The sequence below is a fragment of the Carcharhinus amblyrhynchos genome, chromosome 13 (assembly GCF_965287045.1).
Source record: "Carcharhinus amblyrhynchos chromosome 13, sCarAmb.v2.hapA, whole genome shotgun sequence".
NCBI classification, from domain to species: domain Eukaryota; kingdom Metazoa; phylum Chordata; class Chondrichthyes; order Carcharhiniformes; family Carcharhinidae; genus Carcharhinus; species Carcharhinus amblyrhynchos.
Genome location: NC_137336.1, coordinates 14271339 through 14415517, shown reverse-complemented (window position 1 = coordinate 14415517; position 144179 = coordinate 14271339). Strand labels below are relative to the sequence as shown.

Below are 144179 nucleotides of genomic sequence, written 5' to 3'. Positions count from 1 at the left end.
CCCTCTCCCTATTCCTCTCTAAACTATCCCGTGGCACAGGCAAGAGTCCAGAGATAACCACTCTGTTTGACTTGGCCTTTAGTTTCCATCCCAACTCCATGAAACTCTGCTTAATATCCCCTTCCCTTAGCCTCCCTATGTCATGTGTCCCCACATGAATTATAACTTGGGGTTGATCACCCTCTCCCCTAAGAGTCTTGAATATCCTCTCTGACACATCCCGGACCCCAGCCCCTGGTAGGCAACACACCAGCCCTGAATCCCTACCCTTACTACCAACTCTCCTATCCGTCCCTTTAACTGTAGAGTCCCCAATCACGAGGCCCAATCTCTTGCATCCCCTAGACACCTGAGCTTTTACAATAGGCTCACCCCCAGAGTCCTGCTCCCTCTGGCTATCCCCAGTTGATGCTTCCTCAACTGTAGCCTCCAGGACCGAAAACCTATTTTGGAGGGGAACAGCCCCAGGGGATTCTCCTCCCACATGCTTCTTTCCCCTCCTCTTGACATTGACCCAAGACTGATTACTAGGAGTGACTATTTCCTTAAAACTCCTATCAATGTCTCTCTCAGCCTCACGAATTACGCGGAGCTCATCTAATACCACCTCCAGCTCCTTAACACGCTCCTCCAGAAGCTTCAATCTAAGACACTTCCTACAAGTAAAATCCCCTGAAACACTACTGGATTCCCTCACCACATACATCCCACAGGAGATGCAGCACACTGCCCGAACTGCCATCCCTGAAACAGGTAACAGCAAAAAAAAGTAAAAAATATAACAAAAAACTTCCCCACACTTATAATTAGGTTAGAGGAGGTGGGAGGGTGGGATTCTCTACTAGTGTAGAGAATCGGGTATCCTCTCTGGACTAATTTATAGGGTTAGGGGCTTGAAAAAAAAACTACAACTACCGGTCGACGCCCTAGTGACGACTTCCGGTTTCTAACTAATTTTAAAAAAAACCGCCGAAAAAACTCGCAACTGAAACTAGAATTAAACAGTTAAGCAAAATAAACAGAAAAAAAACGCACCTTTTTACTGCCTCCTTACTCGCTAAAATCGCTGCCTCTCGACTCTGCTCCAACGGAACAATGAGGCCGATTCGCAGTGGTGAGTGCTTTTAAACCCGAAAAAAAAAACTACAACTACCGGTCGACGCCCTAGTGACGACTTCCGGTTTCTAACTAATTTAAAAAAAAAACCGCCGAAAAAACTCGCAACTGAAACTAGAATTAAACAGTTAAGCAAAATAAACAGAAAAAAAACGCACCTTTTTACTGCCTCCTTACTCGCTAAAATCGCTGCCTCTCGACTCTGCTCCAACGGAACAATGAGGCCGATTCGCAGTGGTGAGTGCTTTTAAACCCGAAAAAAAAACTACAACTACCGGTCGACGCCCTAGTGACGACTTCCGGTTTCTAACTAATTTTAAAAAAAACCGCCGAAAAAACTCGCAACTGAAACTAGAATTAAACAGTTAAGCAAAATAAACAGAAAAAAAACGCACCTTTTTACTGCCTCCTTACTCGCTAAAATCGCTGCCTCTCGACTCTGCTCCAACGGAACAATGAGGCCGATTCGCAGTGGTGAGTGCTTTTAAACCCGAAAAAAAAACTACAACTACCGGTCGACGCCCTAGTGACGACTTCCGGTTTCTACCTAATTTAAAAAAAAACCGCCGAAAAAACTCGCAACTGAAACTAGAATTAAACAGTTAAGCAAAATAAACAGAAAAAAAACGCACCTTTTTACTGCCTCCTTACTCGCTAAAATCGCTGCCTCTCGACTCTGCTCCAACGGAACAATGAGGCCGATTCGCAGTGGTGAGTGCTTTTAAACCCGAAAAAAAAAACTACAACTACCGGTCGACGCCCTAGTGACGACTTCCGGTTTCTAACTAATTTAAAAAAAAAACCGCCGAACAAACTCGCAACTGAAACTAGAATTAAACAGTTAAGCAAAATAAACAGAAAAAAAAACGTACCTTTTTACTGCCTCCTTACTCGCTAAAATCGCTGCCTCTCGACTCTGCCTCTCGAGAACTGATTGGCCATGCTAAATTGACCCTAATGTCAAGGGGATTAGCAGGATAAACATGTGGGATTGCGGAAATAGGGCTTGGGTGAGATTGTGGTCTGTGTAGACACGATGGGACAAATGGCCCTGTTCTGTACTGCAGGGATTCTATGACTCTCTGACATGCCAATAGGAGATGGTTCTAAAAGATGACTCAATAAACAGATAAAATAGTCCCGGCACATACTTTTTTCTGTAATTATTTATTTTATCGTTAAGGAAATAGTTACTTGCTTCAAGCTTTACTTACACATTAAAAATTCTATGGAAGTGGAAGAGCTTATCAGCTCCAGCAATGAAACACTCGGGTTGCATTCAGAGTATACCAAGCTCACTTCCCAGTTTAGTTGTCATTTTAACCTGTTTTTTCAGTAACTGATTCACTTGATAAATAACCCAGAAAATCTTAAAGGGTACTTCATCTGAGGGCAGAGAAAATCTAACAGAATTAATTCTGTCCCAGACCTGCCTGAGGAATTTAGGAAGTCTCACTGTCTTGCCTCCGTGGGGGTCTCTCTCCAGTGGGGTTTTGGAGGTCTCTGCTGGAAGGCTCCAAAGTCTTCTTTCATCCTTCACTCCTAACCCCTCGATGAGTGAATGTCTCCCTTTCAGATTGAAATTATTAGAAACTTAAGGCACAAGGCCTTTTGGCCCATTAGCACAATTGATTCTATACCCACTATCCTGCAAGTAAAATACATTTTAATTCAAGTAAAACTTTGACATTTATTAAAGATTTCCGGTAAGTATTTTATATGTTACGATCTTTTGAACCTGGGTTCCATTCTGGATTTCTCCCATTCAGTATGAACACCAACTGCAACAGAATCTGATCTTGCCCAACGGAATGAAGACAAATAATTTAATTTTAAAGCTATGACATGACCTTATTAAAAATTAAAATGTTTGTTTCCAATAATTATTTGTTGCTGAAGGACTTTACTTTCCAATTTTGTGGTCTTGGAGCTTTTTAAGCAGCGCAATATTTACTTTTGAGTATCTCAGAAATAATAAATCTAAACACTTCAATACTTTGCTTAAGCTTTGGTTCCTGTTAAAGGGAGAACATGAGAGAGTCATTCTCTATGTCTGTGGTGAAGGTGCTGGGATAACCTGAGACCATGTGTTCATTAGGAATAAATATAATAAAGAATGTACGTTTGTGGTAAGTTCACAGGTATTGTCTGGATTTTCAAAGTAGGCAGGCTGCTCATCACAGAAGGTAAACAATTAGTATTCCCAGTTGATGCCAGACTGTTGGGATTCCCCAGGAAGGGATGACAGCATCATTCCTCAGACTGCATGGCCGGTTGGAGTCTTGTCCACATTGCAAACCCTCACAGGAGGGGCGGTGGCTTGGTGGTATTGTCACTGGACTCATAATCCAGAGTTCCACAATACTGTTCTGGGGATACGGGTTTGAATCCCTCCATGGCAGATGGTGAAATTTGAATTCAATAAAAATCTGGAATTAAAAGTCTAATGATGACCATGAAACCATTGTTATAAAAACACATCTGGTTCACTAATGCCCTTCAGGGAAAAGCAATTGGGGTTCACCTGTCCTTACCTGGTCTGGCCTACATGTGACTCCCAACAGCAATGTGGCTGACTATTAAATGCCCTCAGGGATAGGCAATAAATGCAGGCCCAGCCAATGATGCCCAGATCTCTTGAACAAATAAAAAAAACACTTTGAGGAGTGGGCTCTCGAGCTGCCCAGCACTGCTAGTGAATTGGGGATAGCAAAGAAATGTGCGAATCCTCAATATAAATGCTTTCATTCCTCAAGTCTTAAGTGAGCTGTTCCCTCCGTGTCTCATGTAATGAACTGATTCCATCTGCCTTCTCTTACAGACTGACCACAAGAACAGGCCGGACCATCCTACAACCCCTGGAACCACATGACTATGGCAGCATAGAGCAGGACTTCTCCAATCCCATTGTGGAAGTTGCAAGATGCAACTCACATGCGGCACCAGCACAGATAATCACACCTCGTGGGTCCAATAAGTAGGCAGACTTCTGGGTCACTCACTGGTGAGCACCTCACAGCTGATGATCCACAGCAGGTGGAGGCAGGTACTTCCCAGGGAACTGGCATTTGGAGGGATGCTGGCAAGTACTGGTGAAGTGCCTCTGAGTCCAATCACCCCACAGCTGCTGGAGCTGCAAAGGCAGAGTTGTGAGCATCCTTCCTCAGACTGCAAGGCCAACTGGAGGAGTCCCATATCTTCTAATTGAAGACATGGTTATGTCATTACAGTGCACCAAGACCAACACTGTGAGGTTGGACTCTGTTGTGGAGATCCTGGTCAGGACATGCACTCCATAGCAGGAGATGTCTGGACCATGGTGGCACGATGCACAGTGGTTAGCACTGCTGCATCACTGCATAAGGGATTCAGGTTCGATTCCAGCCTTGGGTGACTGTCTACATGGAGTTTGCACATTCTCCCTATGTCTGCATGTGTTTTCTTTGGTTTCCTCCCACAGTCCCAAGATGTGCAGGTTAGGTGGATTGGCCATGCTAAATTGCCTCTTAGTGTCTGAAGATGTGTAGATTAGGGGGATTAAAGGGGTAAATATGTGGCATTCTGGGGATAGCGTCTGGGTGGGATGCTGTGTCAGAGAGTTGGTGCAGATTTGATGGGTTGAATGGCCTCCTTCTGCACTGTAGGGATTCTATGTGGGGATTCTATGAAATTGGTTCAACATGACTTCTCTGCTGTTAATTCTATTTCTCCAGAAATTAATTCCAATGCTTGGTTTGCTTTCCCCTGCTCTTATTAAAGGGCATCTCTGCTTTCGATGCTATGTGTATCTGCATCCTAGATCCCTTTCCTCCTCTACCCTATTTAGACTTCCTTCATAGAAACATGGAAAAACTACAGCACAATACAGGCCCTTCAGCCCACAAAGTTGTACCAAACATGTCCCTACCTTAGAGATTACTAGGCTTACCTATAACTCTCTATCTTACTAAGTTCCATGTACTTATCTAAAAGTCTTTTAAAAGACCCTATTGAATCTGCCTCCACCACCGTTGCCAGCAGCCCATTCCATGCACCCACCACTCTGAGTGAAAAATTTACCCCTGACATCTCCTCTGTACCTACTCCCCAGCACATTAAACCTGTGTCCTCTTGTGGCAACCATTTCAGCCCTGGGAAAAAGCCTCTGACTGTCCACGCGATCAATACCTCTCAACATCTTATACACCTCTATCAGGTCACACCTCATCCTTTGTCTCTCCAAGGAAAAAAGGCAAAGCTTCCTCAACCTATCCTCATAAGGCATGCTCCCCAATCCAGGCAACATGCTTATAAATCTTCCTATCCTTCTAACCAAATGCCCCACTTCACATTTATAAATTGTTAAAACAGCTTGTTCAAATTCCACACTCCAGAGAGGAACAACTCAGAAATAGGATGAAAATAGTCATGATGAAATTACTCTTGGGAAGGTGCACTGCTTACAATGAAGATTGTGATGCAAGAAGACCAAGCTATTAATCTCCTAAATTGCTTTGAATCATTATTATGAAGTGCTGAAAGTCATTCCATTGACACAGTAATGATCACCTTGGAGGGACAACTCTGTTCCTACAATTTAATTTTCAATTGTGTTAGAAGAAAGTAATGTTGAAGAATTTCACAAATATTTTTCATGGATATGAGAAATGAATGGAATCTTTAAAAAATGTACTGTCAGTTACAATTTATCTTTGTTTGATTCTCCGCACATCTTTCTTGTTAGATGATCTCAGACTGACTCTATAATTGTCATTCTCAACTATCTTGTTCTGCAAGCTGAATAAAAATATACAATAACAGAAATGAAAGATATTGCAATAATATTCTTTCAGGCTGCAGTCATTGATTTTGTCACAGTGCAAAACTCTCCCTCTGTCTTGTACTGTCATTTATCTATACTGGGGTTACACTCTTTTATACGGAAGCAACAGTGTTGTTAATGAGACAAGCTGCTACTTTTATTTTTTCGTAGCAGAAACTCATCATCACACTGTTTCTCAATGAGATCGACCAATTCACTTTATATTTCTTTATATGCACAATTTAATACAGGCCAGTCTAAATGGCAGTATAATCAAATATCTGAGAATGAATCATTTTCTGTACTGAAATCTTAACTTGTTCACATTCCTGTTAGGATGAATCTGTCACATTTGTAGCAAAATAATTTTGTTCATGATTGGCCGTTTTGAACAATAGTCCTTGAGTTTTCCACGTTAAGCATCAGGGTGGCACCTAGTGGCCAAATTATATTAAATTAGCTGCTTGAATAGAAAAGCTAAATGTATTGAACACAAATACATGAGCAACTATATCCAATAATTAACACAAAATTAGAACTAGTTTAATGCCAAGATTATTAACAGTTGCTCTTTTATTTAATTTCACCAATCATATTAATGGTTGCAAATTTCCATGAGTTGCTGACAATGATACTTTAATTGGATGGAAGGTAGGAAAGCTCTAACCGTGTGTCATTGATTTCTTCTTATTAATGTCTAGTTGACTTGGTTTAATCCTGCAATTGATCTGATATTTGAAAACAGAAATGATTTTAGTTACTTAAGTTTAACATGGCGAGATTGCATGCTTGTGGAGCGATGAAATCAGCCTCTTCAACCAATGTTGTTGTAAGATTTACAGGTTATATTTAATAATGTTAATATTTTAGATCAATTTATGAACCAACCTCTAATGTTAATTGGTTTTATTGTTGGAAAGAAAAAAGGGGTAATGTGCGTTATAGTCACTAGCAAGTTATGCAGTCCGAAAGAAACCCTGAACCAATGTTCCTAATTTGCCAGAAAAGTACATAAGAACATAACATAAGAAATAGGAGCAGGAGTAGGCCATCTAGCCCTTCGAGCCTGCCCCGCCATTCAATAAGATCATGGCTGATCTGTCGTGGCTCAGTTCCACTTTCCTGCCCTCTCCCCATAACCCTTAATCCCCTTGCCTATCAAAAACCTACCTACCCGCGTCTTAAATATATTTAGCGAGGCAGCCTCCACCACTTCAACAGGCAGAGAATTCCAGAGATTCACCACCCTTTGAGTGAAGAAGTTCCTCCTCAACTCTGTTCTAAACTGCCCCCCCCCCTTATCTTGAGGCTGTGCCCTCTAGTCCTACTGTCCTTTCTGAGCGGGAAGAGCCTCTCCACCTCTATCCTATCCATCCCATTCATCATCTTATATGTCTCAGTGAGATTACCCCTCATTCTTCTAAGGTCTAATGAGTACAAGCTTAGTTTATTCAGCCTCTCCTCATAGTTCAACCCCCTCAACTCTGGTATCAGCTTAGTAAACCTCCTCTGCACTCCCTCCAAGGCCAAAATATCCTTGCGTAAGTGCGGCGACTGAAACTGCACACAGTACTCCAGCTGCGGCCTCACCAGTGCCCTGTACAGTTGCAGCAAGACCTCCCTACTCCTATACTCAATCCCCCTCGCTATGAAGGCCAGCATCCCATTTGCCTTCCTGACCACCTGCTGCACCTGCAGGCTGGGTTTTTGCGACTCATGCACAAGGACCCCGAGGTTCCTCTGCACCGTTGCATGCTGCAGTTTTTCGCCATGTAAGTAATAGTCCTTCCTACCATTATTCCTACCAAAGTGGACAACTTCACACTTGCTAACATTAAATTCCATTTGCCAGTTCCTGGCCCATTCGCCCAGCCTATCTAGAACCTTCTGCAGACTTTTCACACCCTCCACACAATTTGCCATTCCACCAATCTTGGTGTCATCAGCAAATTTTGACACCATACACTCGGTTCCCTCCTCCACATCATCTATATAAATGTAAATAGCTGAGGCCCCAGCACCGATCCCTGGGGCACTCCACTAGTCACCAACCGCCAATCTGAATAGCACCCATTGACCCCCACTCTCTGCCTCCTATTTGACAGCCAATCCCCTATCCACGCTAACACCCTACCCCCAACTCCATGCCCCCTAACCTTCTGTAATAACCTCTTGTTGCAAGGAGATTTCGGCCTTGGAGGGAGTGCACAGGAGGTTTACTAGGCTGATACCGGAGTTGAGGGGGTTGAGCTATGAGGAAAGGCTGAATAAACTAGGCTTGTACTCGTTAGGGTTTAGAAGAATGAGGGGAGATCTCATTGAGACATATAACATGATGAATGGGAAGGATAGGATAGAGGTGGGGAGACTCTTCCCGCTCAGAAAGGACAGTAGGACTAGGTGGCACAGCCTCAAGATAAAGGGGGGGTGGTTTAGAACGAGTTGAGGAGGAACTTCTTCACTCAAAGGGTGGTGTATCTCTGGAATTCTCTGCCCGTTGAAGTGGTGGAGGCTGCCTCGCTCAATATTTTTAAGACGCGGGTTGATAGGTTTTTGATAAGCGAGGGGATTAAGGGTTATGGGGAGAGGGCGGGAATGTGGAACTGAGCCACGACAGATCAGCCATGATCTTATTGAATGGCGGGGCAGGCTCGAAGGGCTAGATGGCCTACTCCTGCTCCTATTTCTTATGTTCTTATGTTGTGCGGCACTTTATCAAACGCCTTCTGAAAATCAAGAAACACCACATCAACCGGCTCTGCTCTATCCACCGTCCTAGACACATCCCCATAGAACTCCAATAAATTCGTCAGACACGACTTCCCCTTAACGAAACCGTGCTGCGTCTGCTCTATCAAACAATTCTCCTCAAGATGCCTCGCTAGTTTCTCCTTGATCACCGATTCTAGCATTTTACCTACAACAGACGTTAAACTAACCGGCCTATAATTCCCTGCCTTATGCCTGCCACCCTCCTTAAACAACGGCGTAACATTAGCCGTTTTCCAATCATCCGGCACTTCCCCGGAATCCAGCGAGGTTTGGAAAATAATCATCAAGGCATCCACTATCACCTCCGCCATTTCTTTCAGAACCCTTGAATGCATTCCATCCAGTCCTGCGGACATGTCCACAATCAGTCTCTCCAGTCTGTTGAGCACTGCCTCTCTAGTAACAATAATGTCATTCAGGCCCTCCACTCCTACCATCTTTCCATCGCTAACACCCGGCAAACCATTCACGTCCTCCTCCGTGAAGACCGAAACAAAAAAGTTATTCAAGACCTCAGCCATTTCCCCATCCCCTACCACTAAGTCCCCCGTCTCATCCTCTAAGGGTCCAACGTTCACCCTAGTCAGCCTCTTCCTTTTTATATATTTATAAAAACTCTTACTGTTCTTTTTTATATTTAACGCTAGCCCAGCTTCATAGTTTATCCTACCCTTCTTTATCAACTTCTTCGTCATTCTTTGTTGATATTTAAACCTCTCCCAATCCTCTTCTCGCCCACTACTCTTAGCTACTCTAAACACATCCGCTTTTAATACTCTCCTTTACCTCCTTCGTTATCCACAGCTGATTATCTCTCCTCCTACGATCCTTTCTAACCATTGGAATAAATTTCTGCTGAGCACCAGAAAGACCTCCTTAAAGATCCTCCACTGTTCCTCAGCAGACCTACCTTCCAATGTGCTCCCCCAATCAACATTCGCCAATTCCTCTCTCATCCTATCGTACTCCCCTCCGTTTAAACAAAGGACAGAAGTCCGGGAACCCACTTTCCCCTCCTCCATCTGCATCAGAAATTCCACCATACAATGATCACTCTTCCCAAGAGGATCCTTCACCACAAGGTCCCTAATTCTACCTGCCTCATTACATAACACCAGATCCAAGATAGCTCGCTCCCTCGTCGGCTCCAACACACACTGTTCAAGGAAACTATCCCGGCAGCATTCCAAGAACTCTTCCTCAAGCCCACCGCGTCCAGCATGGGTCAACCAATCAATATATAGATTGAAATCCCCCATAATTATCGCCGTTCCATTCCTGCACGCCGCATTTATTTGTGCGTTAATAGCCTGCCCCACCTCCAGATCATTATTTGGGGGCCTATAGATGACACCCACCAGCGTCTTCAGCCAGTAGTTGTATTGAGTTACCTAAATATTGCTTAATATAAACGTTGTAATTTTAGAAGTTATAATTAATCCAGTAATTGCAATTTTAGTATCTATGCATCTTGGTTTTAATCACGCTTAATTGTTATGATTACTGCATCCATCCCTTTCAAGTTTTTATACCCATTTTTAAAAGTTAGAACAATTGCGTGAACTAACACAACTTATCTTGTTTTCTCGCTTACCTTTTTCAAACTTGCTGTGCATTACCATACAAGCCTTAACTCTTCATTTAGGTTTCTTGACTTAAAAACTCATTTTTGCACTGTTGAATAAATTACTTCTGTATCTCAAACTGTGTGAAATAAGTTGAATTAAGTGCACACAAGAGAAATGTATAGTTTTTAGCTAATTTTTTAATAGTTGTTAATAAGCAAAGACTTTCATTACAGCTTGATGTCAGAACTTTTGAGAAAATACAATAGTAGAGGGGAGAAGTTAGGTCTTGAATTTCAATTTACCTCTCTTGCTAACCAATGAGCCTATTTATTCAGATTTTGTCATTCACCAAAAAATGGTGCAAGGCAAGTCCTTCCACATTTACATGAGTAACAATATGCACAAGAGCTTTTTTAAAAAATAAACTATAGTTGGGTTTGTTTCAATAAGAAAGCTAATTTGGGATGTAGTAATAACATGAATTCATTGTACCTTAAATTACCATTAGATCCCAAGTCTATGGTTTTATTTACAGAAATAAACTATTGTGAGTAAAAAAATTATACTGTGAAAGTTCTTAGGTACATTTGCATCACATGGTTGAATACTGAGCTGAAAAGGACACTAATGTTCCAGATTTGATTTTTACCGAGTTAATGATTCAGTATGAATGCAGTGTGATGTACTCTGGGCCAAGGAGGTGAAAATTAGTTAGAGTTTCTGTTCTTGATTATCTTCTTCTGATTGTTACTAAAAAGAGAGAAGATATAAGAATTGCAATTCCTGTTGAAAAGAGAGGAAGTATATGAAGAGAAAACTGAACAGAAAATTGGAGAAGCAATTGAGTGGAGAAATATGATACATTACTGGAATCAATTCTGTTTCTCTCCATGGATGCTGCTTGGCCTGCTGAATATTTCCAGCATTTCTTGTCTTATTTCAGTATTTGCAGTAGATTATTTTTGCATCAATACAATAAATAGATTGTAAATCATTGACAGCTTTTGTACCTGGAAGTTGGGAATATGAGTTGCAGCAGCAATGGAGTCTTGCTTGACTTTCAAAGTTTATTGTGTAGCCAAGCACAGTGCTCAGCCAGCAATGCAGATTGATCACTGCCAGGATTTTCAATTTTTATTTCAAATTTTCAAGTTTCATCATGTCAATGATATTAATTTGATCAAGTAATCATCAGAAGGAAACTTTTAACACTTTTAACATATATTGAGTGCAACTAGAATCTAAAGGCAGAGAAAATATCTGAGAGATGAGACTGATATTTGGTTACATTCTGTTAATGAGAAAGTCAGAAGCTAGAAATAATGGCAGGTTGATGAAAGTAAGCTATAAAGTTAAAAAAAAACAATATTCAAATAAGTTCCAGCTATGAAAAGCTTTTTGAAGTTTTCTACCAGGATTGTACACATGCAAAGCTTTTAGATGGATGCCTACTGCTGTCTTGATTTGATTGAAGTGGCTGAACATGTTCTGTCATCTTTATAACACTACTTTGATGCACATCTGGGACTTCATGAATATTGAATGAAATGGCTCAAATGAAGCCATCTTTACATTTCTATATTGCTGATGCATTTGCCCAGAAGCAATGAGCATTGAAACAAAAACGAATATGTGAAAATTGACTCATTCATTAGTGACATTTTATGGGTGATACATGTTTGGCTTTTGAATTCTATCCATTCCCTGTGGTGTAAAAAAAAATCAAATCCAGCAGAAAGTGCAATTCGAGGTAGTGTTTTAAAGATTTTTTATGCTTTGCATTTCTGATTTTTTGGTTCTAATTTCCCCCTTTTTCCATCTCGAATTTTATATTGTCTATTCCAAGTCTCTGATGGTATTGACTTCATTGTTGTTCTTCAAGCATTGTTGCTATATGGTACCCTGCCTACATAGCCATTATGTGGGTATGCCGGCATTGGACTGGCGTAAACACAGTAAAAAGTCTGACAACACCAGGTTTTAGTCCAACCGATTTATTTGATAATAGACTCACAAGCTTTCGGGTTAGTCCCTTCGTCAGGTGAATCACAAAATGATCACAGAAGAAATGAGAGCCCCTGATGGGGCACCGCAACTACAACAGAACTTCAAAGGATATCTATAAAATCAAATCAAAATAGTGTCTCCGAGGTGATGATGCACTGCAGCCATTGTAGCATTCATCAGTCGAGGAAGGCTCCGAGCGTACCAGCAGACACTGTGTGCTCCCCCTCCAGGGCCACGGGGCTGCAAACATAGCTGTGGAAGTCTTTCTTTGTACTCTTTTTGCATAACTAATTGAAGTAACTTAAACTACAAATCAAGAGAGCTGCCTCTTAAAGGGATACTGCTTCAAACAAAAATAAATCACAAAGAAAACGTAAAGCACTAAACCAAAATATGATTAACCATGTTGATAAACACCCAGTCCCTGTGGTGCCCATTGAGCATGGAAGGCCTCAGTGGTGCTGACAGACACCAGTGTTTCCTCTCCAGAGACACCCAACCACAAATATAGCCATGGTAGAGGGGCAGACAGTAGATCATCCACTGCTTGGATCTGTAAATGCCAAGTTTGTCCAGGCCCATGAGCAGGTTCAGGAAGAGTGCCACCCTTTGTCATTACAGGAACATATTTTCCCTCTACTCTCACTGTCTCCTCCTTGAATATTTCACACTGTTTGGCTTTGGCACAGTTTTATCTGCTCCCAGTCCACGTGGACCAAATCTTTCTGATTTAGAATCATGTTATGATCCCAGCCAAAGTTACTGCTAGACAAATCAGATCCTAGAGTCACATGAGTCAGCTGATGAATGTTTGTTATCTTAAAAAAAATGGTATTGGAAAATATCAAAGGTAAAATTCCAAGTTAAAATCTTGTTTTGCTGCCATATGTTTGTAGCATTCAGGCCTCTCAATAAATGGTGAAAAAGATTATTGAGTATTGGTATAAATGGAATATGAAGAATAAATAGTCAACCTAAGTATGATCTGGAAAAATATAATTTGCCAAATTTTCCATCGTATCTATGAAATCCCAGCCTTTTCATCTCATGTTCAGGTAATGCATGAAATAGTATATGTATTCAATAACTACCTGCTGCACAACATCTATTTATAACAATGTTACAGTAGAGATAAATGGTTTAGGGTGGTTGATAATAGATTGTTCCAGGTCAGGATCATATAAAACTTCAGAGTTCTAGAAGCTAAATAAATTATAATGTACTTTGCAGTGTTATGCAGATGGTGGCATATCCATTTTGTTACTAAAAAAGTGGATGATAATGCTGGACTGCATAAGTTTAGAGGAAATTTGCAAATTACATGTCAGTTCCACAGCCCTAGTTTTCTCAGTAGCTATCAGGGTTAAATTTGTGAACATATTTACATTCTATAATGTATCACTGAATGAGATTATTCTGTTCTCTTATGGTCTGGAAGTGAGCCTCCGTCAAATTCCTGGTGCAATAGTGAAGCTAAATGTGTGTTTTCCCAGTTGACTTGTAGACAAACCTTAGTCATGTGGATCAAAGTTGATTTCACATTACAAATACTATCTCTCAGATCTCTAAAACATGAGAAATATCTGACCGTTCAACTATAACTCTACACATTTGAGAATTCTCATTGGGATAGATTTGATTCAGAAAGATGTATAGGAATAAAAATATTTTAAAAACTACTCAATCTGTACTTACATGACTGTTCAGAACCTGCTAAAGAAACCAACAGAATGAAGTTATGCAAATAGTTGAATCGGTTTTCTTTGTACATCATAAAATCCCTACCATGGAGAAGGAAGCCATTTGGCCCATTGGGTCTACTACAACCACAATCCCACCCAGCTCCTATCTCCGTAGACCCCTGTATTTACCCTGCTAATCCCCTGACACTAAGTAACAATTTAGCATAGCCAGTCAAGCTACCCTGCACTTCTTTTTGTGGGAGGAAACTGGAGCACCTGGAGGAAACCCATGCAGCAAAGAATGTGCAAATGTGAAAATTCCAGACAGACAGTAACCCAAGCCAGGAATTGAATCTGGGTCCCAGGCACTGTGAGGCAGCAGTGCTAACTACTGTGCCGCCGTGCCACCCCAGTCAAAATCATTTCTCCAATTTCCTCTTCTCTTTGGCCGAACAGCAAATGCCAGTTCTGGGCTTGCTGAACTTTAGTCTCAGGCAGGGTCTAGTCTGTGTACATCACAGTAGTGGTTTTACTTTGCATTCTACAATAAACAATATTCCTTTCCAGTCAGGCTCCCTCTGTAATTACACCAATATTGCAGAATTTTTCTGTTGGCAGGTGGTAGGCTGCTAGCTGAATAGGGTAGTAGTTGAATAGGATGGCAGGGTGGCAAGTGGTCAAGTGGTGGATGAATTGGATGACAACTGAGAAGGGTGGCAGGTGGATAGGGAGTAGTTGGGTTCAGTCAGGGGAACGGTTGCGCTGGAGGAGAATTGGGGGCATAGTTGAATGGTGGGTCAGGTTGGGGTAGTCAGGGAGTTGGGGGGATAATCAGATGATCAGGTAGGCAGTTGGGGAGTCAGGGTGGTAGTTGCAGATTAGTAGGGATATCAGTGGTGAGGGGTGGGATTCTAGGGTGTCCACAACAATAACTGAGGGAGAGGTTGAAGGGTGGGGGGAAGGATGGCCCAGAGGACTAGGATTTTTCAGTATTGTGTTTCTTGGATAACTATCCAGGTAAGTAATCAGAGTCAGAGACTTTAGCCAAGAGTCCCAGGGAGCAGAGTAATTGCCTAGCCAGAAGTTCAGAGTCAGTGGCAGGAATTCTCTGGCTTGGCTGTGATAGGCAGCACCATGGCAGGTGTAGCAACTTAGGCAGAACCAGAAGATTTTTGCAGGTGGGCAGAACTTGAAAATCCTGACCAATGTACTATGAGGTCCCAACATGCATCTTTGGGGTACATTCATTCATCAATGAGCCAGAGACCAGAAAATCTGGTTCAATATCATTAACAATGACTCTTCTTCATCAGATTTGAAGAAGAGTCATATTCAACTCAAACATTGGGTGGAATTTTACGAGAACTTTTCCAAGTGTCCAGCTAGCGTGAAAATGGGAGAGTTCCTGATCCATTTTTTGGCCAAGTTTTCACACCCAATCATATACACTCAGTCATTGAAAATATAGGCTAGACTATTTCTAGCCGGTAGAGGCAGTGGGCGAGGCTTAATTCGCCAGACAGTCAGCAGCTGAGATTGAAGCCACAAACTACGCATACGCAGGAAAAGCGGAAAAAAAAGGTCAGTTGAGAGAACCCCCACCTCCCCGGACCAGATACAGCCCTCCTCTTCACCCCGCCACACATTACTGATCCCCTTACTCCCATCCCATCTCCCAAACCCATTCCCCAACCCCCTTCGCAAGGCTCCCCTCATTACCACCCCCCCACCCCAGCCTGACGGCTGACAGATATGAACCTTTCTCTCCCATGCCCCTGATGACCACAGATGCACAAATCCCACGCCCCCATCAGCACACCAGCTGATGATAACTTGGCTTCCGTTCCATGGTAACATGGCAAATTCATTAAACTCACTGGAATGCTCTAATGGGTTCATGACTCGCCCAAACTGCTTGCAGCTGATCTGCCCAACAAGGAAAAGCTCAATAAAAGCCCAAGGATGGGCAGGCAGGCAGGCAGGCTGTGCAGGAAGAAATGACCTTCAGGAAGACAGCTCCCTGTTTTTCAGATGCTGATCTGGCCAGGCTATTGGAGGTGGTAGAGGCAAGGCAGGGCACACTCCTCCCCCCAGCAGGATGAAGTCCCAGAGGAAGATCTGGAAATACAGTCTGGGAGGTGGTAGTAGCATGTGTTACTGCCAGGAAACTGGCCAGAAGAACCAGAAAACAGCAACATAAAAAACTGAATAACCTAATCTGGGCAGCAAGGGTGAGTGTTTAGCCTCTTCCAGCATCTTCCCTTAAATGAATGCCAGGTCACCCCAACCCCAGCACCCTGCATGCTTTCAGCCCCTGACCCCTAAGCACTTCCCTTCTCCCCCCTACAAGAGTGTCACAATCCTTGCCCTCTGAGGGCTACCCCCTGAAATCCTGAAGGATTCACACCATCAGATTTTACTTGGCTCCTTCAGTCCCCACAAGAGAATACCCATAATCGCAAATACAGGGCTGGGTGTGCCTGAGATCCAGGTCCTCACCTCCTTTGAGAAATGGGCACAGGAGCTTATGGGAGAGGAGGGGATGCGGACAATTAGTGACAGCATGGTCTGGCTGGAACACAGAAGTGAGCACCTACCAATCCTCCATTTGTTGAAGAAATCTGAAGTAAGTTGCATGGAGCCCAGATTCCTCTCCCTCCCTTGCACTTAACCTTGTATCCTATGTTGCAGGAAGGGACCCCAATGAGCCTGAGCCATCTGGCATTGCAGCCCCCACTGCTGCTCCCAACCATCCTGCCCCTGACAGCTTGGAAGATTCCTTGGAGGAAATGGATCCAGGGCTATCCGAGGCCAGCACCAGTTCTGCGTCAACTTGCACCTCACAGCTCACCATCCCAGAGACTCTCAATCGGTGCGTCAAGTTAGTGGCTAGGCATCTGGGTCACTCTGGTGCACAAAAAACATGTACATCAGGTGGGGGAGGGAACATCTGAGGCCTCTGGCAATTGGGGGCCTGCCAGGGGAATCAGTTGGCCTCAGGCTACATGCCGGGCCTCTGTTATCACTTCTCCCTCAGCTGCAGGAGATGCACCAACATAATGGCATGGTAGCATAGTGGTTAGCACTGCTGCTTCACAGCTCCAGGGTCTTGTCTTCGATTCACTGTCTGTATGGAGTTTGCACATTCCCCTTGTGTCTGCATGGGTTTCCTCCGGGTACTCAGGTTTCCTCCCACAGTCCAAAGATGTGCGGGGTAGGTTGATTGGCCAAGCTAAGAAATTGCCCCTTAATGTCCAGGGATGCGTAGGTTAGAGGGTTTAGTGGGTATAATATGTAGGGGTTTGGAGATAGGGCCTGAGTGGGATTGTGTTCGGTGCAGACTCGATGGGCCAAAGGGCCTCTTTCAGCACTGTAGGGTTCTATGATTCCATAGAGTCATAGAGGTTTACAGCATAGAAACAGGCCCTTCGGCCCAACTTGTCCATGCCGTCCTTTTTTTTTAAAACCCCTAAGCTAATCTAATTGCCTACATTTGGCCTATATCCCTCTATACCCATCGTACCCATGTAACTATCTAAATGCTTTTTAAAAGATAAAATTGTACCCACCCCTACTACTACTTCTGGCAGCTTATAACTCAATCCATCAAATCCCGATAAAATCCTAGTAAATCTTCTGCACTCTTTCTAGTTTAATAATATCCTTTCTTTAATAGGGTGACCAGAATTTCACACAGTATTCCAAGTGTGGCCTTATCAACGTCTTGAACAACTTCAACAAGATGTCCCAACTGCTGTATTCAAAGTTCGGACCGATGAAACAAAGCATGCCGAATGCCTTCTTCACCACTCTGTCCAACTGTGACTCCACTTTCAAGGAGATGTACCCCTAGACCTCTTTGTTCTGTAACTCTCCCCAATGCCCTACCATTAACTGAGTAAGTCCTGCCCTGGCTCAATCTACCAAAATGCATCACCTCACATTTGTCTAAGTTAAATTCCATCTGTCATTCGTCAGCCCACTGGCCCAATTTATCAAGATCCCGTTGCAATTGGAAATAACTTTCTTCACTGTCCACTATGCACTAATCTTGGTGTCATCTGCAAAATTATTAACCATGCCCCCTACATTCTCATAGAATCATGGAAAACCTACAGTGTAGAAAGAGGCCATCTGGCCATCGAGTCTACACCGACCACAATCCCACCCAGGCCCTACCCCCATATCCCTATACATTTACCCGTTAATCTCTCTAACTTACGCATCTTAGGACACTAAGGGGCAATTTTAGCATGGCCAACCAACCTAACCCGCACATCTTTGAACTGTGGGAGGAAACTGGAGAACCTGGAGGAAACCCATGTAGGCATGAGGGGAATGTGCAAACTCCACGCAGACAATCACCCAAGCCGGGAATCGAACTCAGGTCCCTGGAGCTGTGAAGCTAACCACTGTTCTACCGTGCTGCCCAAATAATTAATATACATGACAAGTAACAGTGGGACCAGCACCAATCCCTGAGGCACACTACTGGTCACAGCTTCCAGTTTGAAAAACAAATCTTTACAACCACCCTCTGGATTCCAACAAGAAGCCAATTTTGTATCCATTTAGATACCCCGGTCTGGATCCTGTGAGATTTAACTTCAGGCAACAACCTATCATGTGGTACCTTGTCAAAGGCCTTGCTAAAGTCCATGTAGACAACATCAACTGCACTGCCCTCATCTACCTTCTTGGTTACCCCTTCAAAAACCCAATTAAATTTCAGAGACATGATTTTCCACTCACAAAGCCTTGCTGACTGTCCCTAATCAGTTTTTGCATCTCAAAATACCTTCCAACAATTCACCCACCACAGATGTGAGGCTCACTGGCCTATAGTTCCCGGGCTTTTCCCTGCAGCCTTTTTTAAACAGAGGCACAACATTTGCCACTCTCCAATCAATGGAGCCATGGAATGCCGGAGGGGCTGACAGCAACACTGGACAGACTGCGAGGCTGTTGGGAGGAGTCCCAAAGCTTTCAGGTGGACTAGCTATTGCTTATCTTGCATGGTTCCCAGTCCCAACACTGCAAGTGTCGTGTCTGTGGTGGAAAGCCTGGGGCAGGAAATCCTCACCATGAGTGGCAGGGTCCAAGCGATGGCCGAGTCACAGCATGCCATAATGGAATCCCAGAGGGCCTTGACCCAGCCACAGCAGGCCACAGCTGAGTGCCTCAACAGGCTTTTCGAGATTCTGTGGCCCATGGATGAGAGGCTTGAGAGCTTGCAGGAGACCCAGCGGGAGAGCTCCAAGACACAGCAAGCTATGGCAACAGTCCTTGAGAACATGACCCAGTCACAGAGGGTCATAACTGAGGGCTGCAGAGCATGGCCCAGTCTCAGAGGGCACTTGCTGCTGCCATTGATAGGTGGCCCTTAGCTCAGAGGGCCATCGCAGAGGGCTCGACCAGCATGGCAAGAACACAGGTGGTCCTCCAGGACTCGCAGGGCCTGGTGATCCGGAGCTTCTGGAGCTCACTGCAGAAGCATTGCCATCCCATAGAGTGACCCGGGGCCCATAGGGACCTCGAGAGGGGAGGGAGAGCTCAAGTCCATGCTGGGGCCTCCCACCCTGGAGACTGCAGCTGTGACTACACCTTCCGACTCCTTGCTTCTGGCACTGGGGCGTCTCTGGGTTAGGGGCATAAAGAGGGTGTCATGGATACATCCCTGACTCCTGGAAGCTAGCTAGCCAGGGTTCTCAAGTTCCAGGCCCTCCAGAGGATGATCGCCAACGGTAACACAGACCATGGGGTATGGTAGGCAACTGGCCATCTTCCCCTCCGATGTATACCCTGGGCAGACACCGAGACGTAGTGGTAAGCCACATAAAGTTCAGAAGTTGTAGAGGCACTAAGATGGCCTGGATGAAGGGCAACACTAGGTAGATAGAATATTTAGGCACACCTCACATTCACGTTTTTATATTATCACTTACTTTGAAAGCATTCTTATTGGCAACAATAAATGTTATTTCAGCCCAAACCTATGAATACATTGTCTCTAATTAGCCTCTAACAGAAATGTACTTACCCCAATGGTCACCAGAGGGACTCTGCACATTGATATCAGCAGGAGAGGCCTCTCAATGCACTGCTACTGAGAAAATCAAGGCACTCAAAAAATTCAGTGGCTACAGTGGGTGGCATGCATTGGCAGCAACTTACAGCATCTGCCATGGCATACCCAGAACCCATGAGAGATTCCCCATCCCCCCACCCACCCACCCCTGGAGCCCTGTATGGGGATTTAGTGCTCCCTTACCTATCACACAGACGTGGGCCTGGGTGCCAGCATGCATGTGGAGATCAGCTAGGAGTCAGACTAGTTTTCACCAGGGCATCATCACAATGGCACATAACAAATTGTCATCACCCTCCTACCTGCCACAGAAACTCACTAACACAGCGTACCCAAGCCCACCCACTGTGGTGTTACAATGTTGCAGGTGATTGTAGGACTCCAAAGTTGGTGGGGGGAGGGTGGTGGGTGGAACAGAACCCATGTGCGGCAACACATCCCTAATACCAAAGCACGTGGTGGTCAGGGCCTCCCTCGCATGCCTGATCTTACTGCTGCCAGCCCTCCAGCACTTGGGTGGTGTTGCTCATCCTCGACCTCCTCCTCTTCCTCTTCTTCCTCCTCCTGCAGCATGGCCTCCTCCCCAGTAATGCCCGGCTGGTCAGCCTCCACATCCTTCTCCTCCAAAAGGTCTCCCTGCTGCTGCACCAGGTTGTGTAGGGCACAGCATACCACCACAATGCAGTATGATATCAGGGAGCTATATTGGAGGACCCCACCAGAGTGGTCCAGGCACCTGAACTGTATTTTATGGGGCGTTATGCACCGCTTGTAAAAGAATTTGTAGCCAAAACTTGTATTAGAATGTGTGTAAAAGAACTGTACAAAACTTGTATTAGAATGTGTGTAAAAGAACTGTAGCTGAAACTTGTATTAGAATGTTTCTCTTATTGTAAAAGAATTGTAGCTGAAACTTGTATTAGAATGTTTTTCTTGAAGTAGATTTAGGATGGGTGATGGGATAAGACTAGTATAGTTAATCAGCTCAATGTGTGTGACTTAATGTAATTAAGTATAACTGATATAATCAATGCATGCGATCCAATGAAGATAGTATAGTAATCACTCATTTGTGAATGTAAATAGTAGCCACTTGGGAGAACAATGGACACTGTCCAGTTGTCCAACTTGATCTGTGACAGTAGCAAAAGAGAGAATAAAGTCAGCATGTTTTTCTTTACTATTCGGCTTGAGCTAGTTAAACTATGATTGGTAGGTAAGCAGAATGGTCTAGACAAGGGAAAAGGTTTAACCATCATGGTTTCAAAAAGCAAAGAGAGGTAACAATGAATGACCAATCTCAAGCAAGATAGATAAAGGGTCGACCCAGAAACAATGGTGGCTAAACAAGATTGAATTTTGAAAGAAAGATAAGAGTCTTGAGATATGGGACTGTAAGGTGTATAAAAAGACTGTAAGCAGAATGGTTCAGTGGAATGTTCCGGACATCCCGGCTTTATTCCCTTGTGCTGGAAAATAAAGTCTACTGCTTGGAGGATTACAACTCAGACTCTCTGTTTCAATCGGGTTAAATAAGTTGTCGTCTTGGGGAACCACGACACGTTCCACTACGGGTGGCAAAGTGGGCTTCATTATATCACATCTCCATATCAGCCTCAGGCTTCTGCATTGGCATCATCAACCAAGTCCAAAGCCGGTACCCTATGTCCCCTACAAGCCATTCCTGCATCCTGGGCTCCTTCTCAAAGACCTCCTCAATATAAAATTGTCACACTGCTGTAGTGTCTGGCACAGATGTACATGATGTTCAGCTGATGGACACATGAATTGCACATTTATTGAGTGGAAACCCTTTCTGTTCATGAATCTTCTTCGATTCTTCACCATGGCCTTGAGGGTGACATGGGTACGGTCCATACACCCCTTCACATTTGGCATCCCTGTATTGGCTGGAAATACTGCAGCCTGGGCTTCCTGTCCTAGTCAAGGTCAAATTTAATGTACTGGCCAGCCTGGGCATACAAGGTGTTGCATACAGGGAACCTATGATTTACTCAATAAACTTGTGGATGGTTGGTTGGGAAATGCCACAAAGGTCTCCCCTTTGGGAGGCCTTTGGTGGTCTGAAAGGACCCAGGGGCATAAAAGTTTAAGGTGGCTGTCACTTTCACAGCCACCCCCTCCACCCCCCCTTCCCCACGGGGAGCAGGCGGGTAATTGGAGCTGAACGACTATCAGATCAGTCATGATCTTATTGAATGGCGGGGCAGGCTTGAGGGGCTAGATGGCCTGCTCCTATTTCTTACGTATGTTCTTATGTCAATGATCACTGTATCATAAGGTTACACTGTCCATTAAGAAGGACAGAGAACTATCCAAAGTGAAAATAAGTTACTGGGGAATGCATATTTCAATTGGGAATGGATCTGTGCCAGATAAATTGGAATCAAAAGTTGACAGGATAAACAGTAGCTAAACACTGGGCTAACTTCAAAGAAAAAATAACTTGGGCATAGTCCAGGTGTAACAGTCCAAAGATGTGCAGGTTAGGTTGATTGGCCATGCTAAAATAGTCCCTTAGTGTCATGAGATACATTGGTTAGAGGGATTAGCAGGTAAAATATGTAGGGATATGGGGGTAGGGCCTGGGTGGGATTGTGGTCGGTGCAGACGTGAGGGGCCGAAGGGCCTCCTTCTGCACTGTAGGGTTCTATGATTTGATAACAAAAACAAAAAAAGCTGGAAAATCTCAGCAGGCCTGACAGCTTCTGTGGGGAAAGAATAGAGCCAATATTTCGAGTCTAGATGACACTTCGTAACAGTCCAGGTGTATTCACATGAAAAGGAAAGGTAGAGCAAACAAACCCAAAGCTCCCTGGCAGACAAACTAAATAGGGATTAAGATGAAGAAGAAAAAGTGTGCGCATGATAGATTTCAGGTGGATAATAAATCGAGAACCATGCTGAATATAGAAAGTTCAGAGGGGAAGTGAAAAAACAAATAAGAGAAGCAAAGAGAAAATATGAAAAGTGACTGTCAACTAACATACAACAATCCTAAAGTCTTCTTACTGGCAAATAAAAAGTAGTAACCATAAAAGGGTGGAGGAGATGGGCTGTTGTTGTTCACAGGGTCCAACCTCAGTGTCTCAGCATGGACCCGGGTCAGAGCGTAGACTTTGGGTCTTAGCGGGCAATGTTCTGAAAGCTCATGCTACCAAATAAACCTGTTGGACTTTAACCTGGTGTTGTAGGACTACTTATTGTGCCCAACCCAGTCCAACATCGGCACCTCCAAGTCATGACTATTTAAAAAGGATAGGCTGATGCAGTGGATTAGACACTTGTCTTTTATCTGTGGACTCAAATCTATCTCAGTGTGAAGGAAAGTGAATCTCTTCTGCCCACTGGCTGTGTTTGGTTTAATGTGAAGTGAGTTTTAGCAGTTTCACTTTTGCTGGCACAAAGCCATGTTTGCAAATCTCATTCATGCCGCAGGTCGTGGAAAATGCGGCTGGAAGCCGGTGCCAGAAATGGGCAATGTTTCATTCCCCTTCATACTAAAAAGACAATATTGGCGTGTAATTTTTATTTACCCCATCCGCTGCCACATATTCACCAGCTTGCAGCGCTTTCCTCTTCTGGGTCATTGTTACTGCTCTGAGTCTCTCCTTACTGTCTGTCAGCGGTGGCCATGGTAACCCGACGCGCCCAGACACTGCCCTGAGGGTCGCCTTCTTTCGTTCTTACTGGATGCTGGTGACGAAGTTCCGCCCCTACAGCGCATGCCGATTGGTCAGCGGGGCTGTCCGTCAGGCGACGGGGGCGGGTCGGGGTTGTCGGGCCGGACTGAGCATGCGCGGCGCAGATTGCGCTGGAAAGGTTTGGTCCGGGGAGCTCGAGGCTGATTCGAGTCTGAATGCGCTCGAGATCCAACGGTTTCGGGCAGCCTCTTCAAGATGCCGGTGAGCGAACGGAGGCCGTCCACTGATTATAAACGGCGCGGGGAACACGGCTTCACGGGCCTTTTATTAAATGGCCCGAATTCGTGGTCTGGGAATCCATTATCCTGGGAGATTGGGGTGGGGTGGGGGCAGTGTGCGTGGTGAAGGGCTGTGGCTCCGGATCCGTCCGCGTTCTTAATGCGGACTTAGGCCTCGGTTTGGAGCGAAAATGGGAGCAACAACCCGGGCGAGTAGCAAGCAGTCAGACTGCGGCGCTGGGGAAATGGGAGGGTCCGGCAGAAATCATGGCAGCCTTCCCATTCTGTCCTAGTCATCCCGCATTAAACCACGTCCTCTCCCTTGTGGGGGAATGAATGAGACCCATGTATTACTCCAGCCTCTCTCTTCCCCCCCCTTTCATGAGTCTGTTGGGATAGGGTCGGGCAACCTATTGGAATAATCCTGCCAGCTATCCTGAGAATAATGTTGCGATGGCTGTCCAGTGGCGGGGGGCGGTGTTTAAGAAGTCGGGATGTGCAGCTAGGCCTGTTACAACCCACCATCGCTCACACACACAAAGGGGGAGGCTGTGAGCCAAGCTGCAGCCTGGGTTGTGCTGTCAACAATGTCAGCATCGACCCGAAAAGCCAGTGACGTGCCCGGGGAGTGCATCTGCAGTTTGATGTATGAGGAAACGAATTCATCAGATTGTAGGAACATAGAGGCCTTGTGTGCTTGGCCATGTTGAAGACTTACCATTGCAAGATTAATGAATGCAGTGCATTTTGATGGATATTTTTGCAAATATTGACATAAAGGGGAAAAGCTGCTCTCCAGTCTCGCTGCTTATGCCGTCCAATCCCTGGGTGCAATTAAAGGGACTGGTTCAGTCACCAGTATCTATCTGTTTAAATTTCTGTTTTTTTTTGCCAAGTCAGTAGGATCAGTTAGGATGGAGGATTTGCAAGAGATTTAGTTTGTTTATGCAATTGAGTTGACAAATAGTATAGTAGTACTGATAAATAGAAATTATAACGTGAGTGGCAATTGATTGGAATTGGTGAAAGAAGCTTTACTGAGATCCTAAGGGAAAGATTAAGCTTGCAATGCTAAAATTTGTTGACAACATAGAGAAATGAAAGAAAAGAAATAGGATTGTGGAATTCTAACGCACTTACGGCTAACTGCCTTCTGTAAACTTGAAATCATCCAAAAATTAAGCTGTTTCACTTGTCACTCCTGCATTCACTGATCCATTTAAAATTCTCATTTTTGCTTTCAAATCTGTTTGCTGTTTGTGATCATACCTTCAGTGACCAAGGCCCTCAGCTCTGAAGTGCGGTTCCATTAAACCTAACCTAAGTATGTCCTCATATACACTTATGTTGCTCAGAAGTACTTTGGTATTTAAACATAAAAAAATTCCATATGTACACAGTTGTTCTGAAGCTTTGTAATATACTGGTCTAAGACTACACTTGGACTGTTGTCTACAGTTTGTCTACGTGCTTTAGTAATTGCACATGCAATGGAAAGGGTGTAGAAAAGAGCAATTAAAATGATCTGGAGCCATGCTAGCCTGTTAGCTTGGTTGTCATACTGCGTCATTATTTATTGTAGTTTTGCAAGGAGTCTTCAAATAGTGGTTTTTTTTAATCTGCAGATTTACAGGAAGGATCAGATGTTCTTCTAATTGTTAGGCTTGTTAATTAATGTTCATGTAGTAGTTGGAGTCCTTGCACATTTGCAATGGTATAAATAAATTTCAATTCATTTAAAATTGACAAGAAAAGCATTAATCCTAGATTTCAGGAGCGCTGTTTTCACCCTCTTGCCTGTTCAAGTTTTCTTCTTTTTAAATCTGAGATTACTCTGATTTTCTTGTACATTAATCCTGGAAGGTTAAAAAAAATTTCCAAATGTCTTTTCTCAACAAAGAACTATTATCTGACCTACTACATTCCCCACCATTTGCACCCTCAACGTCAAGTGTAAGGCATACAGGACTTCTTCTTTCCAAGGTTGAAAGTATCGATTTGGTTGCCTCAGTCTCTTTTGTCATTCACATGCCCAACCCAAACATCATATTATGTAGTTTCTCTCCCCATCCATTTATGCAGCCCTATGTTTCAAGTCCTTCCCAGTCCACCTCTGTCCATGTAACCACATTCCTTGTGCCATTGTTAAATATTGGCTGCCTTGGTGCAAACTTGGTAGATGAGTGTTTTGCCATTTAATATCCTTACAGTTACATAATACATAAGAACATAAGAAATAGGAGCAGGAGTAGGCCATCTGGCCCTTCGAGCCTGCCCCGCCATTCAATAAGATCATGGCTGATCTGTCGTGGCTCAGTTCCACTTTCCCGCCCTCTCCCCATAACCCTTAATCCCCTCTCTTATCAAAAACCCATCAACCCGCTTCTTAAAAATATTTAGCGAGGCAGCCTCCACCACTTCAACGGGCAGAGAATTCCAGAGATTCACCACCCTTTGAGTGAAGAAGTTCCTCCTCAACTCCGTTCTGAACCGCCCCCCCTTTATCTTGAGGCTGTGCCCCCTAGTCCTACTGTCTTTTTTGAGCGGGAAGAGTCTTTCCACCTCTATCCTATCCATCCCATTCATCATCTTATACGTCTCAATGAGATCTCCCCTCATTCTTCTAAACTCTAACGAGTACAAGCCTAGTTTATTCAGCCTCTCCTCATAGCTCAACCCCCTCAACTCCGGTATCAGCCTAGTAAACCTCCTCTGCACTCCCTCCAAGGCCAAAATATCCTTGCGCAGGTGCGGCGCCCAAAACTGCACACAGTACTCCAGCTGCGGCCTCACCAATGCCCTATACAGCTGCAGCAAGACCTCCCTACTTTTATATTCAATGAGCTTTTATATTCAATTTTATAATACAATGAGCCTTGTCACCAGTAAGCCCATACTTTTCATTTTCTTTTATTCCTCTTCAACCATTTTCCCATTTCTAGAAGAATGAAATGGTTACCGCACAGAATGAGGCCATTCAGCCCTACATATCCATTCTGGCTGGCTGGCTGTTAAGAGCATGAAACCATTTGGTAATGCTCAAAGGCAGTTGGATGGCCACCCTGGCCACAGCCACAACTGACATAACCTCGTGTTCCTTAATCCTTTGATGATGTTCAACACAGACCAGCATCCCATTTATCTCAACCTCTGTGGGATATTGTTGCTTGGTTTACTCCTACCCCTTTACAGAGTGAGTTCTTTAACCATTTTTAATCTTTGGCAAAATTGAGGCCAACTATTTGACTGTCACCAAAATCCACTGTACCCTTTCTCTAACCTTTATAGTATGCAGCCTATTTGACCCAAGATGAATTTCCAGAACCACTTAATTCTTCAGTTGCATTGCTCTGCCCATCTCGTCTCCATGGTGCACTGATAATATCAGCCCAGGATAACGTGGGGACATGGGTTCAAGTCCCACTACAGCACCTAGTGGAATTTAAATTCAGAGAATCCCTACAGTACAGAAAGAGACTATTCGGCCCAACGAGCCTGCACCAACAACAGTCCTACCCAGGCTGTATCCCATAACCCTGCTAGTCCTCCTGACACTAAGGGTTAATTTAGCATGGCCAATTCACCTGAGATGCACATCTTTGGACTGTGGAAGGAAACTGGAGCACAAGGAGGAAACCCACGCAGACACAGGGAGAATGTGCAAACTCCATACAGACAGTCACCTGAGGCTGGAATTGAATCTGGGTCCCTGGCGCTATGAGGCAGCAGTGCTAACCACTGTACCAATTAAAGTCTGGAATGTAAAGCTATCCTCAGTAACAGTGGCCACGAAACTATCACCAATTGTCATAAAAATCCATCTGGTTTACTAATATCGTTTAGGGAAGGAAATCTGCCATCTTTACCTGGTCTGGCCTACCGCAACCTGGCTGACTTTTAAATATCTTTTATTTCAGAGTATTTAGCGACAGGGCAGCAATGCTGGCCTTCCCCGTGAAAGAATACAAAAAAAATCAAAAACTCAGTTGTAGCTATCCTTTTTCTGTAGTAGGTCCTACTGGCTTATCATTCTTATCCTATTTGTCTCAACTGGCTGCTTAACTCATGGCGAATTGAATTCAAAATCCATATCCTCCTGTAGATATTCCATATACTGCTTTATAACAGTTTTGCAGTTTATTTCTATTTGGAACTTTTCATCTTGGTATCGCATCTTTTAAAAAGATTCTCAACAATTTTTAACTATGATTTTAGTCAATTCTTGTAAAACTCTTAACATTAGTTCGTTGGCTCTCGTTTCTCAGATATTAAAGATTCTCTAAATACAAATTGTTGAAGTTGTGAATTTATATAAAGTTGACGTTCATCATTAAAAATTTGTAATAACTCTCAATAGACAACAGTTCATATTTATTTTGTATGTTTTCATTGATAATTCAATAAATAAATTATTTCTGCATGTACTAGTGATATATTCTGTTGTGCAATATAATGTCATTGTCCCACATTTAGAATTGATTTCATCGAGGACTTACTAGTTCGGCAGAGGCAGTGGTTTTGTTATTGGAACAGTAATGAAAAGACCCAGGGTAATACCCTGGGGGCCAGGGTTCGAATCCTACCAGGTTGATGAAACTTGAATTCCATAAAGAAATCTGGAATCAAAAGTCTAATGATGACCATGAAACCATTATTGATTGTTCTATCTGGTTCAGTAATGTTCTTTAGGGAAGGAAATCTGCCATCCTTACCTAGTCTGACCTACATCTAACTCCAGATCCACAGACATATGGTGCCCCCTCAAGGGCAATTAGGGATGGGCAATAAATGCCAGTGATGAGCACATCCAATGAAAGTACAAAAAAAAGTACAGCTTCAGTACTAGTGAAGTATATTCAAAGCTTAATGTAAAACTAAGAAATTTGCTGGGTACCACAATGTGTAGGACAGTTTTGCCTTACTCATTAATTAGATCTGGAAAATGACTTGATTCCCAATATTGGTGCATTTGTTATCATACTTGGCATAACCCTAGAAATGTTGGACAGTAAGTAGGTAGCAGTGCATCGTAAGTGTTGCTTTTTTCCGTATTCCCCATATGTTGTGTTAAAGGTTACTGAATTGGAAATGGCAGTAACTGGACTGTGCTCTAATATGGCTACCATTTCCACAGAATGGAATTTTTACCCCCAGAGAAATGCTTCAGGAGTACTATCATAATAAATTCATTTTGCTGAGTGCCTGTCACTATCATTTTATGAAATACTTGATTACATTTTCAACTTAAAAGGGATCCTACTCCTTTGAATGATCTATGTACTTCAGTGTATTTGGCTTGTTGGGATGCCGTGAATGAAAGCAGCACTATTTAGCTTATCCCATTTCACCTCGATTAAAAATGTATAGCTCCACTCTAATGCCTTCGTATTTTCTCTCCCACTTCCAATACAACTCTATTGATGACAATTTAATCAGATAAATGAAACCTTTATCACCTTTCTGGCATGTCTTTTGCATTGTATCCCAATTTCTCCATGTTGTCGTGCACTGAAAACTGGTTTATGCTTGAACTGCTGAATACGGTTGCTCATTCAGTGTAAGTTTCAACAATTCATAATGCAAGCAAGTTTTATTCAACTTTTACACTGACTGTAAATATATAATCATTAGAACGAGTCCTCTTGTGTTATTCTTTATCCTAGTACCAAAATAGCATTTTCCAATTTATTTAATTATTTTTAAAACCTGTATCATATTCTTAAACTTTATCTGCATCATAGAAAGTAAACTAAGCTCTGTCAGCTGGTCCTTAAGGTACTTGGATGTGAGCCCAGGCATCTACTGCTTGCTCCTCTGTGCTGTTGGTAAAGCATCCCTAGCCTTTGCTGACTTTTAAGAATATGTATTCTTTCACGTAATGGGGGTGTCACTCGCTAAGCCAGCTTTTTTCACAGGAGGCCAGTTGGTCATTGTATCTAACTCTTTAACTCACCTAGTGCTTCCCCCCCAACCCTCTTCTAATTCTGCAGATTCTTTCTTACGAAATAATAGTCTAGTTCCCCTTTGAATGTTTCATTTGAACCTCCCTCTGCTACACTCTCAGGCCATTCATTGTCCATTCCCAGTAGCTCTTGAGGAAGCGCTAGTGAGCTGCCTACTTGAACTGCTGTAGTCCATGTGGTATAAGTATATCCACTGTGCTGTTAGGAAGGAAGTTCAAGTTTGTGACCCAGTGACAGTGAAGGAGCAACTATATAGTTGCAGATGGTGGTGTTACCATGCATTTTCTGCCCTTTCCTTCCAAGAAAGTAGAGATTGTAGGTTTGGAGACTGCTGTTTAGGACCTTGATGAGTTGCTGATTCTCCTCTGTGACTTCAACGCTAGAATCGGGAGGGATGCAAACCTTTAGAAAGGCGTGTCTGGCAGGAAAGGTGTGGGGAAAAACAAAAGCTGACAGAGTCATCCTTCTGACAATGCCTAGAATGTGACCTGGTCATTACAAATATTCTGTTCTGCCAAATCGATGAGCAGAAGACCTCATGGCAACACCCCTGCTCCAAGCACTGGCACCTAATATATTACAGTCAGCATGGCTTTGTGAGTCGAAAATCATGTCTCTTGAATTTGATTGAGTTTTTTGAAAGGATAATCAAGAAAGTAGATGAGAGCAGTGCAGTCAACATTGTCTACATGGACTTTAGCAAGTCCTTTGACAAGGTGCTGCATGGTAGGGTGTTGCATAAGGTTAAATCTCACGGGATCCAGGGTGAGGTAGCCAATTGGAAACAAAATTGGCTTGATGACAAAATTGGCTTGGTGGTTGTAGAGGTTGTTTTTCAAACTGGAGTCCTGTGACTAGCGATGTGCCTCAGGGATCAGTGTTGGGTCCACAGTTATTTGTTATATACACTAATGATTTGGATGAGAATTTAGGAGGCACGGTTAATAAGTTTGCAGATGACACCAAGATTGGCATAGTGGACAGTGAAGAACGTTATCTAGCATTGCAATGGGATCTATAAACGAAAGGTGATGCATTTTGGTGGATCAAATTGGATGAGGACCTATTCACTTAATGGTAGGATGTTGGGGAGAGTTATAGAACAAAGCATGTAGGGGTATGGGTTCATAACTCCTTGAAAGTAGAGTCACAGGTGGACAGGGTGGAGCAAAAGGCATTCAGCATGCTTGATTTCATTGCTTAGAACATTGAATACAGGAGTTGGGATATCTTGTTGAAGTAGTTCAAGACATTAAAGCCACGACTGGAATGCTGTGTACAGTTCTGGTCACTCTATTATAGAAAGGATATTATTAACGGAAGAGTGCAGAAAAGATTTGCCCGGTTGTTACCAGGACTTGACCGTTTGAGCTATAAGGATAGTTTGGGACTTTTTTCCTTGAGCATAGGAGGCTTTGGGATGACCTTATCAAGGTCTGTAAAATATGGAGGGGCATAGATAAGGTGTAGATAGTCAGCATCTTTTCCCAAAGGTAAGGGAGTCTAAAACTAGAGGCATAGGTTTTAAGGTGAGAGTGGAGTGATTTTAAAAAAAAGGGTCCAGAGGGGCAGTTTTGTCATTGAGGGTGGTGAGTGCCTGGAACGAGTTGCCAGAGGTGGTAGTAGAGGCAAGTACAATTTTTCTTTTAAAAAGCATTTAGCCAGTTACATGGGTAAGATGGGTATCAAGGGATATGGGCCAAATGTGGGCAATTGGGACTAGTTTAGTAGTAAAAACTTGGGGCGTCATGGACAAGTTGGGCCGAAGGACCTGTTTCTGTACTGTAAACCTCAGTGACTCCCGGACTATATTGTTGTTTGAGTGAGGGACTGCAAGGATGTCCACATCACTCTTAACGTGACCAAAGCTGACAACTACTAGACTGACCACCGACTAATCTGCTGTACCATCTTCTTCACCCTGGCCCCAAACCAGCAGAGACAGAAAAAACTGTGCAGGAGACGCAATGTCTCTGGACTCAAAGACCCTAAGAAGAAAGACCTACTCAGCCAGCACCTCGCAGCTAATCTGGTGATGACCAATGAGCCAGAAGTGCAGAGTGCTTACAGCACCTGCTCCACCTTGAAAGCCACCGTAGTCAGCACCTGTGAGGAGACTCAACCAGGAAACACCAAGACTCTTTCGATGATCGGGAGGCAAGGTGTTCCTGCATTTCAGTTACCTGTAGGCTGAAGCAAGCTTACAGTTAACTGAAGGCTAAGGTGCAACAAAGAACCAATGACCTAAAGAACAGCTAGATGGTGGGTGGAAAGAGCACAGGGGAGTCAGCAACTTGCCGACAACCATGACATGCGGGGCTTCTTCGGTACACAAAACCCGCTGTAGTCCAAGTATTCAGGAAACTATACCACTGAGTCAAAAAATGGAGATGTGCTTATCCAAGACAGAAAGATAATCAATACCCACTGAAGACAGCACGTTGTGGACCTCCTGAACCAGAGATGCAACCTTCAACACAAATGCCCTTGACACCATCCTGCAATTTGGTTCCTACCACCATCTCAATGAAACCCCAGCTCACTATGGGGTTTAAAAAAAAATTCAACATCTGAAAAACAACAAGACCTCTGGTGCAGATGAAATCCTTGCTGAAGTACTAAAATACAGCAGAGGGGCACTCTTGACAAGAATACACAACCTCATCACCCTTGTCTGGAAAGAAGAGAACATGTCAGGAGATCTCAAGAGACATCTTAATTGTGACCTTCAAGAAAGGAGACTGGTCCAACTGTAGAAGTTACAGAGCGATTTCCCTACTCCACCACATAAAAGGCCATTGCGAGAATACTCCTTAAACCTCCCCCCCGCAGTGGCTGAAGAGCTCCTCCCTGAGTCTTGGTACAGCTACCAATTAAGAGACACAATGGACATGAACTTCACTATGAGAAATCCAGGAAAAGTGCAAGGAGCAGCATCAACCTCGTACATGGCCTTTTTCGATCTTGTGAAAGCCTTCAACTCTGTCAACTGTGGTGGGATTGTGGAATATCCTCGTTTTATTTGGCTGCCTGCAGAAATTCATCACTATCCTTGCCTGTTTCAAAATGACATGCAAACCATGATCCTCACCAATGGAACCACCACAAACCCAATACAAGTGCAAACTTGGAGTCAAAAAGGGCTGCGTTATCACACCAATGCTCTTCTCTGTCTTCCTCGCAGCAACTCTCCAACCCATCATCTTGAAGCTCCCTGATGGACTGGAGCTAACCTGCTGGTCAACCTCCAAGCCAGAACCAAGACCATTCCAACTTCTGGCATCGGGCTGCAGTACGCAGATGTCTGTGTGTGCGCACGCTGAGGCTGAGCTATAAACCGTTGTTGATGCATTCATTTGAGGCATATGAGAGAATGGGTCTCGGAATAAACATCTGGAAAACAAAGGTTCTGTACCAGCTTGCTCTGGCAAGATCCATGGTGAGCCCTTGGAAAACGTGGATCATTTCCCATACATTGGGAGCCTCCTCTTGACATGGACAGACATCAAATATGAAATCCAAAATCTATTTCAATGCACCAGTGCAGTCTTCAGACATCTGAGTAACAATGTTTGAAGACTGAGACTTCAAATCCAGCAGCAAGCTCATGGTCCACAGAGCAGCTATGGTTCTCACCCTCTTGTATGTATCAGAAACATGGACAATGTACAGCAGTCACCTCAAATCATTGGTGAGATATCACCAACATTGCCCCTGCAAAATACTGCAAATCCACTGGCAGGATGGGTGTACCAATGCAAGCGTGCTCTCCCAGGCCAATATCCCCAGTTTCGTGGCACTGGTTATCATTGACTAGTTGTGATGGATGGGCCACGTTGTCCACATGCCCAACACAAGATTCGTGAAACAAGTGCTTTACTCTGAGCTCCAGAGTGGCAGATGATCTCTAGGAGGGCTGTGGAAACGACACTCTGAAAACTTTGGCACATGGGAACTGCTTGTCTTATACACAAACAGCAGAAAGCGAGCACAGAATCCAAAGTGTTCCTCCTCATTAAGCATCACTTGCTTAAACCTGTGGCAGAGTCTGCAACGCTAGGATTAGACTCTGCCACTGCAGAACCCAAACCCTGGAGTGGAAGCAAGTCATTCTCGAACCTGAGGGCCTGTTAAAACAGAAAGTATGTATAAATTTGAGTATTTGTCCCATACTTGATTTCAAATAACCTCTCTTTTGTAAGCTTGAGGTATATCTGCTGTGAGATCTTTCCTGTTGATATTGTGCTCCATTCCAGTGGAAACGACAAACTTACATGGTGTCTTTGAAATCCACTAAATGTCCCGATGTGCTTCTGACTGATTAGTTGATTTTTGAGTTGTTCTTGTTTTGTTTCATGTACACGTAAATAGGCTTGCATTTATATTGTGCTAATTGTAATCACAGATGCCATAAAGCACCTTGCAGCCAGTGAAGCACTTTTGGGATAAAGGAAATAAAACAGATAATATGCATGTGCAGTTATTGTCTTAAGCCACAGTGTGATGATAATAGGATTTTGTGATGTTGTTAGGTACATGTAAAAAAAAACCAAAAATGATGAGGAAAAGTTTTTTTGCACATCCAAGTGGTTCGGACCTGGAATGCATTACCTGAGTGTGTGATAGAGACAGATTCAATCACAGCTTTTGAAAAGGTATTGGATGACTATCTGAAGAGAAAATTTGCAGGGCTATGGGGAAAAGGTGAGGGACAGGGGTAAGGTATGTTGCACTTCTGGAGAATAGTGTGCTGTCCTTCTGCACTGTAATTGTTTAATGTATGAGGGACACATGTTGGCCGGGAAACTGTTGACCTTCAAAATAATAAGTCTCACCAATTAAAGTCCAACAGGTTTATTTGGCAGCACAAGCTTTTGGAGCACTACTTCATTGGGTGAGTAAGGACTGGTGTTTATAAACAGGGCATCTACAGACACAAATTCAATGCACAAGATAATGGTTGGAATCTCTTTTCTCTCTCCCTCTCCCCCCCCCCAAAAAAAAATCCCCCCAGCGTTTTCCATTGACTTTCAATTTTGCTTGGGTTCCTTGACACCACACTTGATCAAATGCAGCCTTAATGGCAGTCACTTTCACCTCAGCTCTTTTGCCCATTTTTGGACTAAGGCTGTAGTGACACCAGGAACTGAGCAGCCTGCCAGAGTCCAAATTGAGCATCAGTGCACAGTTTGAGCAAGTGCTGTGGATAGCACTGTCGATAAGTTCTTCCATCATTTGCTGATGATTGCAAGAAGACTGACAATGCAGTAATTGGCCAATTGACTTTGTCCTACTTTTATGGATTGAACTTGGAAGTTTTCCACATTGCTGTGTAGATACTAGTGTTATAGCTATACTGGAGTAGCTTGGCTAGGGTCACAGTTAATTTTGGAGCTGAAATCTTCAGTAAAATAGCTAGACTATTGCCAGGACACACATCCTTTGCAGTATCTAGTGGCTTCAGCCATTTCTTTGTCACGTGGAATAAATCAAATTGGCTGAAAACTGATATGTGATGCTAGGGATCTCAGGAGAAAACCTCCTGCACGTTTGGCTGAAGATTGTTGCAAATGTTTCAGCCTTGTCTTTTGCACTACGTGACAATGGGGATATTTGTGGAACCTCCTTCTGCAGTTTGTTGTTTAATTGTCCACCGCCATTCACGACTAGATGTGGCAGGACTGCACTATTTAGATCTGAGCCATTGCCAGATCGAATCGAAATAGATAAATTTGGCTGTATACGTTCTCATCAAAGAGACAGCACCTCAACTTAGATTAATATAGATCAGTATAGATTTATTTATGCAAAGTATAGCCCTCTGGGCATGAGAATGTAAGCCTAATCCCAAGTGCTTCTTATGAGGCTGCCTTTGATCTGCTTTTGTCTCCAGGCAGTAATAAGAATTGTGTCAAAATCCCTTTGGGTATATGCGAAACCTTATATTTACCACTTCAGTGTGGTGCAGATGTTTTGGGCGGTGATGATTGTGGAAAGATTAATTTTATATTTGTGTTTAGCTTTGTAGTCAGGTCTGTCCAGGGACCATTGTGGAAAAAGTGCAAGCACTTTATACATTTCAGAACTATTAAGTGTGCAACATTAACTAGAAAGTATCTGTAATGAGCTGATATTAGACCTTCCAATCATTTGCCTGACCGGATGCCACATGATGTATTTTATATGAAAAGATTTGATTGTATTCTGGTGCAGCACTAAACCATGTGTAATTTGATTTTAACAAAAATTACAAGCGGCTTCTACCCTCCTGGGTAATTGAAGAGCTGTTTCACTCATGATTACTGTCTCTGAATGTCAAGTTAGTTGAGGAAAAGATATGATTCAGTTGTGATGCCTCCAACAATGAGTAACCCTTTAATGCTGTTAAATGGTCACTTGGGTTGGACTGCAATTATTCATGCAACTTTAACTTGCGTGAGTGAGTGCCTTCAGAACAGGAGAGAGAATTTTGGGGTGGAGCAGAAAAGATTTCATTCAAAGTATTTCACTTGAAGTTGACTTTAGCAGAAAGTGGAAATATTGCCATAATTTTTTTCTTTATGATCAGCCATTCTTGTTGCTATGTCTACAGAGTAATAAATTGGAGAAAATTGACCGGGTCGAGGCCAGTGACAATGTCAAGGTTGTGGTACGCTGCCGGCCAATGAATGAAAAGGAAAGAAATATGGGACACAGACAAGTGGTGAATGTGGATGAGATACGAGGAACAATTACTGTCTACAAGACAGATGCTGCCAATGAGCCACCAAAAACATTCACTTTTGATACAGTCTTCAGTCCAGAGAGCAAACAAGTGGATGTGTACAATCTTACTGCAAGACCTATTGTAGATTCGGTTCTGGAAGGATACAATGGTAACTGCTTTTGGTTATTTAATTTTTAAGTTATTGTAATGTAAAGTTCCTATCACTGTTTTGAATTTGGATTTCAAAACCAGATCACGCAAATCCCTCCCTCCCAGTTTGTGGGAAGCCAGTAATGCATACAAGGAAAACTATTGCACTAATTAATCTTGCTCAGTATATATTTATTTTCCTCTTCAATCTATTCAAAGGAAATTATATGAACATCTCTTGTCTTTATTCATTCCCTCCATTGGAGACCTGACAACTTGGATCCAGAGTATTCCAAATAAGCATGCAATAAGTGCATCTCTCAGTTTATTGCTGGCAGCGTGGGATAGAACGGAATGGATCATGGATTTTATTTGAGGGATGGTTAATGGGTGTGTTCTGGGAGCTGAGCTGCTAGAAAAATTAAATTGGTGGAGGAATGAATTCCCTTAACTGAATCCAAGGAGGACTGGTTGTCTGGAAAAAAGGCTTGGGTGTATTATTTTCATAATTTGTTTTAATAAATATATCTTAGATATATTGCTACAAATGTGCAATTTTTCAAATTGAAACTTCTAAATCAACTGGAAATAATGGGCCTGAGCTTCCATGGAGAGGTGATCAGAGTTGGATTGCCACTCACCCTAGTTGCCTACTTGGAAATCCAGGTGATCCTTTCTCGCCTAACCTGCCAACTCAGGCCAAGGCTTTGAATGTTGCACCATCAGATGTAAGGAACCACGCCCCATTTACAGCATGGTTGCAGTAAAGCAGGTAAGTGTACAGGTCTGTGGCCTAGCCGCTTTCAACCTAAGAAGGTAACCTTGTAAAGGGGAGAATTAGTGGGGTGGTCAATTGGGGGGGCGGGGAGTTGCATTTGTAGCCGGGATGACAGTAGGGTATTCCATTTGGGAGTTGTTGGGCAAGATCAGTAGTTACCCTGGAGCAAGAAGTAGTTTTAGTTCTTCTTTCTCTGGATAACTATTTGAAACCATCCAAAGTTTGTGATTTAAATCACATTTTCTGATGGTTCCCAGTGCAGCAGTTGCCCACCAGAAAACTGAACTTCTTGGGCAATTGCTGTGCTGTCTAGCTATGCTGCATTAGAACTCCACTGGTAGTTATGGATCATTGTTCTACGCAAAATAGAAAGTGGGTGGATGGAAATCAGCAATTTGACCAAGGTAATTAATTATCTTCCTCATTTCAGCATTTTTTGATGTTTGTTTTCTATTTTAAGCATTTTCATTTTTTTTGTGAGCGACCTTGACTGAAGCTATGATCCTTTTTGCATGCTACAATCAAAAGGACATTAGGTATTATTCATGCTGATTATTTTCACGCTTGAGAAATAAGTCAATTAAGCTTAAATCAATCATATTTCTGTCTTGTGTCAATTCAGTGGCTGCTTTCACACATGATTAACAGGAGGCCTACTGCTTTTATCTGTAATTATCTGCAATATTTTCTTCTTTAGTTCAGCAGACATGATTTTTAAATGGATTCACCCATAAAATATTTAACTGTTATCCTCCCTAAAATTCTCCAAACAATTTTTGTCTTTACAGTCAAATACACCATCCTTAACAAAATACTTCAGTGTTCATTGTACTGCCGAGTTGCTTTTTCCATTATATCTGCAGCCTGCCTGCAGTACGCAATTTTGCTTGTGCAAGAATTATGGCTGTTCGAAGTCTGTATCAATGTTGCTGAACCTCAGTTGAGGTGGCTTTTGATATCGGTTTTCAATTCTGTTTGTTTCTTTTGATGACACAGTTTTTGATAGTTACTGGTATAGCTCTGTGCCAAAGCTTCCAGTACTAGATCTGGTTGATGCTTATGGATCTAGTCTGATTACTGGACTAAACCTGATATTAGCTTCATTGATAATAGAATAGCTATTATAGTGATGTTTATGCTGTTTCAAAAAATGCCATAACAGATTGTAATTCCATTGTCCCTATGTTTTGTGTGACCCTAGTTTAAATCCTTTCAAGACATTGTGGCTTTTGTTAAATGTTCTCGGGAGCATTGTCCAAATCTTCACTATTTGTATTTACAAGGGAAGCTGAATACATTTCCTTAACATGCTTGGAAACTATTGCCAGGGTTACTGACTGTGAGGATAGTTTTCTACTGGGCTTCCAGTATATCAGAAATTGAAGACTTTTTCTCCATAATCAGCAGAGAAAGAGTAGAAACAATTCACCCTGTTATTATGAATTTAATTTCATATCAAAGGAGTAAAGAAAGATTTGCATTTCTATAGCACATTTCATGTTTTTAGGACAGGATGTCTCGAAGCATTCTACAGCCAATGAAATGTTCTTGAAAATGCAGTTACTTGTAAGTTAGAAAATTCAGCAGCCAATTTGCATGCAGCTAGCTTTCACAAACAGCAATGTGCTTATAACCAGAATTAATTATTTTAAGTGATGTAGATTGAAAGATAAGTATTGGCTAGGACGGTGAGAATTCATCCCCTATTCTTCTTTGAAATAGTGCTGTGGGTTTTTTTGTGTTCATGTGAGAGCAGATAAGCCCTCAGTTTAACATTTTATTTGACAGGCAGAATCTCTGACAGTGGAGCAGTTCCTCAAAATTGAATTGGAGTGGGGTCCCCAGGAACCACAATATAGTAGAGACCTGTATTGCTGATGCATTTTAAATATTTATATAAAATGGATAAGGGCCAAGGGATCAAAAGTGAAAGGTAGCTACTTTGTTCTTGTGCACTAACCAGTCCCAGCCACCACCATCAGTAAACTTCAGCCAAAACTGTGGTGCCTGCTATAAGGTGTTATAACAATGAGTTATTGCTGCATAGAATTTACAACACAGAAACCAGCCAAGCTACTGTCTGTGTTCCACACGAGCCTCTTCTGACTCAGTTGTTTATCTCACCCATCAAATCCTTAATATTGCATATACTTTTCTAGTTTCCCTTTTAAGTGCACACATGTTTGTGTCAACCATTTCATGTGATAGTGTGTTGGGAATGTAGAGTTCACTAAGTAAAATGTTTCATCCTAGTTCCTTACTTATGACCTCTAGTATTGGACTTTCCACTAGTGGAAATATCTTCTGTCTATCCTGTCAAACCCCTTCATACTTTTGGAGACCTCTATCAGGTCATTTCAGTCCTCTCCTTTCTAGAAAAAGGAGCCTCAATTATTTTAATGGATTAACCATCTAAATATAAAATTGTTGAAGCAATAGAGAAAATTCCTTGAAAGTGAATTCCATTTACTTATCCTTCACACTGACATTCACAACTTTTTCATTTATGAAACTTATACAATGCTGTTAAGTCTCATTTTGTTGTATTTCAGCTGCAACTTACAAAATGCCTATTTTCATTTCTTCAGGTACTGTTTTTGCTTATGGACAAACGGGCACTGGCAAAACATTTACCATGGAAGGTGTGCGAGCTGTGCCTGAACTTAGGGGCATTATTCCCAATTCATTTGCTCATATATTTGGCCACATTGCAAAGTCTGAGGGTGATACCAGGTAAAGTTCCAACATTAAATGTGTTTTTGGGCTGCAAAAGCAATATAGTAAAAAAAAAAGTTTTATTTGTTCAAAAAATAATTTTAAATATTTTTGTAATTCATATTACACAATTTAAGAAGTTTCTGCATTTGGAGTATAAAACAGTTCTAGGAAGGGTTTTGGAGTATGTGTTCAATTCTTGGTAATCTCCTTTGAGAGCATGCATACAACTATTGATAGTCTTGGCTTTTGAGTGTGGTTTCTTCATAGTTTGGTGAGCCCCATCTCTCCATGTTTTCTGTTTTATGAAGCCAAGTAAAAGTCCTATTTTTATTTCGGATTGTAGATGTGAGGTTGGTGAGGATGGAATTCATTACAAAGGCTTCTTATTTGCCATTTTTACTGATAAAGTATTGGTTCAGACTTAAAATATTGCAAAATTTTCACTAATGACCAAGACTTGGCATTTAGCAAGCAATTTTTGACTGAGAATGTTGTAAAGGTAATTTATGAAGCCTGGGTTCAAATTATATGAAACATTCATGATTAACTTGGGATTTTATGTTCATAAATGTGCTTTTAAAATATTTTGCCACTTGCTAGGTATTATACCAACTGTGGTATTTATTTTGCAATCTAACTGTCTTTTGCACAGCAAACAAAATGTAATGAAAGGGTTTTTTCTTCAAGATTTTGTCAATGTAACTAAAACATGCCTCTTATAGTTACAGTAATTACTGTAGCAAAAAGTGTAACCTGCATGGTAAAATCCAATTGCTGTTTTAGGATGCATCTATGACATTGATTATTTGAATAGATAGCACAAATCTGTCTACTTTGTTCATGTCACCAAAAACCATTTACTTTTATCCCTGCCATGCTTTCAATCTGTTGTCACCTTCATTGACTTATTCAGCCACGTAACTCTGAGCCTGTATCCTTTATTTTGTGTTCCATTCCATGTCCTTTCAATTTACGCTCCTCTGCATTGAATTTTATCAACACTTGTCCACCAATATGTTGATGATCTTTCGGAGTTCTAAACTAATCTTTTCACTGAGTTTTGTATCATCCACAAATTTTGAAATCATGCCCTGTATACCAAAGTATACGTCATATTATCAGAAAAAACAAGGGTCCTAATACCAACTCTTGGGAACTTTACTGATCTTTAAAGTAAAAGTTTATTAGTCACAAGTAAGGCTTACATTAACACTGCAATGAAATTACTGTGAAATTCCCTTCCTTTACTGTGACCACCTTCTAATAAGAAAAATGTGCATTAACTGCTATTGTTTGTTTCCTGTTACTCCACTTTTGTACTTGCCTTATGTTCCTTAAATTATAACTTTGCTCAAAAGTCTATTGTCCGACACTTGATCAAATATTTCTTGAACATTGTGTGCACCTCATCAACGGCAATACTCTTATTAACCATCTCCAATACCTCAAAATTCCAGCAATAAAGTCATATTATCAGGAAAAGCCATTCATTAAGTACTTCCTTGTTAATCCTTCTAAAGTGCATCACCTGTCATTTTTCAGGATTATTGTATTCCATCAGCTACTGACCTGCCCATCTGACAATCATCTGTATTTTCCTACAACCTAAGATCATTGTCAAACACCCTGCAAATCTTCGTGTTGTCTAAAATTAAATCAGATTTGTTAGCCCTGACCTCCCTCTGACAAAGTTACGATCAAACCTTGCCACTCCAAGTGGGGTTTAATTTTCTACTTCAAAACAGGTTTAGTATCACTGACGTGAGACTCACTGGTTTGTAATTCTCTGGCTTATCTCTACCCATCCTTTTTGAACCACATTAGCTGCCCTCCAATCCTCTGGCACCTCCCCTGTGAATTAAAATTTTGGAACAAAATTCCTGTAATTTCTTCCCTTGCCTCCCACAACAACCTTTGATACAACTCATCTGGACCTTTGGGTTTGTCCAGTTTTAAGCCCTCCAATACCACCTCACTCCATCCCTCTTTCATATTATCATAGAACCCTACAGTACAGAAAGACACCATTCGGCCCATCGAGTCTGTACCGAACACAATCCCACCCAGGCCCTACCCCCATAGCCCTACATATTTTACCCACTAACCCCTCTAATTTACACATCTCAGGACACTAAGGGGCAATTTTTAGCATGGTCAGTCAACCTAACCTGCACATCTTTGGACTGTGGGAGGAAACCGGAGCACCCGGAGGAAACCCACGCAGACATAAGGAGAATGTGCAAACTCAATATAGACAGTGACCCAAGCCAGGAATCGAACCCAGGTCTGTGGAGTTGTGAAGCAGCAGCGCTAACCACTGTGCTACCGTGTCGCCAATTCAAGAATCTCAGACCTCTCCCCTAATTCTGTACCTACATCATTCTCCTGAGTGAAGCCAGATGTGAAGCACTCATTTAACACCCTACCAATGTCCTCTGGCTCCATGCACAGATTGCCCCCACAGTCCCTAATGGGTCCTACTCTTTGAAAAAAGCACAATGCTGAAGGTCTATTCTCTCTCCACAGATGCTGTCACACCTGCTGAGAATTTCCGGTGCTTTCCAACTTTTGTGTCCTAGTCTTTGGTTATCCTATTTTGCCTTAATATGCTTGTACATCTTGGGATTCTCCCTAATTTTATCTGCCAGTGCTTTCTCATGCCCCACTTTGCTTCCATGGAGTTTGCCTCTGCACCTTCTGTACTCCACTAAGGCCTCTGCTGATTTGCTCCCTTTGTACTTGCTAAAAGCGTCTCTCCTTTCTTATCTGTTCATGAATAATCCTAGATATCCAGGATTCTCTAGGTTTCTTACTCTGCATTTCATCCTAAAGGGAACATCTTGGGCCTATGCACTCCCCTGAAAGCCATTCACGTTTTCCCACAAGCAGCTGTTTCTGTTTTAAGTACTGACAGCCTAATCAATATCTTCCCTTATCAATTTTAAATCCTTCAAGTGTATGAAACATCCTTTTACTGTGACCTGGGCAGCAGCATCTTTCTTGGTAAAGACAAATGCAAAGTATTAACTTACTACCTCTTCTATGCCCCGCCTCCATAACTAAAACTCATTTTTGTTCCCTAATCAGCTGCTGTCTTCCTTTCACCATCCTTTTGCTGTTTATATGTCCATAGAAAATATTTGATTTTATGTTAGGTGCTGATCTCTTTTCATATTCCCTCTTCACTTTTTTTAATTTGATTTTTCACTTCCCCTTTGATTAATAATCTGCAGATTATGGGAGAAGAGAAAGATTGAGGAACTAAGAAATTTCTTGGAGAAAATGAGTTACAGTGGAGTCTGAAGTGAAGGAAAACTTTATGGAATATTGTAGTTGTAGTTTGAAATAGAAGTGAAGTTTAGAGTAGTAGTCATCACAATAGTAGTGATAAATCAAGAAAAGCACAAGGTTCAATAGAATGAAAAAAAAGTATCTGTTAATGATTAACCTTTGTAACTTGTATTGGAGTGATTAAAAAGAAATTTGGAAGATCTGTGAATATTATTAAAATAATAACTTGAGGTTTGTAGGCTTGAGTTGTTTAGAGTGACTCGTATTTGGCAAGAAAGTGGAAACCAAACTCCTTGGAACCAGCATTATTAGTGGAAGATATTGTACTTGAGTCATATGACCATCGAAATGTACAATGCAGAAAGAGGTTATTCATCTTGGTGTCTATGCCTGCTTTTATTGAAGCACTTTGAAATTTGCTGCTCAGCTCTCCTCATACTCGTGTTATCCTCTTATTTCCTTTAAAAATTACCATAGTTTTCAGCTCTACTACAACATGTGATGAATAATTCTATCCTTTAACAACGAACCATTGTGAAATTCCTCTTCTCAATCAATGACCATTTTAAATTGATGACCTCTTGTCAGTGACTTATATCTGTGTGTTTCATATAACAAAATTGAGAGGAAACGAAATATTGCATTTTTCCAAATTGCAATCATTGTGAGTGATGCTTCTATTGCACGACTGGACTGGCAAAAGAAAAACAAAGTAGGCTTGTTAAAAATATAAGATTTTAACTAGTTAGAGAATTATTTGCTATTACTATGCGGAAAGTCAGTTAGTTAAGTTGGCTGGATGGTTGGCTTAGGATGCAAACTGACACCAACAGTGTAGGTTCAACTCCTGTGCCAGCTGAGATTATTCATTAAGGCCTGCCTTCTCAACCTCGCCCCTCGCCTGAAGTGTGGTGATCCTCAGGTTAAAATTATCATCAGTCAGCTCTCCCCCCTCATAGGGGAGAGCAGCCTATGGTCATCTGGCACTATGACAACTTTAGCTTTTATTATTATGTAATTAATAAGCTTATCTACAATCCATACTCTTTGTGAACATGGTGCCCTAATGGGAGTTTAAAGTTATTGTATTTAACCTCAAAATTATGAATATGCTGATTTCCTTTTTTTTCGCACCCCCAACATTTTAAAGGTTCCTTGTGCGCGTATCCTATTTGGAAATTTATAATGAGGAGGTTCGTGATCTTCTTGGAAAGGATCAGAGTCAGAGACTGGAGGTAAGAAATTCAGTTCTTGTTATGTAATTAACTAATGAGAAATAAAAGAAAAAGCCGCTAAATTTTATTCATTTCCAACACTAGAGTAGAGACAGCAGGCTTTAGGATGGGATGATAGCCCTTTGTATCTAGTGCTGGTAATTTTCAAACCTTGCGTGTTGCTTATAATGGAGAATTCAACTGAAGAGTTTTTGATTGTAACATGATTTTAACTTAATTTACATTTGAGCAATTTTTTTCTGACTTGATTGTACAGTTAACTTGTAGTAATTTTCAACATCACTTCCAGATAACCTGACAGCTCCACTTGATTTTAGTCCATTTTGCCAGACTACTCTCTGGACAATAAAATTGAAAATTACTGCTATTATTTCAGTTCTGCTTATGGTTGTACACATTTAAGAATCTGTCTCATCTCCATGCCGTTCATTTCTAGTTTTTATTTCATTGAACAGGTCAAGGAGCGACCTGATGTTGGGGTGTACATTAAAGATCTCTCTGGTTATGTGGTAAACAATGCAGATGACATGGATCGTATTATGACTTTGGGAAATAAAAACCGTAAGTTTAAAAAAAAAAATTGGTATGCAATGCATGAATGTCAGAAATGTCATCTTGTGTGATTGATCTGTCCCTTCTCAAGTTACTTGCAGTTTTGATACAGTTGACCACCACCCTCCTCTACCATCTCTCCTTTGTCATCCAGTGAGATGGGTCTGTTGTCATTTGGTTCCCTTCTTGTCTAGCCAGTGATTGCTAGAGAATTACTTGCAATGGATTCTCTTCCTGCATTTTATCATTATCTCTTGAATGTTTAAGGCCTCAAATAATTTTTCATATATATACTTCTTTCAAGTGATGTATTTGGGTCAGGTTTCTTGTGCAGGATTTGTTTTAGCAGTTTGCTTTATTTTTGGTGCCATTTTGTCTGCATCCGGCACCCTCTGTTACTAATCGCTAGAAAGTTTGTTTTAATCTGGGCTGATGTTATTTTAGTGTTTTTGCAAGCTTTGAGAGTAGGGCTTGATTAGGTTGGCAAAAAAATCATGTGACTGGGTGGGGCTAGGCTAATATAGAAATCAAGCTTAGATGCTGCTTGGAATTGTCAGAGCAGTACCTCCAGGTTCGCTACAATGACAAATTTAATGGACTTGCACCGTTTCTTTGTCTATAGGCCTAGAAAACTGGATTACGTTGAATTAAGTACAAATGTGCAATCCTGAGTCATAAACATGTTCATATTGAAAACGGTGGCTGTACTATTGTGTGGAATCATTATATTGTAAACTTGTGAAAATTTAGAATAGTCTTATTATTGCCCTCTAGTTCTAGTTTCACTCACCAGTGGAAACAATTTCTCTGCTTTTGTCTTATCTATTCCCTTCATATTCTTATGTTTCTATAAGTTTCCCCCCTCCATTCTTGAATATTGTTTTAAATCTAATTAACAAGTCCGGGACTAAAATCTTTGGGCTCATTAGCCTCTTCTCATTTCTCTTTCCTTCCCCACTCCCTTCCCTCCCTCTCCTCCTCTTCCCTCCCCCACGCATGCACGCACGCACGCACACACACCACCCCATATTCATTAGTAGTGATTCACTTCAGAGGGGTCAGAGAGGGTTACAATAACTCCCCACTATTGGGGGAGCTGGCAGCCTGACCCGCTGGAGTGAAGAGGGGGACAATCGAGGCCACTGGGGGTAGGGGTATCCCCTGGGTATTGCCATGTTGGCAGTACCAGCCTGGGCCCCTGGCACTATCCTAAAGGCAAAGTGCCAATGCTTAAGGGCACATTGACACTTCCTGCTGGTTATGGGGCAATGCCAAGGGGATAGGGCCTAATGGGGAACAGGGCCTCTTGGGTTGTGGGGGGGGGGTGGTGGAATCCTTCTGCATTTGGACTGATTCACAGAGGAAGGGAGGCCAGCGATTGTGACAACCTGCTTGAAGGGGGTGGTGGTGGGGCAGAGGGGGTTCGGGGGTGCTGGTGGGGGGAGATCAAGGCAGGGGTTGTGTTGAGAGATCAGGGAGGGTGTTTGTGGCTGGCCCGCATGTGCATGGGGTCAGCAATTGGGCAGTGAGAAGGGGTCATGGGGTTGGCCAGTAAGTGAGCTGCCCAGCAATCGGGAGACCAGCAGACAGGGACCACCGTGCACGTGTCAACCTCGGCACTGATTGGCACATCTGAAAGTCTTGCTAGTTAGGTGCATTGACCTGAACAGGTGCCGGACTGTGGCAACTATGGGAATTTCGCATTAATTTCATTGCAGTGTTATTGTAAACCTTGTGATTTAATAAATAAACCAACTTTTACTTTGATCGCTGCATGCGCAGTGGTCTGCTCAGCGCTATGCTGCTGACCTCTCCACCTGGGATAGGCCCCATCCCCCTGATTTTTGCACTGATTTACACTAGTGCACAATGTGTGAGACATTCATTTTTAAACTCTTGCTGCCAAAAAAACAGCATGATTTACTCAAGTTTTTACACAAATTTGACACTTAAATTTTTATTGGGAGTATCACCCTCCTTATGCTTACCCATGCCAAATTCAAAGTGCAAAACTTATGGTCTAGGCTGGCTTCATAAAACAACTTGGAGTTTCAGACCTGGATTATAACACTGAGTAATCTTATTTTAGAACATAGAACATAGAACACTACAGCACAAACAGGCCCTTCGGCCCACAAGTTGCGCCGACCACATCACCTACCAACCTACAGACCTATCTATAACCCTCAATCTCATTAAACCCCATATACTCATCCAGAAGTCTTTTAAAAGACCCCAGCGAGTTCGCCTCCACCACCACTGACGGCAGCCGATTCCATTCACTCACCACCCTCTGAGTGAAAAACTTACCCCTAACATCACTTCTGAACCTCCCTCCCCGCACCTTAAATCTGTGTCCTCTCTGTTCCTCTTTGTTCCTCATTTTTTTAAAAAGATGCTGCTCTATTGATGTTGTTTCTGTTTCTTTCTAGGTTCTGTTGGTGCCACAAATATGAATGAACACAGCTCCCGTTCTCATGCTATTTTTACAATTACTATTGAGTGCAGTGAGAAAGGAATTGATGGAAATATTCATGTTCGCATGGGGAAGCTACACCTCGTTGATCTTGCAGTAAGAACCGGCAGAATATCTACAGAATCCTTGATAAAGTGACAGAGTACCCTGTTTGCACTTCTGCATTTGTGCCTTACTGTTGTAACTTTGCTTTTCCAGAATCTGCAGTATCTTAATATCTTGATTTTCATTTCAATTTCTGATAACCTAACCTATTTATTTCTTACTGAAGCTCAAGTTTCATTTATGTTTAACCCTCGTTCCAGTTTTCTTCTGTTCAAATTCATTCCTTATGCAGTTTTCAGGATTTAAAAAACCTTAAGCTGAGCATCACCTAATGAATCCCGGATTTATATTATCTCTTGAAATTATGCTTGTGTTCTGCACTTTGGATAATGGTTTATATTTCTCAACTAATGTCTAAAAGCCATAACAACTGACTTGAACGCTTTTCCAAGTTGTGCATTGTTATTCTCGTGATGGGTGGCAGTAGGAGTCTTACTGGCTGGCTGGAGAGCCAATGACAGTGTAATTTTTGCCTCATTTTGGGAAGGCCAGCATATTAACAATCCCAGGAATGAAAAATTGAAGGTCAGCAGCTCTATTAAATGACAGCATCATTGTGAAGCTCGTGGCTGCTGCTGTAGGACACCCACCCAAGCCTTGACGCCAGGCTGCAGGTGAATGATGGGAGGACGGAGCTCACAAAGTGGGGTTTGAAGGTGGGGGAGGGGATGCTTGGCAGCAAAGGCAAAGTGACAACTGTAAACCACCCCCCCACAAAAGCCAATGCTGGGTTACTCAGTGAACCATTGTGGGTTACCTACCCCATCTATCAGGAGTCTATAGGCAACATTCCTTGAATTTGCTTTTCATGCTTCCCAAGATGGTGAGTTCCCTGCCCACAGCTGAGTTAATGGTGGTGGGGAGGGAAAGCAAAGCAATCCAAAGGCCTTACAGTCGTTGATTCAGTTGAGGTGGAGGCCATCAAACATGTGGGAGGGCATTAAGTTCTGTCAAATGTCTTTTTACGCAGCTGCTAAAATTGACATTAAAATTTTAGAGGAAGATCCCAACTCCCCAAAAATCCATCATCACGAGTCTCAAATCAAGTGTGTGATGGAATACTCTCCACTTGCTTGTCTTGGGACAGGTGTGGATGTATTCCTTTTAACATCAGTGTACCATGAGTACTTTGTATAAGGGCATTGTGTGCAAGAATGTGGGCTATCGTTCTTTCATTGTTGCTGGGTCAAAATTCTAGAACTAGCAGTGTTGGTTCTGGCCTGATTTCTTGATGGATTTCTACTCCTGTTATTTTTATTTAGCTACCTCGGCTATGGTTTGATGTTTCAATATTTGCATGTTAATTTTTCTTTAATATCTTTTTTTTTCTGAGAATTTTTCCTACAAGGTTGCCAGGAGGTTTTCTTTCTGCCCATTCAAATTGCGAACCCGAATTGTTACCTGTGCCTAATGCCAAGGATTTTTTTGTTGCCTAATTGCAATGTAGATTTTCTCCTCTTGGAACAGTTGTGTCTCCTGCTTTTGCAATATAAACATCATTAAATGCATGAGTGAACTAGTTGGCAAGTAAATTATGAAGTCAAATTATGCCAAAGATAACTGCTTGATGGATTATTATTGGGAGTCCACAGGGTGAGCTGAAAGTCTCTTTCCTCTTGTTTTTTTTTGATATTACACACACTTGTAATGAATGGATGGAATTCTATTGCAAAATTTTATATTCCATTTATAATCATTAAAAAAGACTGAAAGACATTGGGTGGGATTTTTCAGCTGCGCTCTCCCCAAGGCCAGAAATCCCCACCTGAGCCCAATGGACCTTTTGCTGGTTTGCCTCCGCCCACTTCAATGGGCAGGATGGGGAAATTCCACCCATTAATTTAGAATTCAGTGGAATACTTACCTTATTTACCCTCCCACTGGCTCTATCTCTACATGTCCCTCATCAACATATCCCATATCACTTGCAGGAAGGAGTAATTGCATATAGCGAGCTTGTCTATCGTTTCCATTATAAATATTGACATGGGAATTTATAATAGAAGTATAAAAAGGTATAACTAAGAGAATAAATTACATCTATGATCCTTGTTTGACTATTCCACTGCCTTTTAAAATCACTCCACCTGAAGAAAAAATTATCTCTACTCCCTTTGTAAATCTAATGAGAAATTAATTATTATTTTTAATATGCCTACAAGAGTATTGTAAATAATAAAGATGTTTCAAGCCTAATTGATTTAAACTTTTCAGACTACTGGCCTTAACGGCTGTATCTATCTATGGATGAATTAACCCCGAGCTATGCTCTGAACCACTGTTGTTGGTAGTCTATTGAAGGCATTGTTCAGTCTTTTCAAATATTTCTCTTGCAAGCTGAATAATAAAACAATCTTGTATTTAGATGCAGTTCATCTAGGAGAAAAATGAAGTCTTTCATGTTTGTGGTATCTGTTGATGAAGTACAAATTTAAAATATTGTAACAAAATGTGCACATCCAAAACCTGTCTTTTTGCAAATGCAGATGAATGTTTTGTGCATTTCAAAATTTTGTTTTAATTGAAGATAAAATGATTTTTGGAAATGCACACCAGAAATAACTTTTGTAATTGCAAAATATGAGAAGTAATAATGACTCAAAGATGTTGAGTGTCAAAAGATTTGTCCCATCTCATTTGATTGCAGGGTTCTGAAAGACAAGGAAAAACTGGAGCTACAGGCCAGCGGTTAAAAGAAGCAACAAAGATCAACCTTTCATTGTCCACCTTGGGTAACGTTATCTCCGCTCTTGTTGATGGTAAAAGTACACATGTGCCCTACCGTAACTCTAAACTGACACGTCTACTCCAGGATTCATTGGGAGGCAATTCAAAAACAATGATGGTGATTCTTTTTCCCCTCCTATTCATACGTATTGCGCTTTGAGAATAATTGATGTAAATTTGTGAATTTAGATTGCATTAAACAGCAAACAGCATATACTTCAGCTAATTATGGGTGACACAGTGGTTAGCACAGCTGCCTCGCACTGCCAGGGACCCGGGTTCAATTCCCAACTTGGGTCACTGACCGTGCAGACGCTGCGCATTTTTCCAGCATCTCGAAAGGCATGCTAGCATCCCTGAAAAGTGTGCTGATTAGGTGCATTGGCCACACTAAATTCTCCCTCAGTGTACCCGAACAGGCGTCGGAGTGTGGCGACTAGGGGATTTTCACAGTAACTTCATTGCAGTGTTAATGTAAGCCTACTTGTGACACTGATAAACTAATTGTTCCTGTAATTCAGTAGATTTCTTGTTTTTAAAAACTGACTGACTAAGTAGTTATTTGATTCTTATATTAAGAGACTGTTGGGTACTAAATGGTAAAAGGGATTTTGTGGAAAAGTGGAGTTGAGGCACAGAAATAAACTTGCATCCCACTGCTCCAGGTTGATATTTATGCTCCACCCAAGTCTTTCTCATCTTTCATGTAAATTTATGAGCGTAATCCTCTGTACCTTTGTCCCTCATATGCTTGTCTAGCTTCTCCTTAAATGCATCTGTGCTATTTAAGGTAACTGCTCCCTTTTGGTAGCTGATTCCACGTTTTCACCACTTGTAGTTGAAGAAGTTTCTTCTGAACTCTCTATTGGATTTCTAACTGTCACTAAGTGACTAATATTGATTTTTGATTATGTTCTTCACAAATGGAAACATTCTTTCTCTGTCCAATCTATCATCACTTCCATAATTTAAAGACCTGTATTATGTCATCCTCATCCCCTTTTTTTCAAGAGAATGCCCACACGTTCCTGGTGTCATCCTTGTAAATTTTCTTTGCAGCCTCTCCAGTGCTTCTATATCCTTTTTATAATCTTGTGAACAGAACTGTATGTATTGTCTGACCAAGGTTAGGGGACAAAGGAAATAGGAGCAGGAGTAGGGGCTATTTTGCCACTTGAGCTTGCCTCACTATTCAACTGCTCATGGCTGATTCTGTACCTCAATGCTACCTCAGTTTCCCACATTATCCCCATATCTTGTGATATCTTTAATATCTCAAAATCTGTTGATCTCTGTCTTCAATGTATGCATGACTGAGCTTCTAAGCCCTTGGGTAGAATTTTGATACAAATTTAATATATCATCTCTTCACTTTTTGATGTTCTTGTATTGTCTGAGTAGGGATTCCATTACCTTATCTACCACAGATTTTAAGTTGGCTTGTCTAAAGTTCCCTCGGCATGATGTAGCATTCTTCTCATATAGATATTTAGGACAACATGCTTTTTTTCACAAATTAAATATGTATAGTAATACCTTTATCCTAATCCTTTAAAATTGTAAAAATATGATAGTACATCTACAAAGGGCTAAAAATATTCTTTAGTTTTTATCTATCACATATAATGTCGAATTGTTTCTGCAAATGTGAGAGAGAAAGGTTGTGATAAATTTATCTAAACTGCAGTGTTTATTGTAAAAGTAAAATCCAGTGTAATTAGCTGAAGGACTCATAGGAACCGATGAGATATTTTGCCTGTCTCCATTTTGCAAAAGATTTTAATAGAAGTTGACTTTTTAAAGATTGAAGATTTATTTTCTTGAAGTTTAGTTACCCTGATGTGGGTTTCTCTTAAATTCCTTTTTGATCTAAGACTTTCTTGGATTAGAAACCCACCTGTAGCTAAATAGATGAGTAGTCAACCTAGCTCTAGGCTCTATTCACTTCACTTTGGATACACCACCTTCCAACAAATTAACTGTGATTGAGAGTGTAACATGCCTGTTTGAACTTGCATCATTTTTCTATTCGCACTTTTTTTCAGTGTGCAAACATTGGACCAGCAGATTACAATTATGATGAAACCATCAGTACTTTACGATATGCAAACAGAGCAAAGAATATCAAAAATAAAGCCAGAATTAATGAAGATCCTAAAGATGCATTATTGCGCCAATTCCAGAAAGAAATTGAGGATCTGAGGAATAAATTGAAAGAAGGTATAAATCCATAATTTAGAGGAATGTTGGGCTACTGATGAAACAAAGACAGTGATTAATTGGCATTTTTAATGATTTGCAGGGGAAGAAATCTCTGGTTCAGAAATTAGTGGGTCTGAAGACGATGAAGAAGAAGGTGAAAGTGGAGAAGGGGGAGAGAAGAGGAAGAAACGAAGAGGTAAACATATTTGTATTTAGTGAATAATGTAGATGAAGATAGGAATATTCAAATTTGTTATGGTAAGCAATGTTTAATAGATTTGCAGAGGTCAACAATAATTAGATTTCGAGTCTTATTTTGTCTCTGCCTTCCCTATTTAATCTATTTTGAACTGGGAAGGGTAATGGTGTTGCATTTATTAAAAAAAGCATAGCACATCATTATAAAGCCAAGAAGCGTTAACCCTTTGAAACTGTGCTGCTGTTGTAATGTGGTGTCTTTATTTAATGCAGGAAAATCTTTGTGTCTGGAATATGTTTTTGTTTTTTTCTGGTTGTAGGGCTTATTGGGAAAGCATTTAATTTCTATCCCTAGCTGTCCTGAGTGCTGCATCTTCAATTACTAATTTGAACAATTGAAAGTCTTGTTCTTTTCAGTGGTGCACAGTTACTGGGGTGCTCTTGAGCCCACATTTGCTGTCCGTGCAATCCAGCAGGATCTCAAGATCCGATTGCACCTCTCACTGGCGAGAGCATGATTTCTGATTCCCTCCCACCCCCCCCCACACAGTGAAACCACAGTTCTGTTTAACTGAACTATATTGAATGCTGCTTATGATATTATCTACTCAAAATTGCTAATCTATTTTTCATGGTTGGTTTGGGTTGTTCCTCGGTAGGAATTGTGAAATACAATATCTGTATTAACCTTTGTCTCTTTTTTCATTTTAGTAACAGTCTTCACTTAAGTCTTTGTTACTTTGACTATCTGAAATGCAGAAAATCATGACTTAATTTGTCTTTTTTTTCCTGCTGTGTTCACATGTTGCATACCTGCTGCTCCCTGACTTCTTAATTCAAGATCAGCCAGGTTTGTGGATTCATGTTATTGTTTTATTTTCATTTTCACTGGGTTTTTTTCTTTAAGTATTTTTTAACGTTCGAAACTTGTGCATGATCTGAACTTGATGCCATTAAAAGCAATGTTAGTACATGTTTTGATAGAGCATCATAAATCTTTTTGATAACCAATAAAAAGAAGAAATGAATGAATGGAGATAAAAATAATAACTTTGAGGTGGGGCGGGCTATAATTGATGCGTGCAAAAACAGAATGGCAATAATCATGGGGGATTTTAACCTGCACATTGGTTGACTCAAGTTGTACGCGGTGGGCTTGAGGAAGAGTTCTTGGAATGCTTTCGGGATAGTTTCCTTCAACAGTATGTTACGGAACCTACGTGGGAGCTTAGCTATCTTAGATCTGGTACTGTGTAACAAGGCAGGTAGAATTAGGGATCTTCTTGTGAGGGATCCTCTTAGGACGAGTGATCACAATATGGTTGAATCCCTGATACAGATGGAGGGTGAGAAAGTAGGGTCCCAAACCAGTGCCCTCTGCATGAACAGAGGGGAGTATGATAAGATGAGGGCAGAATTGGCTAATGTAGATTGGGGCGCAGACTGGTTGGTAGGACAGCTGAGGAACAGTGGAGCATTTTTAAGGAGAGCTTTTTCAGTACTCAGCAAAAATCTGGTGATGAAGAAGGACTGTAAGAAAAGGGATAACCAGCCGTGGATATCGAAGGAAATAAAGGAGAGTATTAAATTAAAAACCGATGCGTACAGAGTGGCTAAAAATAGTGGGGAATTAGAAGATTGGGAAAGATTTGAAAAAACAACAAAGAATGACTAAGAAAGCGATAAAGGAAAGATAAAGTATGAAACGAAACCAGCTCTAAATATAAAAAATGATAATAACAGTTTTTACAAATATATAAAGAAGAGGAGAATGGCTAGAGTGAATGTTGGACCCTTGGAGGACGAGAGAGAGATTTAATGGTGGGAAATGAGGAAATGGCTAAGATTTTAAATAAGTTTTTTGTGTCAGCCTTCACGGAGGAGGACACAAATAGCTTACCGAATATTAAAGATAGAGGGTTGGTAGGAGATGAGGTCCTTAATACAATTACTGTTACTAGAGAGGTAGTGCTTGGTAGACTAACGGGACTGAAGGTAGACAAGTCCCCAGGACTGGATGGAATGCATCCCAGGGTTCTGAAAGAAATAGCAGAAGCATTAGTAGTTATTTATCAAAATTCGCTAGACTCTGGGTAAGTGCTAGCGGATTGGAAAACAGCTACTGTTACACCGCTGTTTAAAAAAGGTAGCAGACAAAACGTGGGTAACTACAGGCCGGTTAGCTTAACGTCTGTAGTTGGGAAAATGCTACAATCCATCATTAAAGAAGAAATAGCAGGACACCTAGGAAAGAACGGTTCGGTCAAGCAGACGCAGCATGGATTCGTGAAGGTGAATTCGTGTTTGACGAATTTACTGGATTTTTATGAAGATGTGACTAGTGCGGTAGACAGAAAGGAACCGGTGGATATGGTGTTTTTAGATTTCCAGAAGGCGTTCAGTAAGGTGCCTCACAAAAAGTTGCTGCAGAAGGTTAGGGTACATGGAGTTGGAGGTAAAGTGTTAGCGTGAATTGAGGATTGGCTGTCTAACAGGAAGCAGAGAGTTGGAATAAATGGGTGCTTTTCTGGTTGGCAGTTGGTGACTAGTGGCGTGCCGCAGGGATCGGTGCTGGGGCCTCAACTGTTTACCATATACATAGACGATCTGGAGGAGGGGGCTGAGTGTAGGGTAACAAAATTTGCTGATGACACAAAGATGAGTGGAAAAGAGAATTGCATGGAGGACGCGGAAAGTCTGCAGAGAGATCTGGATAAGCTGAGTGAGTGGGTGAAGACCTGAGAGATGGCGTATAACATTAGCAAATGTGAGGTTATCCACTTTGGAAGAAATAGTAGGATGGAATTTTATTTAAATGGTGAAAAGTTGCAGCATGCTGCTGTGCAGAGGGACCGGGGGGTCCTTGTGCACAAATCGCAAAAACTCAGTCTGCAGGTGCAGCAGGTGATCAAGAAGGCAAATGGAATGTTGGCCTTTATAGCGAGGGGGACAGAATATAAAAGCAGGGAGGTCTTACTGCAACTGTACAAGGCACTGGTGAGGCCGCAACTGGAGTACCGTATGCAGATTTGGTCCCCTTATTTGCGAAAGGATATATTGGCCTTGGAGGGAGTACAGAGAAAGTTCACCAGGCTGATACTGGAGATGAGGGGGTTAGCTTATGAGGAGAGATTGAATAGACTGGGCCTGTACTCGTTGGAGTTTAGAAGGCAGAGGGGGAATCTTGTAGAGACTTGCAAGATAATGAAGGGGCTAGATAGGGTGGAGGTAGAGAGATTCTTTCTACTTAGAAAACCAGAACTAGAGGGCACAGCCTCAAAATAAGAGGCGGGGGGGGGAATGCAATTTAGAACAGAGTTGAGGAGGAACTTCTTCTCTGAGGGTGGTGAATCTCTGAATTCTCTGCCCATTGAAGTGGTGGAGGCTACCTCGTTGAATATGTTTAAGTCATGGGTAGATAGATTTCTGATAGATAAGGGAGTTAAGGGTTATGGGGAGCAGACGGGAAAGTGGAACTGATCCACTTCAGATCAGCCATGATCTTATTGAATGGCGGGGCAGGCTCAAAGGGCTAGATGGCCTACTCCTGCTCCTATTTCTTATGTTCTTATGAAACCAAACAAAAAGCAATGTCAAAATAGTATCAAGGGAAAATAAAGTTGAGTAGTATGGAGATAAAGCAAGGGAGAGCTGAAGCACAGGACCATGGAGAAGTCAGATTGTCAGTGGCCCTGGTTTGCTGTGGGCTTGTTATTTTAAATCGTAAAAGGAAACATTTCATATTGTTTACCTAATGAACAGTTGATGGAATTTCTAATTTCCTATTTTAAAACAATTATGTTTAGATGCAAAATCTTACGCCCTAATCAAGAAAATAGATTGTAATGCTTATATAAATAAAGTTGCATTATTTGAAAAGCAAATTCATTTTTTCATGAATAATGTTTTTTCTAAAACCTTAGGGATACTTGGAATTTCATATTTATTAAATACATAAGAACATAAGAAATAGGAGCAGGAGTAGGCCATCTAGCCCTTCGAGCCTGCCCCGCCATTCAATAAGATCATGGCTGATCTGTTGTGGCTCAGTTCCACTTTCCCGCCCTCTCCCCATAACCCTTAATCCCCTCTCTTATCAAGAACCCATCAACCCGCTTCTTAAAAATATTTAGCGAGGCAGCCTCCACCACTTCAACGGGCAGAGAATTCCAGAGATTCACCACCCTTTGAGTGAAGAAGTTCCTCCTCAACTCCGTTCTAAACCGCCTCCCCTTTATCTTGAGGCTGTGCCCCCTAGTCCTACTGTCTTTTTTGAGCGGGAAGAGTCTCTCCACCTCTATCCTATCCATCCCATTCATCATCTCATACGTCTCAATGAGATCTCCCCTCATTCTTCTAAACTCTAACGAGTACAAGCCTAGTTTATTCAGCCTCTCCTCATAGCTCAATCCCCTCAACTCCGGTATCAGCCTAGTAAACCTCCTCTGCACTCCCTCCAGGGCCAAAATATCCTTGCGCAGGTGCGGCGCCCAAAACTGCACACAGTACTCCAGCTGCGGCCTCACCAATGCCCTATACAGCTGCAGCAAGACCTCCCTACTTTTATATTCAATCCCCCTCGCTATGAAGGCCAGCATCCCATTCGCCTTCCTGACCACCTGCTGCACCTGCAAGCTGGGTTTTTGCGACTCATGCACAAGGACCCCGAGGTCCCTCTGCACCGTCGCCTGCTGCAGTTTTTCGCCACGTAAGTAATAGTCCTTCCTACCATTCTTCCTACCAAAGTGGACCACCTCACACTTGCCAACATTAAATTCCATTTGCCATTTCCTGACCCATTCGCCCAGCCTATCTAGATCCTTCTGCAGACTCTCCACACCCTCCGCACAATTTGCCTTTCCCCCAATCTTGGTGTCATCAGCAAATTTCGACACCCTACACTCGGTTCCCTCCTCCAGATCATCTATATAAATGGTAAATAGCTGAGGCCCCAGCACCGACCCCTGGGGCACCCCACTAGTCACCAACCGCCAATCCGAATAGCACCCATTGACCCCCACTCTCTGCCTCCTATTTGACAACCAATCCTCTATCCACGCTAACACCCTACCCCCAACTCCATGTCCCCTGACCTTCTGCAATAACCTCTTGTGAGGTACCTTGTCAAACGCCTTCTGAAAATCCAGAAAGACCACATCCACCGGCTCTCCTCTATCCACTGCCCTAGACACATCCTCATAGAACTCCAGTAAATTTGTCAGACACGACTTCCCTTTAATGAAACCGTGTTGCGTCCGCCCTATCAAGCAATTCCCTTCAAGATGCCTCGCAATTTCCTCCTTAATGACGGATTCTAACATTTTACCTACCACAGACGTTGAACTAACCGGCCTATAATTCCCCGCCTTTTGCCTGGCACCCTCCTTAAACAACAGCGTAACATTAGCCGTTTTCCAATCTTCCGGCACTTCCCCGGAATCCAGCGACGTCTGGAAAATAACCACCAAGGCATCCACTATAACCTCCGCCATTTCTTTCAGAACCCTCGGATGCATTCCATCCGGTCCTGGGGACTTGTCCACAATCAGCCCCTCCAGTCTGTCGAGCACCACCTCTCTAGTAACAGTAATGTCATTAAGACCCTCCATTCCTACCACCTTTCCATCTCTAACACCCGGCAAATTTAAATGAAGGGGTGTAGCAATCCAAAATGGTGTGGTATGATGTTGTTCTAAAAAGACTGAGCAATTAATGTACTATGTTGCTGTGGTAATTTTATTCTATTCTAAACTAAACTGAACTGAACAAGTACAATCTAGATCAAAATTTGACTTGGTCACCCTAAAGGAATCCGATTTCTAGTTTACTGAAGGAACATGTTTATCAAAATTTGGGAAGAACGTGGTATCGGTGAATGTAGTTTGCCACCACAGACTGGTAGTTCGACCACCTGTGATCTAGTTGAATGGTGCAGCAAAATTAAGGGGCTGATAGGCCTCTTCTTCCTATGGTTTTAGTGCAGGGCTGCTTGTAATTTAGCAATGTTTGAAAGTGTTGCACTTAGCGTATCTGTAATGCATGGGGAAATCATCCAGGAGGTTCAAAATCTCTCATACCCAGAGTGTATGTCAGTTTGCTTATATTTCATTAGCTCAAATAACCATTATCTGTAAAGTTAATAATGCTGATTTATTCCAGTGCAAACTGTTAGGAAAGCCATCAGTCAGAAACTGGAAATTGTCACTAACAAGCTAATTAAATTCCTAATTTTTTCCTGATGTCTTTGAGCGGTTGTTTTAGTCCCTCAGCTTGCCAACTATCTACACCTTTTAAAAAATAGAATTCATATAATTTACACAGCACAGCTTACTATAATTTCTAAATTATGGAAGTACCTAAAAAAAAAAGTATTCTTGTTGGAATCCCATCAATTTTTTTATGTCTTTGGAGTTGCTCCTTTCTGGAGCTTGTTCTTTTACTTGAATTTTCTTAATGTTTTTCTGTTATCTGCATTGGTGCTCTGCAGTGAGCTATTCTAGCTGCTTATTACAGAAGGTCAGGGGGCATGGAGTTGGGGGTAGGGTGTTAGCGTGGATAGAGGACTGGTTGTCAAATAGGAGGCAGAGAGTGGGGGTCAATGGGTGCTATTCGGATTGGCGGATGGTGACTAGTGGAGTGCCCCAGGGGTCGGTGCTGGGGCCTCAGCTATTTACCATTTATATAGATGATCTGGAGGAGGGAACCGAGTGTAGGGTGTCGAAATTTGCTGATGACACCAAAATTGGTGGAAAGGCAAATTGTGCGGAGGGTGGGGAGAGTATACAGAAGGATCTAGATAGGCTGGGCGAATGGGCCAGGAAATGGCAAATGGAATTTAATGTTGGCAAGTGCGAGGTGGTCCGCTTTGGTAGGAATAATGGTAGGAAGGATTATTACTTACGTGGCGAAAAACTGCAGTAGGCGACGGTGCAGAGGGACCTCGGGGTCCTTGTGCATGAGTTGCAAAAACCCAGCTTGCAGGTGCAGCAGGTGGTCAGGAAGGCGAATGGGATGCTGGCCTTCATCGCGAGGGGGATTGAATATAAAAGTAGGGAGGTCTTGCTGCGGCTGTATAGGGCATTGGTGAGGCCGCAGCTGGAGTACTGTGTGCAGTTTTGGGCGCCGTACTTACGCAAGGATATTTTAGCCTTGGAGGGAGTGCAGAGGAGGTTTACTAGGCTGATGCCGGAGGTGAGGGGGTTGAGCTATGAGGAGAGGCTGAATAGATTAGGCTTGTACTCGTTAGAGTTTAGAAGAATGAGGGGAGATCTCATTGAGACGTGTAAGATGATGCATGGGATGGATAGGATAGAGGTGGAGAGACTCTTCCCGTTCAGAAAGGATAGTAGGACTAGGGGGCATAGCCTCAAGATAAAGGGGGGGTGGTTTAGAACGGAGTTGAGGAGGAACTTCACTCAAAGGGTGGTGAATCTCTGGAATTCTCTGCCCGTTGAAGTGGTGGAGGCTGCCTCGCTAAATATTTTTAAGACGCGGGTTGATGGGTTTTTGATGAGAGAGGGGATTAAGGGTTATGGGGAGAGGGCGGGAATGTGGAACTGAGTCACGACAGATCAGCCATGATCTTATTGAATGGCGGGGCAGGCTCGAGGGGCTAGTTGGCCTACTCCTGCTCCTATTTCTTATGTTCTTATGTTCACATTAAATATTTTTCTTCAGTCAAGACTGCTTGTTAGTGTTACATGAAGCTAAACTAGCACTAAATATAAAAAAGGACAGTAAGAGTTTTTACAAATATATAAAGCAGAGGAGGCTGGCTAGAGTGAATGTTGGACCCTTGGGGGATGAGAGGGGGGATTTAGTGGTGGGAGATGAGTAAATGGCGGAGGCCTTAAATAAGTTTTTTGCCTCAGTCTTCACGGAGGAGGACGCGTATAGTTTGCCGGATATTAAAGATAGAAGGATGGTAGGAGTTGAGGGCCTGAATGCGATTACTGTCACTAGAGAGGTAGTGTTTGATAGACTAACGGGACTGATGGTGGACAAGTTCCCAGGACCAGATGGAATGCATCCCAGGGTTCTGAAGGAAATGGCAGAGGTGATAGTAGATGCCTTAGTGATTATTTACCAAACTTCGCTGGATTCCGGGGAAGTGCCGGAAGATTGGAAAACGGCTAATGTTACGCCGCTGTTTAAAAAAGGTAGCAGGCAAAAGGCAGGGAATTATAGGCCGGTTAGTTTAACGTCTGTAGTTGGAAAAATGCTTGAATCCACCATGAAAGAAGAAATAGCGAGGCACCTAGAAAAGAATGGTTTGATAGAGCAGACGCAGCACGGATTTGTTAAGGGGAAGTCGTGTTTGACAAATTTATTGGATTTCTATGAGGATGTGACTAGTGCGGTAGACAGAGGGGAACTGGTGGATGTGGTGTTTCTCGATTTTCAAAAGGCGTTTGATAAGGTGCCGCACAGAAGGTTGCTTCAGAAGGTTAGGGGGCATGGAGTTGGGGGTAAGGTGTTAGCGTGGATAGAGGATTGGTTGTCTAATAGGAGGCAGAGAGTTAGTATCAATGGGTGCTATTCTGATTGGCGGTTGGTGACTAGTGGAGTGCTGCAGGGATCGGTGCTGGGATCTCAGCTATTTACCATTTATATAGATGATCTGGAGGAGGGGGCTGAGTGTAGGGTGACGAAATTTGTGATGACTCAAAGATGAGTGGAAAAGCAAATTGTGCGGAGGGTGTGGAAAGTCTGCAGAGGGATCTGCATAGGCCGAGCAAGTGGGCCAGGACCTGGCAGATGGAGTACAATGTTAGCAAGTGTGAGGTTATCCACTTTGGCAGAAATAACAGTAGGAGGAATTACTATTTAAAGGGCAAAAAACTGCAGCATGCTACGGGGCAGAGGGACCTGGGGGTCCTTGTGCATGAGTCGCAAAAACCCAGTCTGCAGGTGCAGCAGGTAATCAAGAAGGCAAATGGGATGCTGGCCTTTATAGCGAGGGGGATAGAATATAAAAGCGGGATATAAAATCTTGCTGCAACTGTACAGGGCACTGGTGAGGCCGCAACTGGAGTACTGTGTGCAGTTTTGGTCGCCGCACTTGTGCAAGGATATTTTGGCCTTGGAGAGAGTGCAGAGGAGGTTCACTAGGCTGATACTGGAGATGAGAGGGTTAGACTATGAAGAGAGGCTAAATAGACTGGGTCTGTACTTGTTGGAGTTTAGAAGGATGAGGGGGGATCTTATAGAGACATACAAGATAATGAAAGGGATGGATAAGGTAGAGGTAGAGAGATTCTTCCCGCTCAAAGGATAGCAGGACTAGAGGGCACAGCCTCAAGATAAGGAGGGTGCAGTTTAGAACAGAGTTGAGGAGGAACTTCTTCACTCAAAGGGTGGTGAATCTCTGGAATTCTGTGCCCGTTGAAGTGGTGGAGGCTACCTCGCTAAATATATTTAAGTCAGGGGTAGATAGGTTTTTGACAGACAAGGAAATTAAGGGTTATGGGGAGAAAGTGGGAAAGTGGAACTGATCCACTTCAGATCAGCCATGATCATATTGAATGGCGGGTCAGGCTCGAAGGGCTAGATGGCCTACTCCTGCTACTATTTCTTATGCTCTTACCTGACCCAGCCATATCTGCTGCTCAGGCAGCTGAACATCTCTCTCGGTATGATGCAGCCTTCACTTAACTACCCCAGCTGGCTTCATGCCCAGTTGCTCCAACCTTTACTTGACAGTCTAGTATACCTGGGTACAAAAATAATCAGCTGTCAGCTCTTCCCAACTGAAATTAGGTGTTCATTTTGAAACTAAGCAAGCACGTAAGCAATGGTTTAATTTGTGTTTAATCACATAATTACAGTTTTGCTAATCCAGATCACTCGGCTGACATAATATAAATGTGATTTGCTCATGAGATGAAATTTTTTTTTGCATTTAAAGGAAGAAAGAAAGTATCTCCTGAAAAGATGGCAGAAATGCAGGCAAAGATTGATGAAGAAAGAAAAGTCCTTGAAGCCAAACTTGATATGGAAGAAGAGGAAAGGAACAAAGCCAGAGCAGAACTAGAGAAGAGAGAGAAAGACCTGCTGAAAGCACAGTAAGTAGACAATATTGAAACTCAATGAATGATTTTGAGATTGAAGTCACTAAAGTTAGTAAAATGCATTGGGAGAAGCATGGGCTTACATTAAAATAGAAACATTAACAGAAATGGGTTTATTTTCATTGGCTGAAAGAATAAAACTGAATATAGTCTACATTTACTTGCTTCCAATGGACTGAATGTTGATTATAAAAGTAAGGGTGATACAGGCACAAATTGGATAGCAAACTCTGGTGAGCACACTTGGGGTTTTCTTGCTTAACTTCCCTAACATTGCTGTCCCAGGGTGCGTTGCCCTTTGCAAGTGGTGTGAAAATAGCATCCTGTCATCTGACTTTCCATTCAAACATATTGAACTTTAAGTTTCCGGGCTGCTGTGTAGATACAGGTGAAAGTCTCAACAGAAAGTTAGGCCTTGTTCATTCCAGTGAAACCACTCTTAATACTGTGATAAATCCTAATTAGTGATAGACAACCTTCTTGACACTGGAAATTAACTTTTACAAGTGGACGTCTCATCTTGTTAATTCTTTTGGGGATTACCAAAAATGTGAACACATTTTTTACTCTTTCTTTAAGGCTCTTTTTTCCTCTCTCAAACCCATGTTTCTCTTCTATTTTGCTTCTCCTACCTAATTATACATTGAATCCATTGTTGGAACTTGCCCACTTTCTGGTTTAGACTCTGTATTGCGTATTAATCAATCAGATTGAAGAACAGTTAAAGGGATGAATAGCTTACCTGTTCATACAGATTGCAGATTCTCTATAAAGAACACTGCATTGTTTAAATGTTTGGCTCATTACAATCTGCTGTTCAAAAGTCAGTGGGCAAGTGAAAGCTTAACAGAAGGCTGCTGCCATTTATTCTTCACTCATGACCCAAACTGGCTCATTATATAAGTACCTAGTTTTGCATTGATGAGTGGAGAACTGTAAGCATTTGTCATCATAACCCTATGAAACTGACAAACTTCTTGACAGTAAGAAGTCTCACAACACCAGGTTGAAGCCCAACAGGTTTATTTGGTAGTAAACATCCCTTCGTCAGGTCTGTACTTGATGGACTTTAGAGCAATGAGGGGGGGACCTCATTGAAACTTGCAGAATACTGAAAAGCTTGGATAGAATGGACGTGGAAAAGATGTTTCCATTAGTTGGTGAGACTAGGATCCGAGAACACAGTCTCAATAAATGGACAATTCTTTAGAACTGAGAAGAGGAGGAATTTCTTCAGCCAGGGAGTGATTAGTTTATGGAATTCATTGTCTCAAAAGAGGCCAGTCATTATGTATATTGAAGACAGACCCAGATAGGTTCTTGATTGGTAAGGGGATCAGAGGTTATGGGGAAAAGCTGGGAGATTGGGGTTGAGAAACTTATAGCCATGATTGAGTTTGCTCTGCCATTCAATGGACCGAATGGCCTAATTCTACTCCTATATCTTATGGTCTTGTGCATCTTTCAGGACTCTGCCAGCTTGATCACCGGTGGTGCTTCCAAATCTCCCATGGTAATGGGGAGATGGAGGTCCCCCTCCCAGCATGCATGGCGTGTTTCTGTGTTTCCTCCCAAGTGTTGCTCACCATGGAGGAGTTGATGCATCAGTTAAAGGAGAGTGATGGATTTTCAATCAGCAGGAGGTTTGACTTGATGTCTTGAGACTTCTTAAAGCCTGGATTTAATGTTGAGGATTCCCACTTGGTCATTCCCTATAACATTGTGCTGCCCACTTCTGGTGGGACTGTCTCGCAGGTCGGACATGCATCCTTCAGGGTGTTGAAGTAGTAGTCTGGTTGAGAGGTACAATTTTGAGAGTATGACAATGTCATGCTGTTTCTTCACTGATCTGCACTTGCTATGAGTCTCCAGATAGTAGTGAGGTGCACTTTGCAGTGACTGGGCTAGGCTTGCCTTTATTACATTGGGTCAGCAGGTTGAAACCGATTGGACTGCTGAGTTTTATTCTTGTTTCTTGGAGTGATTTAATCCAACTGAGTGGCTTGCTCAACCATTTCAGAGGGCAGTTGAAAGTCAACCAAATTAGTGCGTCTCGTGTCAGAAATAGGCCAGACTAGATCTTTTCCTTAAATGGCCTTAGTGAACCAAATGGATTTTTAACTACTATTTGGGAGTTTCACATTCACCATTAGCTTTTCATCACAGATTTATTTAGCTAACTAAATTTAAACTTGGCTTGTTGGGTTTTGAGCTCATGTTTCTGGATTACTAATGAGTTCAGTAACATTATCACTGCTCTTACAGCCAGCACTTTGATGTGTATTTGTCATTTGGTAGTGCAGAATTTGTGTATTGCTGAAAAAAAAGGCATGACAAAGTTTTTTTGCCTTGCACTCATCAGAACAATTGCTAGAATAAAATGCAAGGATATTCAACAGATTTATGCTGTATAAGAAGAGAATGCTGATTGGTTGGCAAGTGGACTCTGCCAATATAGCCATACTTAATATGAGCCAAAGATATACTCAATATGAGATTGGCTGGCAAGTGGACTCTGATATATAGAAGTGTTGCCATGGAGAATTTGTCAGTGATGAAGGACAGTTTTTTAACTTAAGCTTATGACCTTTAGTAGTGAAGTCTGAGTCCCTTGTTTTACTACATTTCCTGCCAACAGTTTTCTGATGTAACTAGTTAATGTTCCATGACATTGCATTGCAAGACTAAGTATTGTCTCCAGTGAAGTGAGGTTAAATATTGGAGGTTTCATTTGATCCTTATTTTAATTTTGTATATAAAATAAAAGGATTGAATGAAATGTTTCATGCTACTCATTAGTAGCAAAACCTACTCTAATTTGGGAAATGTGTATTTCTCTGGATTATAGAATGGGAAACGTGTGCAGAATAAAAGTGCTGCAGCAGCACTGCTGTGAGTGAGGTGTAATTACATGAAATAGTTTACATGTTGATCATAAATGAGAACTTAGAAATGTGGACGATGCACACAAGTGCAAGGTTTATGTGCAGTTTTCTTTAGTGCTCAGTTTTATGGTTACGATGTTGAAATCTAGAACTGCATTTCTTTAAAATGCATTGTGTGGATGTTATCAATATAGAATAGAATTTCCTTAAACATTTCATAAAGCTATGACTATGTATGGTGTTATCAGTTTTGTTGCTGTTATTGTATTTGAAGTATTTACAATACCTAATTATGTCCACCAGATGTAGCTAGCATGTCAGTGATTGGAAGATTAGGATTTTCTTCTCCATGCAATTGCACCACTGACATAATGCCATGGCTGGAGGATACAGTGGGATCTCCAGCTCCCACCCCCAATCTATCCTCACAGGGCCCCACACCATCTTGCTTTCCAGCTCTTCCATTGCAGTTCTATTTCCTTTTTTCTTGCGTCCCTTTGCTGTATTCTTTCTGCTCAAAGCACTGTCTAGAATTTTGTCAAAGCAATGAAGAGCCTGACAATGAGCCGTAGTTGGAGAAACCTTGCCTCAGCTGTTTGAGGCCTCAACTAATTAGTTACTGTTGAGGCTCCTGTCACTTTGGAAAATGCCCTCCCTCCCAAGAGTTGCTAGATCAGGGCTAGCAATTTTATAGTTTCAGCAGCATCATCCAGAATGTTGGCCACTACTGTGACCTCACTTAATGGACGATGTCTTGGGAACAAGCCTCCCTCCCAACCAGGTAACTGGGGTCTTAGTTGGGCAGGTTCTGGTGTGGTTGTTGGTGAGAGCAGGGAAAAGGGAGTTGTTCTTGCAGGTGTAGACGTTATTGCTACTTTAAGGAGGCAGTGAGGCCCTTCATGATTAACAGTTCCTCCCCCACCACCCCAAACATGTTGGGAAGCTTTCAAGGTTCAGCAGGTTGCCTCCCATTGTAGTGTAGATCCTGCCCACCAGAGGTGGGAGGAAGAGGTCATTATTTGGCCATTTAAGTGGATTAATTGGCCTCTGGACTGTTCGGTCATCCTCCACCTATCTCACTGTTAGCAAAATGCCATAAATGGAGGACACAATGGAACTCCAGTCCCTGCCTTTTCTGAATGTTTTATGGACCCCCACGCCTCCTTGCAGGTAACACCCTGCCTGTTATCTATCTTGTGTGCATTTTGATCAAAGCTTTGTTATTTTTTAATTACTACATTGGTTAATTGTTAGACCGTTACAGCATTTGTGATGAGAGTTAAAACTCTGCTGTCAATGAATGTGACTGACTCCTTGCATAGATACATTACCTGCAACAAGTTATTTTGTGTCTCCTTTAATAGGTAATTTACATTTAACTAGATTGGGAACATGGAAACATGCAGTCAGATGAATAAAAATGAGCTGGCATTCCAGCTCCTTAAAATCCTGCATTGTGTGATGTACCAAGAAGTTGTTCAAAAGATTGTGTAAAAGGTGTTACAGAAAGTGTTTTTGCTTGTATAAAAAAAAGCTTATTCTAGTGATTGAAGGTGTCATTTCCTAATGTGAAATTCTGAATATGGTTATCATGAGGATCCTTTTAAGATAGTTTGACCAAGTGTCATTTTCCTTTGTAACGATTTGCTATTCTTAAGTCTGCACCCATCTCTCTATGGAGATTGCTTTCATTCATTGATCAAAGTTAACAAGTACGAAATCACAGGCCAATCTGAGTTGCAATGCCTCATAGTCCAACAGTGCTTTGATTTTCTTTAAGAATACCACATTTTAAGAACATAAAAACATAAGAAATAGGAGCAGGAGTAGGCCATCTAACCCTTTGAACCTGCCCCGCCATTTAATAAGATCATGGCTGATCTGAAGGGGCTCAGTTCCACTTTCCTGCTTTCTCCCCATAACCCTTAATTCCCTTGCCTACCAAAAACCTATCTACCCGTGTCTTAAATATATTTAGCGAGGTAGCCTCCGCCACTTCAATGGGCACAGAATTCCAGAGATTCACCACCCTTTGAGTGAAGAAGTTCCTCCTCAACTCTGTTCTAAACTGCCGCCGTCTCCCCCCCCCCCCCCCAATCTTGAGGCTGTGCCCTCTGGTCCTGCTGTCCTTTGGGCGGGACGAATCTCTCTACCTCTACCCTATCCATCCCCTTCATTATCTTATACGTCTCTATAAGATCCCCCCTCATCCTTCTAAACTCCAACGAGTACAGACCCAGTCTATTTAGCCTCTCTTCATAGTCCAACCCCCTCATCTCCGGTATCAGCCTAGTGAACCTCCTCTGCACTCCGTCCAAGGCCAAAATATCCTTGTGCAAGTGCGGCAACCAAAACTGCACACAGTACTCCAGCTGCGGCCTCACCAGTGCCCTGTACAGTTGCAGCAAGACCTCCCTGCTTTTATATTCTATCCCCCTCGCTATAAAGGCCAGCATCCCATTCACCTTCTTGATCACCTGCTACACCTGCAGACTGGGTTTTTAATGCTCATGCACAAGGACCCCCAGGTCCCTCTGCACCGTAGCGTGCTGCAGCTTTTCGCCCTTTAAATAGTAATCCCTCCTACTGTTATTCCTGCCAAAGTGGATAACCTCATACTTGCTAACATTGTACTCCATCTGCCAGGTCCTGGCCCACTCGCTCAGCCTATCTAGATCCCTCTGCAGACTTTCCACACCCTCTGCACAATTTGCTTTTCCACTCACCTTTGTGTCATCAGCAAATTTCGACACCCTACACTCAGCCCCCTCCTCCAGATCATCTATATAAATGGTAAATAGCTGAGGCCCCAGCACTGATCCCTGTGGCACTCCACTAGTCACCAACCGCCAATCAGAATAGCACCCATTGATACCAACTCTCTGCCTCCTATTAGACAACCAATCCTCTATCCACACTAACACCTTACCCCCAACTCCATGCCCCCTAACCTTCTGAAGCAACCTTTTGTGTGGCACCTTATCAAATGCCTTTTGAAAATCGAGAAACACCACATCCACCAGTTCCCCTCTGTCTACCTTTAGTGATTTATATTGCTCTGCTCTCATTGATGAGAATTTGAATCTTTATTTTTTAAATAAAAGTGTATAATGAGATCCATTCATGAAATTCTTAAGGTTGGAGCATCAGACTTTGTTGGAAAAATTGTCTGCTTTAGAGAAGAAGGTGATTGTGGGAGGAGTGGACCTTCTGGCCAAAGCTGAAGAGCAAGAAAGACTACTGGATGAATCAAATTGTGAGCTGGAGGCACGCCGAAATCGTGCAGAGCAACTTCGGAAAGAGCTAGAGGAAAAAGAGGTGATGCAATTACTATTCTTAATGCATTTTTCTTCTTACCACAAACTCAACATCACTTAGTCTTGCTGTTATCCTACAGTTTACAAATCTTTGAAGCTCCAGCTCAGTGCCACTTAAATACCACTTCTTGATTTACTTTCTACTGTTTTCAGTCTTAGTGATGTCCTATATTTTAGACCTTGGCTGTTTTATGCAGTTCTCCTAATTTAAAAAGACAAGTTTCAAGGTTATAGGATATTGGTTTTGCTGTGCAATCTGGATGAATAAACAACTTTGGAGTATCTAGATATCACTATTCTTCCCTTTCAGAATAGTAAAACAATCAATTTATTTGATGTGGAAAATAACATTGCAACCACTGACTCCATGTACATACATTCACTTTTTTAGCAAAACTCCACATTGACTCAAGCCATCTGCTCCTCAATTGCACCAAACCCTGCTTGTCTATCTTGTCTTTCCTTGTTTTTTTCCGTGCTGACCAACACAAAAATTCTCGTGCTGTGTAAATTGTGTGTTGTAGGATAACCACAAATTTTGTTCTTACTAATAATGTTCCTACTTGTAAAGTCCTAGTGACTAGTTCCTATTAGTGACTAGTTCCTATTAGTGACTAGTTCCTATTAGTGACTAGTTCCTATTAGTGACTAGTTCCTATTAGTGACTAGTTCCTATTAGTGACTAGTAACTAGTAAAGAGTAAAACAATTCTGAGAAAGTTTTGCATCTGCACATATTGGTACTGGCTACTCTAAATAATAAATTAATGTCCCTTTGTGGTTTTTTTTTTGTCAATAAAAAGCAAGAACGTTTGGACATTGAAGAGAAGTACACCAGTTTGCAGGAGGAGGCCCAGGGCAAGACAAAGAAACTGAAGAAAGTTTGGACGATGCTGATGGCAGCAAAATCTGAGGTGAGAAGCCACATTTATGAAGGAGCTGCTGTGATTTTTGGGTTATTTTCATGTTGTTATAGAATTGTTTATTGTACCAAAACATTACTTGAGCTTCATACGAGAATGAAAGAAGCACCACAAGTGAATAAACAATCCAAAATACTTTTCTTCTCAGTTATATTGAATTGATTCTTCCAAATGGAAGTAAAGCTCCTTCACTTGACCTTGTTTCATAACTAGTCGAGATTGGGTCTTTTTGGAGATGATACCTTTACCCAGTTTCTCTGCATTAAATCGTTCAGGTTTTTTATGGCATAATAACAGTTCTGCTACAATAATCTGTTCGTTTTTTTCAAAGATGGCAGACTTGCAGCAAGAACATCAACGTGAAATTGAAGGACTGTTAGAGAATATAAGACAACTGAGCCGAGAACTCCGTCTCCAAATGCTCATTATTGACAACTTCATTCCACGAGAATACCAGGTTAGACAGAGATTCTTAATGAATTGTTTATGTTGGGGCTGTTGATGATGGAAAATAGAATGTTTGACTCTCATGCCTTGGGACAATGGTTGTTTCAACTTCCATGAATAAAGAATGTTTTCTGTAACGATGGACAATACTAGCCTTAATGTGGGCCTTTGAATGTTTAATAGAAAACAGTCTAAATTGAAATATAGCACAGGGACAAAAGGGAAATTGACATATTTTTGTCCTGTAGATGTTGATGTTTGAAAATTATAAAGATTTTCTTATTTTTGAAGGCCATCCTTTTTTGTGCATTTTCTTTGAAACCTCATTGGGAGCAATGTTTAAAACGATGTCTTATGCCACTCATTCAACTCATGCTATTTCAACTTTTGTATACCATGTGAGGTACCAATTAGGCAGATTTAGTGCATGGAACTTGAATATATATTCATAATTACAATAACTTTTATTTGGATATTGAAATTTTGCTGTTTCAGGTATCACACAAAAATGCTTCAGGCATTACATTAGAACAAAAACATTATAAAGTTCTCCCTATGTCTGTAGCCTCCTGCAGCCCTACAAATCTTTGAGGTCACTATGCTCTTCTTCTGGCCTCTTGTGCTTCACTGATTGTAATCACTACACTCCACTGCTGATGGCTGAACTTTCAGCTGGCATGATCCTAAGCTCTGAAATTCCCTCCCTATTTTCCTCAACCTCTTTAACTACCCCTCTTGTTCTTTAAAACCAATGTTTTTGATCTAAATTCTGGACATTTATTCTGATGTATCCTTATGTATTTAGTTCATTGTAAAATCTTCCAAGGTATTTATCAATAAAAACAATGTTTTAATTGTATTTAATACTTTAGGGAAATCAGTGATTATATCAATTAAGAAATTGACATTAGTTAAAAGCAAATTACTGCAGATGCTGGAATCTGAAACCAAAAGAGAAAATGCTGGACCTCAACAGGTCTCACAACACCTGGTTAAAGTCCAACAGGTTTATTAGATAGCAGATAAACCTGTTGGACTTCAACCTGGTGTTGAGAGACTTCTTACTATGTTTACCCCAGTCCAACGCCGGCATCTCCACACCTCAACAGGCCTGACAGCATCTGTAGGGAGAGAAAAGAGCTGACATATTGAGTCCGGAAGACCCTTTGTCAAAGCTTTGACATTAGTTAGTTTAGTAAGGAGTTGCATAATTTGGGAAAATGGTAACTGAATTGCATATAATAAGGTTCTTTGGAACCTGATGACTTTTTGCCATCATGATTTATCAGAAGAAACAGTTAATAAACTGAGTTACTGCTCATCTTGTATTTATTATGTTGATTATGGCAGGTTTGTTTAAATAAATGTTTGTTCCATCTAGGAGATGATTGAGAACTATGTACACTGGAATGAAGACATTGGAGAGTGGCAGCTGGTAGGTCTGTACAGTCAGTAAATGAAAACATCAAATTTTGTACTCAACTGATGCAAGATTTACATTTGCCAAAGAATGATGCACGTTTTTAGAACTGTCAACAATAGTTGCAGTATTTCTTTTTTTTACTGTACACTTAACTCTAAATATCATTAATATAGCTGAGTTAATATACTGTTAAATCAAGAAACATCAAATATAGTAGCTTCCATAAGGTATGATTTGTTGATAAATGTACTAATAAAATCCTTTACAATCCATAGGGCATTATTTGTGTTTTAAAGCGTGGTGGGACAGTGGTTAGTACTGTTGCCTTGATGCCAGGGATCTGGGTTTGATTCCAGGGCAACTGTCCTGGGTAGTCAGTGTTCAGTTTGCACGTCCTTCTTATGTGGGTTTTCTCCGGGCGCTCCAGTTTCCTCCCACAGTTGGAAGATGTGCAGATTAGCTAAATTGTCCCTTATTGTCCAAAATGTGTAGGTTGGCGGGAGTGGGGGGGTGCTTAGTGAGATAAACGTGTAGGGTTATGGGGATAAGGAAAGGGGTGGGTCAGGGAGTATCAGTGTACTCTTCATGGGCCAAATGACCTCCCTCCACACTGTGCGTATTCTATGATTCTATAAATATGGAAATAAAGACATTTGTTAATCATAACAATTATTTGGTTGCAGTGTTTTTAAGCATTAGCTAAAGTTTTGTTTTATGTGGAATTAGAAAGAATATCCAGCACAGCAGCAGGCCATTTGGCCCAACCAGTCCATAAAAACTTTAGTGCTCCTCACGCATACTTTCTCATCTACATATTACCCTGTATTCCAACCTTTCTCAAATGCATATCTAGCCCCCTCTTAACTTCCATGGCTCAACAATTCCATGTGGCAATGAGTTTTGCATCCTCACTCCTAGTTAAACAAAAAACTTCGCTTCAGTTCCCTTCTGGGGTCTTTGGCCCACAGTGGCCTCTTGTTTTTCTTTCTTCACAAATGACAACAGCTTCCATGAGACAAAACATTTCATTGTTTTAAAAATATCTATTAAATTTCCCCGCCAGCTATCTTTCCTGGTGGGTGTAACTATTGCTTGTTTGGAACGTCTAGCGTTTACCCTAAAAAGATGGTGCCAAGAAAAAGTGTGCTCAATGAAATCACTTCTCTGACCTGTAATTTTGACATTAAAAATCTATTGGCCTAATAGTCTTTTAACATGTTAACTTGTACTAACTTACTTTTTACCTCCCACTGACCATCCCTTTCTTGCTCTGTTCTTACTGCTTTCCTCCCTGACACTTCTCTCCTTTATTTCATTCTGCTCCCTGTTTCCCTCCCTCTCTCTCCCTTCCTCCTACCTGCTGACACCCTCCCCAAACTCCCTACTTAGTGCTTCCCTCCCACCACCTGGTCACTAAACCATTCCCCTGTTTCCACCTGTCTTCGTGAGCTTTCTCCCTCACTATTACCATCCTTTCCTTGAGTGCCTTCTCACAGCAAGAGCTTGGGGGATGGAAACAGCAAGCAGGAGAGTCAGGGAAGTGAGCAGGGAAGTGAAGCAGTGAGCAGGAGAATTGGGGAGGTGAAGCGGAGGGTCGGGGGAGGACAGTGGTGAATGGGAAGGCCGGGGAAAGGCAGTATCAAACAGAAGGGCTGGGGGGGAGAAAACAATCTGAGAAAGTGAAGGGTGCTATGTTTTTAAAAGAAAAAGATGGAACATGTGCTGTTACAACTTAGTTCTTAGTGCCTGTGCAGTAACCATGCTAAAACAAAAAATGGAAGTGTTATTCAGGATTCTCTCCTGTGTTACAAACCATTCTAAAATGAGAATATGCTATTGGGAACGCACATTAAATGGAGTTACTGATATAACTTTGCGTTTCTGGTATCATCTTTATACAACTTTTTTCTACCCTCTCCAGTGATTCAATAGTCTTTTGATAATATGGTAGTCTGAACTGCTCACAATACTCCAAAGTGTAATCTAATAAAGATTCAATACAAATTTGGTATAACTTATCTACTTTTCAATTCTGTGCCTTCAGAAATAAACTTCAGAGCATATTTTTTATGGCTTTTTTGACCTGTATCATTACAAGTGCACAAATCATTAAACATGCTCTCATATCCCTTTGTTTTCCTGCTTCCTTTAGATTCATGTTTTCCAAGTAATATTGACTTCCTTATTTTCCTTATATTTTAGCTGAAAATAATTTTGTCAATTATATACCTATTCTGTAAACTTATATACAAAGGCTAATAACTCATTCTTTTCAGTATTGATTTATTTCCTTTTGCTGCTTCCTCCCTTGCACCCCTTACCAATGACCCTCACCCCAAAATCACCCCAGCCAATTTGATATCAACCACAAATTTAGAAATGATATTTCATTCTAAAGTCAAAATTGTTTTTGACTCCAACAACAAATTGTCTATATTCCCTACAAGTGTTAAAATCTATATAATAGCATTAGCACCATTTTGCTTTTTAAGCTCAGTTTTACAGTTCCTGCTTTTAGTTTTTACACTAACTCTCACCAGCACACCTCATTATAACTAGCTGAGGTCCGATTCCAGGACTAATCTGCAGAAAATGATCTGCAATTTTCCCACACTTGATTTTTTTTTGTTTCGGTGCATTCTAAAGGACTGGTTAATGGGACTTTTTAAGCATGATAACGTTTTAAACCGACAAGATTATTTTTCTTTTAATTGTAGAAATGTGTGGCATACACAGGAAACAACATGAGGAAACAAACTCCAGTACCTGACAAAAAAGAAAAAGATGTAAGTTTTGAATTCTTACCTTTTAAAGAAAACATTCTCATCTCAAGGTGTCCTGCCCCCCAATGCTTTTTATTAATTGTGAATAAAAATACAACTGGAAATACTCAGCAGTTCAGGTTGCATCTGACATGAGAGAATCAGTTAACCTTTCCAGGTTGATAATTTTTGTTAGAACTTGAGGCTTTTAAGCGAATGTAAAAGTACGGAAAGAGCAAAAGAAAAGGTCTGTGACGGAACGGAAGGGAGGAGAGATTGAGTGCTGAGAGAGATAATGATGCAAGGCAAAAGGAAATTAAAGTGGAGCCATTAAAGAAATGAGATGAATTTAGTATAGGTGAAAATAGAAATAATGGAATCATTGCCAACAGGTGTCATCGGGAAAATTGGGACAGAGGTTATGATCTGAAATTGTCAAACTCGGTAGCTGGAATTCTCTGATGTCAAATTCTCAACCACAGACAAGGTCAGAGAATCCCAGCCAATGTTTTGCCCAAGTCTGTAACTTGTCTAATTAAAAAAAATTGGTACAGTTCCTTGAGCTTGTGTTGCGCCTCGCTTGCTTTAGTGAATCTAGTAGAATAATTGGATTTTTTTCAATTAAAAATGGCTCTAATTTCTACAGTGAACTTGTTGATAGAATTGTGTTTGTGCTTTCTGAAGAACGTTGCTCTGACATTGATTGAAATAACATAATATTGGTGATTGATCCCTTTTGGTTTTACAATTCATGAGTAGCTATCAAGCTTACCTTGAAGTGGCAGCGGTGTGAAATAAAATTGAAAATCTTAGGGGTGTGCAACTTTGCAGAAATCCAAAGCACATCTCTTGATTTCTTGATTTTCAGGTGGCGTTTGATAAGGTGCCGCACAAGAGGTTGTTACAGAAGGTTAGGGGGCATGGAGTTGGGGGTAGGGTGTTAGCGTGGATAGGGGATTGGCTGTCAATAGGAGGCTGAGAGTGGGGGGTCAATGGGTGCTATCCAGATTGGCAGTTGGTGACTAGTGGAGTGCCCCAGGGATCGGTGCTGGGGCCTCAGCTATTTACCATTTATATAGATGATGTGGAGGAGGGAACCGAGTGTATGGTGTCGAAATTTGCTGATGACACCAAGATTGGTGGAACGGCAAATTGTGCGGAGGGTGTGGAAAGTCTGCAGAAGGATCTAGATAGGCTGGGCGAATGGGCCAGGAATTGGCGAATGGAATTTAATGTTGGCAAGTGCGAAGTTGTCCACTTTGGTAGGAATAATGATAGGAAGGACTATTACTTACATGGTGAAAAACTGCAGCATGCGACAGTGCAGAGGGACCTCGGGGTCCTTGTGCATGAGTCGCAAAAACCCAGCCTGCAGGTGCAGCAGGTGGTCAGGAAGGCGAATGGGATGCTGGCCTTCATAGCGAGGGGGATTGAATATAAAAGTAGGGAGGTCTTGCTGCAACTGTACAGGGCACTGGTGAGGCTGCAGCTGGAGTACTGTGTGCAGTTTTGGTTGCCGCACTTACGCAAGGATATTTTGGCCTTGGAGGGAGTGCAGAGGAGGTTCATTAGGCTGATACCAGAGTTGAGGGGGTTGAACTATGAGGAGAGGCTGAATAAACTAGGCTTGTACTCGTTAGAGTTTAGAAGAATGAGGGGAGATCTCATTGAGACATATAAGATGATGAATGGGATGGATAGGATAGAGGTGGAGAGGCTCTTCCTGCTCAGAAAGGACAGTAGGACTAGAGGGCACAGCCTCAAGATAAGGGCGGGGGGGGGTGGCAGTTCAGAATGGAGTTGAGGAGGAATTTCTTCACTCAAAGGGTGGTGAATCTCTGGAATTCTCTGCCTGTTGAAGTGGTGGAGGCTGCCTCGCTAAATATATTTAAGACGCGGGTAGATAGGTTTTTGATAGGCAAGGTAATTAAGGGTTATGGGGAGAAGGCGGGAAAGTGGAACTGAGCCACTTCAGATCAGCCATGATCTTATTGAATGGCGGGGCAGGCTCGAGGGGCTAGATGGCCTACTCCTGCTATTTCTTATGTTTCTTATGTTCTTATCTCCAGTTATATTCCTATACAGTGTGTCATTTCAGATTCTAGGCACCTCAGCCTGCAGTCATTTATTGTGCTGCAGTTTGTGGGACCTTGTGTTAACGGCTGCACTAAAATACTTTGGGACATTCTGAAGAGTGAAAAACACTCTAAATTGCAAGTTCTTTTTTCTGTACTGTGGAAAACTTCAAGTACAGCTTCAAGTTCTATTGCAGAAGTACAAATGTTTTCCACTTTTCCTACTGGCATCTTTGATACTGTACACAATGTTATTTATTATATCATGGCTTATGATTTCTGCAATTATAATTCAATTTTACCAAGTACACAGGTGCATTTTCTGGAGTGCAGGTTAAATCATTCCTGCAAGATCCAATTAAAAACAAAGTGTAGCAAGTCTTGTCCAATGTGAAGTAAATGTAAGGGTGCAAGAGCGTCAATCCCGTTGTATAAACTGCACTTTCAGCAATTCTGATAACTGCACAGAAATTCTTTGATTCTTTCGCCAGATTCCAAATGTTAAACTAATGTGAATGCTTTCTTTATTATTTTAGCCATTTGAAGTGGATTTGTCACATGTTTACTTGGCGTACACAGAAGAAAGTCTGCGGCAGTCATTAATGAAGCTGGAGAGGCCAAGAACCTCAAAGGGAGGGAAATCCAGACCCAAAACTGGCAGAAAGTAAGGCAATGATGGGAATATTTAAATTCCATTAAAAATATGCAATACATTCCTTAATTTATGTTTATTTTCTCTACCTAAATTTATTTTTTTCTCCACCTAAAAATTGTGATCTTTGAGATTATTTCCAATGCCTGCAGGAATATGAGGATGTTATTGAAGTGATGAGGTTGGAATCCATTTGGTTGTGTTGAGAATGAAAAGGAGCATGATCAGGGTCACAGTTTTTTATTATTCGTTCGTGGGTTATGGGATTCGCTGGCTGGTCAGCATTTATTACCCATCCCTAGTTGCCCTTGAGAAGGCAATGATGAACTGCTGCCTTGAATCGCTGCAGTCCATGTTTGGTGGGTTGACCCACAATGCTGTTAGGGAGGGAATTTGACCCAGCAATGCCAATATATTTCCAAGTCAGGATGGTGAGTGGCTTGGAGGGGAACTTGCTGATGATGGTGTTCCCATCTATCTGTTGCCCTCGCCTTTCTAATTGGAAGTGATCATGGATTTGGAAGATGATGTCTGAGGATCTTTAGTGAATTGCTGCAATGCATCTCGTAGATAGTACACACTGTTGCTACTGAGTGTTGGTGATGGAGGGGTTAAATGTTTGAACATGTAGTGCCAATCAGGTGGACTGTTTTGTCCTGGATGGCGACAAGCTTCTTGAGTGGTGTTGGAGCTGCATCCATCCAGGCAAGTGGGGAGTATTCCATTACACTCCTGACTTGTGCCTTGTAAATGGTGGATAGGCTTTGGGGAGTTGGGTGGTGATTTATTTGCTGCAATATTCCTAGTCTCTGACCTATTCTTGTAGCCGCTGTGTTTATCTGTGAGTCCAGTTGAGTTTCAGGTCAATGATAACTCTAAGGATGTTGACAGTGGGGGAATTCAGTGACGGTTACATCCTTGAATGTCAACGGGCAGTAGTTAGTGTCTCTTATTAGAGATAGTCATTGCGTGGCATTTGTGTGGCACAAAAGTTACTTGCTGCTTGTCAGCCCAAACTTGGATATTGTCCAGATCTTGTTGCATTTGAACATGTATCCGAGGAATCGCGAATGGTGCTGAACATAGTGCAATCATCAGTGAACTTCCCCACTTCTGACCTTATGACGGAGGGAAGGTCATTAATGAAGCAGCTGAAGATTTTTAGGCCTAGGACACTATCCTGAGGGACTCCTGCAGAGATGCCCTGGAGTTGAGTTGACTGACCCTCTACAACCACAACCATCTTCCTATGTACCAGGTATGACTCCAGCCAATGGAGAGTTTGCCCTCTGATACCCATTGATTCCAGTTTCACTAGGGCTTCTTGATGCCACACTCAGTCGAATGCGGCCTTAATGTCACTCTCTCCTCATCTCTGGAATTCAGCTGTTTTGTCCATGTTTGAACCAAGGCTGTAATGAGGTCAGGAACTGAGTGACCCTGGCGAAACCTAAACCAGGTGTCATTGAGCAGGTTATTGCTGAGCAGGTGCTGCTTGATAACACAGTTGATGACCCCTTCCATCACTTTACTGATGATCGAGAGTAAACTGGTAATTTTCCGGGTTGGATTTGTCCTGCTTTTTGTATAAAGTACATACCTGGGCAATTTTCCACGTTGTTGAGCAGATGTTGTATTTGTACTGGAAGAGCTTGGCTAGGGGAGCGGCAAGTTCTGGAGCACACGTCTTCAGTACTGTTGTCAGAATGTTATTGGGGCTCATTGCAGTATCCAGCGCCTCCAGTCGTTTCTTGATATCACATGGAGTGAATAGAATTGGCTGGAGACTGGCATCTATGATGCTGGGAACCACTGGAGGAGGCCCAGACAGATCATTCACTCGACACTTCTGGCTGAAGACTGCTGCGAATACTTCAGCCTTATCTTTTGCACTGATATACTCGGCTCCTCCATCACTAAGGATGGGGATATTTGTGAAGCCACTTCCTCTAGTGAGTTGTTTAATTGTTCACCACCATTCTCGGCTGGATGTGGAACGACTGCAGAGTTTAAATCTGATCCGTTAGTTGTGGGATTGCTTAGCGCTCTCACTTGCTGTTTTTGCAAGTAGTCCTGTTTAGTAACTTCACCAGGTTGACACCTCGTTTTTAGGTATGCCTGGTCCTGGCATGCCCTTTGGCACTCTCCATTGAACCAGGTTGATCCCCTCCCTTGGTTAAGTGGGGATAGGCCAGGCCATGAGGTTGCAGGTTGTGCAGTAGTACAATTCCGCTGCTGCTGATGGCCTACAGCACCTCATGGATGCCCTGTCTTAAGCTGTTAGATCTGTTCAAAGTCTGTCCCATTTAGCATGGTGATAGTGCCACACAACATGATTGAGGTTATTCTCAATGCGAAGGCGAGACTTTGAATCCACAAGGACTGTGTGGTGGTCACTCTCACTGACGCTCATGGACAGATGCATCTGCAGCTGGCAGATTAGTATGGATGAGGTCAAGTATGTTGTTTCCTCTTGTTGATTCCTTCGCCACTTGCTGCAGACCCAGTCCAGCAGTTATTTCCTTTAGGACCTGACCAGCTCAATCGGTAGTGCTACTGCCGAGCCACTCTTGGTGGTGAATGTTGAAATCCGCATCCAGAGTATATTTTGCATCCTTGCGCTCTCGATGCTTCCTCTAAGTGTTGCTCAACATAGAGGAATACTGATTCATCAGCTGAAGGAGGACAGTACATGGTAACAAGTAAGAGATTTCTTTGCCCATGTTTAACCTGAAGCCAAGAGACTTTTTGGGGTCGTGAGTCGATGTTAAGGACTCCTAGGGCAACTCCCTCCTGACTGTATACCACTGTGCTGCCATCTCTGTTGGATTCATTCTGCCTGTGGGATAGGACATATCCAGGATAGTAATGGTGCTATCTGGAGTGTTACCTGTAAGGTATGATTCCACGAGAGTAACTATGCCAGGCTGTTGCTTGACTAGTCTGTGAGACATCTCTCCCAATTTTGGTACTAACCCCCCAGATGTTAGCAAGGAGGATTTGGCAGGGCTGTTTGTTTTGCCGTTGTCATTTCCAATGCCTAGGTCGATGCCAGGTGACCATCTGGTTTCATTTCTTTGAGACTTTGTAGCGATTGTTGCAACCGAGTGGCTTGCTAGGCCACTCTAGGACCGTTGCTGTTTGTCATTTTCATAAATGACCTGGATGAGGAAGTGGAGGGATGGGTTAGTAAGCTCACCGACGATACGAAGGTTGATGGTGTTGTGGATGGTCTGGAGGGATGTCAGAAGTTGCAGCAGGACATAGGATGCAAGACTGGGCGGAGAAGTGGCAGATGGACTTCAACACAGATAAATGTGTAGTGGTCCATTTTGGCAGGACCAGTGGGATGAAGGAATACAATATCAAGGGTAGGAGTCTTAACTGTGTTGAAGAGCAGAAGGATCTTGGGGTCCGGGTCCATAGGACTCTTAAATCGGCCTTGCAGGTGGAGGATGTGGTCAAGAAGGCGTATGGTGTACTGGCCTTCATTAATCGAGGGATTGAGTTTAGGAGTCGGGAGGTAATGCTGCAACTTTATAAGATCCTTGTCAGACTCCACTTGGAGTACTGTGCGCAGTTCTGGTCGTCTCACTATAGGAAGGATGTGGAAGCTATTGAAAGGGTGCAGAGGAGATTTACAAGGATGTTGCCTGGATTGGGAGGCATGCCTTATGAAGATAGGTCGAGGGAGCTGGGACTCTTCTCCCTGGAGAGACGAAGGTTGAGAGGCGACCTGATAGAGGTTTATGAGATGTTGAGAGGAATAGATAGGGTGGATTCTCAGAGGCTGTTTCCCCGGGCTGAAATGGTTGCTACGAGAGGACACAGTTTAAGGTGCAGGGAAGCAAGTACAGAGGACATGTTAGGGGTAAGATTTTCACTCAGAGGGTGGTGAGTGAATGGAATCGGCTGCTGTCGGTGGTGGTGGAGGCGAACTCGCTGGGGTCTTTTAAAAGACTTCTGGATGAGTATATGGGATCTAATGGGATTGGGGGTTATAGATAGGTCTATGGCTTAGTAGGTATAGATGTGATCGGTGCAACTTGTGGGCTGAAGGGCCTGTTTGTGCTGTAGTGTTCTATGTTCTATTTCAGAGGCAGTTGAGAGTCAACCACTTTGCTGTGACTGGAGTCACATGTAGGCCAGACCAGGTAAGGATGGCAGATTTCCTTCCCTAAGGGATATTAGTGAACCAAATGGTTTTTACAACAATTGACAATGATTTCATGGTCATCAGTAGACTCCAGATATTTTTCATTGAAGTCAAATTCCATCAAATAGAACATAGAACACTACAGCACAAACAGGCCCTTCGGCCCACGAGTTGCGCCAATCACATCAACACCTATCTATAACCCCCAATCCCATAAAATGCCGTGATGGGATTCGAATCCAGGTTCCCAGAACACTGTGTGGATTTCTGGATTAATAGTTGAGCAATAATACCACTAGGCTATCGCCTCGCCCTCACCTCATTACGGCTTTGGCCAAAACATGGACAGAAGAGCTTAATTTGGTGAGGTGAGAATGACTGCCGTTGACATCAAGACAGCATTTGACTCTGTTTGGCATCAAGGAGCCCTAGCAAGACTGGAGATAATGTGAATAAACAGGAATACTCTCCACTGATTTGGAGTCATACCCTGACACAGAGAAACTTGGTTATGGTTGTTTTGGGTCAGTCATCCTAAGACTTTGGTGCAGGAGTTCCAGAGGATGCTGCCTCAGGGCCAACCATCTTCAGTGTCTCACAATGATCTTCCCTGTATTTCAAGTTCAGAAGTGGGAGTGTTTGCTGATTGGTCAATGTTTAGCAGCATTCAAGAGACTCTGGTACTGAAATAGTCCATGTCCCTATGCAGCAAATCTGGAAAATATTTAGGCTCGAGCTGATCAGTAGCAAGTCTCAAATTCTACGCAGTGACCATTTCCAACAAGAGGGAATCTAATTATCTCCCCTTGACATTCAGTGGCATTACTCCTGCTGAATCCCCCATTAGCATAATCTTTTGGGGTTACCATTGAGAAGAAATTGAACTGGGCCAGCCACATAAATACTGTGGCTACAAGAGCTGCAGAAGCTGTTGAATTCTGCAGAATAACTTGACCTCCTTACTCCCTAAAGCCTGTCTACCAATCTACAAGACACAAGTCAGGAATGCTCTTATAATCAGATAATCATTCACCTGGATGAGTTCTGCATCAACAACAGTCAAGAAGCTTGACTCTATCCAGGATAAAACAACCTGCTTAATTGTCACCCCATCTACCACTCCAACATTCACTACCTCCATCGTCATCTACAAGATACGCTGCATCAACTCACCAAGGCTCCTTCAACAGAATTGTCGAAACCCGCTACCTCCACCACCACCTAGAAGCATGTCAGCAGATGAGTGGGAACACCATCTGCACCCCACCTGCCAGTGCCCTACCAAGTCTCTCACACCATACTGAATCTGAAATATATCACATTCTTTTCTGTAGCTAACTGGGTAATGCTTGGAAATGTGCTTCCTATCCAAAGAATGCTGCAGATAATTGTGGCACTTCCATTGAGATGATATATCAATAAATAAGCATAGAGTCTGGATGAAACTAAGGAAATTTGTGCTCTTGCTGAGCAACTGCTTTTCTGCTATCAGTTATGGATTATCAGCAAATAAATTGTAACGGGAATTTATTGGTGTCCAAAAAGAACAGGAGTAAAATTCTACTTTATCATCTTTTCGGATGTCTTAATCCTTTGTAATATTTTCCTTACAACAGTTATTCATTTCAGGAGAACATCAATGTTTGTAAAGCACTTTAGGACATGCTAAAATTGTGAAAGGCATTCTATAAATGCAAGCTTCCTTGTTTTAAATATGTATACCATATCTTACTCAAAGTTAATATGACACTTGAACATCTTGAAATTTATTGCATGCTTATTTTTGATCCAAGAATGTTCTGAATATAGACTGTTGAGATGGTAATACATAATTAAATTTGGAATGTGTTCTGAAAAGTTGGAAGCTTTTCAATATCAAATGGATCAAAGCACAGTGATGGTTCAATGTTGCTATAGCTGTAGGAATTCCCATGTTTTTGAGAAACATATTTTCCTTTCAAGGGAGGAGAGCTGTCAAGCTCTAGGGTTATTTACATGTCATAAACAAATCCACCACTACATCTGAGTCTTCAAAGCATTTATAGGATATCCCCTAAGAAAGACAATCCAAAATTTGGCCTAGGTTGGTAAAAGGCAAGCCTAAGCAAATTCTTAAATGTGTGTAGCTGTACTGTTGGAGTTAAATCCTGCTGTATGTCAAGCTAAGAATAAGAATTCTTAATGAAACTAGAATACTCAAGGATAGGACATTGCCTTACAAGATTATGCATAGCAGAGTAGAAATCAACACCACTATATCTATTTAAAGTGCCAGGCTGGATGAGTAATGGAAATGTGTTTTGTTAGTATTTTAGCACTGATTTAGGAAAAGGTTAAACTAAATAAGTCACCAGAGACCATTGTAATCCTTTTTTTTCACATTATCAGAAAACGATCTACAAAATCTGAAGCTGGAATTGAATCCCTTCTTCAGTGATCAATAGATGAGATTGACCAAGGTGGATGGACCAGATTTTAGATGGAAAAATGTTTCCAGGACAATTAAACTAATTATTGTGCAAAGAACAATGAATTGTCGCACTGAGACTTTCTTGAACCTTTATCTGTAAGAAGAATGGAATAAGAAACAAGCTTAAATTTAATAACAAAATGAAATGCCAGTGAGTTTTTAAGTTTTAGTCAATGTTCCAGTTGCTGCCAGAATGCTGGTAGTGAATGTTTACAACTAAATATTTTGGGAATCCAGTATTTAGTTGTCATTTTGTTCTTCTTGACATTGTTCTTGGTTTATATTTTAGTTGGTTTTTGTGGTGAGTAGAGAATATAATACTGGCAGCTAAACTATTCAAAGGAATTTCCTGTCTGTGAAAGAAATGCAAACTCTAAATTAACATTTTCAAACATTCCTTCAAGCTCAAAGAACTCTGACTTTTAAAATTGTTTTAAATATCTAGCTCCTAAGCAATTTAACGGAGCTGAAACTTGAATCTCTAACTTACCTTTCTTCTTTGAAAACACAAACTTGGTTTCACCTCACCAGGAATTCTTTGTTTGTCTTGTCTTCTGTTATCCAGAGGCTTTTGTGCACCTTGTACAGATCTTGGTTAGGGTTTGCATTTCTTAAAATGTGTTCATTGACTGCTGTAAAATAAGATAATTTTGAGTTTTCTGTTAGAGAAAGTGGTTCCCTAATTTTGATTAAGATGGTACATTATTATGTTGCATCGGTCATATCAGAATGAATATTTAACCACAAGGCACATCATTCACATTAGGAGGAAAACAATGAGGAGTGGGTTTTGTAAATTCAGAAAAAAGAAGTTCACTGGTTTCATACCAAAGGGCATAAGTTAGTTAATTCACTAAAAGAACAGAGTAATTGGGATTTCTTTTCATGCAGGAGGTATTGAAGACATGGAATATCATAAAGTGATGGAAATGGAATCTATAAACACCTAGAATGCAAGTAAATAATTAAGAAATATAAAAGGATATGGAGAAAGGGTGTGGAGTAGAATTAAATCAACAACTGTTTCATGGACTGAATGGCCTCTTCGGTGCTAATCTTTACTGATTGAATCACACAAATATGTTCAATTGGCAGGTGCCATGCATTGTCAAGTTTGAGGAAGTATTTAGACGCACCCTTTGTACAGGCAACTGTTGGCAACATAAATTGAGGAAACAAGATCAAAATGCTAAGCAGACACTGTGCAACAGGGAATCTACATTTGATTTGTGCACATGCTGTAGTTAGACTTATTATTGTTATTTCAGTTCTCCAATCTGCTCTCAGCATGTCTCCACTAAAAGCTCAGGACTCCATAACTAGTTCTTGATAGCTTTTTTTTAAAAGAAAAACAAGCGCTTGTAACTCTTACTTTTCAAACAGGCAGAGTTAATCAGGGATTTCACTTGAACATTCCTTAGTTATTTTTGTTAAAAGGAAAACTTCTTTGGTTTGGAAACATGTGGCAGTATATGGTTGGAACTTTCATTCTGCAGCAAAGTAGAAAGGATCTGTTCAAACTGCAGAATGGAAGATGACCAGGAAAAACGGTAAACAAAAAGAAATTGATGGGAATTGCAAGCTTTGAGCTTCTGTTACTACTGACACTATAACTATACTCTTAAGTTATGAGAGTGCTCTGCTTTTTACACATTATATAGTTAAAAATATATGCAAACTTCAGCTCAGTGTTCACCACCCACTCTGAGAACTAAGGTGGTACTTGCTGCTATAATTGTGAAAGACAAAAGGTTAACTTTGTGCAGATAGTTGCACAAAGCTGATCCAGAGTAAGAAATTTTTTAAACTTGGTTTCACTCAGACATGGAAATACGTAACCAGCTCATAGCACCTATGAACCATTGTTGGTTCTTCAACACACATTTATGACTACAAATGTAGATTTGATTGGAAGATTTGATTTATTATTGTCACGTGCATTGGTATACAGTGAAAAGTATTATTTCTTGTGCACGATATAGACAAAACATACTGTTCGTAGAGAAGGAAAGGAGAGAATGCAGAATGTAGTGTTACGGCCATAGCTAGGGTACAGAAAAAGATCGACTTAGTGCGAGGTAGGTCCATTTAGAAGCCTGGTGGCAGCAGGGAAGAAGCTATTCTTGAGTCGGTTGGTACATGACCTCGGATTTTTGTGTCTTTTTCCTGATGGAAGAGAACATATCTGAAGTGCGTGGGGTCCTTAATTATGCTGGCTGCTTTTCCAAGGCAGCAGGAAGTGTAAACAGAGTCAATGGGCAGGAGCCTGGTTTTTCAGTCAGTTGGAAAATTGAAGTTTATGGAATCATAAATTTCAAAATGTTTGAAGACTACTGGTTCCAAAGTTTAAAATAAAATCAAAATGCATTTATTTTTCAGTGATAAGTGCAAAGTCAACTAACTCACTAATACAAATGGAACTAAATTACTAATACAAATGCATCAGTGAAAAATCGCGCGTTGTAGAAACGCTAACTATGATAGCTGCTAACTTCAACCCAATATATTGTAACACCACTTACAGCTTAAGCTGTTTCATGATTAACGTTTTTAAGGACTGCTTACAATTATTACTAGAGCACTAATTGACCGTATTATCATTGATCATATATCTGTATGATTTGCAACCATGCCTGATCATTTTTATTACTTTTTGCTATGGATCTTGCAGCTCGTGAATGTTTGATAGTTAAAAAAGATGACACAGCAGCTCAGCATTCAGAAACATAACCAACACTTTAGTTACTTGCTTTATAACATGATTATTTATATTGTAATAACTCAGGGACAACTGTAAAAGGCTGTTGGGTAGTATGGGCTAGTATATGCTTTGTAGTGCAGGAGCTTTGTTCGCATTATCCTCATTTGTAGTTATATGATACTGCAGTTAAGCTGTTAGTATAAATATTTTACTACAGGAAAGCTTTTTCACAGGTTCCAAGAGAGTGCATATTGGTGGAACTCAGACCCTAATAACATGCATCTACAGTGAGCACTGCTAATTTGATTGTCTGCGTAAGTGTGAAATACAGAGGTTTAATTGAACAACGTTGTAAATCAAATTTGGCCCTCTGATGTTCTCTGAATAGTTTATAAATGTCTCTATTCTTATTGAGAGCTTGAATACAGACATGCAGTATTTTCTCAGAATATTATTTCTGGGGAAATTTATATGCTGAAAATTGTTTACTTATCAAACACAGGAAATTAACTAACCTTCATTCTTTGATTTGCAAGATGGTGTCAACTATATTTTTAGCCTCTCCTGAATAAACAACAATTACCCTGGACTGCTGGACAAAGAACTCTTCTTACCCTCCACATATTTAAATTTAATAGTGAGTCTTGAATGTATTGATGTTGCAACAACATATACACAATCGAAGGGGTTCATTATTGTGTTTTAGTGTCGTATACATCAGATGTGTCAATGTCTGTTAAGCCTATTGTAAAATGTTTAATATCATTAATAGAAAACTGCACAATATTTGAAAACCTGTTTTAATGCTGGGTTGGATAGTATCATCAGAGGTCCCAGGTTGTGCTGCTTTTATGTTTCAGTTGATCTGAATTCTCTTGCTATGTGCTATGTTCAGAGCAGTTGAAATAAATACCATACAAATCTGTTTTTATTATTCTTTGCAATCTGTTATGTATAAATTATGCATTGTGATGTACATATGAGACCATGTATATGTATATATACAGCATGTTAATGTCCATAAATAAAGAAATCTCTATACACTTATGTTTTATCATTGGTAGCTTCAGTAAACTCATGCTTTGCCATTTTAATTGAATATCCTATGTTTATTGATGAAATTAGTTGCCTTTAGATTGGAAAGACTAACATGCATTTATACAGCACCTTACATGACTCAGGACATTCCAAAGTGCTTTGCAGCCAATAAAGTACTTGTTGTAATGTAGAAAACATCGTAGCAATTTGTACACCACAAATGCCCACAAACAGTGTTATGATTAAAAAGCAGATGATCTGTTTTTAATGATGTGTTATGATCCTTGGCAAGACCAGAACATCAGAGTGATCCAGTTTGTAGAGATTGTCATGTTTGTCTCTTTAGGACAGCACAGCAAAAGAAGGTTGCCTGGTTTGAGAAACCAATGGTGACTGAGTGAATGATCATTCCGGAGGGTGGAGTCTTCTCTTGGGCAGAATATATCTGGAAGCCATGTAATAAAGTGTGTAAAGACTGGAGCAGCTGGGTAGGCGGTTCCAGGGTAGCCTTGGCTGCAAACCCCTCTACATAGAAGTGCCTGAATTGTCTTCATGATTAATTAGCATAATTAAACATCATTAAGCATTAATTAGCATGATTAAGGACCCCACGCATCCCAGATATTATCTCTTCCATCTTCCTTCGAGAAAAGGATACAAAAGTCTGAGGTCATGTACTAACTGACTCAAGAACAGCTTCTTCCCTGCTGCTGTCAGAGTTTTGAATGGACCTACCTTACATTAAGTTGATCTTCTCTATCTCCTGTTATGACTGTAACACTACATTCTGCAGTCTCTCATTTCCATCTCTATGAAATGTATACTCTGTATAGTGTGCAAGAATCAGTATTTTTCACTGTTAATACATGTGACAAATTAAATGACACCTGCAATGCTGCTACGTAACACGGCTGATGAAGGAGCAGTGCTCTGAAAGCTTGTGATTCCAAATAAACCTGTTGGTCTTTAACCTGGTGTTGTGAAACTTCTTACTGCTATGTAACACAGTCAGGGATCAATAATGTTTTGATTAAAGTAGATAAAGGTTGAGATTCTAGATATCTACTTATGAAATAATTCCACAGGTTTTGAACTGAAACAAAAACTACTCTTCAAAAATAAAACTTTACAATATATATCTTGCACTAAGTATTAGGTACTTAGTGATTAACAGGTGAACTCTGATTGAATACACCACACGACAGAGTCAAAGACAGAAGCAACCAAGACAGCCCAGGGCCTTTTTTTTAAAGAAAAACACCCAGCAATGTGAACAAGTCAATTTTGGTTGAAAACATATTGAACTCACCTCTGCATAATTTGGTCTCATTTGGAATACTTCAATGACCGCTCACCTTCTGGAGTTTCAACTCATGTCCCTAAAATTCTTGAGTCTGAACTTCAGCCTCTACTTAACTGATGTAACTTTAGTTCTTTGCTTGCTTCTGCATTTTCTAAATTCCTGTCTTCTGGCTGCACCTGGCTACCTATGACTCCCAAAGCTTCCCCCAAACCCTCTTTGCTTACAGAGGCTACTCCTCAAACCCTCCCTGCTTACTGGGGCTATCTCTCAGACCTCTTGCTTACTGGAGCTACCCCCAGCCCTCTCTTCAGCTAGCAGGAGCACTTTGGCTGCATGGAACATCTTCACCTTGCTCCCGATCTCAAAACTGACTTCAGCTGCCCTTGTTCACTGATCCTTGATGTTGATCTGGAGACCAATCCAAACAGAGGGCCTAACTATTGTCATGAAGTAAGAACAATGTAACAAACATTGGAGCATTAAATGTTAGAATTTAGCACTGGAAGTCATGGTGCATGGTTCCCATTTTTAAAAAGCAGTAGTAATTTATGCCAATGTGACTGCACCTGGTGGGTGGGGAAAATTCAATGGGGGCTGAGGATGCAACATTAACCATGCTACATACACGTTAAAGAAGGGTATAGAGCTGATCGATTCATTGAAGAGGGCCCAGGAAAATCATGATCAGAAATCTCGCCAGCAAATCGTGTTTTTGACTTCTTGTGGGATTCACTGGCTGTTCTAGGGGATTTTTACATTAACTTCATTGCAGTGTTAATATAAGCCTACTTGTGACACTAATAAATAAACTTAAAATCATGGGATTTGCATCCATGGCTAACAGGTCCATTAAGTCCCACTCACTGAATCTATTCTTTGGAGAATGTAATTGATATATATGGCATCCAAACCTGCATTTGGTTCAAAAGTGATACCTAAAAATGGGCTATATTAATTATATTTGGCACTGAATAATATTTAGTTCTCATCTTCCTTTAAATTACTTTTCAATCTCCAGTTTCTTTAGTTACAATCCCAGATGATACCACTGAACAGTTAGCTCCCAGAGTGGAACACAGCTTGATCGATACTAACTTTTTTTTAGAAATGTGGATGAATATAGAGTCATAGGACTGCCAAATAACTTTTAACAAAATAATAAAATTATTAAAAAAGAAATGATCAATGATAATACATTACTCCTTTGCCACAGCCAAATCTTTACAATTATACACAGACTTGTGAGAATAACACAAGTTACAAATCTTGTGCTCTAATGTTCTCAGTAAGTATGCAGACCATGTAAACCAACAGGCAAAATCTGCTCAGACACAGCCCACTTTGAAACAAATGTCATCCTTTTGTGCATTTTTCCTCAAATCCCACTGGATGCCAGTTTCTCATATTGGAACTCTGATTTTTACATGTGCATTTCCAAACTCCGCTCTTGAGAGCACACAATCTTCTCCCAGACAAGGCTTTTGCTTGGATGCCTTCACTAAAATGCCATGTCCAGGATTTCAATGTCTCACTATTCCTCTGTCACCTGTGCATTTGAACTTCCATTAAATATTTCAGGGACTCAGCCATGCGAACAGAACACCACTGCTTCATAGGCTGTATGAACTTGTTACTAACTTTAGGTTCGTGAAAAGTAATTGGCTTCTCACTAGCCAACTTTAAATCTGCTTCATGTAGCTGATTATTTAAGAGCCCTTTTTCTACTCTTTGCTTTAACTTCACCAAACAACACCTTGTCTGGATTTCTATTGTCTGTTCCTTTGGCTCAGCTGTATTTCTGGGGCATTCTTTAATGCCCACACCCTGGTTTCTAGGACTTGTTCAGTTTCTGGGACTTGCTTTCTGTCTCTGTATTGTCCAGCCTGTACTAGCAGTTTTTATGGAAAACATCTTGCCTCTGGGTTACCTTATTTAAATTGATTTTAACTACTTCTGTTTTCTCGGTGTGGAACTCTGGTTGCTAAGCAGCTGCTTCATTTCTTAAAACTCTAATTACTTTTACATCGTAAAACCTCCGTGATAATGCAAGCAAAGTTTGAAGTGAAAGTAAAACCTATAGACTTGCAGGCATCTGTGTTTAACATGAAGCTAAACCAAAGTTTTAATCATTTTGACACAAATACAGAAACAAAATTAATTTGAATATATGCCTTATTTCTAACACATACAATACAAATATAAATTCCTTAACTATCTAAAACTCTATACATTAAACATTATGGAAGGAAACATTCTGTTCCCTGTGGATTAACAAGTGACTTGTGTGGATGTACTGATATTAATCAGTGAAACTTCTATAACCACATATTTGTTCTTCAAAAGTAATTTGAGATCGTGACAGTGCCTGGTGTTTTCTCTGTGGTGAAGGTGTGAATTCTTTCTTAGTTAACTTAGGGTTGTGTGTTTAATTGTATTCAATGGTGAATGGTTCCCCACATGCTGTTTTATTTCTTAATAAAGGATCTTATTATTGAGTACAGTTGGAACCACATTAAGGTTAGCTCATCCAGGTCATACTGTCAATGAAACAACTTGCCAAATAGCACTTCCCAATTTGATGCTTAAAAATTGATCAAAGATTGACCTTGTGTCAAAATTTACTGGTGCAACTTGTGAAAAAGATGACCTTTGATCTGGATTCCAATCCTAATCATTATTTATTCCCAATTTGGATCCCTTTCTTCTATTCTGTTGAAATATTATTGCATTACTCCAGCAAACATAAACATACACCACTTCAAAACAGTATCTCATCGTTGCTCAAATTCCAGTGAGTGTTTCTCAACATCAACTCATTCAGAATACACCAAATGCACTCAATATCATAATACAGTGCTCAAACCAGTACCATTATATACCATCTTAATCAGTATCAGCAGAATTCAATCAACATCACACAATCAACCCACTTTAAAGTGCAAATTTGAATATTGAGCTATTCGCATATTGTATACACACTTCATTACTTTTCTGGTTGTCATCCATGAACAAACCTGGACAAATAGTTAAGCCTGAAGCCACTGATTGAACTGTGTAGCACCTGAGATGTCAGCTGGGCTGATCTGTATATCATAGAATCCCTGCAATACAGAACGAGGTCATTTGGCCCAGCAATTCTGATACAGTATCTTATCTAGGCCCTCTCCACTGCCCTATCCCTGTAACCCCACGCATTTACTATGGCTAATCCATTTAACCTGCATATCTTGGGACAACATGGGGCAATTTAGCCTGGCCAATCCACCTAACCTGAACTTTTTTGGAGTGTGGGAGTAAATGGGAGCACCTAGAGGAAACCCACACAGATACAGGGAGAATGTGCAAACTCCACACAGACAGTCATCCAAGGTCAGCATTGAACCTGGGTCCCTGGTGCTGTGAGGCAGCAGTGCTAACCACAGTGCTGCCCATGTAGTTTCTAGTAAATGTTTTTGCATTAGCCATTATGGAGAGGCTGTCAGCATTATTTCAGGTTAAAACTGAACTACTTTTGATGTGGGTACCTACAAAGTTAAATGCAGAAATCCAGAATTTGCTTTCTTTCACACCCTGATCCCCCAGAGGCTGCAGCGCTCACTAATGGAATCTGCACAGATATCAGTGCAATGGTATGAACCTGGGATAAGCACCTGAATGTCCCTTATTAAAGGTGGACAAATAGGGTCAATCAGGAATCAGGAATGTCTGTGATATTTAATGCAATCAGGAATGTCCGTGGTAGTTAATGATGTGATAAGGGATAATTTCTGACTAACAACCTCTAAAACATTGAAAAATATGCAAGTATAGAACTGAATCCCCTCAGAAGTAAATTAAAGAAAATCTTGTAGTTTTTCTGCCTTTCCGTTTTATGTCTCTCCCTTAATTTCATGTGTCTATCCCAATCGTTACTTATCTTCCTGAACAATGCTTTAAGTATATTTATATTTTGTTCTTATGCTTCCTGATTTGCAGGCTATGGGCAGAGTTTAATTGTCACAACAATGGACCCATCCCCTGCTTGGAGTACAGGTGGAAATCCTGCCACAGCTATTTCAGGGAACACTGTGGAATTAAATCCCAGTTATACAGTTTACTTGTTGCCATCAGGGTTCATGGCTCCATGAGGAGTCATTTCCCTCTGCAAGTTCTGCTGCAGGGTAAGTGTCTTGCATTCAAGAGCTGCCAGCCAATCAAAGGCCTACAGCTCTTCAATACCAAGAGGAGTGGTGACAAATGCTGCAAATGCAGGGAGACTGAAAGCCAAGATAATTGCTGAAGCCTTGGACCTCATAAGTGAGACTAGTCTGGGGACCATTAGGGAGGCCATGGTGAGGGAGGGGAGACAGCTGTAAAGAAGGGCGTCTTCCCCTGAGTTGCTCAGTTGCCAGCAACTGATCCTCTATTCATCAGTGGACACCCAAGAAGGAGCGAACTGCAGGCATGTCTGCCTGGGTTTGCCCAGTGATTTGTTGTTCAGGTAGTACCACCCCTGCTTGCTGCTGATTGAACAGCTTCAGTGGCTACTGAGATATCTTCATTAAGCTGTATGTGGGAAAACTTTCCCAGGCTTATGTGGAATTTGGGGCCAATGAAGGAGTAATAATGGTGACAGAGTCTCCACCCTGCACTCTTCCACCTGTTATACAGTCCCCTGCCTCCCAATTTGCCTCCAGGAGAGCATTCCACCCTATATTTCTGAGGATGAGTTTGAAAGTCCATCTGCTGCTTGCCCTCCTCACAAATGCCACAGATTTCCTGTAGAGAATGCCATGTTAGATTAGTCACCCAAGAACAAGAAATTTCCACTGATAAGTCCACCAGTGAAAGTTAATCCTTCGCAGCAAAATCTAGGCCAATGAACATTATGGTTTCTTTCAATTAGGCAAAATAGTAGGTTGTTCATATCTCTCATCAAACCACCAGTTTTTGTCTCTTGCAATATAATAATTTCAGTTTTCATCATCCTGTCTTCACAAATTTCCCTGATTCAGCGTCTTATAAATTGCCAAATATGTACATAAGAACTTTGTTTCCCTCTTTCATGTACGAATACTATAGTTGACAACTCATCTGGTTTGTAGAACATAGAATAGAATCCCTACACTACAGAAGAAGGCCATTTGGCCCATCGGGTTTGAACCGACCACAATCCCACCCTGGTTCTATTCCCGTAACTGTCATTTACCCTGCTAATCCCCCGACACTAGGGTCAATTTAGCATAACCAGTCAATCTAACCTGCACATCTTTGGACTGCGAGAGGAAACTGGAGAACCTGGAGCTAACCCATGCAGACACAGAAAGTGTAAAATCCACACAGATAGGATCCCAATGCTGGATTTGAACCGGGTCCCTGGTGCTGCGAGGCTGCGGTGCTAATCACTATGCCACTTTGCTGCCCTTGATCTTTTAAAATCAATTATGTTTCAGTTAATCAGTTATGAAGGTCAACATCAATAAGATTTATGACTAAGAATATTTATTTTCGAAACATCGCAAATTCTTTCTCACAGTTCCACTCCTGGTCTGCTTCCCATCCAGGGCCTTGAGTTCAAATCTGACCTTAACATCACCTCTGAAACTCTCCGAGAATTCTGTGTTCCTCCAATTCTGGTCTCTTCTATGTCTTCAACTTCCTATACCTGACTTGCAGCCATACCTCCAGCTGGTTAGGCGTTAGGCTCTGGGAATTGTTTCCCTGAATCTCACCACCTCTGTCTTTAAAATGCTCCAGGAAACCTATTGCTTTGGCCAAGCTTTTGGTAGTGTATCTTTATGTCTTTTTATTTGTAAAAAATGTTTGTTTGGGCTGCTAGAGTAATTTTTATGAACTAATATGACCATATACAATTGCAAATTGGACTTCTATGTTTAATTGTCAAAGTACATATTTCACGATCCTGTTACTGTCACTGGGTCAATATCCCTCCCTAACAGCATATAACTCTACCACATAGACTGTCGTGGTTCAAGACGGTGACTCATCACGCATGGGCAACATGCGCTGAGCCTCGTCATTGGCGCCCACATCCCTTGAAACAACAAAAAAAAACTTTTGCAGGTACAGTCTATGCTGTGTCATACATCTTACAATTGATCCAATCTGAATTATGCTACAATTTATGTCATTTTCCAGCAGTGTGAGAAGCATCAAAATGCTTGCTTGCAGCGGATATTGGGGGATCTGATAAATTGCTTTGGTTTGAAACATTTACATAAAATGACACTGATAATGGCTATGCTTAGCTTTGAAACAGGTTAAGATTTCCTCCCTGTGAATCCTTCGAGCAAAGCCTCGTTATCTGATTGAAATGGTGACATGATTCATTTTTGTACTTTTCCGCTCTGAAAACGTTCTCTGACTTTTCCTATATTTGAACCTAGTCAAAGCAATAAATTTTCACTGCCTTTTCATCAGATTAGCTTCTAGATTCACCAATAGTTAAAGGAAATATCCGACACACTGGTAAGAATGTATTTGAGAAAGTGAATGAGTTCGGCAAGTGAAATAAGAAAGATCAAGATTATAGAATGAAAAAAAGAGCAAAATATTGCTGGTGCTGGAAATCTGAAAACACAGAATCCAGACATGGCAGCTGGTGGAATTTGAATTCAATAAAAAAAAATTGGAATTAAGCATCTACTGATGACCATGAAATCTGTGTTGATTGTCTGGAAAAAAACCCTCTGGTTCACTAATGTCCTTTAGGGAAGGAAATCTGCTGTCCTTGCCAGGGGTCTGGCCTTTATGTGATTCCAGAACTATTGCAATGTGGTTAACTCTCAACTGCCATTGAGCAACTGGGAATGGGCAATAAATGATGGCTAGCCAGCAACACTCATGTCCCACAAATGAATAAAAAAAAAATTCCATTGAATTCAAGGAGCTCCTGAACGACTAACCCTTGATATTTTTTTTTTTAATTTCATGGGGTGTGGGCTTCGCTGACAAGGTCAGCATTTGTTGTCGGTCCCTAGTTACACTTGAACTGAATGGCTTGCTAGGCCATTTCAGAGAGCAGTTAAGTGTTGCTGTGGGTTGGGACTCACATGCAAGCCAGACTGGTTAAGGACAGCAGGTTTTCTTCTCTAAAGCACAATAACAAACCAGATGGGATTTTTACAACAATCAGTGATAGTTTTATCGTCACCATTACTGAGGCTAGCTTTCAATTCCAAATTTTATGATTGAAATTAATTTCCACCAGCTACCACAGTGGGATTTGAACTTCAGCCTCTGGATGACTAGTCCAGTGATACTATCACTACACGACAATCTCTCTTTCAATGCATAATGAGAAAGGAAATTCTGGGAATACCCAAAGGGGCTGACAGCATGTGTAGACAGAAACAGAGTAATGGTTGGGATTTTCTAATCCAGTCTATAAGGATCAGTGAAGGCAGGTACAGAAAATTTGGAGAATTTGACTTTGGGCTGGAATTTCTGTTCCCCCCAGTGTTTCAAGTTGTAACCTTCAATGAAAAATGAGTAAAGTAGAAACATAGTACCTTTTAAGTTGATGAACCATAAAACCAAGGGAATGTTACAGTGCAAAAAGAGACCAATCAGCCCATCGCTTCTGCACTGGCCAAAAAAGAAAGAAAAAATAAACTAGCCGCTCATTTTGATCCCACTTTCCACCACCTGCTCTGTAATCTTGCAGGCTACAGCACTTCAGATGCAGATCCAGTTACCTTTTAAATGAGTTAGGAATTTCAGCTTCAGCCATCAACTTAGGCAGTGAATTTTAGATGCCTATCAAGGCTTTTCATCCAATGGCTATCCATCTATCTATCACCTTAAATCTATGTCCCCCTGATAATTGACCCCTCAGCTAGGGGGAAAAAATCCTGTCCTGTCTAAGCCCTTCATAATTTTGTACACCTCAAATAGGTCATCCCTTTGTCTCCTCTGTTCAAGGGAAAACAACCCTAGACTATCCCATCTCTCCACCTTCCTGCAATTTTCAAACCTTGCACCTTTCTTGTAAACCTCCTCTGTACTCTCGCCAGAGCAATTATGTCCTGGAATGGGAGAGGAGAGGGAAAGTAACAAGAGTCCTCAGTTGTGATAAAAGGAAGATATATCAGTCGTCCAGATATGGAAAATTGCATCATCAGAACAAATTGAACAGAAACAGAGAAACTGGGAGAATAGAGTAAATCGTTATCAGGTGCAAAGTGTGCAGTAGTATAGTCAAGCCTGAAGACTTACTTACAGTTAAGCTAACATCTTTGTGAATGATCACGCAGCCAAAAATGTTCATCCACATCTTTATTTCTTTAATCCCAAACGTATCAGTGCACAGACGAAATTAAATTCCTAGACCATTTTAGTCAATATTCACTATTACTGAACTGTACTTAAAAGAGAGGCATGCTGTCAAAATTTTTCAGCTTGTACTCAGTAGGACAAACATGAAAATTTTAAATTTCAAACAATCAAAACAATTTATATTACAGGAGAAAAGGACGCCACCTTCACTGGTCAATATAGATATTGGGATTTATAAAGCTCTATTTGCTATAAGATGGGTCTTTTCAGGAACATTGTTAATAGGGTCTTGGCTATTTGCTCACCTTGCAAGTTTAGTTAAATATTTTCGCCAACACACATGAGAAGCACCTTTTTAAACTTCGAAGGTGATATATAAAGGCAAATCGTTACTGTTGTTTTATGTAAACAATACTTTCACAGCCATGATACGTTTGCTAAGTGCAACCAGCCGCATCTCCTCACTGTGTTGCTTGCTCTCCATCTGCATGCTACACAATTTGCCAGAGTCTCCGCATGATGGTATTCTTTGCACATTAATTGGCCAGTGCATGAGCAAATCATGCTCTGTGATTGTTAAAGCAACCGAGGAACATCATAGATTGTCAATCTCAATGATCACCCATCCCTCCTCTGACTCACACTAGTCTCCCACCCCAATAGTTTCACACTGTGACTCTACTTCCACATGGCTGTGGCTACTGTGATCCATTTTGCAGCGAATTGGATACAAATAGTGGAAATGTGGATAATTAACTTTCCATGCAGTGTTTATATGGTGTGGGATTTCTATTTTTAATACCAATTAATTTTCAGCATTTTCATGCAGGAAAGTCATATGATTCCACATACCACTTCCTCAAAATTTCGCAGAATGAAAATTGGAAACTTCATAAAGGTTATCTAATCTAAAAAATACCTCAGAATAAATCATCAATGCCAACTATGTTGAGTAATGATATGCTTTTCCTTCCTGCCAGCTTCAATACACGGGGGAGGACCTTAGATTAAACAATTAAGTAGGTGAAATGATTAAGTTTGGTTAAGGCGGTTTTGTGGCACTTTAGTGAGCTGTTTGGTCCTCCATGACACTGGAAGAATGGATATAAAAGGATGATTTCACTCTGCTTATTTTCACAACCTTCCTTGATACCTTAGTCAGTTGCCGTTTGTTCAAGTAATCAGAAGATTGCAAGTTATCGGAATCAAGATGCTGAAAGCTGTGATTTTGCTCTTCTCCATCGTGATGAGCATCAACTGTGGTGTCATCAGACCAGTAAAGCCTGACTTCCAGACCTTAAGAGAGATCATCAACACTCTGATGCATTTAACAAACAAACAGGTAAGTAAAGTAAGAATTTTTTTATTTTAATAACAGATCACTACTGCAAATTACTAATAATATTTTAAAACATTACAACATCTAAAATGAGTGTTCATAGTCTGTCTAATTGGATACATATAATGAAATCTGAATGATTGTACAACATCAAATATCCATAAAGATTTAGAAAAGGAACACATTTGGAAATGTGCAGCTGTAAGTGCTCTGCATTGTTTTAAAATTTGTTTGTTATTGTCACAAGTAGGCTTGCATTAACACTGCAATGAAGTTACTGTGAAAATGCCCTAGTCACCACACTCCGGCACATGTTTGGGTACACTGAGGGAGAATTTAGCATGGGCAATGCACCTAACCAGCACGTCTTTTGATCAGTGGGAGTAAACTGGAGCACCTGCAGGAAACTCACTCATGCAGACACTGGGAGAATGTACAGACTCTGCGCAGTAATCCAAGCCAAGAATTAAACCCAAGTCCCTGGCGCTGAGGCAGCAGTACTAACCACTGTGCTGCCCCATTAAAGGCTAAAAGTCTTCTTTAAAATTGATAGAGAAGAGAAACATTCTTTTGCATACAATGTTCATGAACAAAAGAACTTTCAGGTACTTCGACCGATTTAAAATTTTTAATAAAAGTTATGAAACTCACCATAGTCCCAGATGACAATAGACTCTCCCCCTTTCCTTTGAGGAGGAGAGCTGACGAGTGATATTTTTAACCTGAGTTGGCTAGCTCAGTTGGCTGGATGGCTGAGTTAGCCAAGTCCCCAACATTCTGTATGGTAGTCATGTAGCACGCACAGTTGTAAAATATTAATTGTTATTTCTACTGATAACCATTTAGTCTGAGTTTTCAGTTGAAACTAAGACTTGAGGTAGACTATTATTACCAATCATGTTTAACTGCCCATAGCAATATTTCAAATGGACATTAATAAATGTATTGTGCTGAAGTATTTCAGTGCTGTGTTACTTTGATTATAAGTCCTAACAGCACATTTATTTTCTTTGAAGGATGCCTGTTATAACACAATGGTGTCGGATATTTTCAGTGACAAGGTAGTATATTCAATCATTGTTTTATGCAAGTTTGAAGTTTGTGAATTGTATTTTAAAGACTGCAACAAATCTCATTACAAATATCATTACAAACTTTCAATCTGTCTCGACTATCCTTTAACGCAATGATAATCAACAACCTCCATCTTAGAGTAGGTTTCATGAAGACTGAGACTACAGATTCTATTGACTAACTGGTTTCCTACTCACCAGTCATGATAATAGTAGTGGATTATTACTACTCAATGAGATTCAACGTCTTCTGTTGATTCGTCATACAAAAATGGCAGGCAGAAAAGACAAGTTGCCTGACAAACTGACCACCCACTGAAGACTCTACCATGATTAGATTTTTCTGAGACCGATTATTGACATGACATCTCCCAAATCAGCCCAAAAACTAAGGGCCAGTAAGTGGAAAAGTATCTGGAGAATTCTCTGCACTCCTCAAGTGATTAAAGTTAGTCCATGTGATCAGTGACATTGACTGTTATCCCACTTAGGTTTTATGTGACTGTTCCTACCTTTTTATTTTAAGTAAACTAGCGCCTTTGTAAAGGGTACAGGCAATGAACTTTCACATGATTTCAATAATATGCTAATACTGTACAGTGTGATTTCCTTCTGCTTTACTTCCCAAACAGCTTACCAAATGTTCTTTAATATCATTGAAAATGATTATATGTTGATATTTGGTTTTGGTATGGTCATATATAGGTGTCCAGATCACCAACAACCTGTTCTGTTTCCCCACCCGCTGTGGACACTATAGTTAATAAAGCCCCCCAACCCCTCTACTTTCTCAGAAGATGAAGGAAATTTGGCATGTTAGCTACAACTCTCACCGACTTTTACAGATACACCATAGAAAGCATTCTTTCTGGTTGTATCACAGCTTGGTATGGGCTCCTGCTCTGCCCAAGACCGCAACGAAATACAAAATGTTGTGAATGTAGCCGAACCCATCTTGCATACCAGCCTCCCATTCATTGACTCTGTCCACACTTCCCACTGCGTCAGCAAAGCAGCAAGCATAATTAAGGACTCCACTCACTCCTAACAGTCTCTCTTCCACCTTCTTCCGTCAGGAAAGATACAGAAGTCTGAGGTCACGTACCAATCGACTTAAGAACAGCTTCTTCCCAGCTGTTGTCAGACTTTTAAATGGACTTACCTTGCATTAAATTGATCTTTTTCTACACCCCAGCTATGACTGTAACACTACATTCTGCACTGTCTCGTTTCCTTCTCTATGAATGGTATGCTTTGTCTGTGTAGCGCGCAAGAAACAATACTTCTCACTGTATGTTAATATATGTGACAATAATAAATCAAACCAAGTCAAAATCAAATCGAATCAAATATATTAAATATTTTTTTCAACTTCATTAAAGCAATTTCCAAACTATCTTGTTATTTGAATAACAAGTTGATGTTTGATCATGTTCTGAGTTTGTAGATTTATATCAGCTTAATTTCTTGGCTGGCAGAAAATGCTGAAAATGTACAACAGGTCAGCTAGCACCTGAATGAGAAAGATAGATTAATGCATTTGGGGAGATTGTTCATTAGAACCTCAAATTGCCAATTATCTTGATGGACAGTTGCTAATTGAAAGTTTGAAAATAATTTGCAACACAATTACTGGTATTACAGGATCTCAGCTGTGTTAAACTTTGGGTCATTTGTTGATAAACAATTGGTATGCCCATCTTAAGTTTCTAATCTCATAATTTTAGCAAAGGAACTATATCCGTTTTAGAAAAGGAGTAAGAATTTGTGCTCAATTAATATCTGGGTCTTTATCCCCTAATATTGACAATGTCTTCATAAAAGAAAAAGGCGTTGTTAGTAACCAGAATGTTTCCAAAGTTACTTCTTTGGGCTTTAATTCTAGATCAATTCAATGATAAATACATAGCAAAATCCAGGGACAAGCTGCTGGCACTCAATTTTGCCAATTTTCGGTATATTTTAACACTTCAATCATTTGATTTCCAGCATCAAAGTGACTCAGAAAAATTTTGCAAAGCTGCCAGAGCCCTGAAGAATATGAAGCCTTGTCCATCCGTTCAACGCAACCTGATGAACCTGCAAATGAACTTGTTTGTATTTGGAAATAAGGTAAGGATAATTTACATTCCATATTTAAATAGAATACCAGAGGCTCTGAACATGTAAAGTTTATTTATTAGTCACAAGTAGCGTACATTAACACTGCAATGAAGTTACTGTGAAATTTCCCTACTTGCCACACTCTGGCACCTCTTCTGGTACACTAAGGGAAAATTCAGTGTGGCCAGTACCAAACTGTTTGTTCTTGTGGGAATATTCTGGCTGATAAATGTTCTCAAAGAAAGGAACTTGCCATCCATTACCCAATCTGGCTTATCTGCAATGCCAGTTATGCGGCAAAGTTTAAAAAAAACCCTATTCCTTTCTCAGAGATATAAAGCCAATGTGCAGAGTGACTGAGTGAACCCTTAATCCATCTCCTTGCTTGCTCCAAAACTCCAATTCAAATTCAAATTGAATCTAAATCATGGTTCCCAAAAAAGAGACAAACTAGATCCAAGCCAACAAGAAGAGACATCATACCAATCTTGGGCTTGATCCTACATTTGATCTTAGTCAAGAGGCTGAGAAGTGATATTTATACAGCAAGGTTTTTGTTTACAAAAATATACTTTATTTGTGAAATATCTGAAAGAATATTGCAAACTTTTCAAAGTGGCCATCCCAGAAATATTCAAGTTTTTGACATAAATTATGTTAGACTCTGAGATGCTTCAATACAATAAAAATAACTTCACAGACATTTCAAAATGGTCATTACAAGAAATGCAAACCTATTTAAGCTATCTGCATAAATCAAGTTGCATTTTGAGGTGCTTCCATACAATTGTGATACATGTAATATTCACTGTATACATTCAATGTGAGTCATGTAGCCCAAGGGTTTCCATACAATTCCCTTCCCCTCAGTGCACTATGGTTGACAGGTCGTAGAAAGTGATTTTTCCCCATTGGACCTCTGTGATGGTTGCCCCAGGCTTTAGTGCATCCCTAAGCATGTAGTCCTAGGCTTTGAAGTGCACCAGACTGTTACACTTGGCATGGACTACACTTTGCATTGGATAAGCAACAAGTTTCAGGCAGACCAAAGAGCATCTTTCACTGAGTGGACAATCCTCCAGCAATAGCTGATGTTTATCTCGGTGTGTGCTTCTGGCACCAACTTAAGGAGCACAGGGTCTGTGTCACAGAACTGTTCAGGATGAACCTCAACAAAAACCACCTCATCTTTCACCAGACCTTCCTTGCAAAGTCACCTCGAGGACAATGTGTGAATGGGGTGAAACTCCAGGGCTGTAGCAAGGATGTGACGGAAAGGGCCTTTCTCACCACCCACCAAGCTAGGTCTTGATTTGAAACTTCTGGTGATGAAATAAAATAAAAATAAAACTTAAAAAAGAAATCCTTTCTCAAAGTTACAAAGCCAAAGTACGGGGCAGGCTTATAATCCATCTCCTTGCTTGCTCAAAAAATCCAATTCAAATTGAATCCAATTCATGGTCCCCACGAGAGAGACATACAAGATCCAAGTTGACAAGAAAAGGCACAACTAACCTTGGGCTTAATCTTACCCAAGCAAGTTGTTTAAGTGACCTCTGAAGTGGCTGAGAAATTCATTTATATTAAACTGCTAATGATTGTTGGAGAAAGCCCAGTACCAGCTCCTTAGGGTAACTAAGATAAGCCATTAATCCAGGCAGTGACACCCATATCCTAACATTCAATTTTTAAAAAACTCTATATTATGCTATTCATGGTAGATTCAATTTAATTGTATGTTACCATCTATTATTTAGCATCTGTGACACACAATCACCCTGCAACTACCCAATACTCAAGTGCTTCACCACCTTCTGACGTTGACGTTTCCAACACACCAAAGCATTGCTAATATACTGAATAAAATTAGTCCCAATTTTCTGTGGGAAAAACCACAGGAGATCCACTGATCATCGTTAAGAAATGTTATGTTCCCAGCTAATGTCATTACTGGATAATCAGATCCCAGAATTGAATTTTGGTTCAATAGACCGTAACTTTTATTTTTATTTAGGGACGTGGATGAATAGATTAACAGGACTAGCAACTAACATTTAACAAATGAAAAAGAAATTAAACATGATGAAATTGACTATAAAGCAATACTCCTTCACCCCACCAATATCTTCACAGATGTACACAGATTTTTAAGCATAATATAAGTTATCAAATGTATCATATTCTATAACGTTCTGTAATTACACAGTCCACTTAAACCAACAGGCTGACTGTGGTCAGACACACTACACTCTGAAAGCAAGTGACAGATGCCACACAATTCAACTCCTGTAGATTTCTCATCAAATTCTTCCAAATGCTTATCATACTGTGAACCGACTAGTCTCACCAGAATTCTGGCTTCCACAAGAGTGTTTCCAAATTCCATTCTCAGAAAAACACACATTAGAATCTTCTCCCAAACAATGTTTTATCCACTTCCTAGATTGCAATCTGTCCTTTCAATATTCCTCTTTCAGGGATTGCCATGTGCATTCAGGCTTCCAGGCAATCTCTCAGGTACCCAGCCACTCTAATCACACATCAAGTAGATAAGGTTGTTAAGAAGGCATATGGTGTCTTGGCGTTTATTGGTAGGGGGATTGAATTTAGGAGTCACAGCGTCATGTTGCAACTGTACACAACTCTGGTGCGGCCGCACTTGGAGTATTGTGTGCAGTTCTGGTCCCCACATTGTTGGAAGGATGTGGAGGCTTTGGAGAGGGTGCAGAGGAGGTTTACCAGGATGTTGCCTGGTATGGAGGGGAGGTCCTATGAGGAGAGACTGAGGGATTTGGAGTTGTTTTCGCTAGAAAGAAGGCGGCTAAGAGGGGATCTTATTGAAACATATAAGATGATTAGAGGTTTAGATAGGGTGGATAGTGATAGCCTTTTTCCTCGGATGGAGAAAGCTAGCACGAGGGGGCATGGATTTAAATTAAGGGGGGGTAGTTATAGGACGGATGTCAGGAGTAGGTTCTTTACCCAGAGGGTGGTGAGGGATTGGAATGCCCTGCCTGCTGCAGTTGTAAATGCGCCTAGTTTGGGGGCGTTTAAGAGATCCGTGGATAGGTTTATGGATGAAAAGGGATTGGTTTAGGTTTGAGGGTCATTGTTTTTTAACTGGTTGGCGCAACATCGTGGGCCGAAGGGCCTGTTCTGCGCTGTAATGTTCTATGTTCTATCACTGCTTCACAGGCTGTATTAAGATATCACCAACCTTAGGACTACTTCAGATATCTGGCTTCTCACTAGCCAATCCCTTTAGATCAGCTCTGTAACTTTCATTGCTCCTTTCTTTAACTTCAGTGAATGGTACCTTGTTTGGATCCCTTTGATTTCAATCTTCCAGGGACATCTCTTTCATTCTCTTGTTCTTTTGCTGTTCTTTTGCTTCTGGGATTGGCTTTCTGCCCCTTACTCCATTATCCTGCTTCTCTGATGGCAGTTTCTGTGAGAGGCGATTTCTTTAGGATGTTTGGTTCCATCTGAACTACAAGTGCTTATTTTTCACTGTGGGTCACTGGTTGCTAAACAACAGGCCAGTCTTTCTTTAACACTCTAATTTTATAATGCCTTTAATTACAATGCAGGCACAGTCTGAAATGAAACCAAAACTCGCAGATCTTTGTTCAACCTGAACGAACTGAACTTTTAATCCTTTCTGATACAAAACCATAAAATTAAACTTATTAATGCTATACTTATTTTTAATACCCACAAATGAAAATATAGATTTGTTACAACTATCTTTGCTCTCTGACACAAGTAAGTAGAAACTGTTTTTTTTTATCAGTTGGTAGCACTCTTGCCTCTGACTTACAAGTTATGGGTTCAAGTCCCAACCCAGGGCTTCAGCAAAAAATCAAGGTTGACGTTCTTGTGCTGTACTGAGGGAATAGAGTGCTGCACTGTTGGAGGCGCTGTCTCCAGATGAGATGCTAAACTGAGGGTCCTTCTGTCCAATCAGATGGTTTTAAAAGATTTTCCTGGCACTATTTTGAAGAAGAGGCAACGCCTTGGCTTATGGTTATCCCTCAGTTGACAGCACAGAAACAGATTATCAGGTCATTATCATAATGCTGTTTGTGGGATCTTGCTATGTTCAAATTGGCTGCTATGTTTCCTACTTTACAATAGTGACTACACTTCAAAGGTATTTCATTGGCAGTTTGCGATATCTGATAGTCTTACAAAATGCCACATAAATATAAGTATTTTTCCCTTTCTGTAAAGTGATGTTACTGGAATAGCAGCTGTTTAAGATTCTGTGATGATGAAAGTGTAACTGATATTTTTCTCTTCATAGACACTCACTTGCATAGTGGACAAGGAATCTGAGGTTCAATTGAATACATTTCTAAAGGAGTTGATGAAGTCATCAATGAAAACATACAGAAATTGGAGAATATTGAGATCTTTCAAATAGCTTTGTGCATTAAAGAACATCCGTGTTGTGCTTAAAATTTAGACTGAAATAAGAAAACCAGACCTGTAATATTTGTTTAGTTGCCAACTAGACGGCAATGTCACATTTAAAAACAGTGAATTAATGCTGGACTGTTATTTATATAATATGCATGTAACTGATACATAAGTTATGATAATCTGATATAGAATTGAAATATCAATGCCAGTGTAAATGTTGATTGTAACCATTAAAATGCTGCATTGTTGAAACTGCCTTAAATTGTCATCGAATCAGAACATCTTGCAACATAAAAAATACCATTTAGCTCATTGTGTCTGTGCAGGCACTTCTTTAAAGCTGTCTAAAATATTCCCACGGCTTCACTCCTTCCCTCCAACACTGCAATTATTTACTTTTATGCTTAATTTGTCTGATGAAAAAGAAAAACGTTCTTATAAAATTTTTCTTAAGCCTTCATGTTCAAACTAAATGGGGCGATCTCACCAGATTTTGGCAAAGTGTTCTTTCCGGTGAGAAAACCAACAAGAGCAACAATACTGGCTGTTCACGCTGCCACTGCACTGAGGCCGGAGAACTTGGCAGCCAGCCAAATCCCACCAGCGTGAACGGCTGTAACATTCCAGCCAACATGTTTCTCTCCAGAGTAACTGTAACAGAGTAACAGAGGAAAAACAGGGTTTTCTCTCCAGATCTTACCCCATATTCTTCCAGAAGAATAGCTGGGTGAGTTTCAGGCCATTATACAGGGGATGGGACTTAAACACCATGACAAAGCACTGAGATCAGAGTGCTATGTTTAATGGATGCCCCAAAATGAATGACTCTTCCCCCCCACAAATCACAATATGAGGTCTCATGGTCCCTGTACTCCTTATCCCTTTCCTTCCCCCCCTTCCCCTTACTGATTGGTATTGGCTCTTCTCCACCCCCCTCCAGTGATCAGAGTTGCACTTCTCTCTCTCCTCCTCCACTGCCCCACCAGTGCTGAACTGTGTCAAGGGGCAATAATGCCAGCGGACATCTCAGGCCACTGCCTGACCATGTGCCTCTCCCCCGGGTGCGATGCTCACCTTTGTGTGGTGGATCCCCATGACATCTAGGTGATGTCATGTTGGAGTGGTGAGAATATATGGTGGGGGTTCAATATCTGGCAGGGAGGGTGGGTTAATCATATTGAAATGCATTTCAATGTATGTAAATCAGTTTGCGCCCATTGTGGGCATGAACCTGATTACATTACTGGCAAGGGGCAATGAAAATCAAAAGTTGCAATCTTGCTGCGAGATTCACAACTTCTGGGGTTCACTGCATTTGAGACCACACTGGCAATCACATAGATGGTGAAGTGGACTCAAGAGCTGCCAAGCGCTTTTAGTGGTTTTCAGATACTGATTAAGAGGAGGATTTTGACGACTGTAAGCATTTTAGAATATCTTGTTGCTGTGAAGGGTGTTGCATCAATATTTCTTTCCATGTGATGAAGGTTTTTATAAAACTTTTCTCATCCATGTGTAAATCAGTTATGCCATAACTAAGTGGCATGTAAATATCATTCTATTTTGCCCCTATGTGTCCTTTGAGTGAATTTGAGCAATTTTATTTATTAATTAATCATAAAAAGGGGATAAATCTGTTTTAAAGTTCCCTTGGCTTTGGAGGTGTAAATCTCCACTGAATCAGAAGGCTGTGGATCAGAATTAGTTTTATTCTCAAGCAGTGAATTGATATGACTGTAATTTATCCTCCATGTCACAGATTTCTGGTTGCAGATGAATAGTTGATGCAAAGTGAAGCTTTATTTTTATATGTCCCTCTTTAATTGTGTCAGTGGCTGTAGATCTAATGATACTTGAGATATGATGTTCACCACAGATAAAGACAAAGTAAGCAGCACAAACAAATGATCCAACAGAGAATGAAGGAGGTGTTTGTCTTTTGTTTGATCTTTCAGGTGGACAATGGTGTAGTTCCAGATTTCAGATTGATCAGACAGCTGGCAGCTCCAGCACCATCAAGTCAGATCTTCTCCGAGTTTCTCACAACACCTGGCATCCCAGGATCTGGTCAACATACGAGAGAAAAATCATCACTTGCCCTACTTTGTTTGATAATTCATTCTCAGCATAGATCACCTTGAATTTTTTTTAGTTTGATCAATTAATTTATCTTTGTCATGCATGTTATTTACAGTGTCCCAGGTAACTGTCCAAAGCTGAGCCAGTCTGTTTCCAATCTTGGTGTCATATTTGACATTAAGATGAGCTTTCAATCACATTTCTGTACCATTACTAAGACCATGTATTTCCACCTCCATAACATTGCATGTCCCTGCCCCTGTTTCAGCTGAAATCCTTATACATATCTTGTTTAACTCCAGTCCTGATTATCACATTCCTGTCTGTGGGAGTTTGCTGTGTGACAATTGATTTCCTCCGTTACTATGGGTCGGTTTAGCTCAGTTAGTTGGACAGTTGGTTTGTGATGCAAAGCAATGCCAACAGTATGGATTCAATTCCTGTACCAGCTGAGGTTATTCACAAAAACCTGCCCTCGCAAATCTGCCCCTCACCTGAGTTGTGGTGATCTTCAGGTTATATCAGTCGGCGGTGCCAGAGTACCAGGTGGGCACTGCCAGACTGGAACTGCCCATGGGACACTGCCTGGCCCTGTCCCGGACCACTGGGGGGGCTTCAATGGCTTCTGTTCCACCGGTGAGGCCATCAAGTCTGGTCCTGTTTGGAGAGGACCACATGTGGTTCTCACCATTGAGGACCTCAGCTGGCAATGGGATAAATACATGTCAGTCTGGACAATAGCATGATGACATGCAAATTATTGCCAGTAAAATCGTGAGATGTGAAAAACTGGGCGTGATCCTGATATCAGTTTGCCTCACTGATTGACAAGCTGGTAAGATCTCCTGCCAAATGCCACAGAATGTTTCATTACATTCTACATCTAGGAGGGCACAGTGGCACAGTGGTTTGCACTGCTACCTCAGAGTGCCAGGGACCCGGGTTCAATTCTGGCCTCAAGTCTGTGTGGAGTTTGCATGTTCTCTCCATGTCTGCATGGGTTTCCTCCGGGTGCTCTGGTTTCCACCCACAGTCCAAAGATGTGCTGGTTAGGTTGATTGGCAATGCTAAATTAGCCCTTAGTGTCAGGCGATTAGCAGGGTAAATATGTGGGGTTACAGGAATAGGGCCTGGGTGGAATTGGGGTGAGTGCAGACCCGATGGGCCGAATGGTCTCCTTCTGAACTGCCGCTGCAAAACATCCCTATAAATCAAAGGTTATTGTATCTATTGTGTGAGTTGCAGCAAAACTATAGAGTGAAACTTTTCACACTTACATATCTGAGAAAAAGATCAGACATCCTGTAGCCACCACAAGTCAGTTTCAAAGAATGGAAACCTGATACTTAGAAGTTATTTGATTTATATTTGTGTTGGAAGGGACAATAATTATTATATGTGAATCAGCTTGCTTTCTTTCTCACTTTCTGCTGCAGTTACAAGTTTCTAGTACTTCATGTTTACAACAACGAAGTGCCTTTTACATCGTAAAACAGGTGCTTCACAAACCAAAGTTAACATCAATCCACATCAAGGAATATTAAGAGATGTAGGTTTCAAGGAGGGGGGACGTAGCAAGGTTGAGAAGTGCAGGAAGGGTCTTGGTAGCTGAAGGTAGAATCACCGATGGTGAGTGTACTACAATTAGAAAAGCCCAAGGAGCTAGGTTTGGAGGAGTGTAGATTTATTGGAAACATTGTAAGGTTGCAGGACATTAAGGAAAGTGAGGAGGTGAGGCTATGATGTGGGTATGCCGGCGTTGCACTGGCGTAAACACAGTAAAAAGTCTGACAACACCAGGTTTTAGTCCAACCGATTTATTTGATAATAGACTCACAAGCTTTCGGGGTTAGCCCCTTCGTCAGGTGAATGGAGAGTTCTGGCCTCAGACAGAGCATATAAAGCACAGACAGTTTAGAGATTACTGATTAGAATGCGAATCCTTACACCTAACCTGCTGTTCAAGACCTGAAGTGGCTGACAATGTGAGTGGAAGGAGCACTGATCACAGGTTACAGAGATGTGTATTGTCTCCAGACAGTACAGTAAGCGAGGTTTTGCAAACCCAGGCAAGTCACAGGGGTTACAGATAGTGCGACATGAACCCAAGATCCCTGTTGAGACCGTCCTCATGTGTGCGGAACTTGGCTATCAGTCTCTGTTCAGCGACCCTGTGCTGTCTTGTGTCCTGAAGGCCGCCTTGGAGAATGCTTACCCGAAGGTCAGAGGCTGAATGCCCGTGACCACTGAAGTGTTCGCCAACAGGAAGGGAACAGTCTTGCCTGGTGATTGTCGAGCGATGTTCATTCATCCGTTGTCATAGCGTCTGCATTGTCTCCCCAATGTACCATGCTTCAGGACATCCTTTCTTGCAACGTATCAGGTAGACAATGTTGGCCGAGTTGCAAGAGTATGTACCGTGTACCTGGTGGATGGTATTCTCACATGTGATGATGGTATCCATGTCGATGATCCGGCATGTCTTGCAGAGGTTGCTGTGACAGGGTTGTGTGGTGTTGTGGTCACTGTTCTCCTGAAGGCTGGGTAGTTTGCTGCGAACAATGGTCTGTTTGAGGTTGTGTGGTTGTCTGAAGGCAAGAAGTGGGGGTGTGGGGATGGCCCTGGCGAGATGTTCGTCTTCATCAATGATATGTTGAAGACTCCGGAGAAGAGGTGAGGCTACGCAGGGATTTGAAAATAAGAAAAAGAATTTTAAAATCAAGGCGTTTCCTGGCTGGGAGTCAATGTAGGCCAGTACGCACAGGAGTGACAGCGAATGCAACCAAGTTCAAGTTAGGACATGGATGAACTTAAGTTGTGGATGCGCAACAATTCCTAGAAGATGACTGGACACAGATTGAAGATTGGAGATATTGTGCTAAAGACCAAAAATAATCACATAACCAGTTCCAACAAACTACATACCAAAACCCCCTAAACAGAATGAATACTGCCCGCCACAATCATATACTGATGCAATATAGAGAGCAGTTAACTACATGACATAGATTCTTAAAGTGGTCTTTTCATATAAGAATTCTCCCCTACCATATCTAAAGTTATTTTTACAACAAATCTAACTGTATAATATACCATTTGTATTCTGCTATTAAAACCAATAATGCACAAAATGTTGCAGAAAGCAAGATAGAAATGACATCACCAATCTCCATTAACAGAGTTCAAATAATACACATAATTACATAACAAAATTGTTAATGCATCTGAAATTTTGTTTCTGAATAAAGTCAAGCAGGAAGTTGTCTTTTCCTGTTTGACATTTTGGCCAACCGAGGAGACTCAGTAATGGGTGAATTTCATCTCATCTCTGACCTATCCTGTTCCCCTAAATTTCTTAATAGTTCTATCTCACCCAGACCTTGGGTTGACTCAGTGGTAACAAACTCTGGACTCTTATCAGATACGGAAGTGCGAGTAGGAATAATCAGTGTCTCTCTCCTAAACAATCTAACTTTCACTACTGTGTCAAAAGCTGAGGAAAGTTAAAGTTCAGCTTCACTCACTGGTATGAGTTCTAACACCTCTCATCTTTCTGACTCTGTTGACATTCCAGCTATCCTAAGGAAGAGTTGTTCTATATGACTTTTCCATATTGTTGTTTGCATCTGAACCTTGTCATTAATCATTATTCCCAATCTAATATGATTCATGAGATCCTTTTCTGTTTGCCTATGTAACAAGCACCAACTCTCCTCCTCAGAACATTATCGGTTTGCCAACCCTGCTGTGTATATCTCAATTGCATGTGTGTTTGTACATCCGCTCTTTTTATATCAAATATTAATATTTGACTGTATGTTGTCTTGGTGTATGTGCAGGGATCTGCCTGTGATCAAAGTGGATGGACACTCCTTGTACTAGAATGAGTAGTATATCTGTGCACTGACAAGGACTTGTACAGCCGAGTGTGGTTTAAACGTCCGTCCTGACTAGCTGTTCATTTTGCCGGCTTCAATGTTTGAAATGAATGCTCTGCTTGCCCACTTGTGTTTGGATTATATGGCACACTGATCTTGTGCTTTGTACCATTCATGTGCATGAATTGCTGAAATTCTTTCAACATGAATTGACTACTATGGTCAGACACTAAAGTCTGAGGTAATCTATATACATCAAGTGAACTCTGCACAACATAGCAATGTTATACTCTAATGTCAAACTCTCGATGTTAACCACACCGAGCATTTCAAAAAGTCATCCATTAGTATTCTGTATGCAGCACCTTCAAATGGACCTGCAAAATCAATATGGACTCATTCTCAATATTTTGAAACAGGTATCTGAGGAAGTAAGAATTCCTGTGCAGGATTGTTCTCTATGACTAGACATAACCAACACACTTTAGAACAAGGTACTTATCAATCTGGGGTCACCAAACATAACTTCATGACTCCCAGATGGCCTTCACATCGTTCAGTTAGAACAGCACTGTGCAGTTTGAGTGGAATGATAATTCTTCTTTCCTGCAAGAGCATTCCTTGTTCAATCTTGCTTATAATTGTGGAAGGGTTTCAAATTTCCTTCTTCTTAGAGTTGATTTCATTAACCATCCAAGGTGCACCTCAGAAAGGATGGTGTCCTTGTGCAGTTGATCATGAATTTCTTCCCTAATGCATGACAAAACATCAACATGGCAAACTGACACATTGATTTGCATGTTAACTGATCAGTGTTGGGCAACCTTGGTAAGCAATCTGCAGTGTTATTTGTCTATGAATTATGTAATCAAATCTTGCCCATCTTTGCATTCTCTTACCTGCAAATACTGCTAACTCTTTACGTGGGTCTAGCAAAGCAGACTCAATTGTTTTCTATTTCAGCATAAATGCAATTCCAAGGGTTATGTTCTACCTGAGAATATTTTCACTCACTTTTTGGTAACTTTTTTTTACATCATCAAGATTGTAAAGGAATATTCATTGATACAATCATTCTCCCTCTGATTGCCACCTACACCCATATGCAATTTGTGATTTCTTTTTATTCATTCATGGGATGTTAGTGTTGCTGGCTAGCCAGCATTTATTGGCAATCTCTAGTTGCCTGAGGGCATATGAGAGTCAACCACATTGCTGTGGGTCTGGAGTCACATGTAGGCCAGGCCAGGTAAGGGCGGCAGATTTCCTTCCCTAAAGGACATTACTGAACCAGATGGGTTTTCCCGACAATTGACAATGATTTCATGTTCCTCGGTAGATTTTTAATTCCAGGTTTTTTAAAATTAAATTCAAATTCCATCTGCCATGGTGGGATTGGAACTTGATCCCCAGAACATTAGCTGAGTTTCTGGATTAACGGTTTAGTGATTAATACACAATAGGCCATTGCCTCCCCTAAATGTATTTATTTGTACTGTAGCTTAGTTTATTCTGTCTTTTCCTCTGATTACTCATGTGGTTCTGTTGTGCCTGTGAATCTTAGGCTTTAGCATTTCCTTTCAATGTGTCCAGCTTCTCAGCACCATCTGTAAGTTGCTGATTTAAAGTAATACATCTCAGAGTGGTGATTCTTCCCCACCAAGAGCATGATTTTTGCCTTTTAATGCTCTTCTCCTTATCCTGTGAATTCCTTTGTGCCTTTACATTGCCTTCAGATCCTCCCTGTGCAAAAAATCCATCCACAGCAGTATGATGTCAGAACAGCACGAAGCACGACTGGTCGCAGAAGGTGTGCACTTGCCGTGCTATATGCCCAGGGGAACTTGGAGGTGGGCACAACGCTCAAGGGAGAGAAGGTCATGCCAGAGTAAAACCAGGCTGTGCTAGAGTAATGCTAGAATGGTGCCAAGGTGTGCTAGGGTAATGCCTGTGGTGCCAGGAGTGCTGGATAATGCCAAGGTAATGTCAAGGCTGCTTGGTAATGGAGGGACTGCTAGGGTAATGCTATGGGTGCTAAACGTGTCAGGGTGACACCAGGGTGTGCCTGGATAATGCCATGGGTGCTGGGGAATTCCAGTGGTACCAGGATAATGCCAGGAGGTGCAGGCTAATGTCAGGGGTACCAAGAGTATCATAGTAATACCAAGTTGTGCCTGGATAATGTCAGGTGTGCCACAGCAATGTTGGGGTAATGCCAGGAGGTACCAGTTAGATGCCAGCTTGATGCCAGGGTGGTTTGCAGATGGTACATTTGGGTGAACATCGTTTCCTGGGCTGGGATTTTCCACGTTGTGTTGGGCAGGTTTGACAATGCAAGCAAAAAATATCGCAAGGCTGCAGTCAGTTTCGCATCAACATAAAAGCAGGAAATGATTGTCCCCTCCTCCGTCAGGCTTGGGCTTGATAGTAACATTCATTACACACAAGTGTCAGGCAATAATCATTTTCAACAAGAGAGAATCTGATCTTTTCCCTTAAGATCCAATGGCATTCCCATCATTGATTATCAACATCTAGGGTGTTACTGTTGAGCAGAGTCTGAACTGGACCAGCCATATAAATACTGTGACTACAAGGGCTGATCAGGTGCTCGGAATTCAGTGGCAAGCAGCACCCATCCCGCAACCACCACCTACCCCCCCCCTCCCCCCACCCCCGCCTAACTCCCCCGCCTCCTGACTTTCCAATGCCTGTCAGGAGTGCGATGGAATACTCTCCACTTACCTGGATGGGTGCAGCTCCAATGACACTAAAGTGGCTCACCACTACCCAGGGCAAAGCAGCCTGAGTGATTGCCACTCCACCCACCACCCCCAACATTTCCACCACTGAGCCATAGAAGCTGTGGTGCCTACCATCTACAAGGAGCACTGCAGCAACTCACCAAGGCTGGATTGAGAACATCTTCCAAACCTGTGACCTGGGAACACTATCACCTGCAAATTCTCCTCCAAGTCACACACCATCCTGACCTGGAACACATATTGCCGTTGCTTCTGCGTCACTGGTTAAGAAGCCTGGAACTCCTTCCCTTACAACATTGTGCGTGTTCCTATGTGTCATGGACCACAATGGTTCAAGAAGGCAGTTCTCCACCTCCTCAAGGGTGATTAGTGAGTTTCAGTTATGCTGTCCTAGCTAGTTTAATGTCAAAGTAGGTCATAATGACAGAGCAAGGAGATAAACTCCACATTTAGATGACAATAAAAGTATCTGGTATTTTGCTTCATTACTGTGTCAAGGCACTAGGTTTTGGTCAGCAGCTGTATTATTTGCAGTTTGTATTTCCAAAGGCTAGAGGAAGATAACAGAAATTTCTTGTAAATGATGGTAAGTATTGAGGTTGATTGTAAAACTTGATAACTACATTATCATCATATGAGTGTTTTGTAGCCACGTTTGCAGAAATGGTCTTCAGCATTCATGCAAAAATTATGTCTTGTAGTTTTTGCCGAGTTGATGAGTTTCAAAGTATTTCACACAATAAATCTTATTCCACTCTGCTGTTAGAATTGTTGTCCATACCTAGCAATTTTTATTTAACAGTGATAGATGTCTTGTGTTCATCTTGAAGGTCTGATCTTTAGAGTTTCTTTATCTTAAGACATTGCTCCTGTTTCTCCATAGAATATCCCCTTAGAAACTGATGAAGAAAAGGATGATAGATTTCAGTACTTTGAACATGATGGCTTCTGTTTACTTGAGGCTTAATGTCTTCATACTGTTGCTGCACAACTGAAAAGTTACAGCTTCAGATTTAACTCCAGAGACTTCACTATAAAATAAAGAATCAATTTCATACTGAGTGCTGAGCTCTGGAGAAGATTTAATACAAACTTGCTTCTGTCTGTCCTCTGTCAGGAAATTCTGCCAATCGCAAGAGAGTTGGGAATAGAAGGAAACAACCTGAACACAGGTGCTTTAATAAAATACACATGTATTTTAATGGCTTATCAGCTTTTGACATCTTTAATCCTTATTCTACCAAAAAAAAACACGATTCTCACTCATTCTAGTTCAAATCATTGCCTAATAAAGTGAAGACGGACAGGTCTAAGACACCATCTGAAAGATTCCTGTGAAATCCATTCTGAGGCAACTGCACACATGACAGTAAGGGAATAAGACCGTTGAAAGCCTTTGTGACATTTTGTTCAGTATTTATTTTTTGTTGCTACTTGCACTATATAAATCGTTAATGCCTTGGTGTCTTTCTGCAACTGTTTTCTCTTTAGTGTAGCTCTTAGTTCTTGTATCACATCCCGCCTACAGATTGTAACAGGATGTGGCCAGGGACCAACCTGACTGGACAAAAGCTCAGCTTCAATGACATTGTGTTCCTTTGATTGAGCATCCTTGTTAAAGTGGGAGATTTCAAAATGTAAATAATTAAGACACACCGATACCACACAGTCAGTAAATCCTTTATTCAAGTTCTTTCCTATTAATAAAGGGGTGAAAACATTTTTGGGAAATATCTTTACATGGGATATGCTAGAAAAGGAATGCTTTCCTATTTTTGACTCAGGGTCAAATTTGGTGGGTAGGTTTTGGCCGACATTCTGTTTTACACCTCATCTAATTTTTACACTCCATTGAAGTCACACTCTCAGACATTAATTTTGCATCCAAGCAGTTTGCACCACACTTCACTTATTTTTATACAGGTGGTATTAATGTCTGATCTTGGGGATATTTAAAACACCAGGTAAGTTACTCACTACATTAAAATAAGTGCTATTTTTTACCAGTCACTGGAATCAACTGACTCATTTAATAGAGGTCAATGTTGCTGGCTTTTGACACAGAGAAATAATGTATTATGTACACATGTGATTTGTATTTAGTGTAGTTCTGCACTGCATATTTTGTGTTTTAAATGTACTAGAATAAATTCAAACTGAAATAGCTGACACACTCATACATGGTGTGAATATATTTCTATTTTCATGATTTGAAAAGTGGTTTTAGCACACAGAGGCAAAAAATGAGCACAGAATTAGTTTCCATCAAAATTACAACATTATGAAATTAAATTAGTTAACCCCGCTATGGTCTGGCTCTGTATGTTGTTTTAAAGTTGTTTAATGTGTGCATGTTCTTGTGTTTTGAAAGGATAAGTTATGATAAAATGAAGGAGAATGGATGTGCAAGTTGGTGAAGTAACTACTTTCCTGAAGGTCTTATGAGGAAGGGCTGAGGGACTTGAGGTTATTTTCGTTAGAGAGAAGAAGGTTACGAGGTGACCTAATTGAGGCATACAAGATAATCCAACGCCGGCACATCCACATCATGCATACAAGATGATCAGAGGATTGGATAGGGTGGACAGTGAGAGCCTTTTTCCTCGGATGGTGATGGCTAACACAAGGGGGCATAGCTTTAAATTAAGGGGTGGTAGTTATAGGATGGATGTCAGAGGTAGGTTCTTTACTCAGAGAGTAGTAAGGGTGTGGAATGCCCTGCCTGCAGCAGTTGCGGACTCGCCAACTTTAAGAGCGTTCAAATGGTCAGTGGTAGGCAGATGGATAACATTGGGATAGCTTAGGTTAGAGGGTCATTCGATTGGTTCCACTGGTTGGCGCAACATCGAGGGCCGAAGGGCCTGTACTGCGCTATAATGTTCTATGTTCTATGTTCTACTTGTCCAGGCAAGGGAAAGAGAGAGAGAGAGACAGAAGCAGGTATTTCAAGGGAGATAATGAGTAATGGCAGTTGGAGCAGAGAAAATGTGAACTTTATCACTTCGGTTGTTCTTATGAGTGGAAACTTTGAAGGATTTGAAGAAAGAAGAATCAAGACCACTGACATAATTTATTTCCTTTCTTTCTTTGTATTGTTTTGGCTTAAGTTTCAAATTGGTAAGATTGAATTAAAGCAAACTGGAATGCTATACAAATGGTGTGTGAATGTGAAAAGCTTTCAGCACTTTTGTGTACTGAAGAATTTATGTTGATTTTGTTTGTGTGTTTCAGGTATTAATGTGTTTTCCTTTCCTAAATTGTGATTTTATGGCAGTAGTTTCAAGTCTTTGATTCTAAAAGACCCAGTGAGAATTCTAACTGATTCATACATATTAGTCATTTGTACTTTCCCAGGTCAGGGGTAACTGAGAATCCCATTGTTAGAAATTAAGAATTTGGGAGTCTTATTAAAAAGGGCTTTATAACTCAAACCTTCTACACTTACAATGAACATGAACAATTTTCCGATTTATACACAGAGGGGTAAAAACTGGCACGCAGCTCGCCAGCAGCACCGTGGCTTGTCTCCCCACATTGTTCAGCACTCTGTGCAGAGAAAAATGGAGGTGTGGCCCATGCCATCACACTGGATAACTGGGGTTGCACCAGGATGCTGAGGGCAGTGCCATAGGGCAGTGCCAGTGTTCTGGGCAGTGCTGGGATGCCAGGTGGCAGTGCCATGGGGCAGTGCCAAGTGTGCTGAGGCAGTGCCAGGGTACTAGTGGCAGTGTCAGTATGTGTAGCTAGTGCCAGGCTACTGCCCACCATGTCTCTCTCCCCCCAGGGACTATATATACTTGTGCTCACTATATGTCAGCTTGGTTCCCTTCGCCTGGCTACCATTTTTAAAAACCTGTAGTAAACCTCGCCAACATGACGTCATGTATTCTAGCTCGTCCGGGATCTTGTATCCACATCGTCATTTGTGCTCATGGCGAATGCGGGTGCAATTTTCTCTTGCAAAAGTTAAAAATACAGTATCATTCCTCACGTGATGACTCGGATTTAAATAGCATCTTTCGTGACAATAAAACTTCACAAATGTTTTCCAGTTAATGAAATGAAATCAAGCACCTTCTTAATTAGTGTACAAAGGGCACCAAAAATATTGATTTTGAAGCTCTACACATCATGCATTTTATAAAAATTTATTATTTTTCCATCCGACAAATCAGGCACAAAGTGAAACATTTATGGGATAAGAGGAAAGAATTGGATAACTCTATCAGAATAAATCCAGGATGATAGGCCAATAGCACCCTTCTAAGTCTACGATAAATTAATTGCAAATATTTAACATTTTTCATAATTATGATCAGCATTTTTGTCAGCTTTGATATTTCAGTTCTGTGTCAGATAAATATTAATAAAGAAAATATCTCATTTTTGTAAATCGTTGCTTGATATTACGGAACTTGATGAAAAACTTTGACATGTCTTTTTTTCAACAATTATTGTAAATGTCGTATACCTAACAGTCCACCATGAATTTAACAATAACATCTGTTGATGAATAAATAAATACTACATATGTGATTTTTGCATTTCAGAAAAACTATGAGCTGTCTAAAATTGATAAGCTTTAGTTACCCTCCCAATGCAGAAAGCTAATTGAAGACAATGATCTCTATCAAGGAATCATTCTCCTGTATATACTTCTGGAGAGCTTCTTCAGATGACTCAAAAATGTGCCTAATTCAATCAGAGAATCGTTGTTCACTCTGCAACTGGGTGTCTTGAAACAGAAAAAATATTGATTTCACTTTATGGTCACAAACATGGATTACATTTTAAACAGCAGCAATGTAAGTAACATCACCTTACAGCAAATTAGAACTTTTAATTTCTTAATAAAGATGATCTGTCTGTACCCTGTGGCTGTGCCTACTAGAAGCATTTATTGCTGATTTGAATTGCCCTGTGAAATTGTGGGTGTGGAGGGGGGGCATTTGACCCATTGGTAACTTAATTCAAATGATTGCTCAATCACTTCAAAGCACAGCTGAGTCAAGAATATTACTGTGTAATTTGAGACACCTATGTGCCTAAACTGTGTAAAGGATGGCAAGTTTCCTTTCCAAGGGGATATCTATTGACCAGTTGGCTTTATGTTTGACCAGTTGGCCATAGTCACTTTGTTTGATGCCAGTTTGTTTTATTTCCAGATATTTATCTAAATTGAACTCAAGGCCTCAAATGACCATGGTGAGATTTTAATATTCTCCTGTTAGTCAAGGCCTCTGGATTAACAATCCAAACTTTCGGATTACTAGCTAGTGATATCCACATAAATTTAAAACTTCCAAAATTTTGTTGTATATATATTAAATGAGTTTATCTGTTAAAAAGCAGCCTCACCTTTTCTCCTGCTTTCAGTAAGTTCATTTGAAGTTTCTCCAGGTGATGTTGGATGGATGGGCAAGGAGTAATATTCTCCAGGGCTTTGGCAGCTTTGCAAAATGCTTTAGATGCACCCTGATGCTGGAAACCAAATTGTTGAATATTGAGACCGTGATAGAAAAAAAAGTTACTGTTCACCAGATTCTCTCTGGTTTTTACCATCAAATTTTAATTGAACTGACGTATATGTAAGGCCTGAGGTAATTCTAGAATCATTTAGATCGTTAACTCTGCTTTTCTCCTTCATAATTAAGCGGAGTTAAAGAACAGAGATTGAAAATCCAGGAAAAGAAATAACAAATGAATTCTTATTGCTGTTATAAATTGGTCAAGTTCATAGAAAATTTCCCACTTCTATTGTTTGTAGATCAATTATTTTGAGTTCTCATTAGATGTTATCTTGTTTGAACAAAAGCCCCATCTAAGATGCTAATCTATCTTTACTTATCAAGTTGTAGCTGTCCTGTTGCATATTAAAAAGTCTGACAACACCAGGTTTTAGTCCAACCTATTTATTTGATAATATTCTCACTAGCTTTCGAGGGGACAGCCTCTTCGTCAGGTGAATGGAGAGTTCTGGCCTCAGACAGAGCATATAAAGCACAGACAGTTTAGAGATTACTGATTAAAATGCGAAAATCAGTAATCTCTAAACTGTCTGTGCTTTATATGCTCTGTCTGAGGCCAGAACTCTCCATTCACCTGACGAAGAGGCTGTCCCCTCGAAAGCTAGTGAGAATATTATCAAATACATAGGTTGGACTAAAACCTGGTGTTGTCAGACTTTTTACTGTGTTTACGCCAGTCCAACGCCGGCATACCCACATCATGACTGTTGCATATTCCCAGTTATCTATGCCAGTCTAGAAGTTAAATGACTGAAACTCAGCAAATGGTCAGACACTCAATCATTATTCAAATAACAACTAGTTAGGAAATTGCTGTAATGTGCTGCCAATGTTGGTATCTATTACATATATCACATCACAATTTAATATTAATATCTAATCATTTTCAAATGGCACAGAGGAAATTTGGTAAGCACTTTTAAAAATATAAATAGGGTGAAATCCTATTGATTGGTATGTGTTTATTCATACATTCAGATGAAAGTCCATTGCCTGCTACTTTTACAAGGTGCTCGTTACTTTAAGATGATACAACATAGCATTATTCACACCAGAAGTTATTAGCTGAACATTCTACACTCAAAGAGGAACACCTGATAAAAAATATCTCAGCACAATGCTTTATATGCAACCAGCAGATGTTTGAGCATCGAATAGAACAAAACATAGTTCATATTCATGTCGTAGAAAAGGTCAGTGAATTAATAGTTGAGTTACAGACATCAAATGTGATGGCATGGATTGACTTCAATTATCTGAGAATTTTCCAGATTTTGTTCCCTCTTGCAGGGCCTATTTCCATGCCTTTCCCAAGATATTTCACACACGGACTGGGCATCACGAATCAAAGGGCAGGTTAGCTACACCAACTGATCTTTTCCTGCCTGTCATTTTCATACGAAGCAGCAGAAGATTCTGAATATTACTAAGTAGGAATAATCCACTACTATCGCACAGTTAGTGAACACAAGTTGTGATTTTATTCTTCCAATCAATCTATTCTAAGATCTTTAATTATTATTATAGTGGAGACTGATTGAAGCTTTGTAGGGCTATAATGATCATAGAATCCCTACTATGCAGTAGGAGGTCATTTGGCCCATTGAGCCTGCACTAACAACAATCCCAACCCCTATAACCCTACATATTTACCCTGCTGATCCCCCTAACACTAAGGGGCAATTTGGCATGGCCAATCCATCTAGCCTACACATCTTTGGAGTGTGGTAGGAAACCTGAACACAAGGAGGAAACCATGCAGACGCAGGGAGAATGTGCAAACACCATGCAGACAGTCAGTCGAGGCTGGAATTGTACCCGGGTCCCTGATGCTGTAAGGCAGCAGAGCTGACTACTGTGCCATATTTAATATTGTTGCTGTCTTTAAAATATAACTCACTAATTTCAATTTAGTAATGAAACAATAATTTAACTTAATACCTTGTCACTGAAAATATCTGGCACCATGATGCTAGAACAGGCATCCTTCAAAGAAAAGAAACAAACTATTAGAACTTATACTCAAAGTAACACAGTGTTGAAAGACTGCAGTAAAATATATTTATTACAATGGAATAGAAATATTGCTATAATCTGAACTGATTAACACAGTTATAGGCAGCTAAACATGATTAGTAATACAGTTTGGGTTAGGGTTAGTAATAGTCTATTTGTCTCATAATTACTATTTCACAGCCATGTGTGTAACATGATTACCACACAGAATATTAAATCAGTCTAAGTAACGCTGCACTGACGAAGGGTCACCTAGACTTGAAACATTGGCTCTACTCTCACTCCAGCGATGCTTTCAGACCTGCTGCAATTTTTCAGTATTTTTCTGTTTTTGTTTCAGATTCCAGCATCCACAGTGTTTTGCACTTATCTAAGTAATGCTGCTCTATCTAATATGTGGAAGATATTTCGCCTTCAATGCAGAACTTACACAGTTGCACATTTCCTAATTTATTCTTTTTCTAGATCTTACTGGATACTTGATGTTGTATAATCATGCAAATTTAATTGTATGTATTCAAATAGACAGACTATGAGCACTATTTACATGTTATATGTTTTAAAATATAAATAGAAACATATTATTGCATTGTAATGTTCAATAGCCACCTGTTATTAAGATAAAACATGCTTACTTTACTTACCTGTCTGCTTGGTAAATGCATCAGAGTGTTGATGATCTCTGTTAAGGTCTGGTAGTCGGCCTTCATTGTTCTTTTTACACCACAGTCAATGCTCGCCACAACAGAGAAGAGTAAAATCACAGCTTTCAACATCTTGGTTCTGATAACTTGAAATCTTCCAATTTCTTGAACGAGCGGTAGCCGATTAGAGTGTCACCAGAACCTTATGAACAACTGAAAGGCAAACTCATCCTTTTATATATATTTAGCCAATGTTCAGGAAAACCCCAGGAGGTCACTGAGCATCACCAGGTGATCGTATCACATACGCAACTTACCAGAATTAATCATTTTGCGTCTTCAACTAATGAGGTCTTCCCTCATGCGCTGAAGCTGGCAGGAAGGAAACTCTTATCAACAATCATTGCAGTTGGCATCAGTGATTCATTCTGAGATATATTTTGATCCAGATAACATTTAAGAAGTTTCCAATTCTTATTCCACAAAATAGGCACTTTGAGATATAGAAGTATCTTTGGGGTATAGAGTATAAGAGCTGGAGTCTAATGTTGCAGTTGTATAGAACGTTGGTTAGGCCGCATTTGGAGTACTGCATCTAGTTCTGGTTGCCTTACTATCGGAAAGACGTGGAGACTCTGGAGAGAGTGCAGAGGAGGTTTACCAGGATGCTGCCTGGTATGGAAGGACTGGGTTATGAGGAAAGACTGAGCAAATTGGGGCTGTTTTCCCTTGAAAGACGGTGACTGAGGGGAGATCTAATAGAGGTATATAAGATTATGAAGGGTATAGATAGAGTAAACAGAGGTAAGCTTTTTCCTGTGTTAGAAATGCACAGTACGAGGGGCCACGAGCTTAGGATGAGGGGGGCGAGGTATAACACGGATGTTAGAGGGAGATTTTTCACACAGAGGGTAGTGGGGGTATGGAATGCTCTGCCAAGCAAGGTGGTGGAGGCAGGCACGCTGGAGTTGTTTAAGAGTTACTTAGACAGGCACATGAGTGGGTTGGAGATGGAGGAATATAGGAGATTGTTTTAAATAAGGTTCAGTAGCCTTGGGACATCCCTGGTAATGTATAAGGATGTGGAATGATACTACTGTTTTTCTTTTTTAATTCACAGGTTTTAAGTCGGTCCGCCTTGTTGTCCAACGAGGGACATACACGCGATGGGTTGTACAAGGACTGCTCTTGGATGTTCGAGAATAGCCTAGTACTTCATGTCGTTAGTGTACGCTTAAACTGGACTAGATGCTGGGCAACAAGGCAGCTCTGTGACTATCGCTGATTGCTGTGCAGACACATGGATTTGGGCCAGAGTCTGTGGGAGTTTGCGCATTCTCCCCGTCCTTGCGTGGGTTTTCTCCGGGTGCTCCGGTTTCCTCCCACACTCAAAAGATGTGCTATTAGGCTGATTGGAGGTAATAAATTGTCCCTAAATTAGTTTTCCCTCAATGTGGAATGCCATAAGCATAGATAAGGGTCATGGGTGGAGGGGGGACTGGTAATGTTAAAATGGCGGCGCGGGCTCGATCGGCCTGTTTCCCCGGCTGTTTTTTGGTCTTTGTTCTTTGAGATAATTGTGACAATATCACTTATCACTTATATTGCTAAGTTTGCAGATGATACAAAAATATGTAGAGGGACAGGTAGTATTGAGGAAGCAGGGGGGCTGTAGAAGAACTTGGACAGGTTAGGAAAATGGGTAAAGAAGTGGCAGATGGAATACAATGTGGAAAAGTGTGAAGTTATGCACTTTGGAAGGAGGAGTGGAGGCATAGAGTATTTTTTAATTGGGGAAATATTTAGGAAATCAGAAACACAATGGGACTTGGAAGTCATTCAAGATTTTCTTAAAGTTAACTTCAGGTTCAGTTGGCAGTTGGGAAGGCAAATGCAATGTTAGCCTTCATGCTGAGAGGGCTAGAATACAAGAGCAGGAATGTACTTCCTAGGCTGTACAAGGCTCTGGTCAGACCCCATTTGGAGTACTGTGAGCAGTTTCAGGCTCCATATCTAAGGAAGGATGTGCTAGCCTTGGAAAGTGTCCAGAGGAAGTTCACAAAAATGATCCCTGGAACGAAGAGCTTGTCATATGAGGAACAGTTGAGGACTCTGGGTCTTAACCTACTGGAATTTAGAAGGATAAGGGGGGATCTTATTGAAACTTATAGAATACTGCGAATGGATGTGGAGAGGATGTTTCCACTGGGAGGAAAAATTAGAACCAGAGGGCACAACCTCAAACTAAAGGGATGATCCTTTAAAACAGAGATGAGGAGGAATTTCTTCAGCTGGAGAGTGGTGAATCTGTGGAATCCTTTGCCGCAGAAGGCCGTGGAGGTCAGGTGATTGAGCTTCTTTGAGACAGAGATAGATAGATTCTTGATTAATCAAGGGATGAGCGTAATGGGGAAAAGGTCAGAGAATGGGGATCTGAAAAAAAAGATTCAATCAGCCATGATTGAATGGCGGAGCAGACTCGACGGGCAGAATGGTCTAATTCTGCTCCTGTCTTATGGTCTTATGTCTTATTCTTATTCCTACAATCTGCTTTGAACTTGCTGAAAAGTGCACAATAGCAGCCAGTGTCAAGAGCTTTATTTGATTTGATTTGACTTATTGTCACATATATTAGTATACAATGAAAAGTATTCTTTCTTGCTCGCTATATAGACAAAAAATACCATTCATTGAGAATGAAAGGAGAGGATGCAGAATGTAGTGTTGAAGTCATAGCTGGGGTGTAGAGAAAGAGCAACTTAATGCAAGGTAACTCTATTCAAAAGTCTGATGGCAACAGGAAAGAAGCTGTTCTTGAGTTGGTTGGTACATGACCTCAGACTTTTATATCTTTTTCCCAATGGAAGAAGGTGGAAGAACGTAGCTCTGGGTTGCATGGGGTCCTTGATTAGGCAGTGGGAAGTGTAGACAGAATCAATGGATGGGAGGCTGGTTTGTGTGATGGACTGGGCTTCGGTCACAATCTTTTGTAGTTTCTTGCAATCTTGGACAGAGCAGAAGCTGTAACACAACCAGAAAGAATGCTTTCTATGGTTCATCTGTAAAAGTTGGTGAGAGTTGTAGCAGACATGCCAAATTTCCCTAGCTTCCTGAGAAAGTAGAGGCGTTTGTGGGCTTTCTTCAATATAGTGTTGGCATGGAGGGACCAGGAGAGATTGTTGGTGATCTGGATGCCTCGAAACTTGAAGTTCTTGACCATTTCCACTTCATCCCCAATGATGTAGAAAGGGGAAAGTCCTCCACTACACTTCCTGAAGGCAATCACTATCTCCTTTGTTTTATCGACATTGAGGAAGTGATTGTTGTTGTCGCACCATTTCACAGGATTCACTATCTCTTTCTTGTACTCTGTCTCATCATTGTTTGAGATTCGACTTATTATGGTTGTGTCATCTTCAAATTTAAAAATAGAGTTGGAAGGGAATTTGGCCACACAGTCATAGATGTATAAGGAGTATGGTAAGGGGCTGAGGACACAGCCTTGTGGGGCACTGGTGTTAAGAATAGCTGTGGAGGAGGTGTTGTTGCCTAGCCTTACTGATTGTGGTCTGTGTATGAAAGACTATTGAAAGTTGGAGCGAGTAAGAGATCACTGGGAGTCAGAGGTGTGCTGGGATGTCTTTGAGAATGAAAACCAGTAAGATTCTATTGCCCTAGCACTCACAGAGCGCATGGTTAGATGTCTCAGATTCTGAGAGGGCTGTGGGTAAGGATATTGAAAGACTGCACGGCGGCACAGTGGTTAGCACTGATGCCTCACAGTGCCAGGGACCCAGGTTCAATTCCCGGCTTGGGTCATTGTTTGTATGAAGTTTGCACTTCCTCCCCGTGTCTGCGTGGGTTTCCTCCGGTTTCCTCCCACAGTCTGAAGGACGTGCTGGTTAGGCGCATTGAGCATGTTAAATTCTCCCTCGGTGTACCCAAACAGGCACCGAAGCACGGCAACTAGGGGATTTTCACAGTAACTTCACTACAGTGTAAATATAAGCCTGCTTGTGGCTAATAAATAAACTTTACTTTACTTGTCAGGACTCTTCGTTGCTGAGCTTGATGTTCTTTTCCTTTCAGATTTTGATTGGGGGAATCATGGAGCCAGTCGGGCTGGACATTCTTTTGATTGCTATTGAGCCTCAGCAGCGATGTGCCGCTGCACACGGCCAGGGCCAGCGCCCTGCAGAGCAGGGGGTGCGGGTTGAGTCTGCTGATCTTCTGGGAGTGTGGTTATATATGGCAGAGCCATGAAGAGACTTTACCAGCCACGGATATACCGTCATAAAATTTCCCGCCTCCGAATGTCAGAGGTCCAGTGCCACAGAAGACTGCATCTGTCCTAGGGGATGGGGCTCACCAGTGCCAGGTGATGCAAGAGTTGGCATCACATGGACTGGTAGGTCACCCACTGGCCATGAAAGTCACTACTGCTCTGAACTCCTATGCCACTGGCCTCGTTTCAGGGCTGCTAGGGTGATCTGTGTGGCATTTCCCAGCCTGCTGCATACACGTCCAGAAGGGAGGTCACAGATGTGTTATTTGCAAGGGCCCACATCTACATCAACTTGGATTGAGACCAGGATGCCAGGGCCAGGAGCTTTTCCCATGTAACTGGCCTGCCCCAGGTTTAGGGTGTTATTGACTGCAGCCACGTGGCACTGCACTCTCTGTTGCAACATGGGGCACCATTTCTGAACCACTCCCTCAATGATACCACTCTGGCAATGTCCAGATCATCCATGACCACACAATGTGCATTATTCAGGTGGTTGACTGATTGACATACAAGGAAAGCGAGATGACGGGTGTAATTTTCCCGCCCCGTTCTGCTGGCCAAGCGTTGTGGTTGGGAATTGTGACTGGCCACTTCCTAGGCCATCTTTATTGACGTGATCAGCCTTGCACTGGGGAATGGCACGAGACTGACTTCAACACTCGTGAGTTCATTTAAGCCTGTTTAGCGAGCCTGTGATGGTATTATCTGGGCTCACTTAGGTTTCTGATCTTGCCGTTGGAGGCCCACACCAACGGGGGTCACAGGTGGTCCCCAGCAATGGAGACCTGATATGATGACCTTGCTGATGGGGCCGGAGGCCACTGAGGCCCCCCAGGTGATTGGGAGCAAAGCAAACAATACCCCTTGTTATCCTAACACTGTCCACTGGGCACCCTGGCACTGTCAGCCTGGCACTCTGGCAATGCTTACCAGGCAGCGCCAAGGGGGTGAGGCCTGAGGGTCTCAAGTTGGGGAGGTGAGGGTAAATGGGTGCGGAGCCAGAGCTGAGTACATCGAGGGTATGTAGGAAGGAGGAAAGGGAGCGTCCATTGGAGGATGGGTCCAACCATCAGGAGGACAGTGATCAGGATGGGGATTAAGAGATGTTGAGTCTGGCATTAGAGGAAAGGTTGCCTCGAGGGTATGTGTACACTCCAGCTTCCTTACAAATTTGCCCACTCACTCAACTTGTCCAAACCATACTGAAGCATCTCTATGCTCTCCTCATAAGAGATTTGCATGTAAATTTGAAATACATGATATTGGGGATAGAAAACTAGTTGGCGGACAGGAAACAAAGAGTTGGACTGAACAGGTCTTTTTCTGAATGGCAAGCAGTCCTCATTTACCAATTGCTAAACATAAGCATGTAGGTGCATCAGGCGGTAAAGAAAGAAAATGGTACGTTGGCCTTCATAGCGAGAGGAAGCGAGTATAGAATGTCTTGCTGCAATTATATAAGACCTTGGTGAGGCAACGCCTGGAATATTGTGTGCAAATTTGGACTTCTTATCTGAGGAAGAATATTTTTGCTATAGAGGGAATGCGGAGGAGAATTACCAGACTGAGTCCTGGGATGACAGGGCAGATGTATGAGGAGAGATTGAGTCAGTTTGGAATATATTCACTGGAGTTTATGTACACCATTGCCAAAGGGGCAATCATTACTTCTCTCTAGAGTCCACTGGGAAGCTGCAGGGTTTCCCCAGGCAGTCTCCCAAGTGCTGGCAGGTCCCCTGACCTTCAGCATAAGTGGCTCAAATGGCCTCTTAGTAGGTTTCTGGTCTGCCACATTTCCTGCTGCTGAATGACACGGCAACAGGACAACATCAAGCACAACCCTTGTCACTTTCCTGCACCATTTTGCCAGTCTCCCAGTCTCTCAGTACATCACCAAAGGCTAAGTAAAATTCCAGCCACAAATATAACTGCCACTGCATTTATTCACAATCACCAATCTTTCTCTTGCTTTCAAAATAAAGTGCATAATATGTGGCAACAAGACCTGAACTCGTCTGATGTCTGCATGAGATCAGCCCAATTGTGAAGGCAGAGCTGGCATGACTGAATGGGGATTAAGAGATGTTGAGTCTGGCATTAGAGGAAAGGTCGCCTTGAGGGTATGTGTACACTCCAGCTTCCTTACAAATTCACAACTATTCCTAATCACCCAAAACTATCTTCACTCACAAGCTCCATTTAGTCTCACATCTTCTAGCTCTATTGTTAAAACATCCCAAGAGAAAGATATAACTCACACCCTTGAGCAAGTTGAAGATGCGCAACAGTGAGAAAAATGTACCATATCAATGGCTACCAATATCACAGGCACCGGCTCAGAGAGGGGCATCAAACGTAACTTTGAGTCTAGGTTGGAAGAATGGTCCTCTTAATGGAATATAAGAAACAAAGAACAACACAGCACGGGAAACAGGCCCTTCGGCCCAATGAGCCTGCGCCGTCATTCCAATATTGTGAATGTGCCAGACACCAATGTGCAATGGAATCAATTCTGCAGATTGGAAAAAGCATCACTGGTGCCATCTTGGTGTAGGGAGTAGGTGGGAAAGGTTATATCCCAGTTCTGCTGTAGAGAAGCAAAATGAGGATCTTGCAAGGCTGCTCTTCCTTATAGAACTGCAACAAATCAAATGCCTGGAAACTTGTGTGTCATGACTAGGATGATGGAGTCCATGTCTACCTCTCCTTTAATTCACAGGTTTTAAGTCGGTCCGCCTTGTTATCCAACGAGGGGCATACACGCGATGGGTTGTACTAGGGCTGCTCTTGAATGTTTGAGGGTAGCCTAGTGCTTCATGTCATTAGTGTGTGCTTAAACTGGACCAGATGCTGGGCAACATGACAGCTCAGTGACTATCACTGTTTGCTGTGCAGACATGTGGATTTGGGCCAGTGTCTATGGGAGTTTGCGCATTCTCCCCATGCTTGCATGGGTTTTCTCCGGGTGCTCTGGTTTCCTCCCACACCCCAAAGATGTGCTATTAGGCTGATTGGAGATAATAAGTTGTCCCTAAATTAGTTTTCCCTCAATGTGGAATGCCATAAGCATAGATAAGGGTCATGGGTGGAGGGGGTCTGGTAATGGCGGCGCAGGCTCATTGGGCCGAAGGGCCTGTTTCCCGGGCTGTTTTTGTTCTTTGTTCTTTGTAACTTAGTCTGGAGCAGGATGTGAAACTTAGAAACTGTCCTCTCTAGCATGGTGAGAATGGTCAGTTCCAGCTAGCAGTCTGTAGAGCCTGACATTGTGCAGAGTCTAATGACTGAGGTTACAGCTTCTACTGTAGTCATTGTAGGTTTCATAGAATGGCAAGTGACTGCAGTGGAAGCTCAGGTAGCTGCGGCGGTGGCTCTGCACTTCTCTGCTGAAAGAGACTTGCACCTTGTGTCTGCTGACAGAGGTCTGCCCTCCATTCGAACACTGGGAGGGCTGAGTTCTGAGGCAGCAGCATGTGAAACATGGATCAGGAACCCTCTTTGAATGTTGGCACTTTTGCTCCCTCCCCTGCCCATGTTATTGCCTAGCAACAAGCAGCTCAGATTGCTGAAGGCTATGCAGTCTGAAGCAAGGACATCAAGGCCCACAGCTCCTGACGATGTCCCAGGAGGATATTTGAACTTCAGATTGTTACCAACCACCTACCTCACCTGCTATTACCACTGGAGATAAACTTTGTAGGAATAATAGATTATTCAAGGTTACTTATGAATAATCACAAAGGGAAAACATGAGGGTGAATAGTTTCATATTTCTTGGTTAATGATGTTTCTCTCATTTGTTTTTACTATAGATAAAGAGTGATAGGGTCAGGGTGGAATTGCTGGTCTTATTATTTATGATCCTCATGGGGAAGGGGTTAAAAGGATGAGTGTAACTGATGAATTGCTTGATGCATTGTAAGTTCTGGAAGGTACACCAGGCATTAACAGTGACAATGGTAGTTGCTTAAAAATTAAAAATTAAATGCTATCATGATCTTGACTCCCTCAGGCCAATGCAGTCCTGGTCATGCAGCAATGCCTGAGACTTCATACCACTAGGCCACAAATCAGTATAAATGACTGAACATTTTCATATACAGACCTTGCATTGTGTGAATGGAAGGGTGGTGCTTTCTGAAGATCCTTGGTGGATAGATGTTCCTGTTCAGAACCTGGCTCACTCCCCTCATCTTCATTCACCTCTCTATTCCAGTGGCTGCCATTTCTGAGAGGCCTCTTCTTCTTTCCCAGAACAAGGAAACCCTTAACAAGATACCAATGACCTTGAACTCTCTTTCTCCTGGTGTCTACTGTAAGGTGTCTGAGAAGATAAAGTAGCATAGCACTTATTTGTTGAGATGACATTCTCAGATGTTGGTAGAGTTTGGTTGAGTTGGTAGAGTTCTGCAGATGACAGCAAGATTGGTGGCATAGTGAACAGTGAAGAAAGTTATCTCCAGTTGCAACAGGATCTTGATCAATCGGGCCACTGGGCTGACGAATGGCAGATGGAGTTTAATTTAGACTAATTCAAGGTGATGCATTTTGGTAGATTGAACCAGGGCAGGACTTAGTTAATGGTAGGGTGTTTGGGAGAGTTACAGAACAAAGAGATCTAGGGATACAGGTTCATAGCTTCTTTAAAACGGAGTCACAGGTTGACAGAGTGGTGAAGAAGGCATTTGACATGCTTGGTTTCATTGGTAAGAACATTGAATACAAGACTGGGACGTCTTGTTGAAGTTGTACAAGAAATTGGTAAGGCCACACTTGGAATACTGTGTTTGGTTCTAGTCACCCTATTACAGAAAGGATATTATTAAACTAGAAAAAGTGCATAAAAGATTTATTAGGATGCTACTGGGACTTGATGGTTTGAATTATAAGGGGAGGCTGGATAGACAGTCACTTTTTTCTCTGGAGCATAGGAGACTGAGGAGTGATCTTATAAAAGTCTATAAAATAATGAGGGGCACAGGTCAGCTAGATAGACAATATCTTTTTCCAAAGGTAGGGGAGTCTAAGACTAGAGGGCATAGGTTTAAGGTGAGAGGGGAGAGATACAAAAGTGTCCAGAGGGGCAATTTTTTCACACAGACGATGGTGAGTTTCTGGAACAAGCTGCCAGAGATAGTAATAGAAGCAGGTACAATTTTGTCTTTTAAAAACCATTTAGATAGTTGCATGGGTACGATGGGTATAGAGGAATAGGGGCCAAATGTGAGCAATTGGGATTAGCTTAGGTGATTTAAAAAAAAGAGTGGCCTGGACAAGTTGGGCCGAAGGGCCTGTTTCCATATTGTAAACCTCTATGACTCTATGAGTTTTGGTGAAGTCATCACCAAGTTTCCTAAAAAGACCCTTGATGTGCCTCAAAAGTCATCTTCAAATGCAAGGTAATCTGTCAAAATCAATCATTGAAAATTGAGTATGCCTTTAAAACAGCACTTGCAATCTCAGCAATGATTTTTTACTCCTATTTGGTTTGTCATTGTTAGAAGGGATCATTAAATAAAGTGTTACACACAAAAATGGTGTGCAGCCTTTTTTATTGAGTGGCGATAGGCAATTTAATTGTTGATCAGTCCCTTTTAATAATCCTTTCGGTGATCACACTTAATGTGTGCTTCAACTAAAATGCCTTCTTGCACATAAGTCAAATCATTGTTGCCTAATTTGACCCTAATTTGGTCACCTTGGGGGTTCCATTGCAGCTGAAGTATTTGGTGAGAATTGCTCCCCTTAGAATATTATGCACAGTTCTGCTCTCCATATTACAAAAAGGATTAAAAGGTGCTGAGAAGGTGCAAAAGAAGTTTACAAGGATAATAATGGGTAGTCCCAGAAGATTGCATGGTTCTAAGAGGATAAAGAGATCAAAAGGGATAAGACAATGGAAAGGATAAGAATTTGAAAATCAAGGCATTGATAGACTAGAAAGCAACTTTGACAAATGTTTCTGCTTTCTCCAATGACACATAATTTAACACTTATCTTAGAAGTGTATTTTGATTTCACACAGGAAGTTGAAGATAAATAGATTTCCCCTTAAAGATTCACAGTCATGAAGAGTGAAAATAACTCAATTCTTGATTATGTGTACACAGGGAAATACTGAAAATAGGAAAGGTGTGCATAGATTTTTTAAATGTTTGGGTTTTTAATGCAACACTTTAATTGCAGAGGCATCCTTCTCCAATCTCTTGCTGTGCTATATGCATTTCATTGTATTTTGGTTTAAATTTTAGTTTTAAAAACCTTGTGAAATATTCTGTAAGTTTTTCAAAGATCTCCCTGCTGGAGAATCCAATAGAAAAACTTCACATATAGAAAGACTTACACAGGAAGTTGTAAAGGTAATACCTTCCCATTGAATCTTAAGGATGGAATGTTGCCTCCCTGGTGCTAGGGCCAAGGATATCTCAGAACGATTGCAGGACATTCTGAAGGGGGAGGGTGAAAAGCCAGTTGTCATAGTAAATATTGGTACAAGCGACATAATTTTCAAAAGGGGCGAGGTACCAAATGCAGAATATAGGGAGCCAGAAAGCAGGTTGAAAAATAGGACCTCAAAGGTCCTCAGGATTGCTCCTAGTAAGACATGTTAATCAGAATGAATACATGGTTGAAAGGAGGATTCAGAGACGCTTCATCGTGTTTTGGATAGGCTGAGTGAGTGGGCATATGCATGGCAGATGCAGTATAATATGAGGTTATCCATTTCAGTAGCAATAATAGGAAGGAAGATTATTATTTGAATGGTGTAAATTGAGAGAGGTGGATACCCAGAGTGACCTTGCTGTCCTTGTGTACCAGTCACTGAAAGTAAGTGCACAGATACAGCAGGCAATAAAGAGGGCAGATGGTATGTAGGCTTTCATAGCGAGAGGATTTGAGTACAGGAGTAAGGATGTTCTACTACATTTGTATGGGGCATTGGTGGTGCTACGCCTGGAGTATTGTGTGCAGTTTTGTTGTCCTTACCCGAGGAACGATATTCTTTCTAGAGAGGGAGTGCAGCAAAGGTTTACCAGGTTGATTCCTCGGATGGCAGGATTGTTGTATGAGGAGAAGTTGGTTAGGATTATACTCTTTGGAGTTGAGGGGATCTCATAGAAACTTATAAAATTCTAACATAATTAGGTAGAGTAGATTCAGAAAGAACGTTGTCAGTGATGGGGGAATCCAGAACTATGGGTCACAGTTTTAGGATAAAGGGTAAACCTTTTAGGACTGAGGTGAGGAGAAGCTGCTTCATCTAGAGAATGGTGAATCTGTGGAATTAATGACCACAGGAAATAATTGATGCCAAAACACTGTGTGATTTCAAAAAGGAATTAGATATAGCGCTTGGGGCTAAAGGGGTCAAGGAATATGGGGAGAAGGCAGGACCAGGGTATGGAATTTGATGATCAGCTATAATCACAGTGAATGGCAGGGCAGGATCAAAGGGCTGAAAGGCCCATTCTTGTTTCTATTTCCTATGTATGTTTCTATGTATGAATCACTCCCTGACCTGCATCTTATGTGGTTGCATTACCTGATATGAGACAATACAATTCCAGGGACCAGGGTTCAATTCTGGCCTTGGGTGATTGTCTTTAGAGTTTGCACGTTCTCCCTGTGTCGGTGTGAGTTTCCTCTGGGTGTTCCAGTTTCATTCCACAGTCCAAAGATACACAGGTTAGTGTCTTCTGGCCTTGTTCTGTACTGTAGGGATTCTATGAAAAGCAGCCACAACTGTACCAATTTGAATTTAAAAAACTGTTAAGAAATTTAACTTGTATGTTGTTGATCAAAGATAACTTCTGTGAGGTGTGCCACTCGGGTTTTCCTCAAATATCTGGCAAGTTAATAGGGTGGTGAATCTCTGGAATTCTCTGCCCGTTGAAGTGGTGGAGGCTGCCTCGCTAAATACATTTAAGACGCGGGTTGATGGGTTTTTGATAAGAGAGGGGATTAAGGGTTATGGGGAGAGGGCGGGAATGTGGAACTGAGCCACGACAGATCAGCCATGATCTTATTGAATGGCGGGGCAGGCTCGAAGGGCTAGATGGTCTACTCCTGCTCCTATTTCTTATGTTCTTATGACTCTGTGTGATGATGTGCTGCTGAATCCTCCTTTTAATCTGAAGTAATTATTGTTTATTTAAATGATCAGGTAGTAATTCAAAATCAGAATTGTAACGCCACTGTATATATTTACTGTCCTGGCGCTATTCCAAGCTAAGGATTGGAATGAGGCGCTCACTGAATGTTAAAATGGCGGCACGGGCTTGTTGGGCCGAAGGGCCTGTTTCTTGTGCTGTGTTGTTCTTTGTTCATTGTATTCCTGTAAGGAGAAGAGTGGTTTCTCAAAATTAACCACATTGGTTGCCAAGTTCAGAAAAAGATTTGGGCCTCGATTCTACATCCCTCTTGTTTATGTGTGTTTACCCACATCCATCCTGCCCACCCCAACATATTTCCCATAATATGGGAGAGTAGCCAAGTCATCACTGGGTAGCCCATTCTTAGACATATTGAAGCCCTTAACTACTCAATTAAGTAGCAATTGAAGGCCTCGACCTTTATGCCTCAATTGGCATAAAACATTGGGCCATGAGAGCTGGGCTAGGGTGCAAAACTGCTTTTCTTTGAAAAGACAGGGAGGATGAGGGATGGCCACATCAGTCTGGAATGCCCTGTGCGCACGAGGGCACTAACCTCAAGATATCACTCCACCCCTTATCCTTCCTGACTTAATTTATCCTTACCCACCCTCCAGCTTCCTCATACCTCTCTGGACTCAGGACTTACCAATGTTTTTGGAACTTCTCCTTTTTCAGGTCCACTGCTTTAAGGTATTGAATTTAAATAAGTTCGGCAATTCTGGAATTTAAATTTCTTTTCTGCACACAGTACCAATTCTGGTATGATTGAATGTGCTATGAGAATACAATACAGATGGACGGTATTTTTCTTAATGATCTGGACACTTCTCAAAAAAATTCAACTTAAGGGTTGGTGTGGGGGATACAGTAGCCATAGAATCATAGAATTCTACAATGCAGAAGAAGGCCATTTGGCCCATTGAGTCTGCACTGATCACAATCCCATCCAGACACTATGCCCATAACCCCAAGTATTTACCTTTGCTAGTCCCCCTGACACCAAGGTGCAATTTAGCATAGCCAATCAACCTAAATCACACATCTTTGGACTGTGAGAGAAACCCACACAGACACGGCGAGAATATACAAACTCTACACAGTCACCCGAGGCCGGAATTGAACCAGGGTCCCTGGTGCTGTGTGGTAATAGTGCTAACCACTGTGCCACCATTGAGAGAGTTCCTTTGGGAGTGTTCACCACTAAGTTAAGGGACAGAAAATCTAGGGAGTTCCGATTGGCAGTTGAGAGATGGAAGTGGAACTCTGACCCCTCTGACTCTCTCTCTGCAAAGACCTCTCTGAGAGCTTCAGAGCCTGGTAACCTAAGTCACAACAAGTATACTTGTGTTTTGCAACTAATGACCTTATGTTATTGTTGCAGGGCAGACTTTGTAAAAGTCCAGTCCCCTTTCCAGCTGTTTGCTCAGATCAAATATAATGATGGACAGTCTTGGTTCCTGTTTACACATATAGGTCAATGCTAAATGACTTAGGTCTACCTGATAGACATTGGCTGTGCAAAAATACTTTACTAGGGAGAGTGGTTGGAGAAATAGAGTCAATGGAGGGAGAAAAGAAAGTAATGTGAGGGATAGTGTGACAGGGCACATAGATCAGAAGAAAAAAAGACTCATTAGGGAACCAACTTGAAATTTACTAAAAACACTGCAACCACTAGGCATTTACAGTTTTCCGCATTTGCTTAATGTGTCACAATGTTGACATGATGTCACAAAATTTAGGTAAGTTATTATCCTTACCATTACTTACCTTTAAGCCTCTTGAGGGCGGCACAGTGGTTAGCACTGCTGCTTCACAGCGCCAGCGACCTGGGTTTGATTCCCAGCTTATGTCACTGTCTGTGTGGAGTCTGCACGTTCTCCCCATGTCTGTGTGGGTTTCCTCTGGGTGCTCCAGTTTCCTCCCACATTCTGAAAGACATGCTGCTTAGGTGCATTGGCCGCACTGAATTCTCCCCTTGTGTACCCGAACAGGTGCTGGAGTGACGGAATTTTCACAATAACTTCATCGCAGTGCTAATGTAAGCCTATTTAAGACACTAATAACTGGTCCTTCTCTTGCATCTGTTCACCCCAGTTGTGCTGCAGCTCAGTTTATTTATTTTAACCTCTACTCTTTTTTTTTAAAACTCAAATCACTAAACTTAATCATGCTATCCGGCCTCTCCTCCTACCTCAACATATCTGTTCTCTCCAGGCCAACTTCCCACTGCCACCTGAACCTGTTGCCTACAATCTCAGTGTCTACTTAAGGCTCGCAGTGTAGAAGAAATACCAGCAACAACTTTCATTTTGTTGTGTCTTTATAATGTGTCCCAAGGCACTTCACAGGAGTACTTATCAAAACAGAATTTGACACAATGAGATATCAGGACAGCCTTAGGTAGAGAAATTGGTTTTCAGTCCAGAGGAAGGTTAATGGTGAGGTTCCCTGGGTTCACTTTTAAGACCCTGTTCTCCTTGACATATACTAATGATTCAGATTTTGGATGCTGGGCACAATTTCAAAACTTGCTGATAACATAAAATTTAGAAGTATTGTGAACTGTGAGAGGGATAAACCACAAAACAACAAACAGGTTGGTGGAATGGGCAGACCACATGGCAGATAAAATTTAATGCAGGGAAGTGTGACGTGATTCATTTTGGTAAAAAGGAAAAGAACAGGCAAGATAAATATAAAGGTACAATTCTAAAGGGTGTGCAAAAGCTGAGAGATTTGGGGTATATGTGCAACAATCATTGATGGCAGCAGGAAAAAATGAGAAAGCATTAATAAAGCGTTTGGGAATCTTGGGTTTTACAAATTGGGAAATAGAGTATAAAAGCAAGGGTTACCATGAAACTATATAAAACGCTGTTTCAGTCTCATCTGGAGTACTGTGTTCAGTTCTGGGCACCACATTTTAGGAAGGATGTGAAAGCATTAGACAGAGTGCAGAAAAGATTTGCGACAGTGGTCGAAGGGATGAAGAACTTCAGTTACATGAATATGTTGAGGCTGTTCTCCTTGGAGAAACTTGAGAGGTGCTTTGGTGAATGTGCTTAAAACGATGAGGGATCTGAACAGGGCAGATAGGGAGAAGCTGTCCCATTGGTAAAAGAACCAAGAACCCGAAGACACTCGTCTAAGGTGATTGGCAAAAGAAATAGCAGTGACATGAGGAAAAAGCATTTTATGCTGTGATTAGTTAGGATCTGATGTGCATTGACTGAGTGTGTATGGTGGAGGCAAATTCAATCATTGCTACAAAAGAGAATTGGATAATTATCTGAAAGGAAAAATTTGGAGGGGCACACACATGGAAAAGGCACCAGGTGAACTGTACTTTCAAAGAGCTGACCCAAATGTGATGAGTTGAATGGTCTTTATAAGACCCTTGTCAGGCCTCACTTGGAGTACTGTGCGCAGTTCTGGTCGCCTCACTATAGGAAGGACATAGAAGCTATTGAAAGGGTACAGAGGAGATTTACAAGGATGTTGCCTGGATTGGGAGGCATGCCTTATGAAGATAGGTTGAGGGAGCTGGGACTCTTCTCCCTGGAGAGACAAAGGTTGAGAGGCGACCTGATAGAGGCTTATAAAATGTTGAGAGGAATAGATAGGGTGGATTCTCAGAGGCTATTTCCCCGGGTTGAAATGGTCGCTACGAGAGGACACAGATTTAAGGTGCGGGGAGGCAAGTACAGAAGTGATGTTAGGGGTAAGTTTTTCACTCAGAGGGTGGTGAGTGAATGGAATTGGCTGCCGTCAGTGGTGGTGGATGCGAACTCGCTGGGGTCTTTTAAAAGACTTCTGGATGAGTATATGGGATTTAATGGGATTGGCGGTTATAGATAGGTCTATGGATTGGTAGGTATTGATGTGATCGGCGCAACTCATGGGCCGAAGGGCCTGTTTGTGCTGTAGTGTTCTATGTTCTGTGTCTCCTTCTGTCTTGGAACTATTCTTTGATTCTAGATAGTTTTCTAATGGAGAATCTTAAACAAAAGAGAGTTTAAAAGTCAGAGAGGTTTAGAAGGAGAATTCTATAAGGAAGATTTTCAGCTCCCTAGACCTTAAGTGTTTCCTCAAAAATCAAGATTTCTTTGGAGATTAAGGATATACAATGTACCAGATCAGAAACCCCAAGGCATACAGTGAAGCCTGACTAGACCCAATAATTTTCTATCTTGGCATTAGTGTGAGGATAATGTTTCAATCCAGGTGTGATTCTACTGACAAACTTGGAATCTTTTATCAAACTTTATTTAACAGCATAGTTTAATTATAATAAATAAATTAGCTTCACCTTTAACAATTGAACAATACATAAACATGACGAGATACAATTCTTAATAGCTAACCTACCACTGAGTTCTAGTTCAAGCAATATTGCTCTTATAGACTTAAACCCCCTCTTTAAAATCAGTTAGCAAAACACATGTATATTTGCTGTGACTTAAGTTACCAGGCTCTGGAGCTCTCAGAGAGGTCTTTGCAGAAAGAGAAAGACTGTTTTCTTCTGGCAGTCCAGGCAGCACCTGCTTATATTTTTAAAATGAAACTGAAACAGTATTCATTCCCTGCAAGCTTAGCTCCTCTCATAAATCACGTGACTCTGTATAGTTAGTCTAAAATCCCAGGCGAACTTAAATACACAAACGATCCATTAACTCTACAAAAAAACTCATTCCTGACTAAAATCATTATTAGCCTGCATTCATAGCATCTGCTGCATGTTAACCAGACAAATTGGCTACTGCAACAAAGCAGAAACATGGGAAGGAAAAGTATTAATTAAGGCAATGAATTTCCTCCATTGAGGAATTGTTGTAACAGAATACTATCTCAGACACCACCATCATGATTCCTGTTTAGAGGTGCCGCACCCCGGATGGGGCCAACAGAGGTGGTGGCACAATGGGAGGAGTTCCCCTGGGAGTCCTGAATATTGACTCGACTCCATGAAGTCTGATTGCACTATGTCAAACATGGGCAAGGAAACCTTGTGCTGATTACCACATAACGTCCCCCCTCAGCAGTACTCCTCCACTATGAGCACCATTGGGAGGAAGCATTGAGGGGGCAAGGTTGCAGAATATGCTCTGGATGGGGGAGGTCATTATCCATCACCGAGAGTTGCTTGGTAGTACTATCACATACCGCACTGGGCAGCTCCTAAAAGATACACCTGCTAGATTGGATCTGGGGTGAGGAAACCAACTAGAGGGAAAAATATACTTGACCTCATCCTCATTAACCTGCCTGCCACAGATACATCTATCTATCACAGTATTGGTAGGAGTGACCCTCCCACACAGTTCTTGTGAAGACAAAGTCCCAGCAAGACTGGACTTGCATGAGGTGCTGTGATCCAGAAGCATTTGCAGAATTGTCCTCACCTGTAATCTGTAACCTCATGACCCAGCATATCCCCCACTGAGGCAGTGGATCAACCCTGGTTCAATGAAAACTGCAGGAGGGCATGTCAGGAGCTACGTCAGAAACACCTAAAAGTAAGGTGTCACCCTGCTGAAGTGCTATCACAGGACTGCTCGCATGTCAAGCAGCTAGTGATAGATAGAGCTAAACCAATTTCACAACCAATGGATCAGATCTAAGCCCTGCAGTTGTGAATACTGTTGGAACAATTAAACAACTCACTGGAGGAGGAAACTCCACAATATCCCTTCCTTAATGATGCAGGAGCCCACCACATCAGTGCAAAAGGAAAAGATGAAGTATTTGCAATAATCTTCAGCCAGAAGTACTGACTATATTATCCATTTTGGCCTCCTGTGGAGGTCCCCAGCATCATAGATCTCAGCCTTTAGGCAATTTGATTGATTACACATGACATCAAGAAGCAGCTGAAGGCACTGGATGCTGCAAAGACTATGGGCCCTGATAATATTCCGGCAATAGGATTGAAAGCTTGTCTCCAGAACTTGTTGCACCTCTAGCCAAGCTTTTCCAAGTTGAGTTACAAAACTGGCATCTTCCTAGTAATATGGAAAATTGACCAGGTATATCCTGTATACAAGAAGAGGACAAATCCATGACAATTATCGCCTCATCAGTCTACTCTCGATCACCAGTAAAGTGATGGAAGGGGTCATCACTAATGCTATCAAGCAGCACCTGCTCTGCAATAACCTGCTCACGGATGCTCAGTTTGGGTTTCACCAGGATCACTCAGCTTCTGACTGCATTATAGCCTTGGTTCAAATGTGGACAAAAGAACATATTCCAGAGATTAGGTGAGAGTGACTGCCCTTGACATCAAGGCAGCATTTTACTGACTGTTGTATAAAAGAGCCCTAGCAAACCTGGAGCCAGTGGGAATCAGGGAGAATATCTTTCACTGGTTGGGATCATACCTGGCATATTGGAAGATGATAGTGTTGGCTGGACGTCAATTATCGCAGTTCCAGGACAGAACTTCAGGAGTTCCTCAGAGTAGATCATAGAACCCTGCAGTGCAGAAAGAGGCCTTTGGCCCATCGAGTCTGCATCGACCACAATCCCACCCAGGCCCTATCCCCATATCCCTACACAGTTTACCCACTAATCCCTCTAACCTAAGCACCCTAGTACACTAAGGGGCAATTTAGCATAGCCAATCAACCTAACCCGCACATCTTTGGACTGTGGGAGGAAACCGGAGGAAACCCACGCAGACACGAGGAGAACATGCAAACTCCACACAGACAGTGACCCGAGCTGGGAATCGAACCCGGGTCCCTGGAGCTGTGAAGCAGCAGCTAACCACTGTGCTACCGTATCGCCCCGAGAGTAGTTCCCTAGGTCCAACCATCTTCAGCTGCTTCATCAATGACCATCCTTTCATCACAAAGTCAGAAGTGGGGATGTTCACTGAAGTCTACACAACATTCAGTACCATTCACAACGCCTCAGATACAAAAGAAATCCGCGCCCAAATGCAACAAGGCATGGACCATATACAGACTTGGGCTAAAAAGTGGCAAGTAACATTCACGCCACGCAAGTGCCAGTCAATGACCATCTCCAACAAGAGAGAATCTGACCATTGCCCCTTGACAGTTAATGGCATTACCATCACTGATTCCCGCACTATCAACATCGTGGGGGATTATCATTGATCAGAAACTGAACTGAATTAGCTACATAAATATTGTAGCTACAAGAGCAGGTCAGAGGCTAAGAAGCCTGTGGTGAATAACACACATCCTGACTCCCCAAGCCTACCCACAAATTACAAGGCATGAATTGGGCACATGATAGAATACTCTGTACTGGCCTGGATGACTGCAGCTCCAACAACACTGAAGAAGGTCAATACCATTCAGGAAAAAGCAACCCCCTTGATTGGTACACGTTCAACAACATCCACTCCCTCCAACACTAATCAACAGTAGCAGCAGTGTATATCATCTACAAGATGCAGTGCAAGAACTCATCAAGGCAGCACCTTCCAAACCCACGACCACTACCGTCTACAAGGATAAAGCAGCAGAAACTTGGAAGACCACCCCTCCAAGCCATTTACCATCCTAACTTGGAAATATATGGGCGTTCCTTCGCTTTTGCTGGATCAAAATTCTGAAACTTGCTCCCTAATACCACTGCGGGTATACCTACATCTCGGCGACTGCAGTGTTTCTAGAAGGCAGCTTACCACCGCTTTCTCAAGGGCAAGTTCAGATGGGCACAAAATTCTGGCCTAACCAACAATGTCCACATTTTGTAAATGAATTATGAAAAAAATTAAGCCATTCACCAACAGAGGGAGTTGCACACTGGTGTCCTAGTTAAGTTAACATTCATCTGAACTGGTAAAGATTCTGGCATTATTGCATTCACAGAGCAACTCTGTGATGCTGAAGAACTATGGCCTCTATCAACTCCAATTTTCATTAGAGTGGTTGGGGCCACTGGAAAAGGCTGCAGCAATTCTCTCCTTGATGCTTCTGCATTTGTCCTGTTCAGGGCACCTCTCGCCCCTATCTGAAATGCTTGCTGCCTGAACCATAAGTTAGCTGTGCCAATAGGGCACTAAGACACGGCAACAATTCACAAAATAATTGGGCATACTTCATAGGTGGGCCTTTGAACTCTTCCAATGGAAGGAAGTTGGGATTGACAATGGCAGAAAGTTATTCAGGCGTCCCAGCTTTGTCTCCTTGCTAGCCATTGTAGTGAATCTAATTTAAACAACTTGCTTTTGGTATCTATTATCTAGTCAATGAGAGTGACTGCAACTGATATGGTGGGTATGTTGTCTTTAATTAGAGATTAAGATGGGTTATAGCATACCAGTTATACAG

General features: G+C 41.5%; 2 protein-coding genes across 2 annotated transcripts; one reads left to right on the top strand and one right to left on the bottom strand.

Annotated features, from left to right (window-relative positions):
* Window positions 1-23854: 23854 nt before the first annotated feature.
* On the top strand, window positions 23855-88966 carry kif3a (kinesin family member 3A). Its single transcript, XM_080201315.1, has 18 exons — window positions 23855-23960; window positions 36533-36815; window positions 40163-40307; window positions 44734-44818; window positions 45274-45379; window positions 47803-47942; window positions 50599-50796; window positions 52724-52898; window positions 52981-53076; window positions 53920-53928; window positions 62986-63142; window positions 69171-69351; window positions 70153-70263; window positions 70604-70729; window positions 72101-72154; window positions 74860-74928; window positions 77516-77643; window positions 84176-88966. Exons 1-18 carry the CDS (start codon window positions 23955-23957, stop codon window positions 84222-84224), a joined length of 2118 nt encoding a protein of 705 aa, XP_080057441.1. The 5' UTR covers window positions 23855-23954; the 3' UTR covers window positions 84225-88966.
* Window positions 88967-119408: 30442 nt separating this feature from the next.
* On the bottom strand, window positions 119409-123615 carry LOC145351458 (interleukin-4-like). The gene is made up of 4 exons (XM_080201048.1): window positions 123427-123615; window positions 122708-122752; window positions 120597-120719; window positions 119409-119973 (listed from the first exon to the last, which is right to left on the bottom strand). The coding sequence occupies exons 1-4, from the start codon at window positions 123556-123558 to the stop codon at window positions 119869-119871; spliced, it is 405 nt and encodes a 134-aa protein (XP_080057174.1). The 5' UTR covers window positions 123559-123615; the 3' UTR covers window positions 119409-119868.
* Between the last annotated feature and the right edge of the window lie 20564 nt (window positions 123616-144179).

Excerpts from the sequence above, each read along its gene's own strand:
- kif3a (XM_080201315.1), top strand. Across the intron at positions 50,797-52,723 it reads GCAATTCAAAAACAATGATG|TGTGCAAACATTGGACCAGC; the intron begins GTGATTCTTTTT and ends ACTTTTTTTCAG. Across the intron at positions 72,155-74,859 it reads ACATTGGAGAGTGGCAGCTG|AAATGTGTGGCATACACAGG; the intron begins GTAGGTCTGTAC and ends TTTTAATTGTAG.
- LOC145351458 (XM_080201048.1), bottom strand. The coding sequence starts at position 123,558 with ATGTTGAAAGCTGTGATTTTACTCTTCTCTGTTGTGGCGAGCATTGAC. Across the intron at positions 120,720-122,707 it reads CAGATATTTTCAGTGACAAG|CATCAGGGTGCATCTAAAGC; the intron begins GTATTAAGTTAA and ends TTTGGTTTCCAG. Across the intron at positions 119,974-120,596 it reads TACTGAAAGCAGGAGAAAAG|ACACCCAGTTGCAGAGTGAA; the intron begins GTGAGGCTGCTT and ends TTCTGTTTCAAG.